A 118,703-nucleotide genomic window follows, 5' to 3' on the forward strand; every position below is an offset into this window, starting at 1 on the left:
AAGAAGAAGAAGAAGAAGAAGAAGAAGAAGAAGAAGAAGAAGAAGAAGAAGAAGAAGAAGAAGAAGAAGAAGAAGAAGAAGAAGAAGAAGAAGAAGAAGAAGAAGAAGAAGGGCAGTGCTGACGACGATATCGTGGACATAGTCAGTATGTTACAAATTGCATACAACTGCATAGATATAAAAAGATATGTGTGAAGTCAACCAACCCTCACTAGCCAGTGCGTTGTTGAATAAGACCTAGTCGCTCCGAGCTCCTCAGTCGAGTATACTGTGTCCGTATGTATAGTGAGCTTGATGATGACGATTTGTTTTGCTTCAATGCATATTGTCTTGTTAGTAATTTTCTAAATATCTTACCAACAGATAGGAGCTAATCTCTTTCCAGTGTTATTCTATTTTTCCCGACGAGAGTGACACTACTACTCCAGTTCTATCAGAAAATATGACCTGTCAAATAAACAAACTGGAACAAATAAGCATTTATCAAAGTTGGGGTATTTTTTTGGTGAACTAAACAATAATGGTATTATTACGAAAGCAGTGAGCATTATGTTGCGTTCTTAAAATATGTTCGCTTTAGTCAGAAGACTAAATTAAAGTTGCAATTAACGAAATGGTTTTATTTTTCCTAAATTGTTTTCCCTCGAATAATACTTTCAAACGTCAAAAAGGAAACTGACCGATTGTTTTTTTTACGTTGGTAGCAACGTAGACTTGTTCATAATATTGCTAGCATTGAAAATGACAATTTTTATTCTCCGTTTGTGTATCTAATTAGTCAAGAGTCCTGTCTCTTATTTTATATACTCTTTGACGCAACCATCCAACATCAAAGCGTAATAATTGACAGTGACAGACACACAGTGTTGCCAATTTAACTTTTTAGCCGGTCGTGTAAATCGTGTAAAAATGGCGTGTTTTTATGAAAGACGAACAGTCCGCAGTATGGCATTCGCCAAATGACGCAGTTTTAAAGTTTAACTAATAATAGAAGAGAACTTAGGACACAACTAAGAACAAAACAAAGAACGGAAGAGAACTAAGAATAGAAGAACAGAACAAAAACAGAACTATGAATAAACTTACATACATACTTTCATCCCCTCTGGTTATTTTACACCCTTGAGGGTAAATGTTTTACATGCATTGAATTTCACATTTAATTATTATATATCAATGAAATGGCCTAAAAATAAGTTTCAAACATCTATCTGTAAAAATGGCCATTCCTCCATACAAATTTCCAACCCTCTTTTCAACCCCTTTTTCGCGTTAAAAAGTAGCCTATGTACTTTCTCAGGCTCTGGACTATCTTTGTACCAAATTTCATTTAAATCGGTAGAGTAGTTCTTGCGTGAAAGAAGGACAGACAGGTAGACAGACAGATAGGTTATTTTCGGATTTATAGTATTAGTAAGGATAAGGTTTATTAACAAAAGAAATAATGCGATATTTATTGTGTATTTACATGTTTCTAAAAAAGAAATAACTTATAACATTTTCGTTTCTGGTTTATATTTGATTTTAAAAACATATTTGTACATTACAAAATACATAGTTTATAACTCTCATTCAAGATTTAACTTATATTTAGATGTTCTTATATTGTACGAAGTTGTGAATAATGCGATAAAACTTCGTATCTTCTTACTCAAAGTGTATTTTTACAACAGGGTTTAATTGTATTGCAAATGATTTGTATTTTACTTATAAGCTACATACAAGTGTATTATGTAACATTTAAATTCTATTTTACTTAAATATAAACATAAGATATTACTTAAGATAACTACTTATGGCAGTTTACAAAAATAAAATAATAAATAATGATTTTTCTCTAACAATCCGTCAACTTATTATAATGATGCAAATGTATGCGCCGGGTAATACGTAGGCATTTTGCGTAGCCTCTTTGGTTGTGTAATGACATACTTAATGACCGTGAAAGTAATTGCTTATATGAAAATAAATAGCAATAGCATATATCCAAGGAAATAACGGTTTGATTTAAAACTTGGTAGCTATTTTTATGTGTGTCCAGATATATAATTTTACATTTTTCCTATAACGAAGTTCTAACGTGTCTCCGACTATCGAATGGCAATCTATTAGAAATATTATTTAATGGTATGCCATGATTCAATGACAAAACTTTTGTAACAATATTTAAATCTTCATGAGTTTTCCCATTAAGTCCTGTTTCAACTAATAGTTGTTTTAATTGTGCGTCCGCATTAAACTGGTTTTGTCTGTTCGGTGGAAAAAAGTGATTAGTGTACACTGGACTGAAAGTATTGAATCTGTTATATTCTCCATTCAATCCAAAATTTCCAACACCACTTTCCTGTCGAAAAACTCGATTATTCTGTTTTTGTCTTGTAATGTCATCAGTTAGTCTTAATTGGTTGAAGTTTGGTCCTTGATGAAAAGGGGCTTGGCTGGGATTTGGGTGAAGAAAGTTGGTAATACCTTGGGGTAGGTGGTTTTCTTGCAGAGGAAATTGTTCAGGTCGCTGACTTCGAAGATGTATAAGGAAATCCACAGCTTCTCTGTTAGGCAGCTGCTGTTGATTAGCTAGCAAGTTTACTTGCTCTAAATGAACACTCGGCTGAATCGATACTTGGGAATTCTGACTTTGCAATGTCGTGCTCGGATTTAAAAATCTATTTGATTGCAAACCTTTCTGTCCCTGAAAACCGCCTAAAATCTGATTTGATTGGATTTTTTGTTGCTCAACAAGAAGTTGATGCCTTTTCAACTGATCCTGTTCGTATAAAATTTGTTGCTGACGCTGCGCTTCTTTTTGTTGAATTAACAATTGTTGCTTTCTTAGTAAATCTTCTTGCTGCCTTTGTTGAAGTTGTAACAACTGAAGCTGTTCTTCAAGAATTCTCTGTTTTTCTTCGAGTTGTTTTTGTAATAATATTTGTTGAGATAAAAAGTTGTTTTGAGCTATCTTATTTAAATTTCTGTTGTCAATTTGAAAGCTTTGACTTAAAATCTGTGGTGGTAAGATACCTGTTGGTACATTTGTAGTCGATTGTGACTTCAAGACTTCTTGTATATTTGTTTGTTGATATATCGGCACAACTTTTTTTGGATGGCCAAGTCCGTCCTGGTGAACCGTGAACGCAGCGACTAAAGGAGCTTGAAAGACTTGAACGTCCTTTTTGTCAACCTCTTCAATGTTTTTACCATCTAAGTCATGAGTTGGTTTTGGAGTCGTGGTTGTCGTAGTTGTGGTCGTGGTTGTCGTTGGTTTTGATGTGGAAGTCGACTGTTTGGTATAAATATCAATTTTCGGGCTTTGTTTCGTTCGTAAATGAGAGTTGGTACTTTCTTTGGTTTGGAATATTTCAGTGTAAGGATTTTGAGTTGGGAGAGTAGCTGTTACTTGGTTTTCTACATTTCCCACTGTCGTGTCCAAGATGGATACATTACTTTCAAGTAACGTGGGTGTCGCTTCTGTGCTATTTGTAAAGGCAGATTGTCCATTAACTATGTATGAATGTATTTGTATGCCGTCCTGAGACGTTTGTACTGTTGTTAAATCTTCACTTTGCCTTAAATATTCCGTTTCCGCTGTTGGATTTACAGCCGTTGATTCCGTTTCCGTAAAGCTATCACTTTCTTCGAGGTCAGTCAGAGCTTTTAACAGTGCTTTTCTTATGTAAGGGTCTAATCTTACAGATGGTTTTGCTTCTAAACTATTAAGATTTTCATTATTAGTATCATATACCGTGCTTTCTTCTGCTATACCCAATGAGAATAAGGCTACGAAAATAGCTACTGGTACCTGAAACAAGAGACATTTATAATTAGTTTAATATCTTTGAATGTTATCGTTCAATTTGAGAATTGTAGTCTGCAATTTTCCTATAGATTACTTATTGATGGTTTATGCAAATTCCTTTTTTTATCAATTTCCTAACATTAAACAATGCAATAAACATCACGATCAACTTCCATGATTCCATCGTTGGAAATTTTTATTCGTATTCAGTTACGTTCTTTGTGTTATGCAGAACAATGACTCTCCTTATGGTTGGATTACACAATGTGTCATCTTAAACGTGCAATTTACCAGTACATTGATCACGCAAAGCTAAGACAAGACATAATTTTCTTAAAATTTAATTTTTACTTATTATTTTCAATTGTAAGTAAAAGTAATGTAGCAAAAGAAGAACAAAATAAAACATATTTTTTTACTAAAATACCTAGAAAAGCCTAAAAAAGTTAACCAAACTGATGGAAGTTTGTTAAAATACAAGCAGATGTTTAAATATACAATATACGGAGAGGCAATTTTATTCAAATCAATTCCATATTAATAATGTTTACTTAGTTTATTATTTAAACGTGCCTGTATATAAGTTTAATTATTTTGTAGAGAGTTATATGCGATAAATTCATAGAGTGTTTTTTTCCATTACAAAAACAATTGATTTCAACACTATTCTTGTCAAAACTTATCACAACGCATTTCTTTACGATGTCACCATCCTTTATATTTACTTATCACTCATCTCGAGTGAAAGTTGAAGACGCTTTTAGTGTTGTACACAACGGATTTAAATATTGTTGATAATAAATCACAACACAAACGTTAGCGGAAGACATTATAATATTCGTTTTGAGTTATTTTATGTTAAATGAATCGATTTCTCTAAATTTGATGAGCTGGGCCCGATCTAAAAAATCGTTAATCTACTATAATCGGATATTAGAAATCATTTTTAATTCATTTCTTTAATTATGAATAAAATCATAGTAGCAATAAGTCACTATTGAATTTGAATTTTTATTGGATTGTATTATGTATTTTCTAAGTTTGCTTTTATCCGAATTTGTCTACAATAAAAATGTATAATCTATAGTATTAAATGTTTAATTAAAGTTCCCTTTAAATATTCTCTGTCGTTTTGTTTTAGAATCAATACGTTAGTATTTGTTGGAAAGTAAACAATAAGACTTGACCTCTGACATCGCTTGAAGCGCTTCTTAACATTTAAAAAATGTAGGTTGTGTTTGAGCTCTCCGTCGAAGGAGACTACAGTAAATATTTGTGAAATGTCGTAATCATTGCCATGGGTTTTTACTGCCGAAACACACTTTGAAAAAAACAGTGATACTTATCAATTTTGTAACATACACATATGTCTATTAGTAGATGCATTAAATCTTAAGCATGTAAATATAACATAACTTATTAAAAAAACTAAATACTAGGCTTGCATACCTGTAAACAATATTACAAAATAATATAATGCAATCCTTTCATTCAACTTTATACTCATAAAGTTCAAGTCTACTTTCACTACGATATTGAACTCGGATAATCCGATAATCTTTTCATGTCTTGTACGATACTGTAGTTCTCATGGCAATGTTAGCGTTTCTAATCCAGTCTACAGTAAGTGTACTATATATCCGCAGGCAAAGTTTAAATGAATACCACTCAAGTGGTAACACTTTCTTAAACCTTTGACCCTTACTATTTAATTATATTATTTTTTACAATTATGGTACGTTAATTTGCATTTATGTGTATCAATTTAAAGTAATTCATCGTCCAAATAAAATTTTTATAATGTAAATTAAGTTTTGCATTTATTATAAAAGTACTAATGATGTATCCAAAATGGTTAACTATGTAAACTGATGGTTGCTTATGTCAACTACATGTCATAACCATTGAAAATAGTGGTTAATATATTGACAATTTGTTTAAAATAGAAAAAGTTTAAAGTCCACAAGAGGACGTTATGGAATATTTACAAATGTTTTCACATTTCTCACGACACAGCCCCCACATAATTGTGTAAGAGGCTGTTGTACAAGTTTACATCTTCAACTTGTTACGACAAATTAATTCATTTAGTTTTACACCATGGATGCGAAAAGATTTAATGAATGTGCGAAATAATAAAGCGTTTTGTACATTTTATCAGTAGAATTTAATTACATCCCTTTGAGCAGTTGAACAGAGGTTCTATTAGGTAGAGAAGGTAGAAAAAAAACATTAGGTACTAACGTGGAATCTTGTCTTATTAAAATACTAGTCATTGAAGCTTTGTATCAGTAATTAAAATAATCTACTGCACCATTTATTAATAACCAACTGAAGCTAACCAAGCATTTTAAGTGCTATTGACTTTTAACGCATATCATCGTTACCCGTCTCTAATTGTACTCAGCTAGAATTTCTCTCAATACTTGATAATGTAAATGCAATTAACTTGTCGTTCCCACATCCGATACGAGGCAAGCACGAACCGTGCGTGACTTGTGAATCGAATACGTCCAAGATATGATGTATTGTTCTTTACAATCATAAAATGTTACAAGTGCCTGCTAAAGGAATTCGTTTCATAATAAGAATAGTTATCATATATCTTTTATACTTACTACTACACAATAGCGTAATAAACGCGAGTAAAGTTTCAGAAAAAAAAAATAGAATAAACAATAAGAATTAGGATTTAATAACATACATATATAAAATGATTTTAAACTCCTCTTCCTATTATTTAATTCGATACGATTATTTTATAACAGTTCTGTTATGACTATCTTTTTTTTAACCGACTTTATTTTTTCTCCCTCATAACTGTTATAAATATAAAGTTTTGTTAAAAAATAAGTAAGGATAGACTCATATTAAAGTTGTATATTTCATGCTCTGTGTAACAAGATAAATGCGCCGACATATTCAGTAAACGACAGACATCATCATAGCTATTTTATATGCGCACAATGCTACGTAATTACATAAGGCTGCACCAACGGGAAGGTAATTTCACTTTCTATGGGTGGAGATAATTTACACTGTATATGGAGACGCATACATCAATAGGATTTGCAACATTTTTCATATTGAAAAATTGTTTTTTTTTATTCATTAATACGCGTTTTTTTTTGAGTCAGAATAGTGGCTAGCTGTTGTATTAGTTGGTCCGCAGAAAAGGTCTTGCGTCGGGTGACTTTACAGATTTATATACAATTTTAAGATTATGTTGGATTTAATTGACCCATGTTTCAAAAATCCATGATAATTTTGTCTCAGGCATGTCTAAGTTCATTTAGTTATATATTTCTCCAACGAATATTGGTCTCGCTAAATTCAAAGCATCTCACTTATCACCGATGATAATTCGTAGTTTTGTAATGTAAAAGATATTCATTAAATTAATATAAATGTCGGCGATAACTTCAACAAAGACCCCTCTAGGCATCATTACAATTAGTTACATGAGAGCCTTATTCAAGCTCAAATTGACTGGATTAAAGTTTGAATACATAATGCGGCCTTTGTCGATGACCGGGACATCATAATGACGCGTGCATCGATATTAATCATTACTTGCACGCTTTTGTACGTGCTTGAGCAATACGCGTTAATCGCTGCTTTATACCTCACATCATTGTACCATATGTGATTGGCTTCGATCTAATTTAACACACTTGTATAAGTAATTAAAGTATAAATTACTATCTGTAGCCCGCGACTTCGTCCGCGGCGAAAAAAAATGGCCTACGTGTTGTTCCAGGCTATGTTCTATATTTATATCAAATTTCAAGATCCGTGATGCCTTCATACAAACATATATCCATCAAAACATTCGCATTTAATAATAGTAAGATTACACGATGAAATGCTATTCGCTTCCGAAATTGTGCAATATTGTTTACGTCCAAAGATTTCTTTGGAATATATTTATGTTTATCACTGCAATATGCAGATGTGATGCCTGGATCGTGACTATTACGTGATAGGAAAACATTTTATTAAAACACCAAGGTATTAACAGTTGCATGTTATAGGAATTGATGGCATGTTTTTATTAATTACATAAATATATTTATGTGCGTTCAACGGCTACATGGTTGGTGAAATATAATAAGATACAAAGCCAGTACTTTAATGGTATATAATTTGAAACAGACAAGATTCCAATAGAGTTTAAAGTAATCTAATAACAGATATTTGAACATGAATAATAAAGTAAAGGTATAAGATTACTTTCAGATCTTAATACAATTAGTCGCATTAATTAATGTTTTAAAGTAAGGCTGATTTATTATAATACATAAAGTCAAAACGTGACCTCGTCATTATGGTCACTAATAAATCGTTATTTAGTCAGCTTGCATTGTGCTTTAAAAAGCACTCGTTGTCCGCAATGTTTAAGAAAATTGATCACACTTTGAGTACGTATACGTAAAAACGCATTCAACAAACGACTTGTTAATAGTTATAGGCAATAAAATAAAATTTCCTCAATCTGCGGTCAATGTATAGCTTTCTATGGCAGTACGACGAAATACAATAGCTAGTTGCATGCGGTTCTTGCAACTCTGATGTAAATATTCGTACATGTTACACGAACAGAAATGGTGCAGTGCGTGTACTGAATCTTAGAAGACTTTATTAAATAACAATGTTACATAGAGTAAACTGAATTCTTAAAACGATGTTATGTCTTCTTAACATTGTGATAACAATATTCTGTGATTATTTTTATAATTATCATCAGATAAATGATCTGTCTACTGTTATGCGGTGGACCGCCCTCCGCATCGAAACGTCCCGCTGTGCGCACTAAGACGTCGGTTCACCTGGAGGGCACCCCATGCTCCTGGTCTTCATTGCGTGACCTTCATTTCAGGTCTTTCCATTTTTGAAAACAATAAACTAAAGCTTCTTATATTTTCATTTTAGTTACATGTGACATTATCACAGTTGTTGCGGTTAACCTCATAATCAACACTTACTTTTTGAAAATTAGTGTTTATAATGGACTGAACTGCTAATTTGAATTATAAGAATATAATGTATTTAGGTAGAAATATGCGTGGTTTTCTGTAAAATACATCATGGTTTATTTAAATGTTAAATTCTTTTCGTTCCCTCTTCAATCGGCACTTTTCTGTTGTCAATTTACGTAAGACTTTATTAACACCATAGTTTGGTTACGTTTGCTTCTTTACGAAATTCTTTGCATAAATGATTATGCAACTTAATAATTCACTTAAGACTTAGCTAGTGAAACAGGTTGGTTTTTAAAATAGAATCTCTCTCGACTAGTAGTCATAATGTAATTACCTAACCTACCCTAACCTACTTACAAATTTCGTCCTTGTATGATCGATATTTACGCCAATTTTATACATAGCATTTCCTAAACGCATTTCCTAATAATTACTCAAAGGTTGCTTTTATTAAATTTCAAAATGTAAACAGAATTTAAATTATACGAAATATATTTCACAAAAAACACGGTTGTGTAAAAGTCTTATTATAAATTATTCTCAAACAACTTTTAAGTAAGTAACAAACCGAATAATAAGATGCACGTTGCAATACTGCAGCGCGGTGCTTTTGTTTTCGTCAGGTTTTGGTAGATACAACATTGTTAGCGCAGACGTGTAGGCGCCTTTGTACCTGCTCAGATTGGGACACTTCGTGACTCGAAATATCGCACGACATTTCAATTAAAACTGTGGAATTAAAAATGATAAAATTGTCATATGTCAGAAAGTTGTTAATTAAGCTAACTATGCTAATATAAATTACAGAACCAATTATATTAAGAGGCTATTTCAAGCGAATAAAGCTATTGTATTTAGATTATAAGATTTGTGGAAATATTATATTTGCGATTTTAAACCAATTTAGATATGTAATGAAATGTTAATAATTAAAATTAATGAAATCAGTCTTCTTTGACTTATTTAAATTTCAAATTACTAACACACTTTCGTGGATTAGGAAGTCAAAGCACGAGATGTTTGATTAAAAACTACGATTACGATCAGTTCCACCATGAATTAAGATTTACTTTAAGATAACCATCTGAAGTGGAATTTAAGTAACGTTACCACAAATAAAGATTGTTATCTTTTAAGTAAGCTTTCTTTTAGTGAGTATTTAAGTAATAAATTACATATTAAGTTAGCTGGAAAATTTTGTCATCGACTATTGTTATTCTCTTTACGTTTTACTTCTAAATTTATAGGTCATGTTTGTGGAGATTTATTACATTCTTATATACACTATAATATATCATACTTGCTAATTATTTAAATATTTCCTGTTTTTATTATTTCTTCAAGATTTTCGTTTAGTGATAGTTATAACTGAATATTATATAATTGAATGTAGTACGTTTTACTTCATCATTGATAATTGCTCAATATAACTATATCTGTTTTTTCGATCACACCACAAGTTGCCGTATATCCGATATGGAAGCGATAGAGTGAGCCTTGCGGTTAGGCTTTAAGATGTTATGTGGATTTGAATTTAGTAATAACACGAACAAAAATCACTGTCTATTTCAAATAAAATGATGTAATATCAGGAATTGAAATTGTAGTCATAGTTTGCAGAAAAGGAGTTAAAAATTAATAAAAGATATAGCCTAATAAAATAGTATTAAAGGTAAGCAATAACAATTGTTGAAACAACAAGCAAATGGTGATAGTTCCGACTGTTTATATGGTGTTGTTTTAATGTGTTAGCAACATAATTTTCTGTTCTATTTATAAGTATTACATTTTGCTATTATACGAAATTAACCTAGGCTATTGGATGGATAATAAAAACTATGATTACTTCTAGAGACAGGAAAAATATACGTAAATTTATGTGCATTCTGTCAACTCGTTTGCAGTTTTGTTACTGCAAGCGTAGTGAAAGTCAACTGCGGTCACAGTATCCGCAGTTTTTACATCATTATTTATGTTTGATGAATAAAGATTCTTGACACTTTCGTAGAAGTCAAAATCAAAAGTAGTATAAAGTATCAACTAACATTGTTCAACCGGAGACTAATAAAGTTACTTCGTTATAGTTTCGGAGAAAAATTGGAATACATTCACTTTCAGCTTATAAAATTCTTAATGTCCTCATTGTTTCAACAACTTTTGTCTTGATTAATTACAATTCTCATATATCGTTTCTAATATCTGGGTTGATTAAGCTGTGGGAATGTGGTGAAGCAAGTTCGTTGTCAAATCTTTAATTTTATAAGACTTTGGATGAATTTAAACACATCTCAAGCTTTGCGACATCTCATTACCCAAGGCCTAGTTATGAATCTGCATTGTTTGGTACAATAATGTTGCATTTATAGTTTTTAATTACCTCTAATAAGGTTTACTGTGTTAGATTATATTGCATTTTGTCTGTGCATTCGTAAATACAAACAAGCATTGTCTCTTCGTTACGTTCTAATTAGCTTTGATTTAAGATTAAATACAATGCAATACAAATTACATTGTCTTCTCCATTCCCATAAACCTTATGAATAGATTCCGTACGTACTAAAGCGCTTAGCTATCTTGACTGACTGATACGGATTATCTTCTAACGATGTTGTTTATTAGTTGCTTAACTTTTTAATTTCTTACCAGTTTTGTTTACATAAATACATATATAAATAATCATCATACTGTATCTAAATTTAAAGTCCATGAGCTAATTCTCAGGTACCATGTAACAATAGGTTTTACATTTTTGAAGATTTATTTAATAAACTATCCAAATAAGTATGTAGATATTTTAATCATCTTTTTTAAATTTAGGAATAAAATTTTTTCCATATTTGGCTACTGTGAAATAAAACGAATCGGCGTCGGTTGCTGTCGGTACCTTCTGGCCTACACTTAGGATAACTTGCCTCATATTTTTTTCAATAATTTCTAATCGCTCCAATTTCCTAATACCTGACAAGGAAATTTATTTGAGATTTTATGGTTGTTGGAAAACATTTGACATTGGATTTCTTACATTTTTAATTGCAATTAAATGTCCAAAGATCATAAAACGAATTTTTTATTCCTGTCACGGTAAGTTAAATTAATGAAGTTAGTCGTTAACTGGTTACCATAAATTTTATTAACTAAACGACACTCATAAACATGTCACCGTCATATTTTACTATAATCTATATTTCTTATATATGTAACAACAGCAGCAATAATGCTACTAAAATGGTTCGTAATTAGAATAAGAGTAAAGCTTCATCGTGATATTTTTTAGGGCTCCGTACCTCATAGGAAAAAAACGGAATTCTTCTTTTTGATTATTTAACAATACAATTTTGAATACAACTAAACATATGTTTAACGCTAAATAAACCTCATTGGTTTGTTACAAGCGTTAAGGTCTAACAAGCGTTAAGGTCCTTATAGGATCACTTTGTTGTCCGTCCGTCCGTCTGTCAAGACCCTTTTTTTAGTAACAATATTAGTTTAGCCATATTTTCACACGTAAAGAGCATAAATTCATATTTTATATTTCTACCTAATATTTAACCTTATTTAATTTGACTATGAATGTGTTTAACGAGCGTTTTAATTAGGTACTTTAAAATGTTGCACATTTCTTCCGATCTAAAGAAACCGTTATAAGTAGTTGTCATCTAGTCTGTAGGCGCAATTGTTCTTGTTTGTTCAAATTGTCAACTGCAGCAAAATATATTTGAACATCAAATTAAATTTAGAACAAAGTTCATGTCTGTATTCTTTAAATGACATAGTTTTGTACAAGCGTTATATAACACTTTTAGCGGATATGTGTTCGACATCTGCAAAGATTTTACGACGAATTTGTATTAGTTTCGTAACAATGTTTTATTAATTCAGTTTACCAAATGTTTCCGTGAATTAGACACATATAATATTAAATTGCATAACTTTACTGCATGGATAACATATAAGATTAGATTTATGTCATTTATTTGCATAAATAACATAGAAATTTAAAAATTTAAACACTAATAAATTGATAAGATTACCCTCGATTTGGAAAAGTAAATGTAAATATAAACAAAGGAACGTCCAATTACACATTATTTTTTTTTACTGAAACAGCGGGTACAAAATATATCCAACACCTATTTTGTTGACTTAATTCTATAGATAAGGAATTTGGATAAGCGAAGTTGATAATTAAACAAATAATTATCTCATAATAATGGCTTAAAATTCTTTGTTAGTTTATTTACTATACCAAGTTTTATTACAATTATGTAATTCTTGGAACAATACTATAATATGATTAATAATTTAATAATAGTTAAGCTGAAAGCAGTTTGTATTAACATGTTATTTCTCTAACAAAACATACCGTTAAGTAAAACTTTTATATCATCACGTAGCAATACATAAGTTTTTATATACTAACGCATTCGCGTTTTATTTGCTATAATATGTATCGACATAAAAGTCGAAGAGTTACGTTAAATAAACACTAATCTAGACGACTAAACGACTTATTTCTTATAAGAATATACAGTAGCTATTCTTAGGGAATAAAAGCTGTGGAACGTTGCTAAAGACATCATGAGCTCTATATGGTTTACGCATTATGTTAACAACCGATTTAACACATTAATAAGCGATTAAATAGAATTTCAATATCATCCTAGATCATTTTAGGATCGGCTTTGTCTATCTTAGAGATTTTATCTAGCTTTTGCAAGTAGATTAATTAATTCGTTAGTGTATTCATATTGTAATAGTACAGAAGAAAGTAAGGTTGACTCATTGGACATTTCTGCAAAAGTTTTCGTGAGTTTCACCTAAATCAAAATGACGAACACAGCGCACCGCTGTGCCCGACGAATCCTTAACAGGTATTTCTTCCGACCTCTCATGTAAACAACAAGATAGTATCATCACGCACGCATTACGTCACATCGTAGAAAGTCCAATTTATATCTAATATATATAAAGCATTTAATATGCTAATTGTAAAATAAATTATATCATAAGCGCATTTAAAATCACACTAAAGATTTTCTAGATCCATCTAAATTAAATTGACATGTCGCGACAAAATATATTGTGGTCGTTAATCAAATAGGTAAATAGAGCCATGCAAAGGAAATCAAATTTCAAGATTCTTTAAAAATGGATTATTACATTTTACTTTTTAATTACGACATTGATCATAATAAGACACCCAGTGAAAGTGGACAATTCACTGAGATGATAGTAATTTGTAGTCAGCCAGTGTGTGGGAACATTGCCAATTCAAGTTGAAACTATTCGGTATTAAATAATAGACTTCACGGTAATTATATTTCGATAATAGCATATTGTGAAAGTATAATCTTTTAAAATTAAATTTATACCATTTTAATAGTGAAATTATAAATTTAATATGCACACTATAACTCACAGTTTTAATTTACGCTGTTGGCTTAAGTAATAATAAAAAATGAAATATATATTAATAATAATTTCACATCACTTAATAGACACAGTTTAAAAAATATTCACGGGTACTCACTGGGCGCATGGTGTCGGTTGTTTGTAGTACAGACTACTACGGGCTCGTGGTAGAGTGTACAGTGGGTCGCCTGCGCACCGGCGGTCTCTGCGCTACACAAAACAACACTAAGATGGTCTGCGCCGAGTACATCGCTGCGCCCTGCCACCACACGACCCCGCTGTAAACCCGATACCCAAGAACAAGGATGTTTTGACACGGCAGCGATCATTTGTTTACAAATGCAGTTAATTTTCACGCATTGTCCAATGTTTATAATATCCAATTATACACACTCGCGCATTGAAACGGCAAATTTCAAATATAAACTTCCAATTTTAATGACATAGACAAGCAAAATAAATTCCAATATTTCAATGCCATTCCAGTTTAAGTGCTATTTTATAATTATCAAAGGTACGGACATAACTAATATTTTCGCATCAATGTCTCTAATCTCATACATATGTGAGGGATACTAGAGGTATGTTGCCGCCAAAGAAAACAAAAACTTTTTGTTACAAGTAAGTGATTCTTTTTGAATAATGAATGAACTTACTATATGTATATTTAAATCAAATAGATAATGCCATTTCTATATACTTCCGTGATTGTAAAGAGTTAAGACACAAGTGACTTTTAACTAATAAGTTTTATAATATGTCCTATTAACTTTCTGTGTGGAACAGATGGTAAACAAAAATATCAGACGATTCACAACATACCATAATCTGATACAAATCACTAACCTACATATAGACGTAATTACAACGACATCTGTCAAATGCCACAAGTCTAATTGGATTTACAGATTGCGAAATTTATGAGAAATGTTTGTTTAGCCGTTAACTATCTCTATTTTAGTTAAATTTAATGTCACTATAATTAGGATTATCGTTTATGTTTAAAAAAAATAGAGAAAAGAATTATTCAAAATTATTAATATAAATATATTCGTGAAAAAAACTAAGCGGTAATTTCTCCATTTCTAAATAACTATGAATAAAATCAGTGTGGTGACGTGTCGCAACTCTTTATTTGTCATGTATGAATTACGGAATCCATCGCTGTGAGCACAGTTAAACACAACCGGTCGTTGTGTAACGATTTGTATTCGTATGTAACGTAATTCTACAATAAAATTCGTCACACCCACATAACGTCAGCTAGCACCTCATCTTTTACTACGCTTTGTAAGCTTTAATAAGACAACAAAATCATTCGATAATGAATATGCACGATACATATATAATTACTTACATTTTCAAATTTCATATCACTGTATAGATAGTATTCGTTGTTTATGGTAAAAAGCTTTTCTTCTAATTAAGCTTACCAAGTCAAATTATTCCAAAGTTTATTGAGGACAAAAAATATAAGAACAACCAATTGTTCACTAAAAATTGCTGTAAAATCTAAGATAATAAATTTTAAATATAATTTCAAGGTATAACTAATTTTTCCTTTTGTTGCACAATCTGAATTGTTGCACAAAATTGCAAGTGTCACACTTTTTTGTACATATAAAAGACTTCAACGAGTTCAACGACATCGAATTATTTATAAACTAGTCAAGTAATTCGTTATAAATCACCTCAGGTACGCAAACGCAAGGTAAAAAGTTGTCTAAAAATAATAAATTATTATATGTGTAATAAAAATATTAAGGAATGTGAAACTTTGACTTCAAACTTGGGCTTTTCTTTCACAATGTGCATATATCGTAAATAGATTTCTCATTGTATTGCTTCAGAGAGGAAATGCACTTCCATTCTTTAAGCACTGTGGCTTGGAATGTTCGTAGATAAAACGTAATGAATGAATGCGCTTCGCCAGTGTTAGGGTCAAAGCGCCGACCGGTCTGCTCACTCTCCACTAGAGACTTTCATTTCCGTGAACTCACCTATGTTTCTGAACTTGTATGTACAGTAACGTAAGCGATTGACAAATATTTCACTTAACTCATTGTTACCCACGCATGTACGCTAGCGAAACAGGTTGTGTGCTTGTCGTCGAACTTGTAAGTACATAACATGAATGCACTATTTCTACCGTATGTATTAAGGTTTTAATACACAACGTTCTAAAATAAATTAATATTGTAACTTACTGCTTGGTAAGTCAAACGAACCCTGTTATAAAACTTACTCATTAAACATGTCAACGAAAATAGATGTATTATTTTTTATATATTTTATATTTTAATTAAAATTATTTGTTACATGACATAAAAAATCTTTTACATTTAATGAAGCATCATAAAGGCACGCTAAGTACTATTTATTTTAAATAATCAATTGATACGTCTCCAATTAATAAATTATCCACATTCATTACTCATAACGAAACAAGTGAACCGAATGACGTATGTTTCTTGATTGCATTGTGAACTTGATGAATTTCATCATTTATAATTATTAAAAGGCGCCTAATCAAAGACTGTCAAACGAGGTGCGGCACCTTTTGTATTGTAATCATGTTCGTTAAGTAGGATGTCATTTATAATGATACGCTGAAAGGTCAACAAAGGTCATAACTTGATTAGTAACTCAATAGGTAATGTTAATATCGTGAGAACCGTGAGAACCTTTTTCATACTTAAAGGGATATAAGAAAATATAAAAATATGAAACATTGATTTAATTCGGATTATACGTTTAAATTACGCATTCAAATAATGCATTTTTGTTTAAAAACAAGACGCTATAGTATTTTCCAGTCTATTTTGTTTCAATAAAATTAACAAACAACGTTTTCAGAATTGGGGTAAATTTTTTAAGCCGTTTCTAAAATCTTAATATGTATATAGTAAGCTCTACCTATAATGAACTTATATTTATGACCGTACTTAAAGAAGTCGGACAATTTACATAAATCGTTAAGTACTAAACTAGATGCTTCGTTAAAAGTTTGACCGTAGCTTTGCTATTACATTAATGAAATTCGAATTTGCTTCTTCAGATGATAAATTTATTAAAATTTTGGTTATAAACTTATGAAGATCATTTATCAAACATCATAGAATTGAATTAAAAAGAATTTATTTTACGTATATTATTATTTAGAAGTTATTTTTAATACTATTGTTGTTTTTTAGTATTGTTTTAGTTTAACAAGAAAGACGTGGAATCACTAATTTATGAAAATCTTGTTTTCTCCAATACGTTCAGAAGCTTTGTTGTTACTTCGAAAAATATTGCTTAACTTTATGTTAATGAGCTTTAACTTATCGGGAATGTTCTTGATCGAACTAGCATTCCCTAATCATCGTTCTCAGTGGTTAAGTTACCACTGAAGAGGAACTTAAAACATAAAAACTGTATTATATAATAATATCTGTGAATTTTTTAATTAAATTATTTAAATCTTTTACTTAGGTGATTATTATCCTTACATGCTCAATAGTTAAATTTAATTATTGTATTATTTCGAACAAAAAGTATAATAATATTATTAAAGAAATACTTTAACATTTGTCACTATGGTGACTAAAGTTACTGACTAAATGTACTGATTTTGTATTTCGAATTCTATATTTTTTTTTCTCTAAAAACAAATTTTCTTTGATCGTCTTCATGTTATGGGCTTTGAGCGTCAAATATCCACAAAGTCGTGATTACGTTGCTTAAAAAGATGTCACGTGTTACAGGCGACAGTTCTAACGCTTCGTAGGCTTTCTCCGCCAACGTCATTAACATACGCACTGTACTGTTTGTTTAAGAATTTCACCATCGCACAGCACATTCTGCCTGTGCCGTCTACCAAACGCCTAATTACACGCCTCTTAGTTATTGTTTGTTTGCCTTTAATGTTTATTGCCATACGTAACGCCATATCGCAAAACTTATACATTGTAGTACGTACATAATAAGCATGTGTTTACGAGTACATCGCTGTATTTAAATTAAATTACGCATGTATATAGTGTATTTACATAAAAGTGAGTTATGTAGAAGAATTATTAAGTTACAAGTTATATAACGTAAGTATATTTAAATGAAAAGCATAACATTGCATATTTTGAAATTATAGAAGTGAAAGAAAACTTCCGATATTTTTTACATTCTCATTAAGTTATTTAAACATTGCTATTTCAAATATTTTCATTTAAAATTCCGTTAAATTAAACAAATTAAACTAGTATATAGTTTCAAATGGATACATTAAAATACGTCGTCACATTTTTAAGCATGCGTGGGTGAAACATTTCACCAGTCAGTAGGGACAAGTCGAATAGAATTAAGATAAGAAATAACGATGTAAATAAAATAACGGCAATGAGGAACGATGCTGCCTGATATCATCAATCTACAGATGCATTAGATTAAACCAACTGGCTATGGCTAACGAAACCACTAATGGTATGCGGTCGCATAAAAAATTAATGAACAACACTATATACGACGCGCGGGCAAAGACGGTCTCTATATTGACATTTGAATGTTGTTCTTGCATTGGCCTCTTTTAATATGAGATAGAACTTAATTATTTTAGTTTAAACTCTTATTATTTAAAATTGAGGCGTAATAATATTTCTGCTTAGATTGATGAGCGTTATCAATAGTCTCAACCGACGAGCATTTATAATTGTAGCAGAGTTGAGATAGTTGTACCAAGATGTTAAATGAAAGTCCGTAGTCCCTGCCCTACCCCTAGCGGTTACTAAAACACGTGTCTGATATGCATCGGTTAATATTTTGCGTACTACGAGAGAATGTATGACGCTACCTCAGTTCAAGGGCAAACTTCAGCGCCGACACTCACTAATGAAAAAGCTTTTATTCTCGTCTCGAGCTTTACTGAAGTTGTTTAGTAGCTGTCTTGTTTACAGTTCAATGTCGGTTAACATAGTAGTCAAATAATGTCGACTTAATTTGATACCTTAAACCCTGTTACTGTCCAGTTTGATTGATGTTGTACATATTTATTAAATATAATATTATAAAGGCTAAATAATGATAGTATAATATATAACGTGTATTACGAATTACATTTCCAACCAAAATACTCAAACGTAAGTACTGTTAGGAAGGAAATCCGACACTGTGCCGGTGTATCAGCGCAACACTAGCCTTATTAAAATATTAACGTTTATGTCCCCTCACTAATGAATCTGACACTTGACTTGGTAACGAAAGCACGCCATTCACGCTAAAGGATTCTAACTAATAATGTCTAAAAGTACTAAGAAGTATCAAGTTATAATAATAAACTTACTTTTTGTACCTTTTCATGATTTTCCGAAAAAAATGTCACATTTTAATTTAGTATGACGATTAGTACCTAGTATCTAAATGTTAAATCCAAGTATCAGGTGCAAATTAACATAATTTATGTAAATTCTCTTTGTCCAGTGGCGGCATGTAAAGTAGCTGCGCGAGGTTGTTCCTGGCGTAGCGGCCGCGCTGCGGTGCGCCGTGCCCCGGCCGGCCCCACCACGATGACCACGTCGCGTGGTGACGAACCACTCTCTCCGCAGAGTCTCTCCTGCTCTCCTGGTAACATAGAAGTAAAATTATAACAAATTAATTTGAGAAAACCTCTATCGTCTCTACATTTTTCGCTGTTTTTTCGTATTACTTAGGACAACTACTGCTACCAATCATTTATAGGATATACTATATATTTCTTACGGTGAAGGAAAACATCGTGATGCGACCTGTACATAACTTTATCTGGGTAGGGTAGGCTGCGATCACCTCGGTGGCAACTTAATTTTTTTCTCTGTTTACTTATACTTCGGTACATTTAAATCCTGATATTAAACTTAATTAATACAGACAAATAACACATACTTCCTTAAGTACGGATTTCGCCCGCATTTGCTGTTTCAACTGTTTTAAGTAGTCAACATCCAATATTTCGCGCCATCTAAAAAGTCACCAATAAAAATTACGTTATATTTTGTTATACATTATTTCATATTATTTGTAAAGACGTATACATTTTCTCTACATAATTCGATACAGCGATTTTCACTCATTGTTTCCAAGCAAAATTAAAAAAGAAAGCGTCCTGAGTCACGTATGTATGCGAAATGTCACCGCGTGGGCGTATCCCGACGTTTAGTATTATTAAAAAAAAAATATTAGTCAAAGTAAAAATTAGGATAGATTTAGAATCACTTATCATATCCTTAAAAATACTTTTGATTTACCGTGTATTTTAAACAAAAAAAAATCGTGTATCACTTAGATACAAAACAAATCGCAATCGTGTTACACCTTGTGCTAAGATCAGACGTGTAATGCAATTTTTGTTCGATTTAAATTTTTCAAACTTAATAGTTTGGTTAATATCATCGTCAAACGTATGAAATTTTCTTTACACTAACTTCATTCACTAGCCGGTAAACTTCTTTGAACCTTAATCGCAATTAAGAAAGTGGCAAAGCTATCAATAAAACTTTCGCATGGGCCATAAAAAAATATTTATGTCCTACCGAAATGATCAAAGGGCTAAAATTCATATGTTCATATAACTCCACCCATAGAAAGCTAAGAATGATGCAATACCGTCAGATCGATGATCGCTTGACATTCTTGTTGCCAGGGTGTGTTCTTACTCATACAAACAATACAAACATCACACGTCTACGTGTACAAATAGTATTGTCCGAATAGAATGAATAACGAATCATTGTTAGCACCCGACTGCGACTACAAAAGAAGTGATTTATTTTATACCAGTATCAATTACTATACTGTATTTCTTTATGCATCATACATGTCTTCATGCAGTGTAATCTGTTCCTTTAAAATGCCAGTGTCTACATGAATTTCGTCATCGCGCGTTTTTAATAATAAAGAAATTTGATAAATTTCCGCATGCATTAGCTTCCGTCAATATCGGTTCACCCGTTTCTGAATTAGCAAAAACAATTGCGGACGTGGAGCGAGACAGACAAAAATGTAAACAATAGGTTTTTAATTCATGTTCACGAAATATGTTTTTTTCAATATTACATACACACACACTTCAATTTTATTACTTTTATAAATATAATTTCTATATTGTCATTCCTTTAAAAAAAGAGATAATAATATTTTTCCTAAGGTACTTATATTTCAGTGTAAAAACTCACAATTCTTAAAGACGGCGTCCAATAGTACAGAGTTGTACACTTTTCTCCTCCGCGCACAACAATTAGGCTTTATCTATTATGTATTTAGTTTTTCCATAAATTAAATTAATATTAAATTAGGTATTTGTTAATCTAAAGCTATTGATGAGAAAAGAATCTTTTACATTACAAAACGTTTGATTGATGAGCTACTAAGTATCATATTGCCAGTTTACGAAAGATTATAATATTTTTTGTATGAAACGCCGGAGGGACATAGCATTTAGAAAATTTTACATCACCTATTATGAGTTGCGTGTTAAATTAATATCTACAACAATTTAACCAAAAGTCAAAGTATTTTATTAACCTTAATAGTTGTTTTCATTAAAATTGGCACTTATTTAATCTATACTAATATTATAAAGAAGAAACATTTGTTAGTTTGAATTGACATCGAATAGACTGCTAAACTACTAAACTGATTTAAAAAATCATTCATCGTTGGGAAGCGACACTGTCCCCAGGTGACAGGATATATTTATTACGAATTTTACTTTTCATTTTGTTACGTTTTCATATTTGATATGTTTTTAAAAGCGAACGTTCTTTGGATAATTAACTTTACTTTTGAATGAAATATCTTTCATCAGACCCTTCTTCTGACAAAAAATAAAATAAATAATCATTCATTAGTCAATACATATATTACGATATAAAAGTTCAAAGTTTATCATAAAAAATACGTAAAAAGAAAAGGTCAAATGCGACTACATGATGATTAAAGAATTCTTTTTAAGTGTTACGCAGATTCGCCATAAAGCGCAATGTTACATAATCAAAGAATGCCTGTGGCAACACCAGAGATGTCAAGTTGTATTCAATTAAATGACAAAGGATAATGGTCTTTTGTGACTTTGTTAGCATTTAAAAATTACAAATCGATTCAATACTTACTGACACGTCTGCTCCGGGGGTCGTGTCACGTCGCTAGATGGCAATGTACGCGCGCCTACTCGCCTGCCCCGAGCCAGCAGTGGTACAAGTTCTATACCTCCTGTCATTCGCTGTATTGTACCTTCCGGTGTTGGCTTTTTCTCTATTGCATTTGCAGCATTGTCAATATCATCGACAATAGATTTCGTATCCCGCCGTCCATTGCACAATCGTTTAACTTTACCTTGCCGATGAGTTTTATTACCGTTATAAAGACCATTTGATTCTTTTAACGGACTATCGCAGACTTTTCCCGCATCTATGTTAATATTTGGACTTGATTGGTTTGAAATGTCTGGTAATTTTTCTATCGTTGAAGATTTATTCTGTCCATCTGACCCTCGGTCTTTCAAATCATCATCTCTCTTTACAACTGGCAAAGTAAGCGAAGATCTTTTGTAACCATTGTGTTCTCCTTTTAATTTGTCAAACATTTCGTTGTTTGTCCATCCCTGTAAATTATATTTAAAGATGTATTTAAAACCAACCTTTCTAGTAGGATAACAAGAATTACATTCGTACAATAAACGTACCATAGATTTAGAAAAATTCAAACCGATATTTCGAGGGTTCCTCCAAACTACACCACCGGGTCCTGGTTTTCCCCAAGGGCCTGCCATAGTATGCTGGAATAAAGATCAAATATGAACAAACAGCGCCTATTTATATGCGTAAAAACTAGAAGAAACTTACCATTTTACGCTCATACTCTAAGTTGTGTCTCATCTCATCTCTAATTACTTTATTTCTCTCTTCAACCATGTTATCTAAAAACATAAATACATTGAATAGACTTAAGAAGATTGCGATACGGCTTACACGCCGCGGGCGACTTGTACGCATTATTGTATAATATTACAAAACCATTTATCATAAACATACAAGCAAGTAGATGTCACATGTCAGTTAAGAATTAAAATACACGTATAAATCAAAAGTATACTCTAAGTATACAAATATTATACTTTCTAGTTTCTGATATTTTAAATGTTAATTTTCTATTGTTAAGGTGTAATGTAGTGAGGTATGAAAATTTTCTTATTTAAAAGTATAATTTTGATTAAATTTCTGAACCTAATATTTCTTTGTATCTCTTCTTTTGGTCTGCGGTTTGTTTGTATCGTATGTCGTTGTCAACGGCGCGGCGTAGTTGCTCCGCGAAGAACAGCTGTGGGTCCTCTCGCAGACGAACAGGGGCGCGCGCGGTGCGCGTGGCACGCCTTTTAGGGGAAGACCAACGACGCCACTCTTCATACCCCGCTATGCCCTGAAATGTTAAAATTATGTTCATTTGCTTCTTCTTTGGCAATAACTGCGAAATGCAAATTACACAACAACAGTTTTTGATTTCCTGATAACATAAATGATTACTAAAATCAACAAAATTTACATCGAATCGTATAATCTTACACTTTACGATAAGCCGTTCGACTTTAATTAATTTAAAAGTGACATTTTATTGTTTAACCTTTAAATTCTTATCAATGGGAAATATCGCTATAATTGCCAAACATCGTGTAACTAAATACTTTGAGTTAATATGCGACACACAGACGAGTGTTTCGTCAGTGTACTCACTGGATGGGGACACTTTTTAATCGCCATTTTTACGTCATCAATTGACATAAAACACAGGGCGACTGACCTTATATAGATTTATTGCAAAATTTTAGTGGTGACCGATGACATAAAAAGACTGTCACTGAGATGCGACGAGTCTTAAATGAAATAAAATCTTGTAGAAACATGTCTCGACAACATTCTTTTATAACATAATGTACAACAGAACTCAACAAAAGTAATAAGAATAGAAAAAAGTTTTCCTTTACGAAAGTAGTCTCACCCATGCTTTTGATCACTATAAATTGCGTGAAATTGAGTTATGCGCGGACTCTGCTCTCATGCAGACATGTATTTATTACTAATAAATTAATAGAACCTTTATCTCATCATCAGGGTAAATGCCGCGAGCTCGTATATCGGTGAAGCGGAAGCCGTGCTTGTTGGGCGCGCCGCCGCCCGGCTTCCCCCACGGCTCGTATGACGCCAGCTCCTTCAGAGCCTAAACAAATACACGAGAAGATACCTTTAGTAATCTGCATATAGTTAAACAAGTAAACAATCACGCTATTTGAATCGGCTAGTGTAAACTTTGAAATGGAACAAAAAATAAAATAACAATGAAACGAAATAACGTTATTTACCTCATTCTTCCAAATAAAACTCAGATTTACCTGTGAAAATGTAAAAAATTAATAGTTAGCGAATAGAAAACTACCTTCCTCTGCTGCTCAAATTTCTCCGTACGCCGTTGTTGGCGTCGTTGTTGTGCGATGTTCTCTCCCTCCACCCGCGCTCGCACAGCCGCACGTCGCCGCGCCGACCTTGAAGTAGGTACACTTAGCCTTCTGAAAACATCACACGTAACAATAACTATTCCGTTCGGGCTTTTCAGCTCTTCTACTTTTATTCCTTTTTTCTACTAACATTGAAAAAAACTGAAATCAATTATCTCGAACTATTTCTACTTATCAGCGGTATTTTGAAAGAAAATTTTTAACTGGTTCAAATTTAATCGATCAAAGTAGTTATAGTAAAACATGATCTATTGTTAAGAGGGTACTCGAATAATTTTTACATTCCGTTTCATGAAAGTAATTAAAAACTATATCTGATCTAAAATCTTTTTCACGTTAATCACGTTAATCGTGTAAATTATAAGCAATTAAATAGCCATATTTTCATTGTAATTGTAATTCGTACTTCTATTACATAAGCATTATACAAGGAACTTCGATAAAGAATGCACTTAGCTCCCGCGTCTCTATTAACCTGACTCATCAGTTGTCGCGGTGTGATCTAATCTCAATAGAAAGCGGAGGATAACGTAACTTGCAAATTAAGTCAATCTTGTTTTACATATTTAGGCTTATAATCTAAATTACCGATTAAATTATCACAAATTTATTAAAATTTAATTATTGACATAAAAAAGTCAGCTAGAAAATGTTAAAATTGAGAGCTTTATATTTATTTCAAAATACGGAAAAGTGATGCATAATTAACACATATTTTAATGTTTATCGATAAAAATAAAATGTAAATAGTCACAACAGATATTCAAACAAATAGTCTCGATATCGAAGCGTAGAAAGCACAATATAAGGACCATATCTATCGCTAAATAAAATTTACATAATTTTTAGACCTCCTTTAAATAAATACTTAAACGCTTACATAAATCGATGTCAAACTTTTACATATAGATAAAGTATATTAGCATTTTTATTGCTTCCGTTACACGTATAAATATTTTATATTATTAATTTTTTTAAATCTTACTTACTATAATGTTATAAATGCGCATGTGTGATGGATGGATGTTTGATTGAAGGTATCTCCACAACGTCAGAACGAATCGCGATAAAATTTGGCATAGATGTAGAACATAGTTTGGAAGACCATTTATTTTTCTAGCTAATTTTAATTAAGAATCAAAAATACCAACCTTCTTAACTGATATGTCTTCGATGCAAACATTTACACATCGAGTTCTCATAACTTAAAAAAATTGTAGCCAAACTTGTAATCATTAATGAATGTCACACATTTTCACTATTATCACAAGTGCAATAAAGTTAATTAATTAAAAAATTGAGCTTAAGCTCTGAATGTCGTAATCGATATCAATTGAACAATGTAAGGATTAGAAAGCTCTTGCAATCGTTTTGATTGAGCTTTCGCAAATAACTGGCAACTTCTGATTCTGAAACGACCTCGTGTAAATCGTGAAGGTATGCACGCTACAGCACGCGTTTCCATTACAAACAATACGACGACACGATATTTTTTTTCGTAAACATTTTTCTTTTCGGACCTTATTTTGAATAAGCTGTTATAAGATTAAATGCCAGATTTCTAAAAAGTACAATATTTGTCTAAGAAAAGGTTTTTAATGTTATGATTCGTATCGTTAATATCACAATCTTTGTAAGTGACGTGTTATGTCAATCATTATGCCATTTACTTACTTCTAATTTTAAGTTGAATAAAGCCTAATAAATGGGTATTGTCTTTTAATATATCAATTTATTCAACTTAAAATTAGAAGTAAGTAGAGACATGTCAACATTGTTGTAACACTAACCAGTTTAAATATTTGTACTTAAATAACGTTTTACTTACATGTTTTTCATTGACATTGTACGAATTGTATATCAAAGAACTGTATAGCTTACGGAAACTAACTACAAATAATGTCTAGTTTGAATAACATAACGTTGCTTTTCAAATTAACTAAATGTCACATGTCGCATTTATAAGTTTTCATAACATCACTAAAATAACTTTGATATTTGTATTTTTACAAACATCTAATCAATCAATAAAAAATTATAATATAATTAAACTGTATAGAACAACTTAAAATCATTTAGTAAAGACCTGATCCTATCAAAGCTAGAATATAACTGAATACGCTCATGATATTTATCGCTTGATACAGACACGATGCAAACATTCATTAGGGTACTTGAATAAAACACCCTTATTTAGGTCACCTTATGGACGTATAATGTAAATAAAATTAACACTTCCAATGTAAATTGAAGAGTGCTTACAATCGCCTTAATTAAAGGTAGCTAGTAGTGTAAATTATTTGGAAATATTGAAAGTTTTTTGATTCATTTTATGACTATTCTAAAGGCGCCTTATGAAATTTAAGTTCTTAATTCTCGATTAACTTATACTCTATTTAGGAAGAACGAATATTATTTTTTATATGTTTGGTATATGTAAATATAAACTTAAAAGTAAATAAATTTAACACCAAGTTATATACTTTAATTACATAAATTCGGTATAACAAACTATTTTCATACACATGGCAATGTCGCGTCCGCCATTAACTTGGAAATGCGCAATGTTTCGGAAAGTTAACTAAATACGATACGCAATATTTTTTGCATGCAATACAATCACTAGTGCAGAGTTATTGCCGGGCCCTTTTACTTCTATTGATCTTAGTCACGATATAATACTGATATTGATAGTGAAACGAATAAGTATTGTACATAAGTAGAAGAAAGTATTGCACAGTTTCAGTGATACGATTATAAAAGTGTCTTAATTGTATCAATCTTCTTTATTTAAGTAGTTTTTTTTTGAAAATAGACTTTATCTAATAATATTACAGTTTAATTTTGATTGTCCTTAGTTATTTTGGAGTGCCCTAGTTTTGAGGTGCTTCTAAAATCGTCCATGTCATTTTTGTGTTGGCATTCATTTGGTCCTGCCGGTGCCGGGCGCGGGCGATCGATTGCCGCAAGCACAACGATTTGTTTTCTACATATCATAAATAACTTTCGTAAAGTACTGTCATATTAAAAGTCTGAGTATTAATGAATTATACAGTTTTTTGTCCTTTAATTTGGATGATAAGATCATTTGAAAAATAAACTGTTACTTGCTATTTAAAGCTTAAAAACTTACATAATTTCTTGCCAAGACTTACATATAGTTTGGTCGATAACAATATAAAACGCCTGATTATTTTAAATATTAATTTTGGAAAGTAAAATTTGGCTAGTAAAATAAAGAAGCGCCTGATTGTTCTGGATAGCAATTTTGAACTAAATTGATTTTGCAACACACAAATATAAACTCTACCAAAGAAGGACCTTAACATTGCCGAAGGATTAATTTAAATCCACTTTCCTTTATCGATTAAAGGTCGGCGTATCTGCTATTGCGGATGTCTACGTTTCCCTTTTTTTTACCGAATTCAGCAGACCGCTTGTTCGTTTGCAATCCTTATGATATAAGAAACCATTTTTATATTTTTAAACAACTTGGGTGCGGCAGGTAAGTAACAACTAGATATGCACAATATTTTAATATTTTCTACTTAATTTAACTATTGAGAAAAAAAATAAACTACCTTCCCTACCTTACCTACTAATATGTGTGTCGGTGTTACTTTGGTTAAAATGAAACGCGAAAATGAAATAAAACAATCATTTGTAACTAATATTTATAAAATAATTCATGATTTATCATTTTACAAAGTAATCATATTTACAAACAGTATAATCTACATACATGACTAAATATGTATATAAATAAAATTCATTGACTCCCATTGTTTTTAACATTTAATGTACATGAAACATACAACACAACGACATTTTGCAGAATCCGACACAATGGCCAGACCCATTCACGGGATCATTAATACGAAATAAAAACAAACGAAAAAAAGAAAATGAAAAAAAAAAAACAAACACACACAACACAAAACAATAAACCGACACCGTAAGTAAAAATATGTATTCAAAAACAACATTATACGATGGGTTAAAACAATCAAACTATCAACTAGAGCCTCTATATTTTTTTTAAAAAACATTTTCTCGTAAAATATTCGAAACTAAAATTGAAATATATAATGGAATTCAATTAATAATTAATACATAAAAATACTTGTGTCTCCGCTGTTTCTCGTGTGATGGTCATTATGTCGGTTTGTGCATGTTTTACAAATGAAAACTTCATTTTAATTTCAAGCAAACACAACTCACAAGTTGTAGATTGCACTTAAATTATATTTCAATGTCAATAGAATGTTCTAAATTATAACAAAGTACATAGCATCAATTGCATTATTTACAATTTTTAACTAAACGCTACATAAATCGTTATTCCGTTAGTTCCTAAAGGGCTTCGACAATTTTGTCTAGAATATTCATTGTGCAAATTCGTATAAAAATAATAACTAAGAATTTAATACTATCAAAAAGAACAATACATAGAACACATTGTGTTATTTGTATACTAAAGAAATTGAGGTAATTGGTTCATGAAGATACATCGGGTAACTAGCCCAATGACTTCCAGTATTTACAGAGTACATTTTGGAAAGGGAACTCGAAATGGAATTATTGTTCATAATGTTTACAACGGTTTGTTAAATTTTCATTACAGGTACATCACTAGAACTAAAACTAAGCGGAAAAATTGCACAAAACAATATAGAGAGATAGAATGGACATAAATTTATCGTCTATATACATTCGAAGTATTAGCTCGTTCTTGTGCGTACGTTGTGCACGCACATGCGCACACACATGCGCACGCACATGCGCACGCACATGCGCATGCGCACGCGCACGCAGCGGTATTTGGTAACGAGGAGTCACACACGCTTACACTATGCCGACATTTGCGTAACACTTTACGTTGATACTTTCAAACGATAACTTAACATAAATCAGGTCACACAAAAAGATATGAAAAGCAAATAAAGAAAAAAAAATATACTATATCTTTATATAAATATTTTAATTTTTAAATATATCAATATACTAGTCTACATATGTGTGTATATAGATTATAATTCTTGGGCACATTTAACTTGTCGTAAAATATGTACGATAACATATCGTCATGTAACTCACGCACACGCAAACAGACACACAAGCCGCACGATCACAAAGTCTTCATCACTAGTGACTGAGCTCTAACACGCAAACATTAATACAAACAAACCTAGCTATACTTCAACTACGACAAAAAAAGTATCCAAAATTCACAATTTTTATATTCCTTTATTCAACGATAAAGGTCATGCGTTCATTTCTAAATACTCTTAGGAGTGCATATAAGAGACATTCTATTATATAAACCAAAGAGTATTTGGAAAATTCGGGAGCCGACCCGTTTAATTGTAACACGTTTCTAACGCGATATTATATCGCGGGACTCTATATAGAATGTTCGCATTCATTCTATACTATAACCAACAGCGGGCTTTCAGACTCTCGATGTTGCGTCGCTCATGTGAGCGAGTGCTAGAACTTTGGATGCCTTTCTATAGGTTTATTTAGTGAGGCTACTTGATCCTGTTGAGCACGAGGTCGGTGGTGACGACGAGGGCCTTCTGGTAGGGCGAGTCGGTGAGGTCCGCGGCGAGGCGCGCCGCCTCCACGCCGTGCTTGCGCGCCAGGAACCGCGTCTGCTCCAGCCCGCGCGACTTGTGCACCAGCTCGAACGCCTTCTCCACGTCGCCCGCCTCTTGGAATCGCCTCATTATCATCGGGTTCAGTTCTGGATACTGGAAAATTTAAACAAATCTTGTTAAAATATGTTAAACGACACAAGTCACTAAATGTCAGTTTCTGAGACCAAAATCCCCGCTTAAAATATATTGTTATCTCTGTTTTCTCAAAGATTGACAAGGATGATGATATGTCTTCTACAGAAATTTTGGTCTCAGAAACCAACGGTAAGAAGTGAAGTGTATAAAAGTAAACAAGACAGATAATTATACAACAAATGGCAAAGGACTTATAAAAAAGTATCGGTGTATGTTACTTACTTTTTCGCAAGCGAATAGTACGGGGGCAGTGGCGAGGCCGAGGCGCAGATCGGCGGCTGTGGGCTTGCCCATGGCCTGCGCAGAGGATACGAAGTCCAGCAAGTCGTCCACCAGCTGGAACGACAGTCCGAGGTTGCGCCCGTACTGGAACGCCAGCTCGCTCGTCGCCTCGTCCGCGCCGCTCAGCAGCGCCACCTATTAACAAAATACTTCGCTACAGCGCCATCTATAATAAGATATAGCTCCTAATGTACTACTATTATAAAAGCACCTCTTATTTACTACAACGCCATCTATATTGATACGAATTGACAGAATGTTAATGTCACCAGTAGGAACTCGAAATTTAAAAAAAAACTAACGAACAAGTATGTGGCTGTCTAATAAACGTTAGCATCAGCAATAAGATATAGATAGATGTTTTGTATTGAACTCGATACGAAACAACTTCAAGGCGAGGTGGCTACCCTACGTTGCTCTAATGCCATGTTATTATTCTATACCAGGTCTCGACAACTTTAAGATAGAGTTTAAAAACAAAACGAAGTGTAATTACCGCTTTGACAGAGTTGGCGATGAGCGAGGCGGTCTTGCGGTATGTCTTGGTGAGGTAGTGCGCGAACCGCTCGTTCTCAGTCTCCTTGCTACCGAGCTGCATGAACTCGCCCTGCACCAGGTCCGTCACCACCTGGACAACACACAAACACAATATAAATAAAGAATTATCAAAAATTACCGTAACATTTTTTGTCACTCGAATTAAAATAACAATCTTAACAGCGCAATAGGCAGTAGCTTCTTCCAGTCTGTAGTAGAACATCAATCATACAAATATTTTGCATTTTTTTTTAACTTGCAAGCTTTTCATTGTTTTTTCAGCTTAAAAGACACATCCATCACTTTTTTACACTCTTTATAAGAAAGCGTAATTACTAATTAGTTATTTTATTACGATAGGTAATCGCACTTCGTTTCAGGACAATGCTACACGTTTCCCAAGTCTATTAAAAAAAACAACTGCCTCACCGACTAAGGCGAGGCATAATTTTTCTACGCATAATTTACAGTTATTTTTGGCTATTACAATGATATATAAATTAATTCTACTTAGTTTTCCATAACGAGTTTTATATGACATAGTTCGGTTAACAATATATTTTTAATCTGTTATGACGGCATATAAACTATGGAATTATATTTAACGTTATACAAAAATGGAAGATAAAATTTTCCAACCGGAGACAAAATGTTCAGGATGACAAATTCAATGTGATTTATTCAACCAAATTAAAATCAAGCTGTGAATTAATTCAAGGTTTATAGGCGTTTTGTTGCTAAAATTATAATAAAAACCATTTTAAGATGTCATCCGTGTATTGGTCATATGACTTTTGAGTAGATTAGACACAGAGAAAATGAAAAATAAATGTACAAAATATTGCTTCAAACAATCGTATCAAACAATGATAAACATCAAAATAACCAATCAACAAATTATTTAGCTTCTCGTTAGATTGCAAGAATCACGTGAGAATAACACAATGGCGGGATGTTAAAATTATCGATGTTTAAGACATTTAACCTCAATGGATTAATCAATACAAGTACTTGGATTAATCAAAACGTATAGAGTTGTCTAGAAACGATTACATATCCATTGTATTCTTATAAATATTCGTAAATGAAGGGCACAAGCTGCATGCAATAAGGACTTTACAGCGAGCGGAAAAACACTAGCGTGTTTTTTTTAAATTGCTGAATAACTACAACTTTTAAAGATAGAAGTCTACATCGATTACTCTTTTTACTGCATTCTTATTGATTCGCCTTAATCTAAATTGAATTAGGTGCTAATTAAGATTAGGATGTCCTTTTTACTATGCTTCTAATTTTGGTAACTGTACCTTTGAGGCTACCATTTTTGAGATCTGCCTTTTAGTTATTATATTAATGTAGTATTTAATTTAGCCGTATAATAGCTTACCTGGCTAAGTACGAGCGTGACTTCATCACTGCGCAAGCGAGCTATCATCATCGACGCCACGGCGAGGATGAAGTCGCCGGCCATCGCCACCTGAAAGCACAACATTCACATTAATCTTTAAAATGAATCATTTATTACTTACTCACCAACACCTATAATTTTGAAATATTTGCGGTATACACATAAGTTTACGCATACATCACTCACTGCGTAACGATTGTCTGTAAGACATGACCACATTCGTTACACATGTTATAACACTAACAGTGGGTTTCTAAGAAATAATCTTTGTTTAAAACATATTTTTATCTCTATTTTGTCAAAAACAATGACAGGGATGACGATATGTTTTAACAGAGATATTGGTCTCAGAAACCTAAGGTAAAAATGTCACATCTATGACTTTCTACAAAAATCAAATAAGTTAATATTAAGATTCAAATGACTATAAAATTATCAACATTTAAAAACTTGACAGCGGCAAGTGGAGTAATATTTAATAAAAATAAACGTAATGAATCGTGCAGATCAACATCAGTTTTGTACCTATGTATACATTCTAGTTCATAACACTTTGTATTTAAAAAGCAATTTGCTGTTTTGAGGCCGTGATTAAAATCAGTTCAATGACAACTACATGCGGTTTGGCCGGCCTAGAACTAAGACGTAAATATTAGGTAATGTTAGACCAATGTACACTTTGCAAAACACTTAGTACTGTACTAAGGACACTAGTTACTACTTCTTTGATTTGCATACTTGATAGAGTTCAAATAGATCATAATTTTATATAACTTTGTTCAAGTTTTAAGGCAAAATACAAAAACAATTTGTTAAATGACATCGATTTAAATAATATGTTGCGGAAATATATAATATTTGAGCATAAAAACTTATTCTCACGACAGTTAAGTCAGTCTTTTGTACTTTAAAGTTTACGTTGTTGAACAAGTTATAAAAAAATATGTTTTAAGAATTCATTTTCTTTACACAAGACTATTAAACGAGACGATATTTTCCAGACTTTTCAACTTGTTTTGGAGCAAATGTTTTTTTTAAATTGTCGTTATTAATTCAGTAATTAAATATCAACAAGTATTTTTAACAGTCGTGACGTTTATCAACGGTAGTTTCTTTAGGAAGCAAGAAGTAGGTACTATAAATAATTGTTATGTGTACCAGTGGCGCTCATTTCTCCGGCTGCCATCAAGAATGTGTAGAAAGTTGTGATGCGGCGGCATACTAATGCAGAGTGCGGCCGTTTCGCCCGTGCCGCGCCGCCCCGGCCACGGACCGCGCGCGTCACGGCGACCAACAATACCAAGATAAAAGGGACAGTCCCAAAATACAAATTAAAAAAAAATTATCTTCATTATCACTACTAGATAAAGCTCATTCTTTTGGGACAAATTCGGAAAAGCTGTATTCAAAATGTTCACTAGTAATATGAGTTATGTTCTAAGATTTAAACATATCATAACCATATTTCAGAAGAGTACAACCTAAAAAGCGTGAAGTAATTTGAATAGCTCTGGCAATAACGTTTAATATCATAGCCACCCTACACAATTGTACTCTACAGGATGATACTGGTAATACTTATTACAGCCTGCGATGTTATAGTTTTTAGCTAAGTGTGTTCTTGATATCCCCACTTCTTTAGTATCCGCATAATTCCCGGCGCTAGCCTGGCAACCCTAGCAGGCATGCCGCTCATTAACAAACACTGGACACTGGTTAGCCTACATCCAGTGACCGGCTTATGCGCACCTACTTACGGACGAGCGGGAACTGAGCGCATTAAATCAAATTCGCTATCGGATATTTAACCCACTTACCGACTACCGACAACCGAAATCAATAGGTCGGCCTTGCGGCTACTTCCGAACGAAGAGCTATTGCAGCTCGGATGGGTCGCCGCTTGCCAATGCCAGACACAGTAATAAGATCATTCAACTATTTCGAAAGCTAATTTACGGATGCCGTATTACAACTCACAATACTATAAATTATTTCATTACACATTTATTTGCATAACTTTACATTGCTTTGCTTTTAATTATATTGTCTTATTTTAACACGTTATATTTAATTGTATGAAAAGTTTTTGTTTCTTTTTACAAAAACTCAAAGAAAATTTATAAAATTAACAAGAACAAATACTAATCAATTGTAGCTGTAACTAATTGAAGCAACTAAAATTTTAAAGTATAAAATTGCAAAATAATTTCTTATTAAATTGATCGAATTGAAAAATTTAATATAAAAAGGATGAAAAATTTTCTTGATAACTATGAAAAAAATTGTGCAAAAATAATAAAACAACATACAAAAAATTCTAATTTATTCATTATAATAATGTAAATTTACAAGAAAGTGAAAGCAAAATGATGCGAATGGCAATTTTCCTCGAGTACATCACTCGGCAGTGGGGGAGGGGTCCGGCGTGTCCGGGTCCACAGTGACGTCACAGAGAGCTATGTCTCATTAAATATTAGCACAAGCTAACAGCTAGTTTACGCTCCCATACAGCGCTAACATAAGAATCAACATATTAAAATATTGAAGACTTCATTATAATAATGAATAACAATTCCAAGACCATCTGCGCACGTAACGTTTCGCCGATGAATCAATAATCGATAAATCTTACATTTGCATAAATATTCAGTTAGTTCTTTTCGATTTGATAACCATCAGAGAGACAAGTCAAACGGGGGGTTGCTTTAGCAATGGCCATAATTAAATTTTAAAGTTCACTAGTGCTAACAGGCTTGCTTAATCTTGTAAATTAAAATGAGAACCCACGAATTACCTTTTTCCTAGATTTGTATACACTGACAAAGATGTATATAATTTTACTATTAGATTTATCACTGTATTTCACGTAAAACATCTTCAATTTAAAATTATTTTTTAGCAATAGAAAGTATAAATTATTAATCTCATAGAGTGGACAAAAACAGTTTTTGAGCAAGTAATAATTAAGGTCAGTTTTTTAGTGCGTGTGAGTAATCTAATTAATTTAATTGCTAAGAGTAATTGCTATGTATAAAACCGTAGATTAAGTAAATTCGCGATGTTTATTTAAAAGATTTTTATAACGGTTGTTTCAGATGTGTTTTGATTGTGTTTAGAAATTACTCTTGTTTTGTAGGAGTGAATACGATTGTGACTTATAATGCAGTAGTCTATTGAATACTTGGAAAGTATTATAAACAATAAGATTTTGTATACATGATAAAGATATTATTTGGACAAGGAATATGAGAACCGTAAGGGAAGGCGGCAATGGTGCGGTTCGGTGCGCAAATCGCACGCATTAGCACACTTTCTGCCGCAGCTCACGAATCGCAGCAAAAACGCTGCCGTTACGCGCGTGCGCCGCCAACACGTAACTAACGTGACGACGAACCAAATAATTACATTAACAACTGTAAACGTGAAATAGAACTAACTTTATTTGTTATCAACTTTAATCATCGTTTTTAATACGATTTATAAAATATACAATCGATTTTAATGCTTGAGATTTACTATTGAGTATTTTAATTAAAAATAGCATTCCCGACAATAATTGCAATCAACAATATCGGTACAATTGTCCAAAGAATGATGATAAGTCAAAATAATGACGTAAAAGTTAACTTAAAGGCAATTTGTGACAACTACCATGTACACTTTAGATCGGGATTTATCATGAGATGTTACAATAGCTAGAAATCTGGAACGAAGTGAGTAAACAAAAAAGATAGACATCCATACGAGTATCTATGTGAAAAACGCAATTCACATTGTTTACAATGTGCCATTAGACTTATATGCAGAGAGTAAAAAATCAAGCAGGTTTCTTTAAGAAAATCGACGTGTCATCAAAAGCCAGTTATTTCGGGCGTCTGCGATACCAGCTGTAGTCATGACGCATGATAAGAGTGAAAGGCTTACACGAGAACGCGTCGAAAGTGCCTAACACGAGCCACATGAATAATTTACAAAAATCTCTACGATTTCACGGTAACTTAATTCCGACGGCGTCAACGTTTCTATTCTATTTCATTAATTTGCACCGGTGTTTCGTTATGACATTAAAGTGACCGCAGATCAAAGGATACTAATAGAGGGCACTTCGTATTTTATTAATTTTCACAACTCTTTAAAAACTTGTAATGTAAATCGTATTCTAAGAAAACTTGGTTTCAATTCAATGAAGATAAATTAAAAACAAGAAAGTAATGTTTACATTAACGACGAAACGCTCTAACAAGTGGCACATCCGCGAGTTGTAGACATTTGCAACATTCCAAAGCGGATCTTGTGGTGTAGTGCCAACTCCACTTTTGTTACGAGCGTCTGAGCGGAGTGCTTTCGCAACATAGCCTTGACAGTGGTGGAAGGCAGATGGCGGACGGAAGGTGAATGTGGTGGGATGTGTGTCGCGCGCCCGACCTTGCCTCCCCCTCCACCTTACCCCATCCACTTCAAAGCCCAACCTAAGCTCACTGTATCACGATGTACAAGAAACGTAACACAGCATCATTATTATGTCTATGAATCTCTTGATGTATCTACCTTTTGCGTAACTTGCATTTATAGTGTTATAAATAGAATATGTCTGAAAATAAAAATTTAATTATGCAAATGTAATTGTTATTTAAATATTAGTCGTAGTAGCAAATCAGGTATTTTACAATAGTAAAAGTCTGTATCTTGAGAACTTAGGTTGATCAAAACAATGCATTCATAATATTGTTTCATAAATGCCGTAAGCGTATTTAACATAAATGAGTTCTAATATAACTAAGGTTTTTTTTTAATATTATATTTACTAAAATAACCTGTAAATATTAAAATTTGACAGTGAAAGGTTTTCGAATGTGAAACTTTTAAAAAATATTCGTTTATTACCAAGATTTATTTTAATATAAAATAATAAACACAAATTGATATTCGCGATCAAAGTATATTCGAATTACCGTCGATCGAGTGTTTCGTATCGAGTGAGCGGCTGACCCGCGCCCGGTGCGATGTGATTGCGAAACATGCAAGCACGCCAGCGATTAGGGGCCAACGAGAGAGCCATCGTTTCGAAACACCTGACTTTATACAGACGTGTACCGGCAAAAATCTGGTTTTGCCGAAATAACCACGAACCGTGCTACTACTTACGTATAAGTTTAGCGGTGCAATCAAAATACGAGTAGATATAGGAATGTGCGAGCGATTTTTTCAAGTAACCTACAGGTTAATAACTCTTTCATATAAGGCTGTGGATGTTAGAGTGTAAAAAATTATAATCAAGCCTTGAGAGTTCAAATTACGTCGATTCGCGCAATAGCTTTTAGTGTCTAGAAGAAGTACTTATGCATAACTGTTTAGTAAACTTATATATTATCTATGTTTGTAATCGTTTAGCGTGTCCTATATTGATAAGTGTCATGAATCGACTCCGTTAGAAGTCATGCAATATAATCAAATGACTCAACCTTTAACTAGATATGAGGAGGGGCAGGTAAATAACCTTGACATGTGGAAGCCGAAAAAAGTTTTCACAACAACGTGGTGAAACAGATTGCGACACAATTCGACTAGTTTTTTTAATCGAATTCAATGTAAAATAGAATTTTCTTTTAGATTATCATATGTTGGTCAAGATTTATTATAGAAATAAGTTACAAAAGTTTGGTTTATTCACATTCATTGCTAATACCTTATATCTAATTAGGTAAATTAATGAAAAGATATTGATTATTCCATTGATATTACACTATCATAGCGATGGCTAAAGTAAATAACTAGTGTATAAATTAAAAAAAGTTTTTTACTTGTAATAAAAAAACAGAATAGCATTAATAAAACTATTAACTTACAATGCGAAATTTACTAACATAATAATGTGTGTGTATATCAATTATAAAGGTTGTAGTTTCCACCAGAGAGCGAAACAGCCGCGCGCGGCCTTTCGCACCATAAAGTACTGTTATTGCTACCAGTTCAACACTGTTTATCAAACACGGCCACATCACAGGTGGGTCAAGCAAGGAAAGTGTTGAACGAATTTTGCTTTCAACGGTACGATGCCATCTTCCAAGTGCCAATAGAAAGTAATAGTTAACCTGTTTGTTTATTTTAATACGCTAATTCTTCAGATTTGTATTGTAAATTGCTATAGCTTTATATTTAGGATGTCATCTGTGTTTTAAATAAATAAAAAACAGCGTTGAGTATTTGATTCCTAACCCGTTAGAACGATTGAGCATTAGTACATTTCACGTCTATTAATCTCGGTACAAATAGTGATCAGTTACGGATATATGTATATCGTGTTGCAAACATGATCGATGTGTATTCGCCTAGGGCCAGCACTGCAACTTATTTTACGAAATAACTTGCTTACCTATTTTTGCCCGAGTGACAATAAAGTAATTTTTAACCTTCATATTATATCTTACTGACATTTACGTTTATTTACTTCGAAACTTTGTATTTGAAAGTATAAACTCATGAAAACAACTAGTACTTGTATATACCACTCGAATGTATTTAACAAAATCAGCATTGTTTTGTGTTTGACAAAACAATTTGAAACAAAGCATTGTACTTAGTTAAGTTATTGTAACTTTCATATGAAAGACTTCAACGATTTCACTATTCATATTTCCTTTATCAAAACTTAATTAAAATACTTACATCGGTTTCTGTAATAAATACAAAGCTTAATTAGATGTATAATATTGCTATTTAATAAAAGAGAAAGTGTTTTACATAATTTGATATTACTAAATAAAACTTTTTAAGTAAGCATATCGAATTTAGACATTATTTTAATGTTTGGCAGTATAAATAATAAAGCGGATTGTTGTAAAGCATATTAATTGAATGTTGTAACGAGTCATCGTAAAGTTTAAAGACTTTTATTTACTTCTTGTTCATTTTCCTGTCACAGTTCTGGAGTATTGTTTAATGAATGTAAAAATTCGACTTTCACGACATTCCAGTTTAAAGCTAATTTGTGTGTCTGATTTTTTGTGTCCAATTTAATGTGACTGCATATTTACATAATTTATATGTATTTCTTTTATTCTATTAACTATATAGAATGTAGATATAAGATTTCTTCTGAAGATGAGAGCAACAAGAATAAAAATCGATAAGTTTTTAATCAGATAAGAGATTAAAAGGCCACCTCCGTGTTGGCATAATAAAGTAATTATGAAAACCCCTAAAACATATAAAATTATGATTAATTGCGATTATAAAAACTAGGTAGTATACAAATAAGGGAATACAAAAGGTTCGTATACTGAGCCTTAATGTCAGACAAAGCGTAATTACTTACGTCAGTGGGAAAAGAAAGTGTCAATTCCATAACAGATTTCCCCAAATAAGAATGTGCTTCACGAAATTAATATTGTAAGTTAACTTCGATTGAAGAGTTAAATTAAATTTTATATGATTCAATGGAATATCAGATGTTGCAATCGTAAAACAATTAATTTAGAATAGCTGTAATTCTTAAACAATATTAACTAAAGTTTATCGTTTTTGTTATTATATTTTTAATCTTATGTTTCAAAATACAAAGTCTGATGCCGATTTGGTCCTTAGCTTTATATACTACGTACAGCATACATTAAACCTCAACAATTACGTCATTAACACTTAAAAGTTTTTATATGCAGAAAATTGTCGTATCATTTTGATTAAACCACTGAAGCGAATTGAATATAAAGATTTAGAATCTATTGGAATCGATATTATATTATAAATGAAGACTCCGCTCCCCTCCATTAGTCTACGACTACCGCATGGTGAAAGTCACCGCGCGATGACCGTCCTTCACAGCAGGCTAGCCTGTCCGCCGCCGTGCTTTACAAACTATCATTCATTAACTATTTTACAACGTTTAAGTTAATGTTAACTTATAACAGTCCATTAAATATTAATCACGAAACAAAAAATAAAATCAGGTATATTTTTTTGCTTATTAAAATCAGAAATTGGAAAAACCAATGAATAATGGTGTTATGCCAGTTGTTTTTTGGAATGCGGTCAAGTTAAAGGAGAGGTCGGCAGACAGGGCAATAGAGTTGCGTCACGTTAGCCACTACAATATAAAACTATGTCCTACAATACAACGGGCATACGAACACTGATATGTATCATACATAATAATATTCCAGACGCGTACTATTCAATTAAAACTCGGTATTCCGCGGCATAGCAGACCGCTGAACAATAAGTTCGCGACATATTCTGAACAATGGTCACAGATACGATAGGAATCGGCAATACGAAGCTGACGTTGACGGCGCGGCACATCCTTGACAACGTGGCCTATTGTAGCATTCTTTTATTTAAATCGCGTTAAAACGCAAACGAACAACAGTTCATTGACCAGGATTTTTTGTTATTATGCAATAAAATATTTTATTGACATAAAAGAAACTAAGCGATTAATTTTCATCACGTAATTACGTGATGGTATTTAAACAAAGCTTCGCATGCGCATAGCAACATCTCACATGGTTATCATCAAACAGACACGCCCTGATATCGTAGGCGACTCAAAGTTTACACATCTACCCGTAAATGGCGGGTTTAAATAAACGCTGTTCAAAAAATCAACATATAAATTTTATGACATAACTCAAATACAGGTTATTAGAACTCTGGCTGAGCCTTAGCGGTAAGAAAACATCCGCGAGTATGTGCAAATTAGTTTTCGCATTTTCATACAATATCATGGAAATAAAATGATAATTAATGTGTCAAGAGCAGTTCGCTTAAATCACATTAGCAGTTTCTCGTTGTCAAATATTTTACATGAGTTGTAAAGTGTTAATTACCAGTGGGATTATAAGTACGTTACAGTATTAGCATTTGTTACTGGAATGACTTGACCGCTGACATAAATGTCATCAGCCATAAATGTACCAGAGCTGCAGAAACCGACAGGAAGCAACGTGAATGACATTATAAGCTTGTAATCGATTCCTATGAACGTGTGAGATCACATCAGCGCGCGCCGCACCGCATTCGTACTGGGCATTTTTTCGTGAAGGACGGCTGCCAACGCGGAGCGCGTACAAGTTACGTTAATAAGACGAACGAGATTCCACTGCAATAGGTTCCGATCTAATGGGGCCTCCGTGTCTCTACGCAGGATCGTCCTTTGTTTCATACCGTTTCTATTCAAATTAGTTTAAGGCGAGGGAATACCAATGAACGATCCATATCATTTGGGAATTCTATTGTATAGATTTAAATACACTGATAAAACTGTGCCTTTGAAACCGAACGTGTAGAGTTATAACGTTTTATAAAGTTACGGTTATTACCAAGAAGAAATAAATACACAACCATTCAGTGTATAGGAATTTCGCGTATGTGTCATGTCAAACAATAAAATCACATTAGATTATTCCCACGTAATTTTTTATTTTTATCTTGATTTGATCAAATAAGAGCATAAAGTATGAAAAAAGAAAAATGCAGTATTCTTTTTGTAAAATAAGAAAATCAGTTTAATTCAGTAAACGATCACCGGTATTAAATAAAAGTGACCCCGATCGTATATTGTGTCAGGCCTTACGAAAACCGCCTTGACAAACCTAATGGACGGAATAGCTTTAACAAATATATTTATTTAAAGAGGGAATTATTGCACAACGATCGTGTCGAAGCGTAATACTACATGCACGTACTCCATTTGCATGACAGCCGACATCGATATACCGAGGAACTGTACTACAGATTTAGCTGCACGAAATTAACCGCTCATTTAGGCTATTGGTAAAATGTTGTTATTGAAATATAAACACAGCAGTTATTAATTACATGTTCATTATTGATTTTACAAAATGACTAACTTTCGCCCAAGACTGTCGGCGCGGATAAGTAGCATATGTTTTCTTCCGGACTATGTTCTACATATATGCCACATTTCAACGAGATCTATGCAGCCGTTCTGGAGATACCTTCTAATAAACATCCATACGTCCATACAAACGTTCGCATTTATACTTTATTAGTAAGAAGTAAGATATTTTAAACTGTAGCTCCATAATAATAAGGTCTATTGTCTACGAAATATATGGAAATGTGTAATCCCTGTTCATCCCATTAGTACTTCTATCAAGCTAAGTATTCATTATCTTTTTTGTTTAAATTAACCAGTCACAAGATCAATCTTTTAGTTAGATTTGATAAATTTAAACAGGCTTTTTGTATACCCAGACAACTGTTTCCCTATTAACAAATAAAAGAGATAAGTTTAAAACAATGGGTTATCAGAAAAGACGTACATCGGCTATGGGGCTATAAGTTATCAAACATATGAAGTAAAAATAAATTGAGGTGGTATCAAAAACGCTGTTAAAGTGCCGAGGGGAACTTTCACCGGGGGTCGCCAGCTTTCGACCATCGCCTCGCAGGCATCGGATCTCACCACAAACGTGCTATGGGTGCTACAACAAAACTTCAAACTTTTCAATCAATTATCATCTTTATTCATCAAATTTTACGAGCTATATTACCTTGTAAGCTTTCATTAGCTCAATACGTCAATACATAACACGATAAAGTAGCTCCGTCTCGTTTCCTCGAACGCACGAGAGAAAGGTTCAGCGACTTATATTGTTAGTACGGATGATGCGGACTACTTCCCACAGATCGTATTATTCTTTTTTTATATAACTGGAGCACGGACCTGCTCCTGACTCAGTGACCTAAATGAGTTTCTTATTCAAGTTCAATTACAGTGCGTCGACGTTTCTACTTATTTCCTCGGATTATGTAATGTTTTAGAGTAAAGACTAGAGAACTTTCCTATATAATCTACTCTATAATTTTATAATATTTAAGTGTATCTTTTAAGCCAGGTTATGATGTCATAGACAACGAACGGTTATGTCAAGGGTATATAAAATCAATGTGTGTAATAGGTACTCAAATGGAAAACATGTCTAAAAGAGATAAGGCGCGAAATTTTATTTGAAAATATCCCTTATAAAAACTAGCCAACCCAAGTCGATATTAGTCAATAAAAGTACCACCTTTTATCCCAAAAGAGATAGCAGTCAAATGTATATACACGACATGTACATTAAAATAAAAGCCAATGCTTCGCCTCATAGTGCCCGTATAGAAAATACTTTCTCAGTTGTTATTGAGTCCTAACAAAATAAACAGGTAAGGTAAATCCTAATACTTTTTTATTTAAAATATAAGTATACATACAAGAAGGAAAGTATAATACTTGATGATAAACTATTCGAAATAAAGTAATGTTCAAAGTAAGTATGAAATTGTAGAAATCAAACAGATTAATGTTTACGCAACAAATGGGTAAACGACGTGGGTACTCAAAGTCAACATTGCTAAAGAGAACGTATACTTCGCTAAAGATCTCTATCTTTCACAAAGACTTTAGATTCTTTGACGATTACAAGTAGAGAAAGGAATGAGTCAACGAAGGAATTCCATTGACTGTAAACGTTGCAAAGCTAAACTCTGACTAACAATACTAGGCTAAAACGACTTGATCTTAACCCAGATTTGGTATGGACATGTTACGTACGGTCATGTAACATTTGCAAAATAAGTCTCGAGTATTGAAAAGTTTTGGCAATTGCTTGCTCAAATGCTCTAATCCCATAAATCCTGTATAGTTGTTTTTTAGGATTCCGTACCTCGAAAGGAAAAAAAAACCAAACCCTTATAGGATCATTTTGTTGTCAATCCATCTGTCTGTCAAAACCCTTTTCCTGGTCTTAGATAGAGTCTACGTATTTTAGTGTAAACTATAGAGTAAACCTATATTTAATGATAACTAAATTCTAATAAAAGTTTGAGTTTTAATTCTAGCATTTCCCGTTATCTTTAGTTTTGAAGATTATTTTGGTTAGTAAGACACACGATGTAAATCCCGTACGACGATGATACGATTAATGTTTAATTGATGAATAAATTATCACCATCCAGGATTATTTATGCGGCACGTAGGCTCCTAGATGTCGCGACTTGATCATCCCAATGCATAACAATGTTAATTCAAGTATAATTAATTGTAGGGTTTTTCATTACTAATGTACTACGCTCACTATTTATAAACAAAAACACAACAAGCATATAAATTAGCAACCATAGTATAGACTAAGTAGTAAAGAAACCAGAAATTAATGTATTTGTTAAACATATACAACAACAAGAATATAACACACGCCCGTAACCCATAGGGATAGGTAGAGACAACGGATTTTGCGTGGACCTGGCGTGAAACATATACTCATATCTATATCACAAATTATTTTTGATAGATTCGAATTTTGAGAATTCCTGTTCCATTTTATTTTGACTAAAAAATCTTAAGCTAACCTTAACAGGTGGTAAGAAATAAGCAAATGATTTTTTTATTATAATTAAAAAACCAATAGTATTAATTCACTTGGTTACCTAAAACTTCAAATCTACAGATGGCTCAGACGTTTGACATCACAATAGATATCTATTAAGTTTTTATTAGGTAAGTCATAAAATATTCAAGTCATGGGACGTTCTCCGACGTATATTCACATCATTATGAACCAGCTCTATATTTATAAATACAGATGTATTATATTTAATTTGCATAGCATATCTAAAACGTATTTTCCGAAGACAAAAATAATTTTTACATTGTTTTTATTAGCTAGAAGTTATACTACCATTTATGTTTGCGACTGTTGTTCCGGTTAACTTTGAAAAGGCGTTAAATAACTTGATGCATTCAATGTGTTAAGTATACTAATAAAATCGTTGCTGCAGGATATAAAAGATTTCTTAAACAATTTTCTATGAAACTAACTGCAATTGTACTGAATTCTGTAAACCTATGTCGTCTGCTAATTTTCTTTGTCTAGTCGTCTACTAAAGTCTGTTAAGATTTTTAACATCACGCTTACGAGCTTAAGGAACAATAGAGCTAAACAAGAATGATCTAATAACGCGATTACGCAAAACCTCAAACAACTAGTGAATTTTAATATTATTATAAACAAAGGACTTAAGAAAACTTTATAAGCTAATTTTTTTTTTCTTTCAAGTTAAGATAATCCAACATGATTTAATGGAATTTTTTCTATTGATGCTTGGCATATTGTATAGCGATGCTTTATTCAATTACTTTTTAGATGTTGTATTAGTACAAAATATGCAGATATTACGTAATAACAAGTTGTAAGCTTACCTTCTTATGATTCCAGAGCACGTTGACTGAGGGTTTTCCGCGCCGGAAGTCGCTCTGGTCGATGACGTCATCGTGGATGAGTGACGCCGAGTGGATCATCTCGCTGATCATCGCAACTTGCCGCTGTGACGGCAGCAGTGCACTGTATCATGAACACAACATTAATACCATGAAACTAATAACAAGTAACAAAGATTTATTGATTATTAGATTAATTGTAAAAGAATAGTTATTCGGGAAAATTAAGTGTTCAACAATAAAATACAAAATACACGACAACGATATGTTCTGTCACAGAGTCTTTTAATCTTTACTTAAGCAGAAGTAATATTGTTTTCACGTACTAAATCTACAATTGGGCAAATATTTGCATTCTTCTCAATAACATTAAATACAAAGTCAATCTTTTGTGCATGCAAGTTGCACAAAACTACACTGCTACACTCCAAAAAAATAAATCGAAAAACCTCTTTACTTTGTAACCTAACATTTTCCTTATATTAAAGGAAAAAAACTATATCTCAATTACATTATTAAGAAATTTATAAGCTTAGAATTTATTGTAACGGCGAATGCAGAAGAGGATAAATATACAGGGCAGGGCGACCTTATAGCGTGAAATAATAGAGAATTGCTGTTTCATGCAAAACATTTGGAACTGGGTGGTTTACGAAAGCCTTAACTGTGAATTCGACGGTTGCATGCAAACACTATCCTAATAATTTTGCATCAATTGGTAAATATACTGTTAACATTAGAGCTGGAGCTAATATTTTCTTTATCACTTAAACTAAATACTCTTTTCTACCTACACATTCTATTGCTATTTTAGCAGTAAGAAAATAGCTGATGGAGATCAGAAAACAACACTAATAAATAATGCTTTGTAATGACTGAGTTAAGTAGGATTTGATAGCGAATATTTTATTTGCGGGCGCTACTATTTGTCACATATGTAAGTGTGAGAGGGCTCGTAAGCCTTGACGTTTATGACTCTTTTTAACCAAGATACACAAAACAATGTTTAAAAACTGGTTGGCAGCACAAATTACATAATTCGTAACCATAGACTAAAAACCACTAACTTAAACAATAGTTTTCGTCATTCAAGACTTGTTCAACACATTAATTAACAAACTAAATAAATGTAAATACATGTTTGAATAAATAAAGAAATATTTAATACGGATCCCATTTTTTTACGAGCAAATATTTTTACAACTCATTAACAAAGGTTTTCATCAAATGAATTATTTATTTATGATAATAAATTATTTGTAATAGATTTATAAATAAGAAATGTTAATCAGTTATTTTATGAACATAAATTTTTTTGACTGCTTATACTTCTAAAAGTTATGTCGTTAAACTATAATACAAACGAAATACTCGTTTGGTAATTTGGATGCATCGAAAGAACGAATAAATAAAAAGATTCATTATTGTTCAACGGTATAAAGTCGTTATTGTTTAACGGTAAATAGAATGACAGTATTTGCAGAAGGTACTTTAGATAATACTTACATATAATTTTGTCGAAAGGTTATTGAAATATGTTAGCATCGTAGATAATCTATTACAAGACACAGCAAAGCAAAAACTAGGGTTATGATGTACTCATAAATTAATTTCTAATAGCTTATAGTTAATTCATAAACAATATATTGATTATTAAATAAAGTTTTCACTAGTTTGTTCATACTTTATATTCTTAAAGACATATGTAGACCGTCTTTTTTATTTGTTGCATCAATATAAATTAAATTTATTTTAACGCTGGTGGAATAAATAACAGTTGACCATGAAGATTAAAACATATAAAGCTATACCTCTCCGAGATCTTTAGTAATGGCAACTCAACATCTTAAGACAAACAGAGCGAAACGCGATGATATGTTTTCATCACGTTTCCTTCTTTACGTATACAAAAAGAAACGATACGGATAAATGACACCTTTCAGTTTATATATTCCAGTCATGAATAGATCGCGAGTTAAATCAGGAACGTGAATGTATTAATGAAATTGAACAAAACCATTAAACTGCTTCGTATATTGTAGGCAAATGCATTTCACTGTGGAATTTTCCTCATCCTATTTCAACTAACTTGAATAGTCTGACATCACGGGATAAGCTTAAGGAAAATAGAATGATTCCCATTGTTACTTAACTTACTTATTTGTTTGTATGCAGGAATTCACAAGATTTCTACCACTAATGTGAAAATGAGAAGATATCATCCATATTCAGTAATATTCCAAAGGTTGTTAAAAAAACTTTTTTTAATTTCACATCTAATACGATAAAACAAAACGAATATTTACACTCAAACAGCAACCATTACAGACATAGTAGATATAATTACGTTAGGTTTTTTATTTCTTTACGATAGCTAGTTATGCACAATTAAATCACAATCGTTTTCAATGAATGCCGTGTGAAGAAATATTGAGATGTGAGAGTTATCAAAACAAAACGCTACGATCAAGGTCCGATAGACATTGAACTATGCCTCTTGTGATGAGCGAATGCAATCGAAAAGCGCGGACTTGAAATTGTGCAATAAGTTCATTGAATGTTGGTACGACCTTGCTTTTAGTGTTACTACTCAACAGATACTGGTTTTATGTTTATATTTAATGACTCAGCATTATTTGAAAAAATAATTCACACTATATCAAGTTTAAAGTTTCATTTTTTTTTTATAAGACTAGTAGCGAGAGAACCGAGGTGATCTATAGATACATAAAGACAATGAAAACACGATAACGTTAGTTTCCAAATTAAACAAAATTTGAAAATCATTCATTTCTCGTTAAAATACGATAATTACAAGTGATGTGTGGTTAAATCATGTATCGAAAACATGATCGCCGAAATAATGACATTAAACAGTACTTAAGATATAAAATAGAGTTTAAAGTATATTTTAACAACGTAAACGATTAAGTTAAAGTCAATTGTTATTTAAATATTCTCTTGATGACTTTTTCATGGCCACATTATCATTAAAATAATATTTCATTTTTGATTGGAACTAAATTTTAATGATGCTTGTAATTAGATTAACAATATTTAGCAAAGATTTCTAAATAACGCATACGACCTTTTTTTAATTTAAGTAATGTAATTTAAAGTAATGTTAAAAAATATCTGACACAAGCCCTGAATGCTTCCTAGAAATAATGGCATAAAAAAGTCTTAATATTAATGCATTAAGTACATAGAATTCTTTAAACCTTTTTTTATTCAGCGTAACGCCATATACACAAAAATAAAACAAAAATAATAACTCAATATAAAGCGAAACGATAGCACTCTTGCCACCTTCTGCCCATAAGGTTGTATGTGATAAGTAGTGATGTAAAACTGACCTGTTTTCGCCGTAGACGTGGTAGTTGACAGCTCGCGCCATTAGTATAGCGACCATCGGCCTGAGCGCCTTGCCCTGTCCGTCGAAGTAGTATGTAGCTATGGTGTTCAGTTCCGCTTGGTTTGTGTTTCGTTCCAGTTCCTGTTGGACAACAACGTTTTGTTAAGAAAAATAATGTAATCTTTTAACATATTTATGGTATTCTTCTTAATTCAGCGTCTTTAAGTGATCACCCATTAAATTGTCCCGTATTATTTCTATACTAAAGCTCTACCATAATGTCAACTCTTCGTGGCGCAGTCGGCAATGGATGTAAAAATATAAATGTAAATGTAAAAAGTAGTCGCAAAAAGCCTTTTAAAATTAAAACGGCCTCATAAACTCTGTAACACTTAATTTAGAAACAGTAATCGTGATTTTGTAACGATCATTTACCACAGACGGACGCCGCAAGTTTGTCGCAACAATTTAAACGACAAAGAGAATAACTGTGATTTTTTTTTTAAATAATAACATTCAGATGTAAGTAATTTTATTGTTCAAAGCAGTTTATTGTAAGAATGGTAAGCAATTAGATAAAATGTGTCACAAGGTTTTTACATATTACTTTAATTTATTGTAATTTTTGTATTAAAATGTTAGGTATAAGCTTCCTTACAATGTATTTCTTTGTTATTATAAATTATTAATATTCAGGATATATTTTTTTTAATCATATAACTTAAACTTATAAAGCTATTGACGTATTCAGACAATCGTCCTTCGAGCTGGCGTAATAATATAGTGTCCAATTTACTATTTAAAATGAATAAGCATGTATAATTGAACGATACTATAGTAACAAAGAAGTCAAAATGAAATGGTCTTATAAACAAACAATTAAAACCCTGTTGAAAACATCTATCTGATGGTCAATTTCCCGGAGGCGAAGTTTCCCGGGCAATAACTACATTCCAAACAAAAGAAGCCTGCATTAAAAAAGATATATTGTTTGAAGTATTAGAGTTCATCCGTGCATTTGCAGTTTTATGAATTCTAACACTAAAATACTTTCGTAAAGCAATATGCTATCGTACTTTTCAATCGCAATAAGTTTACTATCAAGAATTTGTCGAACAATTGTATCTTATTTCATTTACCACAGAGCATTCATATGGTAATAAAGTGCTCATATCCCAACTGCCACCATACAGCGTTACACTATAGAATTCTGTTAATCACCTGTCTTCTGCGGAGATGTATTAACAATTCAAATATCTTATTGTGTAACAAATAAGTTACTTTACAGCACGGTGAGCTGTTTCAAATTTATATCAAAGCAAAATATGAATATAAATGATAATAATTTAGGTTAATGTAGTCTAACATCATATTTACAGACAAACTTTAATTTAAATTGAAAGAATCTTTTACTACTCAACATGCAATCGTTTAACGGCCATTAAAACAATACTTTAGTATGGTTTTAATATGAGAAATAAATGCTAAGCGACTGCTAAAATTTATTTATTTAAATTGATAGGATTCACAGATCACTCCGTTTATACAAATTTCATTGGTCTTGTTTTCTGTTTATCATTATGCTACAAGCTTATTGCTGAAGACGATGATGCCTATTAAGTCTTTAGTTAACGTAAATGATAATTATGATGTGAATGAAGCGAGAGAAGTGTGTCACGATTATGTTAATCAATGACAACAACAATGACTACTAAATACCGCAGGAAAGAATGATGCAGCTTGTTATAATGTTTAAATATAATACTAAAGAAAAAAATTTTTTATGAAATTTCTATTTACAGATGGGAAGGAAATTATTATAGGATAAGGATACGATGCATTTATATTGGTGAATCCGACAAAGAGCAATTGCGAAAGCCGAGGCCAAAGCCGAACGAGCCCGCGCCTTGTGCAACAATCACTGCACCTCAATAATATTAATGCTGCGTAAATAATAATCAAGAGAAGCTTGCAATATAACAGAATTTTAGTAGTTATTCGACAGCTGCACATATTGATCTGCTTTTGACCTTTTCCAATATTTATTTAGTTTTCTCAGTTCTCCTCTCGCTTGACCGGTAATATATTGTTTATTGATGATGTTATCTTACGAACGATTACTACTTGACCATGTTTATAAACAGTGTGATTGGAGGTTGGGATGCAACCTTGTTGAAAGTACATTGTTTTGGCCATATTGTTGTTAGTCAACCTGATGACTTTTCTGTATACATGTGTAAAATAAGTGAAAGTTGGCGTAAAATGTAAATGATTTGTTGAACAACGCGAATGTTTTAATCTGAAAGCGATTCTTTAAAGTTAGTTTACTGTCCGCAATATTTACAAACAATAAATATGAAAATTCTTTAAGGCGCCTGTTTAAGGTACGCATTGCGTCCAAATGTCATAAAATTAGAATATATCAACAAAATGTGTAAATCTTTGTTTGGACACGAACAGTCAATGTCATATTACAACAGTGTCGGGCTGCGAGGCGCAACTCTATTAGCGTCGCGATGGTACGTCGCGTCGCGTCTCTCTGAAAATTACACCAGAAGGCTACTCAGTTCTGCTGCGTAATGCTTGATTAAATAATCGACACATTCACACGTCATATGCTTGTTTTAATATGGATATACAAGGACAAACTCTTTGACAACATTCTTCAGTTTTCTAGGTCAAAAAATAAGAACAAATGTGTGTAAAGTCGAAAAATTGGCCCTTCCAATAGCCCACATCTAGGCTATAAATAGGTTTATTTTAATTTTACCTAGGTTATGTTAGTTTAGTTAGGTTAAGTAAAATTTTGTTTTCATTTCAAGGTGACATATAGTCGAATTGATGTTAATTTTTACAAACCACAAAATTCCTTATAAATTCTATAGTGTGGAGAGATGATTATCATCTGAGTTCCACCGACCGAGGAAGGTTAAAACCTTTACTTTTGTAAATTGGCCAATTCAACATTGTTAAATTACGCAGTGATATCTATTGCATGAATAGGCCTCTACTTAAGAGGTTTCATGGCCTCAAACCAAGGTAATGTCAATGACCTTTTCGTTTTCTAGAATCTATTACGAATACCGACAGGCTCAACTTCCATATTTTCTGATAATGTAAAATAAAGAAATCTCTACTTTCAACAACATAAGTAACATAAAAAACTGTGGCACCAACTACTTTATTATACAGTAATATATATAATAGTTCAATGCGGAATAAATGACAGACGAATTAACAAACAGTCAATGACCTGAAAAATAATATCCGCGTTGCATAAATTGCCCTTGGCTGAGATACAAATTCAACAATTGATATTTAGCACATCACTAAAACGCGGTTAGCTACAACACAATAATATTTAGTAAGTATTATAATAGAACGAAAATGAATGATAATTTTAAAATAAATCATTAGAACAAGATTTTATACATGATGTAATTATGTCCACTTTTTTCTAGTAACAATTTTTTTTTATAACATTAGGTGGCAAAATAGCGAGTGGCCACCTGAAATCGCAGAAATAGCGAAGTGACCGTTGCCCATAGACATACGCAATTACATATGCGTTGCCTTCTTTTAATCGACGGAGGAGAGGATGCACAGAAAGAAAATATTTTCCCTTCCCATGCATCCTCTCATCCGGAATGTCCACTTACACTTCCCATTCTTTCCTTATAAGAAAAATGGTGGGAAGGGAAAGAGGACTAAATTAGGCCTCCGGGACACACACTCATCAGACGAAAAGCGGAATAGCTTCCACTTCACGCCTGTCTTCTGTGTGGTCGTGGTATTTCACCGGGCGAGCCGGGCCAATTCGTGCGAAGATGTTAAAGCGGGCTCTACCACTGTTACTTTTAATGTTAAAAAACTTTACTTTTTAATGTTATTTAGTTTTCATTTTCTTAATTTGTTCTGTACAACTGCACTTTGTATTTCGTAAGACATTACTATGATGGCCGCAGCATAAAAAACCAGATGCATATAATAAGGGTCGCTTGCAAAACTAACATCCGTTCATAGAACTTTATAATTATGTGTCATTACCATTGTTTTTGAGACAAATCTGTGAGTTGCACTGACATTATGTTTCGCTTCGGATGCAGTTTATGCTCTACTAATTGTGACATTCATTTTTAAGACAATGTTACCACAGGTTTATTAGTTTTCGCAAGCCCTGGTGCAATCATGAACCTGTGGTTCTTTACACTACATGACTTGTCTGTACGTTACCTATCAGACGGTTTATTTTTTATTATATCGGTTTATCGAATTGGCCCGGCTCACCCGGTGAAATACCACGACCACACAGAAGACAGGCGTGAAGTGGAAGCTAATCAGCGTATCGTCTGATGAGTGTGCGTCCCGGAGGCCTCATTTAGTCCTCTTTCCCTTCCCACCCATTTTCTTATAAGGAAAGGATGGAAAGTGGAAGTGGACTTTCCGGATGACAGGATGCATAGAAAGGGAAAATGTTTTCTTTCTGTGCATCCTCTCCTCCGGTGATTAAAGGTAGGCAACGCATATGCAATTGCGTATGTCTATGGGCAGCGGTCGCTTCGCTATCTCAGCGATTTCAGGTGGCCGCTCACTCGTTTGCCATCTTGATAAAAAAAACTCTCCCAAAATGGCCTAAAACAGAATTTAGAATGTTACTTAATCATTGCAGTTTTAAGTAATCACTACCTAAGAATCCTATCGTGGCCGTCCTAAACAAACTTGGCGGCGCTCAGTAGCTGCCGACATGAAGACAATCGGTCTGACATGGCCTGAGACCAAACGCAGAGCCCAAGATAGAGCGAACTGGCGGCGCACTGTGGTCGCCCTCTGCCCCACTTCGGGGACATAGGACTTTAAGTCATCTAAGAATACTCAGTCATTATTTCAAAAATTGAATATGTTGGCATACATGGCTTGAACGCATGCTGGTTATGTCATTAAAACGGATTTGTGCCTTAGGAAGGAACTTCCAAAAATATCAATATATTGAAAAATTGCACATGATATTACATCTATCTACTAATAGTACTAGTAATAACGGATGTCCGTTAGGGAGTACATATTTTGCGGTACACGTACTAACTGTTGCGATAAATTTTATGTAACATTAAATGATAAAACTGGTTTAAAACATTAACCTCGATTGAAATGACTGTAATACCAAAAGATAAGATACTGAAAACGATGGCATAACCTGCCTTTAAAATTTCGTCAACTGCCTTTATAAAAACATTAGTTATAAAATCGACAGGCGGCCAGATTAGTACCAAGAAAGTTGAACTTTCATAGTCCCACCAACGTTCATGATGTTAAAAAAGAGTGACACCAAGGAAACCAGCGTTTAGAAATGAGAGGCACGGTATTCACGTATGGGCCTAGTTTTAGACGAGTTTTCCAAACAAGAAAGTAGGCGAACGAGCGAGCCGTATCTACCGTATAAGCGGTTACGGTACGGCTTAGAACAGAAGCGATCTATTCTTGTAACGTGTATATGTAGAGTTGAAGAAACTTAACTCGGTGGAAACAGATTGCGAAAATATTATGCAAAAAATACCATTATTACGAGTGCATTGGAGATACCACGTTATTAACAGGACAGCTAAGCGATCTGAATAGGTCTATTTTTAGAAATGAAATTGAACAAGTGTTCTAAACAAAAAAAAATTGCCACAAAAACGTGTATGTTTACGCTCAAGTAGTTACACTTACGAACATAATGCTTGATCAATCCTTACATAAGTAACTGGTCCACCGTCCCTACAATTTATTACTATAATTATCAATTTTAAAACTTAGGTATTTCAAATCTCAAATTTATTTATTTACTCTAGCCTATTCGTATGTATTTACACAATTCAAAATGTATCTGAAAGCACCAAGGTTATATAGAAATATATAATCCGTAGTTTGATTAACAACTAATCTGTTACAGTACCATTCAAACTTCAAGGCAGCTCGCCAAATTAGAACAAACCGCTGTGCAATTTTAAGTATCGGCAGGAATAAACCCAAGAAGCACACCCTTTTGCACTCGTCTATGAGCATGTATAGAACCCGCCTACAAATACATGCGCTTGTAGCTAGCCACGAGCTCCTATAAAGTTTGAGTCTTATAATAACAAGATCGCTAAGTAATATAACGATGAGTGAATTGCACAAGCAACGCCCACTCGCGTGCTATCACGTCGTGTCTTTGACACACTTCCAGATCAATGGACAACACAATGACCTGTACCAACAAACATTAATTGTTAAAGACTTGATTGAAACTAGCTATTCTGTATTTACTATTATCATAACCTTGTTTGATGGTAAAATTTATAGAATCACATGTAAAATAATTCTAAATGTCCGCATTTATATCATATCAACTATCACGGTCCGTAATAGATATCAAAAGATAAAATAAACTGCGATCAAAATACTACAAAAACGTATTATTCGTATAAATCCATGATAAAAAAAACTTCTACGAATCATTCATTGTCAAGTCAAGGTAACCATTTATTTCCCACTAAACACAAGTTAAAAATTAAGTGGGACAAAATAAACGGTCTTCTATTGTAGTACCAACATTCACACTGTAAAAGTCCAACAAATTTGAATGTGTACTTCAAACTACAAGATTCGCGGACTGTTAAGACTAATTCACTTATGAAGTATCATTAGTTAAAGCAAATAAGTAATTCTAAGTATTTTATGTTAAAAGCTGGGACACACATTAATTAAAGACATAAAAGCAAATAGAGAAGGCCTTTATAGAGAAGTTATTTTATTGACTCTCCGTTTCACCGAACTCATGAAGTTCTAAATTTCATAAGTCAAAATTTATTTTGCTAGGAATTTGGCTGTTAGGAAACCAATATGTTACCCTTTTATAAGCGTACAAACATAAGTGTATAATAGTAGAAGTGTGATAGATGAAATATTTTAGGTGATCACTAACCGATCTTATGTCCTCATAGATGCCGTTGAGGTCGTCTTCTAGCAGGCGATAGGGGTCGACGATCTGTGTGCCATAGTCGGGCAGCGAGCCTGTGCTGGTGCTCTGCAGACTGGAGGCTAGACGCCGCACCGCGCCCGCCGCTGCCGGACCCATACCTGCCGACCCGCATGCCGGACCGCATGTAGTCACACGCTGCAATAAATTACATTCATTAATACAACTGAAATAATTAAGAGTACATCATATAGTGCCTTAAAGCGAGTGTATGAAGGTCTTCGAAGTCCTAGAAGTATACTATTCTTTGCTCACTTGCCTTCTTCTGATCAATTTTAGTTATTTAAAAAGTACAATTTGCCTCTAAATTAACTTGTTTTCTGATTTTTTGTAAAACATTCCAAATTAGTTAATATAGTAGAGAGTGTTGCAGTCGTAGCGCAGAAATTATTGCGATGTGCAACAGACATTAGCGCGGATTTGTAACTTTTCGAACCATTAAGCATACTCATTGCGGTTCCACAAGGACATTACAATCAACTTTTGTGGTGGCCAATGACAACGAACAATGAAGAATACATTTTTTAGAAAAAAGTTTTTAATTATTGATTTCAGATATGTATATAAATATGAAAAGCATATATAATTTGGTATTGTGATGCTATACCAAATTATATGTTATCACTTACATCTAACGCCTAAATCCCTAAACTTTACAACTATATAGTTTTTACAAATTTTTGTCACGTTATAATTTAGATATATAAAACAACAGTGCTGAAACAGGACTTGATTAAAATGCGGTTTTTTTACATCTTAAGTAAATCCATCCATCCACATCGTTAAGTATAAAGTTTGTTCATATCAGTTACTTAAAGGGAGCATGAGTAAGTGACGTGTAAAAGTATGCCAAAACCTATCCGGAAAAGGGTATTACGACTGTGCTGTCGATGTAAGTCAGGGCGCGGCGAATGCTTTTGTAATTCGTTTGACACTAAAATTACTAATACAACATTCTTATAACGAGATTTTAGTTCCATAAATGACACTAGTAAAAAGTTTCTTCATCATCTTCAACGTGCCGTGTTAAGTATCGCTTACCATTATTATTTTGTCACCTAGTTTAGTTTTGTTAAACGTATTACAATTTTTAACGCATAGTAAAAGTGTTACTTTTTAATTCCATAGTTAGAAATTGTGGTTTATGTAAAGTATGTAAGACAGATTGTGTGATTCAGTGGTCCAGATCGTACATAGTGGGAAGGGGCCGTTTGCCCTTAGCGGTATGCCGGCGCGGCAGTGACCGCGATCCGACTGTCGCAATAGTATTTATGCAACTGAGTGCACGCACCTGATGGGCCCCGTAAGTTGCAAAACGCTACGCGGGCGTCGCACATATGCACTACACTGCCTACAAGGAGACCTAAATTATACAAGGGGTGTTACTGTCTTCGAAGAAAACAATTTGTCGCTTCATAACTGTTATTATGGTCGATTTATAAGTACGACATTTTAATGGGACTAATTAATTTTCATTGAGGAGATGGTGATGAAATTATTTTTTATATATAAGTTAAGGGACTAACGAGCGACTGAAACAACAAAGTGGAACAATGAAACATACCGTATTCGGTTTACCTAAAGATGTTATCACAAGAAGTCTTTTCATTATAAAAATATTTATTTTGTTAACGAGTGACATCCATTTTATTTATATTTCCAAGAGTAGAACATGGCATAAAAGTTCATACGCTGTATATATTAACTTTTTTATCGGTTTAAGGATGTCAATTCTTATTGAAGAGTAATTGTTTTCGTGTTAAGTAAGCGCAAATATTTGACATTAAACTTTATTGCAGTTACATATGCGAAAGCCATTAATTCATCACTCGTCCGTTTTTTAAATTGACCATCGGATGAATTGGTTAAAAATTGTTTTGACATAAAATTGACAAAAGATAATTTTTAAACGTGTTTTACTTTTTCATTTACATATTTTTAATGATACTTTAAAGAAATATTTATATGAATGCATAAAATTGAATATCGACAACAAGTTTAATCTTTTATGGGCTTACAACATGTCACTTCTTTTCAACATACTATTTTTTTTTAAACAATACACCAGTGATCGCTAAAATTCTCATTGGAGGGCACTTAGTAATAAGATATTTATGTATTAATTTTAAATTGCAGTCTCCTTGACATTTCAGGAGTAGAAGCAAAAACTAATTCTATGACGCATTGAATATAGAGCATAGGAAAAGGTACTTAGTTGTGGCACACGTCAATAATTGCAAAAAGTGATTGGTCGAGCGACCTCCCGCCTAAGCTAAACGAGCCCAAAGTACCCGGGGCGACAAAGGTCGTGCTGGTAATTAAGCGTGAACTGACTGCATCAAAAGCAAACCTTGCTCGCTACAATAACTCTATGCACATAAATTGAATAGACACGCGTAATTGAACTAACAAACGTATGGTACATTGCGCAACAAAAGCTATATATTTTATTGTCTTAATGAAGAATCATATTTAATATGTTGTTATTCCCAAAACTTTTGTAATTGATATTTAGAAGTGGCGGCTCAAGTGTTTAGTGATGCATTGTAATATTTTATGAAAATTAACAAAAAGTAACAAGTAATAAGCTAGCCACCCCAATCCCAATTAAAGGTGTGAATATTTTTAATGTTAAGAATGTCAATGAACCTCTTTGACTAGTAACGAATGCTTGTCAACTTCGACGTATCACTTTCATTCACTAACCAGTTTTTTTCGCCTACGGTTATCTTTATTTGTCACACAAAATACGTTAGCTTTGCGTTTTAATTTAAAAGCTGTACTTTGTAACACTCACATATATCTTCCTAATGTTCTAATAATATGTTTAATTTAAGATTTCATACAAAATAAAATCTTCCGTTGGATACACGCCTCAGATAGACAAAGTATTGGAGTACGAAATTGAGCTCAAGCCTAATATTTGGGCAACATCCTCGACTTATCGTGACGTGAATATTAATTACTTCCATACGATTTCACGCACGTCATAACAATGTTGCCTGGCACCTATGTTAACGCTACCATCCTTATTTGAACGTATTATTAAGTCCTACAAAATTTAAATATTAAATTAATGCAAACAAAGCCATTGTAAATGTACGTAAATCAATATTTGTTCAACGATTTGTTTATATAGGTTAACTTGTTCAGTAATAAAAAAATTAAATCATAAACATTTGAATAATGAAAACTCCTTTGAGGTGGCATTTCAAACTTCGACCTTAGTCTTAAGCCCAGTTACTTCCACTGAATTTCTGAAACTCTAAGTTAATATTTTTTTTATTTTTTTTGCAATCAATTACTAGAATTATTTTAATTGGGACATAACTTAAATATTAAGTGATGAAAATGAACAAACAATATTTTAGTCAATATTTATTTTACCTTGAATACTTCTTTAATTTGTTAACCAAAAATAAAACGCGGTGCTGTTATTTGATGGTTGCTTAACAAATGCAAACATATCTAAAGTTAAAGATTTACCTTTGAATTTATGTCCGAAAGATCAGGACGTGTAATTTTAACGTCGTAGACGATCGTAGACCTTTCATATTCAGATTTGAATAAATAATGCGACGAACGCTGTCCAGTCTACAAAAGACGTACATATGTTATCTATTTCTTACGTAGAGCTTCGTGTCGCGTTTGATTATTCCTTTTGAAGTATTTAAGTATTAAAAACTGAACATATCACTGTTATGCTACGTTATTCAACACTAACGCATCGCATAATGCTCGTTACGAACTCAAACTAAACTAAACAAGAATAATGTTAGAATATCAATTACTGGTAATGCAAATGACTTTTTACGTCCTAGATGCGGTCACGCAGTCGCGGCGAGTATGCAGCTCTGACAGGAACCCATGTGCTGCTAAAATATTAAACGAAAAAAACCGTACGTAATGTAAATTGATGAACAACATTGCCGCACGTAAAATTGCATGTGTCTACGGACGCACATAATAATTAAAGCATGATAGAAAGTGAGAGTTTCGAACCCGAGGAGCGACCGCGGACGTCGCTTAAAATAGAAGCCAGCGTCGATTGACACGTGCCGTATTCGTCGCCAGTGCCACGTAACCCCACTCATTAATTATTAACGACACCTTCATTAAACACCGTTTGCTCGCTTTGTCACACCTTTGTTACAAATCATGATAAAATTTACATCTTAATTCCGTGCTGCTATAGAAAAGTTCATGGTAAAATGCTCTAGAATCGTTCTTTATAAAATGTTGTCTACTTGAAACGTATTAAAACATTAACCATTTTTTTTATCAAATATCTTTTTCTACTTGAATTATTAATTTCTAATATGTTAAAATGGCATTTCGCATTTGTTTAATTAATATTTGCATAGGTATTTTATTTTTAAATCCACATAGTAATCTTATAATTAGTTACGTTTTAATGTAACCTACAGCGAAGGATATGTCAAAACTTTTCCTTAAATTCTACAATATCGACCATATTACGTATTTTGATTTGATAATGTTATCATAATTATAGAACTTTAACTTAATATCAATCAAGCATATCCAAATCCATATGCATGTGCAAAAAGATTAAACACTTCATTTTAAAATGTTAAAAAGCATTTTCATTTACGAGAAACAGCATTCCTGGGAACCATACATAAAAACAAACTATAAAATTAAAATTCTCTATAAAACTGCATGTCCGCAAAGTTTTATGTTCCAGTAAAAGTTTATCTTAACAACAGTCCTATTTATAGCCCGGAATTCCCCGATCGCTGACGATCATCAACCATTACAGTCTATGCACGTATTATGGTTTTTATAATGCACATTTTAAAAACCCAAGAAGTGGCTGCCATGACTACATATGACAATGATTAAAATAAATGATTAAAAAAGCATACCAATAAAGGCTATGAAATGTTCAAATAAGCGCTACGCATTAAGAAATCGTGCGTAATAAATAACAGCTACAATGTGCGTAGCATTGTGTAGCACGTGAAGGTTTGGGTAAACAAAAAGACTTAAACGCGTTAGAATATTATACAAAATAAACGATCGCAGTTAAGTAAACAAGTTGTCATTGCCAGAAGTGTACGTAAAGAGGGTCAATACCGTCAATTATTTTGATATTAGATATAATTGTTCGCTGGCATGCGATGTAAAAAAAAATTAACTTGTATAAATAGCGAAGTCAAAATTTTTCAATATAATGCATCCGATATATTTTCAATATATCCATATTTAAACAACATAGCTTATGGCTTTGTTTGTGTAACATGTCCCGGAAATAACTTCTTTCTTTTTCTGAAGGTCAAGAACAGTATACCTACAGAAGAAAAACATGACACAAATCCTTAAGAAATGTGAACTTTGAAAAGATACGAATAATAACAATTTTGTTTACTACAGTGGATGTAAAGGGAAATTATTACGGGGAATCACAATAAGTGATGTCACAAATGTCAAGGTATGTGTCCCGGAAATTCTTTCATCCTTCGACCTTCGGACGAAATGCAATTTAATCGCTACCGGGGTCTTTATTTGGCATCATCATATAAAGTACCACTTGTACCGATATTAATCATCACTTTCATTACAATCATAAAATGTCACTAAGAGACAAAAACATCGTACATTACCGGCAAATGCGACAACTATAAATGCTTAATAAACGCTTCAATGAGTTATTGTAAAGACACAAAGGATTGACCCGGAAAACTATTATAAATTCCTTACCGATACTTCCGTAAAATCGAAAATTTTCTGCAATCACTTAATGACATCTTAAATGTATGGTTTTAAAGGCTGAAATGAGTTATTAAAGTTAACATTATAGAGAAATCAAAAGATAGCGATTATCTCAATTTCTTCCGTATAAGAAATAATAAACTTATAGAAACTTAACACAATGCATTAATATATGTTTTTACAACAGCATTAAATATCGACATTAGGTAGCCAGTAAGTACTGACACAACTGTAAGATTTATTAAGATAGAGTCGCCGATACGTTTACTGTGGAGGTGGAGTAATTACCTTAAACACACCACCTAATAACAGCGTTTGGAGCGAGCAAGTGGGACAAAGATCACGACACAGCATCAAGAGGTCGCTTTCAAGGGCAGACAGCGCATTTTATTGATTTATTTTGAAGATTAATATTATTTTAGTATCGATCTTTGAGTCATGTTACTCAGTGAGATAGCCGGAGCGGACTTTTATTTCATCAATAAAAACCGTTGTCTTAGCTATCTGATCAAACAATTGAAATTAGCCTTATGACAAATATAGAGAAGGTTAAATTTTATATTCTGAAAGGAGATATGAATTCTACTATATGACAATATACACAATAAAAATTTGTCAATACTAAGTAACTCGAAACGAAGCAACGGGTCATTACTTAATCGAGTGCCAATGTCACAATATTTCTTGAGTTTTAAATGTCAGTAACATTGGCGTCAGTCCTACTGTGAGGGCTTTAACCCCACCAGAAGGAGCCTTTCATCTATACTTATAGCGCTTCGAATTACTAAACTGACAATTGATACCTATTGTCTATGTAAAAAATGTGTGTACATAATTTAGATTAACTTTCGGATTCGGATATGCATATTAGTTTCTGATGGAATAGTCTTAAAAATATAGGCTTCGCAACAGTCTGGTGATTTAATTTTTTTTACACACTTCAAGAATTGCGTTAAACAATTATCTCTCAAATAGTGATGTTAACTGTACATTTAGACATAATTGACTTTGTAGAAATGATCATAAGGCGCGGATTACAGGTCTACTCTCTGCACGTTGCAAAACTTGACTTCGTTACGGTCTCAAAACCCGAAAACATTTCACATGTAACTTGTATTGTACTTAATGAGTATGCCCATGAACTTTTGCTTTGCTTGCCAATACCCAGAAAGGGGGAAAATCTGGATTTACGTAAACGGAAGAAATGAAATTCGTTTTCAGATGCTTATTAACACAATTTTGTTTTTGTGGAAATACATAAAGATATCGAGTAGAAATCGTATCATACAAAGTTGAATAATTAATACTATTTATTAGGTATAGTGGAAAAGAGTGTAACAAATATTATTAACAAACATTTTTATCACTCGTTTCAACTCAAATATAACTCGTAATCTAATATCTATCACCACCAAGTAAGGCAGGTGAACAGAACATATAAATCAGAATTCAAAATCTTTAGAGCTGTCATATGTGCTGCCGTATATTTATATATAGGAGAAAATTTTACCTCCTATATATAACTTGAAAATATCAAATCAGATAATAGAAAAATATATACATTAATTTAAAACTCAACACATGTCATACATATTTGCAAACGCATAAGAATAGGACGACCCTTATCAAAAGACGTAGACGTGAGCAATTAATATCATACTTATAGACACTGATGAGTTCATTGTTTGCGTGTACCGACCGAAACACTGTTGCTCAATACACCCGGCTAGCTCAGCAGCCGCAAGGACGTCTAGTAAGTGGTAACCGACGTTGCGGCTACTTATTAAGAATATATTTGACATGTTTAGTTGGTGACGGGCTGGACAAACCTGCGCAATTTGCAGCCGATCACATGACGACCAAATCAAATTTCACATTTTTACAAATTCTATAAATAAAACGACCTTATAAGACAACGGTAGAGTATTTACTTAACTGTACCCCGGGCAAGAAATATTAGTATTTATTATAATACTAGGTCTATCTCGGTTAGAGGTATTTCGATTTGGGCTGCCCTTCATATTTGAAAGATCAAACTGCGGAAAAGTAGACAGTATTTCTCTGATTATTTAAAATTATCAAAGGTCGTAGGAGCTTATTTAAATAATCGAGATACGTATAAGTTCAAAAATTTGTAATCATATCCGTGATGTCAAGTTTAATCATTTCACAATCTCCCCGGGCCCATAAAGCTCGTTCTGTCTTACACAACATAAACTATAGTAAAAATCGACATATTAGCTCGGTGAATAATAATAAGATTCGTTATTGCGAAAAACCATTTGAATATTCGTTGATTCGTTCGTTTAGAAATAGAAAAACTATTATATAGTAGTCATTTGGCAGTATTTCTATACTAACAACATAAAGAGGAAAGATTTGACTGCTTGTTTTCATTCAATGGTTCAGAAACGACTGAACCAATTTAATAAATTCTGCCACTGTTCTTTTTATTCCGCGCGGATGAAGTCGCGGGCAAGTGGAATATGTTCAATGAAGCTCAATTATTTCAACTTATTATTAAGATATACAAAGCTATTTCAAGAACTGATGTAGTGTGTGAAGTGTGTTTAAAGAAATAATGTAAGCTTATTTTTCTAGATTAAGGCATTCAATAAAGTCTTGTATGAAATATTATGCACACTTTACACATTGTATGATTGAGCTTGATGGTTTAAAACATTTTCCACCTCGCCACGCCCTTTTGTATTGTCAGCACGTAATTGAGAATTGAAGAAAATGTTGTAAGTAGAAAATAACATATGCTATGTAGTGTGCGTTGCCGCAAACTCTTATACAATGATGTCGACTGAACAAATAGCTATGTGTTCCGCATTTCTAGTGAGCTTCATTTACGCAGGACGTTACGTACGGCATGCCCACTCGAGCGATTCGTTTGCCTAAATAACTACCAGTAATAGAAACTAACTAATGACAATTAGTTACTTGCTTAACAAACCGCATTTTCATTAAATTCCGTTTGCTAACGCAAACTCTAGCGTTGGCACATCGACGACCGATGTCGAGACAAAATCAATATTGTCATTTCTAAATAATCACCCTACGTCCTGTTCGACTGCTTAGTAATTTAAATACCTACATTTAAATTCAAACTATTATAACCTACATTTTCCGGTAGATAAAGCGACGCTTTTACAAAATTCTTACTTAATCAGTCAAGGACGGTGCGCAGATCAAAATCAAAGACACGGTGACTTGGAATAGCTAACGGGGTCAATGTTCGAAAAATAGACCAGTATGAAAGAAGAAAGGCTACAACACTCCTTAGCACGACAGGTTACTTACCCAGATTTGGCGCTATTAAAAATTCAACGAATCTCTCACAACTTTCACTAACAGTCGGCCAGCGTGTGATGCCGCTTGGACTGCCGCGTAAACAAATAACGTTCATTCACTCTTAGTCTCGTGTAGGTCACGATTAGACCTTAATAAAAATAATTACAGCTACACCATTACAAACGGATATTAGTGTTCATAACTTCTAATATATTTTAACCTACATACCTCTGTACTAGTCACTAGTTAATGGTTACTGTCAACATAGAAAATGCCGCTATAGTTTCTTGGGTGGTAAAGCAACCAAGCAAACTTCTAAAATGAATTATGAAAATGGTTGATGGACAATTAATTTGTTAATAACAAGCACATCATTAAATAATAATTTATCTTTATCAAATGTTTCGATTTTTATTATCGTGTCATGCTATAAAAATCTGTCTATTTCTGTTTTTATTTGTTTTTGATTAAACTTGCAATTAATTTAATTGTTTACCTCATTGTATTGTATTAAGAGATGTCATTTGTAGCAACGGATAACTGTACCTATTAGCAGGAAACATTTTTGAAATATTGTATTTTCCCTATTATCAAACGGTGTAAATGAGGACGTCATACGTAAAGAAATCGACGAGTAATTCAATAGCTATCGAAGGTGCAAATGAAATATTAATGCGAAAAATAATTGTTGCTTAGAAAGTTTTGTGTGACTGGAGATTTTACATCGCATGCTCGCACGCCGCGCGAGAAAGCACGACGCGCCGCATACTACTGGCCACGGACTCGCCAACGCCAACTATTTACAGACTACCCCAAATATCTCTAAACATCGGTATTTCTAATTGTATACCATACTACTTTCATTTTGTAATACCATGTAAATTTATGTATGAAATGCAGAGAATATATCGATATATTTTGGTAGCAAAATAGTCACATAATATAGACGCAAACAGTTATAACTTCTTATAAGAAACTAATTCAATATTTAATCAATGGTTTTGTTTGCAGAAAGTAAAAGTTATGAACAGAGAAAATTGGTTGTCAAACTCAACAAACTTGTACCGACTGACGTGCCGCGGACTTGAGAAGATTTCACTTTTAAAATTTCCAATGCATGTTCGACCTGCTTCTCACTAATAATTTACAAAAATGTCATAGATTTTCAAATTTATCCACACTAAATAATTGTAATTCGATTGCTAAAAATATAGATCAGCTGACTTTTAGGTTAAATGTCATAATGTTATGTAAAAAATACTTGAATGAATGAGTATATATGAGATGTATTGTTATGAAAAATCATCGAACGTCGCTAATTAAATTATGTAGTTATTGATTGTAATTCATAAAATTAAGAGAAATATTTTGAAATATGAGGCTTTCTAACCTGACATGTTCGTCCAAATATCCGCAATGGAGTTGGTCCTGGAGGTTTGAGTTTCACAAATACAGTTTGCCTTCGAACTTTATGTCCAAATTGACACATTAACTTATCTTGAACACGAGCACAGAGCCTACTCGGACTTAAACACGCCATAGCTACAACTGCTACGAGACGCTTGCGGACATGAACTACATAACACACATAGCACATAAGCGCTGTGCCTTTTTCTCCCCACTTAACCAGCTGATTGTCAACGGCCATGTTTTTTGGTGTTGTCATATCGAAAGTTTGTAAATTAAACTAAAATACTCTTGCTACTTCTTTTAAAAAGGTTTGTTGGCATTTTCAACAATTCCTGTTTTTACTTTCGTTCTTTTTGAAACTCTTTAAAATTTTAGGATTTGATGTCTTGTAGTAAACTTGGTGGAATAATTTTTTTTTGTGATAGGATTATAAAATTTACGAAATTTTTGCACTTTATCCTGTTGGCTTACAGCAGCTAACAGGCATTACAGGTTCAGCTACCAGGCCATAAAAACCTAAAAAAATCTTTATCCTGTACTATTTAGGCACTGCTATGCACTATGAACATGATCTGACACATAACCTAAAATAGATTACAATTTTGTCAGGTTTAGATTCAAAACCTTAGTTATTGTTTAACTTCTTTCAACCTCAAAAACATACATATACAGTGTACTGAAGATGTTACCGCGATTTGGGTATATGCTAAACGTCCTAAAGACAATTGAAAGAAATGTACTTCACTTGTTTGGCCATCCACCAAAAGGTATACTGAGTTTATTTATGTTTCTATATTACTTAATCCATATAAAAACACAATTATATCATTCTTATTAAGGTCGCAACAATACATGTATGCAGGCAATGATAAACTTGTTATTTACTATTTTTCAGAATTAGCTTTAGTTCAAATATATGAGAAACAACCAACACATCCTAAGAAAAGTTTTTCTATTAAGGACATAGTTGGAGATGGTTTTCTTCTGGCTGTTCCCAAATTTAGGAGAACCATTGAGAAGAGACTGAAAAGAAAGTATGGTTATCCAGAATATGTATGGAAAATGCTTGTCCCTAAAACTAATATCAAAGTATGTAATGAATGTGGACATCATCATGAGCGGGGACGCCTTTGCGGTAATACACAATGTTTATAAATATATCTTTTTGTTAGCAGATATTATGTGATTATGATGTGAAGTTATGCATGTGTAAAAATGCTCTGAGCGGATCTGTAAAAAAGATGATAGATTTAGCAGCACATCTGCTCCCCCAGAGAGATTTTTATGAAAGTCTATTACAAATGTTATCTTCTCTAAATGTTACTTCATTTCTTTCAGAACATTGCTACAAAAAAGTTGAAATAGAAACAAAAGAGATTCAAGCTAAAATACAGGAGAAATTAGGCAATAGCCCTATTGAAAAAGATGTCATTGTGCTTTATGAAGGAGAAAATCCTCCTGATACGGTAATAACCTTTATTTATTTTAAACTGAGAATTCAATTATGTTTATACATATTAACAAATTGTAGTGGCAAGGAATATGGCAAGTCATATGATACCGTGACACAAAACAGACATTTATGAACTTACAAATAACAAATTTACAGGAGTATGTGTTGCCTGTTTAATTTTGTTACAACTTACACTAACATTGTTATCTTTAAATACATTATTTTAATTTACAGCCCAAGGAGTTTTGGAATGGTAAAAGAATAGTAGAGATGAAGAAAGAAAGACCACAATGGTTCAGTAAAAACCTTCTGCAGAAATCAACTCAACAGCCATCTGACTCCACAGATGTCAAACCAACTGACTTAGCTTAAATTTACATATATTGTAGAAACTGTAATTAATTTGTAGTTTTAAATCATTAAAAATACTTTTAAAAATGTATCATAATTATTTATTCAAAGTTTAAAATTTATAATATTTACAAGAATGTCTAATACTGGCAGGCAACATCTTATATGAAATGGAATGTTTTTAAATCATAAAAATATAATTATGATTCCACCATCTTTCCTAGTTAAGTCACAAAAAATATTGATTCACTTCTATTGGATATCTTTGATTGAAAGGTTAATTAATAGTTGGATAGAATCCTTTACGACTTTGTTTAATAAATCAATTCTTTTGTTTTTGAAAAAAAAAAACATACTACAGTGGATTTGTTTCCCTGGCGGCTTAGCGTTTTCAATATGGCAGTTGATTTTGAATACTACTGTCCAACTGATCTGACATGTTATTAATAACATTAGTCAGAGAAAAATATTCATTACATTTTTATACTATTATTTTAAATTAAGATATAATAAAAGTCCTGCATAAAATTTGAAATAAGATGTGCTGTAATTTTCTAATTATCTCAACCATTATTTTAATCCTCCACCACAGATAAAATAACTGCAAAGCTATATCCTAAAACTACATCTGCACCATCATACAAACATACTCAATTTAATAAATTACTTAACTATAAAAGAGAAAATGTATTATTGCAGTTATGTTTACATTATTGTTCTAAAATAAATATAAAACAGCTAACATTCTAGCATTTATCAGGTGTTGGCACAAACTAGCTTTGAACCCATCAGGGCCCTTCTTCAAGGTGAGTGGGATTAGTATTATTTCGCACGACCCTTCACACTGACAAATGCAATGCCCTTAAGAAAGTCCCATGAAGGGCTTGCAACTAATCTGTGCTGACACTAGATAAGTTGTTTATATTTAATTTATTATAATGTCTCACAAAAATTTAAATAATTTAATCACAGGTTTTAATTATTTTTTAAATATCAGCATCACATGACATTTTCAAAAGAATTGTGACCATTATTTAAATTGAAAGAATCTTCGGTTTCACCAATAAAGTGTTGTTCTACATGAGATTGAAATATTGAAAACTCAATATGCTTTTTAAAAGTTTCACCGCATATTGGACACATTTTGTCATAAGGTTCAGCGATGTCACTATTTGCATCATACTCTGAAGCATTCTGAACTAATGATGTGCTGTTTTCATTGAAATTTTGAGACTCTATTGTAGCTAGATCAACAAGACTTGTACTTGTTTCAACTTCTTTGTCCTCTGTAGTTATTTGTTTCAATTTGTTCGCTGCGCATGATGGACATTTGTAACCTTCTGAAATTATAAGAAATTACATTAAACCTAAAAAACCTGAATATTTTTTTTATCACATTATTTACAGATCATATTAAAATTCTATTACAGAGCATTTATTTTTCAGCTAAGCCTTTCAAAATATAATAGACATCTTCCAAAATAATTACCGAGTAGAACAGACTCCACTTTAGATAATACTAGTTTTAAATCTTTTTCTTGTAGTTCTATCTCCTTTTTTAAATTATGTAATTTCTCTGTTTGATTGTGTATTTCTTTCAATGAATCAAATGCTGGGTCATCTATATATGTAAAACCTATGGAATCAACATTTAGTATATCATCATCTATTTCTTGAAGCTGAGACATTTGTTCATATTGCTCTACCAATTGTGATTTCTCTTGAATGTAACTGTTTATTAGTTTTAGAGATATTTCTTCTAAACTTGATTCTGAATATTTTTCTTGACAATTGGAACTCGACCTTAATGTGTTATTTACATATGTGTTTGTGCGTAGCAGAGGTTGTTTCAGTCCTTCTCTTGGTGGTTTCTCTGAACGCTTCAAAGTCGAAATTTTATTCCACAAGTTTTTATTCTCACATGAAACCATAAAAACATGATGCATAAGTTGCGACTTTTGCTTATTAAGCTCCGCTATTTGTTGATGAAGTCTTAATTTCTCGTCTTCTTGCAACGGAATGTAAGGAGAACTTCTTTTAGATATATCTAGTTTTAACTTCATGTTATCATTTTCTAAAGTACTTAATCTTCGTTGCAGTAGTAAACATCGATCACGCATTGCGTGCAAGGCTAATTCATGTACACTCACATCACCTTTTAGCGTGGTCTGATAAGTGGAGTCATTGTTGAAACTAACTATCGACGAAGAATCCATCATTTATTATACCCTTTTGTTCATAAGTTGTATCTGTTTTAGTCTAAATATCTACAAGTTGACAGAAATTAATCCTAAAGATCCTCAACAGAAACCTATCTAATTTATTAACTGCAAACATTCATGTATTTAGCAAATTGCAACTCAATCTGTTTTTCCAACAAGAAAAAATGTCAAAAAAACAAATTACAATTTAGGTTATATCAAATGTAGATGTCAAAATATGTCTGATCTCTGTGGTCAATGCAATGTTATATGCAATATGTCAGCCTAGTGATGTTCGTGGTGTGTGTAAACATTTTAGTGTTAGTGTGCAGTAGCAGTGAAATTCGATTGGAACGCAAACCTAAATCGATTTAAAGAAACAGTGAAGAATTTCATGACTACTCGTAATCGTACGCGAATTCATTAGCGCAGAATAAAAAAAAGCGAAATTCTTAAAAAAAACATAATCTGGCTAATTGAAATTATACTGGTTCTATGAAAGGAAGTAAAGATTCTTGTGATACTCCGAATACCCAATATTTCAAAATAAGAATAAATAAAGATCACCTTGATTTAATGGTGCCGTGCATTTTTTTATATACTCTTTGGTGCCGTGCCGTATCTACTGCACATCACTTTTCCTCTTGACATTTCCTCCAATTCTCTAACCATAGATATAGTTTATTCTGTGCCTGTGTGTTGTCCATGCCCCACTTTTTTTTTATTTCTTCGTTCATCATTTTGTCTTTGTCGTTGTCATCGCTCGCTCCACTGTGATGTTGTAATGTGCGTGAATGTGTTGTTATTTTCTATTTTATTAGTGTTTTATTAAAAGTTTATACATTATTTTACTCTAAATTTCACCTTGTTAAGCTTTTTTGAGTCATAAAACATCATAGAAGGTAATACTGCTTTGAAAAACGTAGCAGTACTTTGTTCTATATTTTAATGTTTGGTTTGCATAAGTGAGTTAAAGAGGACATAATAGTGAATCACGGTAATATAAAATACAAGAACTTATTAATGTTAAAGGGTAAGTGGCAATAATTGTATTTAATCTACTTATTTTGATTTAAACTTGTACTGGATACAAGATAATAGAAACAGTGTCAATGTTGACTGCTTGTTTTTTTTAAGTTTCTTAAGGATTTTAATCTTGTTGCAGTGCTTTTTTGAAAATGTTTATTGTTTTATAGTTTGTTAAATTCAAATAGAAAGTTAGGTTGTTATACTGTTATGTCTAAGTAAAAATTGGTAGCCTGTGGGTAGAACTGTTTAATATATTAATGTACCCTTTGTAAGCAAATGCTTTGTTACAAATACTAAACCACTGTTTATTGTAGCTGTTGAGTTATTATGTAGTGCATGTTTTGGTAAACTTTTTCCATCAAGGTTCACATCAACAAATATTTTCATTATCAAGCCGTCTCAACCCTCATAATCATGTTTATTTCAACTATGAATGCAAAGCAACCCAAAAAGGTGATTTCTATGATTTTAATTTTTCATTCACAAAATGTTTGTTTTCACTGATGATACATAAACATGCCCATGAGATTATTTGGAAATTGGTCATTTAGTGTGTATTAGATAGTTACTAACTTCTGAGCCATATCTTTATAATTGTTTTCTGAAGTAAGGCTTGTTTTCACAACTTTTCTCCTTGTTTCTTTTTCTTATGTATTAAAATCATCAGTAAATATATGAGCCTCTATTCATTTCAATAAACACAAGCTAACCTACTTGCCAGGTGGTGTTCATTTTCTTGCAAAAAAAATTTAAGTGGCACACAATATAATGAAGACACCAATACAAGTCACTCTATGTTTTAAATTACTAGGCGTAGAAGAGTAGTGAATAATACCTATCTCTGGCAAATAAGGTTCACTTACTTACATGTGCATTGTCATGGCAAGTAATGTGTATAAACACATGTAAACACATCTAAATTCATGTTTTAATAACAAACTTGTAAGTGCACTGGTTTACACTAATATTTACATAACTCGTAAGCCCAATTATACGAAACCAATATAATGATACTATTGTACATTTGATTGTTGTCAGGATTTGTAATAAACCTGTCACCATTTATAAGGATTCATTAACAACATTAAAATAGTAATATTTTCGATAGTTCCAATTTATTGTTTCTGAGTTTATATTACAAAAATAATATATAGAGGAAATTATAACCGAGAGTTTCCGTTTCCAATTCTTTACCATTGGGCACAAATTATGCGTTCTCTTTATAAATTGACCAAGAATCTGTATGTCAAATACTTACATAGTACAACAATGCTAGTTGCCAGATAATTTGATGACCCTGTAAACATTTCTTTTTAGTTCGTAGTAATTGTACCCGTTATCGCCGCTACATCCGGGATGAGCAGTGGGTTCTGAGCAAGCGTACCCGCATCCCGCAACGAAAACAAGGCGCGAATTCACAGAACACAGAGTATACAATTGCATAAATAATTTGTTGTTGTATGATGACATGCCCCTGAGCTGTACTGAGAATCTCAATCTTATCGTATTGTACTACCCTTTGATTTGAATAATTATTAGATAACATTATATCTTAATATTTTTATGAGAAACAATCTCAGCTTAATTTAATTCGGTCATTTTACATCATTACAATTTCCGTGTAACATCTTGCTTTCCTCAATTACTTTTCCCTCTCAATGGTTATTTGAAATCAATCACATTTAAATAAGGTATACTGGGGATTGGTATTCCTAAATGAGCTAATTTTGTATCATGAAATTATGAATTACATATACCAGTGGTGAAGTGCTATATATAGTATAGTAAATATTATTGACATATTAAGATGACACATGACTTTCCTTTAGATAAACATTCCCAAGATATTTACACATTTTTATTCATTAACATAAGCATGTATATTTCATGTGTGTCTTCTAATCTGTGTACCTCCATCAAATAGTTACTAAACATAAGAGAATCTTGTCCGTATGAGTCATTAAGTCAGGGAATATGCTCAATACAAAGATAATTACATTATCTTATTCTTATCGTCTTAAGCCTATTTCACGAAGTTGTATAAGTTCTCTTCCTGACAATTGAAAGTCATACAAATAAAAGAATAGTCAGGGCCTAGATAGTTGCCGCAATCATTTCATAATTTATATGTTTTTAAATATTTTTGCCTTTTAGTTTGATGTCCTTAATATATGCGGTCAAAATCTAAAAACGATTGTTTAAATATAAATGGCGGAAGCGTGCCAATGAAGTAAACACAGCGTGTCAAACTTACAAACCATTGTAAGTGCAGACTTCATTGTTACTGGAAATGTTATTGTCACGCGCGTTTACTTTGCTTGCTCATTAATTAATAAGTTATGACAAATATTGATTTGTATACGGTACCACATGTGTGAATACATATAGTTGTTTTTATTCATTTTTAGAGAGGAAGTATGCACAAAAAGTATCTTCCAAGCCAGGTGGGTAGATTCTATTTAGGGTAAATGAACAGATGTCTTGTTTGGTTTTAATTAACATCATAACTGAGATTTTTATGCAGTATGTCTTCCTCTTAATTATCCTTATAAATGAACAGTCAGCGTCATATAGATCGTCACAGACAAGATATGCAAATATATAGGTACATCAAAAGTAATCAATTATATCGGTACAACAAAAGTCCTCAAAATAATAGATACATTCACCCTGCTCAAAAACATCGGTACATACACAGCGTCAAATATATGAGTACATGCAAGATGGTCATAAATATCGTAGCATCCACAGCGTCATAAGTAACGAAGCAGTCAAGGTGCTCAAAAATATCGGTACATTTGACAAAATTGAACTCTATCTCTATATACTTGTGATACAATTTGGAATAAACTACTTCTGTTACATTCATTTGACACTTTGCATCAAACCATTTTTCAAAATTTACTAAAAGTGTTCGACGCGGATGACAGATATTACGTAGAAAAAACCAACATCAAATTTAAGTTTGTCATCATATATGCTAGTTTGGTCTCGTGGCCTTACCGTTCGCCGCCGTTGGTACGTAAGTTCGGCGGTTCAAATCCCAAGCAACTATTTTTTTTTGATATTTAAACTTTTTAATTTTAATATCGAAGCACATGTAATTAAACTCTATCGCCGTAGTTATTAGGTACTTTTTGATATTGCCTTGGACTAATGAGTTTGAACGCTAAAGTACTTTTCTATTTCAAACAAAAATGAAGGAGATAAAGTGATGCTATTGACATGTAATTTGTTTATTACTCATGTTTGTTAAACTTGTACCGGTAAAAATAACACTTTTACTTTTACCTTTTACTGATACTGATTATATTTAAGAAACAAAGAAAAAAATCTGAATGTCAATATCCAAACTACATCAAATTTTTGGTCGATTGCAATAAACATTCCAGTGTGCGTGGGCGCGCACACATATGTAGATAACACTTGTACGTATAGTTTCCGCGCGTACCATTCTTAAAACCCGCAAAGACAATCCACGCTCCGCCCACTCACTTCAACCACGATGGTCTGACTTAATTGTTGTTAACTTTATTTAAATTTCTTTCTACCCGACAGCGAAAATTATAAAAAAAATTGTCGAGCAAAATTTTACATTACCAAATTTTTACTGGTTATGAAAAAATAACCACGTGATTGATAAAATGAAAAAAAAGTAGCCTGAGATTCGAACCGGTAAACTTACATATTACGGCAAACATACTAGAATACTGCGCCAAACTAGTATATATTGTGACAAGGCAAAATTTGATATTAGTTATTACGTATCTGTCATATTCGGCGTGACAAACTTTTATAATATATTTAAGCGTTATGACAGGAGAAGAAAAATATTGGGTTGCCCAGTAAGTTCGTGCCGCTTTATAAGGAAAATTGAAACCCTGTCCTCTTAAATTTTTTGAAATGGTTTTAAATTATATTGGTACGACTCTATACCTAAAACGTCTTTTATTATTGGATAAAATTTTAAAAATTAGTTTTTATCTCAACCATTGAAATGAAATTATTCACAATATAGAAATTTTTGTGACGTTTGATAATGGTGGAAATCCGAAAATGAATCCACTTCAGCTACAGTCTATTGTAAGCTTTATATCGAAAATCAGAACGAACTTTCCGGACAACCTATAATGTTAATACGAAGTGTCAAATGAATGTAACAGAAGTAGTTTATTCCAAATTGTATCACAAGTATATAGAGATAGAGTTCAATTTTGTCAAATGTACCGATATTTTTGAGCACCTTGACTGCTTCGTTACTTATGACGCTGTGGATGCTACGATATTTATGAGCATCTTGCATGTACTCATATATTTGACGCTGTGTATGTACCGATGTTTTTGAGCAGGGTGAATGTATCTATTATTTTGAGGACTTTTGTTGTACCGATATAATTGATTACTTTTGATGTACCTATATATTTGCATATCTTGTCTGTGACGATCTATATGACGCTGACTGAACAATGAGCATGTGTTTAAAATTGTTGAATGAAATCTAAAAGTACCATTGAATTAGTTATTTGAAGGTATTGTGGAAAGGTAAACACGTAATAGCTTTACATCTTGGAGTCAGTTGGCTAAAATGTATCCAGTGCCTCTGCCCACGGCTGGATTCGTTTGACCCGCTTCATAACTGTCGCAATTGTTTTAAAGTGACACAACGTCGGTGGATTGTGTTTTGATAATAACAAACTGCGCCCTCCTCGTGTTACCGATCGTAAATCATACATCACACTCGCTTTTACTGTTATTCTTGTTCCAGACAATTGTGGTCATTTTTATTCATGTAATTTGAGCGAAGTACGTACCTTAGAAGTGTGAGCATGTTCAGGAAATTATGGATCTCTTATAAATTAATTGTCGAGATAGATTCAAGGTTGGTATTTTTCCCTGTAGATACTTTTGCTTTTTCTATTGTTATTACTGTTTGATTATAATTGTAATCTGACATTAAACTGTTTAAAATCACTATGAAATAATAAAGAAAAAAAGCTGTTTTAACTTTTAGCATAAAACTCAGTACTTCGTACTGAATATATGTCACACCATGAATGAACGACCTAAAAAGTATTAATGACGCATTTTTCCGGACGTGAGAATCTAACGTGCGGCCTTCAACTCTCGAGATAAAACTTCCTCGCCTTAACTATATACTATCCGTTAAATGTCTCATTTAATTATGTATGTGTTTTATTATATAGAAAATTTACTCTGATTGTGTGTAATGAATACAAACAGCTTATTTATACATGAATAAGTGACTCTAACTTTGTGAATTCCGTTCTGAAGAAATTATTTTAGTGTAGAAATCGACAATCTCACAGGCCGTAATTCGTAGGAGTACTCGCGAAGTTTCCAATTATAAAATAAAACGCATGACCACCGCCGTGAAATAAAATTATTAATTTCTCATATAATTTCATATTTCTGGACGTTAAGAAAGCGGTGGAAACGTAGCCTAGTTGTGAATGTATATTTTGAAAGATATCTGGACACTAACACTGTCTGAAAACATTTATAGCTTTTCTAAGGGACGAATTTTTGAAATAAATTTCTTAAAAACTGGAGTCAAATATTAACTTATCGTGCCATTAGAAAAGTTTAAGAATCTAATGCCTACGTGTGAAAATATAAACAAATTCGAGTCTGTTAAATCAAAACAATACGTGCGTGATAGCAAAAATGTCCATACAACGTCGATGATACCAAGAAGACATTTCAGTGGAGTGTCGAGAAGTAACCTGATAAGTTTTGTACTAAGAAACGCTACGTGACCCTCTGATCATTTGAGAAACCCACATTATAAAAACAGGCTATAAACGGGATAGTATAGCTTTACGTTTTTTAATGGATAAATGAACATATCTGATTAATCAAAACTGTTAAATTTTATATAGAGTTATTATTTTATTTATACCAGACAAAGGCTATTTTACATTATGAAAATATCAGTTCAGGTGGACCGTAATCTTGAAGTAATTAAATAGTATTTGTTGTAATAAAATGTGGACCTTGTATTGTTATATATTTTATAATTTATATTTTATTTTATTAATTTGGCCTCTATAAACACGGCAATACTTATTATGTTCTATTTAAATGATTTCTTAAAAAATAAAAATAGTTGCCCTATTTTTTTTTAAAGTACATCATACTTTATGTGGTTTAAAATAAAATATCTTTTTTTAACTGCGGGTCTAGAGAAGATTTTGTGCGCAATACAATACGACCACTCAGCTTCCAGGCACTCGAGTATTAATAGAGTTTATTAACTATGCGTGCTAACCTAATTGGTGCCACGAAAACAACACGTTACTTGCTTAATTGCTTTGTATATACCATATGTTATAACTCAATAGAAGTCTGTGGTACAAAATCCTGTGTCGTGTGGTTTATGCCTGTAATAATTTTTTTTATATAATTAGTCTTAATAAGTGGGTGGTGTTAAATATAAATTAATAGAGATTGTAAGCTGTGGTTACGATTACGGATTTCTAATTGGAATTTCTTTATTTACGCACGAACAATCATTCTTTTCTTTATATCCTTTTATACTGACAAAAAATAAGTACATTATATTAATAAAGTAGCCAAGAAAATTTGCATTTAAATCATTCACATCTAGTAATATTTCAATTACATTCATCAGTTGAGCCATCTCCTAATTGGGTACATTGTCCGTAAGTTCCCACTGCCAATAAAAACATTATTGTATCTGTGTTTTTAGAGGATGGAAACGGTAGATGTGCATGTTAATATTTTTCTTCGTATTCCTGTATGCAAATATTTAAAAGAGAACTGAATGTGTTCCGGTTTACCGTTAGTGTTATTTAGTTGTTATTGGTCAATAGAGAGTAGGGTCGAAGCTCTCCGTGTGAACTCTGCTTATTGTTTTGACCTTTTGTCCTTTTTTATATCAATGAAAATTGGTCGAAATGGATTCTTATTTTTAATATATTTGTGATCAATATTCATTAACATGTTTTTAATATTATTTTCATGATATCGTAATTTAAAAATTAATTAGCCAACTCGAATTATCACGTGTTCTAGCGGCTAATAACTCTTGATACTTTGCATTGTTACAGGTAAACATGTGCTAGCATTGTGAGGTAATCGTGTAGGCGTGTAAACAAGAGACTTATGGGGTGCATTGTGAAATAGAACTTGCAAACGTAATGTGGCGGACGGTTTGGATTTTATTGGTGGCCAGTGCGGCTGCAGAACTCACAGGACCAAATGTATGCACAAGGCAGGAACCGTAAGTATTGTACCAATAATTAAATTTTATTCTATCAATAACTGTCATACTCGCTTTTATAGTTACTTGCACTCCAAACCTGTAAATACAAAAAGCTTTATAAGAAATTTTAGTGATATAATTTCGCGAAATCAAAACCGTTCTATTGATAAGGAAAGCGGTAAACGTAGTTAAGAAGGTTATGCCACAACTTTACCGTAACACAAGACGCGCTAGTAACTACCGCGATGAATAAATCCTGATACTAATATAGTCGACACAATTTAGGATCTGTATGACGGTTTGATCTTATATGCATAACCGTCATGCAAACCTAACGTATATAGCCTGTATTAAGCTTAAATAGACAAAGAGGTTTTATAGTGATTAGTACAAATAACCTCTTTGCTAACTACAGTTGTATGAATCAAGGCCCCTATTTTGAACTGAGTCTAGACATAATAATTGCTAACTAATAATGCTTAGCTTATTATAGTGTGTTCCTTGTTTGTTGATACATTGTTCGTATCTAAGTGTCGTTGGGTCGTGTTAGTAATTATTGTATTTGTCAAGTGAGCTGACCCACAAGATGATTCATAATTTAATTATAATCAAATATAAGTAAAACATGTGTAGCTATTATAATTCTTGATGTTGGTCATATCTTTGTTGCCAATGACAATTATCGTGTTATTCATTTGCAAACATTAATACCTTCTTATAATATTTAATTAATATTATAACTTACTACAATATATAATACAATTATTTTTAAATTCAAATATAATCTGAATCCACTCAGCTTTAGGTTATGTAGATGATAAAATTACACAGTTAGTAAGAACTCTTAATTGTCATTCGAATTCATGGAAGAGATTATTACCAAACGAAGTGGTCAATATAATCTGCGATAATCATTATATGTTTAATTAGTAAATTGTATAGTTAAAGAATTTCTGTACTTACAAGTTTAATTTGTTTCATATAATACATCCATCTCTAATAGGTTAAATAAATTAAAGTAATATTGCTCTCATAGAAAAAGTATTGTATTTCACTCATATAATCACATGCTAACCTTGAAGATTTCTTAAAGAAAGTAAGCCTCGTATTGAATTAGTAGGACAAATGTTTTCTTCTGACTAATACTTCTTTGAATCCATGCGAAGGCTCCTCTTTAACACGCTATTAATTTAATAAAAACATAGATATATTTACAAGTGTATGGCTTGAATAAGAATTAACCGTTCTGTAATGAGAACATGTTAAAAAAAAATCGGTGTTTTATTTTACCGATACATCTTAGACGTTTATAGTTGTAAAATATTATGGGTATGTTATTCAGAAAGTTATTTTTCAATCACTGATACCTTGAAAAGCTAAGGGGGAAGTGCAAACGTTTACAGTAACTTACTTTCACCTATTACTAAACCAGGTTTAACTAAACAGGTTTAGGTGATTTACAGTTTTTGTTGTCACAAAATTCAATCGACATCGTAAGATTGATCTCTTTAATAACATACAGGATTGAATGTATAAAGTACGTACTGGAGGTTTTGGGATTTAAAACATAATAGTGATTTTAAAATAGATTTTTTAATAATTTTAACATGTAGCATTTTTTTCTTAACTGTTAACTTTATTTCTTTTAAGTAGGTAACTACGCTATTAATAGGCGTAATGCTAGACAAAGATAATTTGAACTGTGTCATACAATCCAATATCGTTGCTACTCGACTTTATTGTAGTCTTTATATTGTTTAATGCGTTGAATAAATTAGCATTTTGTTATTGTTGTCGTATTGGGTCGCCTAAACACTGTTACGTAATCAGGTCTTGTTAGCGCGGTAGCAAAGGTTGCTGAATGTGACTAACTCTTAGTAGTTAAATTGTTAAATTATCGTCATCCTTCTCATTATCTTTGACAAGACAGAGATAACAATATGTTTGTAGTTTAAATACGACATTAATAAGCTCATCATTTACCAAATATGCTCTAATGATATTCAAAGAATTTAACCAATATCTATGATAAATGTCGGAGCCACATATCAAGCACAATATCAAATTATTTGAGTACGCGACGATAAATTCCATAGCGGAAGGCATTATTTGCATAATCCTGATCTGCGGTTGATATAACCGTTTAATCGTATCCAATTTAACTGTCTACATATTATATTATCTAGGTACTAGATATTCTGTTCAGCCTTGCGTTAGGATACATAGAGTAAAAATTATACGCTATATTACTGGCAGGAAGAAGAACTTTTTACCAGTAAAGGAATTTTAAAAATCGTTTACTAGGGAAGTACACATAAAACGTCTTTTGAACTGTAACTTTTCTAAATTATTATTTAAAAGTATAACATTTTAAACGTACATTTTAAACATATCTCCTCTGTAATTTACGTATTTTCGCGAATTAATGCTGCACCAGTTGTTGTGTTCGTCCCACGCCCGGACTTAAATATCTCGCCAGATAACACACGCTGGCCTTTGGGTCTCAAGTGCAAACAGAAGCATTATCATTCGCTACTAAGAAGTAGTGCTATGTCCCGGTCTGAATATATCTTCCTTAGTGCACTGCCTAAATTAAATAAAGAGGTCAAGGATTCTCATCTTACTAATATTATAAATGCGAATGTTTGCTGGATGGATATTTGTTAAAAGATAACACAAAAACGGCTGCATGGATCTCGCTGAAATTTGGCATAGATGTAGAACATAGTCGAATGAAGGATATGTAGGCTTCTAATTAAGTTTTTTTATTCCTCGCGGATGGAGTTGCGGGCCACAGGTAGTATTGTATAAACGCATCCTTAACTACAAGTTATCAAAAGACCTTATGCATTCGGGAAGACAATGGCTCACCTTCAGAGATGTCAAACGGGGTCATGACATTGTAATTATTTTAATAACAAAAGAAAATTTATCAAAGCCTTGTTGAAAAATTCGAAATAAAAACTCTTATTAATTACTACAAATGCCATATACTCATATTCAAAAACTAGCCATTGCATCTCGTTACTTCTTCGTATAAAGTACACTTGAATACAAAAATAACATCCTAATGTGTTTCCTTTGTTGTTTTGCTACTAAAGCAGTGCGTAATCTTGTGAATGAGTGTGTGTGTGGTATGTAGGTAATGATGTTCAATTTGCATGACACATCGGAACAGTTGCCCCTGAGATATAGGGTCGGCGTTACCGGCGCAGTGCGTACGTTGCGTCCGCTGTACCTAGCCCGAGGTACATCTCGACCGGCTTTGTATCTGTGGAATTAGAAAACATATTATACGAACGCCTTTGGTAGCAAAGAAAAACTAATGTCTAGATTTTAAGACACTTGTATAAGTTAAGGATTTTAATGGAATCATGGAATGAGAATTGAAATATGTTATTAAAAGTAGTGTTTTGGACGTACGCAATGCGAATTAAAAGTAGGTCGAACTAGGATGCTATAAAAATAATCTGAAACACCCCGCGAAGAATAATGATGGTGCGCACATGGTGGAGTTGCAAAAAATGCTACTGCCGTTTATAATTCTTCGAAAAACTGAACGATGACGTGGCGAATACGTGCTATAAATTGTAAAATACTACTTCTTGGTTATATGACTAATAAACAATGTGTATCCATTCATTCAAACTCTAGCATTGGTTTTGTTGAGTTATTTTGAGAACCTCATGACAATAAAGAGTTAAGCATAAAATACATAAGTCAGTTATTTATTACATACATGAATACATTCATATTATTAGCGTTTTTTTTTAAATTGCAATGTTTTTAGAACATTAATTATGCGTGTCGGATGTAGCGTCGATATTCTCCATTCCTTTAACGTACTAAACACGATCAGGTCGATTTCATTGACCTGCTTACTATTTTGCAACGTGTCAAGTTTTGCTTGATAATTTGATAGCTATACTTTGTAGCAATTTAATACTGTTGACGTTATTGATTAAATCAGTGCTGGTTAAATTACAATCTATTTAAAGAAAGGCTATCTTTGTAGTTATCTGATTGACTGACTAACATTAACCTACAGACTTAAAGAAAGAATTTTGCACACATTTCCACATGCGCATAATCCGGGTACCGCCCAATAAAGTTATGATCTTGATAAGAAAACTCTTGTGTTTTCTTTACGTGCTGACATTACTAAATAATTGTTTATTTACATTTACAGATACACAACATCGATCCGAGTGTCGGAACAACAGCCGTATCAAGTGAAGGAGTACGCGTGGTGCTTCAGTGTTCCGCCGCGATGCTCCAAATACAAGATAAAGTTCCGTCAGGTATTCAAGACGCTGACGTTGGTAAAGCACCGGCCGGTTGAAGAGTGCTGCGCGGGGTACGCGCCGGACGAGGATGGTCAGCAGTGCGTACCAGTGTGTGCCGCCGCTTGCGTGCACGGCAAATGCGTCGCACCCAACACGTGCTCCTGTGATCATGGCTACGGAGGGCCCGCATGCGATATATGTGAGTTGATATCCCTCCAAACCCCCCCTCGGTCCCCTGACCTTAAAGCCGGCTCAGCGTATGTAAATTGAACAAATCCACCTCCTCGTCGACCCCTCCTTACATTCCCCCCTCACCCTCGACACAACTCTCGGCGTTGTATGCTCTTGTAATACAATTGACGCCAATTTTACGTCTGTCTGTAACGTAATTTAAGAACAATTGTGATTCGAGCTGTCTGATGCAGTCCGGTTGTATGTTGGCAAACGCAATTTGTTTATACTGATTTTGTGATATTTATACTTTTTGTATTCGCAATGTGTAGCGATTCTATCGTGGGGATCATACAAGTTTCAAACAACTTTTCTCGCACACAGCACTGCAATGGGCACGGCAACACATCTGCTAATAAATTTGTGATTCTATTACTATTTTAGTGCCAATCGCTACTAAAATAACTGCCTTTTTTCTCTTTTAAGTATTAACTTTGCAGATACGCTGCATAAGTTGGGAGACCTAGACCATAAGTTTATTTCGGAGTTGTACAATAACTTGTTTGTACTCTTTGGGTATTTATAGCGATTTCAGTGGTTCTAAAATATAAACAAATGACGGCAGTGTTGACAAGCGATGCTGTAACCACTGTGTACGTTTATCCATGTGGTTTAAGTTGGCACAGATCAGTTTCATGACATAAAAAACTGTTCTGTACTATGTACCTTATTATCTAGTCAATCTAAACAGACAATTCTATAAGTTTCCAAATTATACTATGTCGATTCTTATAAGGATAACCATCTTAAGAGTTAAAAATAATCGACAATTCCAAGTGGTTTATGGTCCCTTTATTTGCCAGTATTTCTTGTATTACAATGACATTATTTGATATTTATTCGACACACGACATGGAAAACATTTATTGTTACCTTATTATGCGTTGGCATTTTCCGCGTTTTTACAACACTATATATGAGATTTCGTAGACTGCTAATTGTATAGTTTTCAAAACATTACCATAGGTTGTTCTTTTGTTTCCTTTCGCATGAAACTGCCTCAATAACATATTTAAAATACAGTATGGCAAAGTAGAAATGTAATTTCCAAAAAAATACTTCCAATCTGCAAAATGACTATAAAGAATAACAGTACTTAAAAAAAAACAGTTTTATTTCTAATAATATTAATAAATAAAGATGGTTAAGTAGAAGAAAGCGGGTCATCAATTATGCATATTAGAAATACTTTCTAGGTCGAGCTAAAACAAACGTTTGCTAGACGGTTCGAATCGATCAGTTATTCTTAATCCGTATTCCAAGTGAAAGCGCAAATATGGTGAAACAATATAGAATCAAAAATTTTATTTTTAAAATATCATTTTTGCGGGACCATGTACTCATGGTTTTTTTTTGATAAATTTGAAGTACGCACAGATATTGACATATAATAAACTGTGCTTTATTCAGGTAAATAGTCTTACTCCCTGCGACTTCTATATTGTTTCACATTAAGTTCCTCGAATGTTTGGTTGAAGCAGTAAATTATTTTTTATTTCCAGCATGTCCGGACGGTAAATGGGGTCGGAACTGTCAGAACGATTGCCGCTGCTTCAACGGCGGTACATGCGAGCCGTTGACAGGGGAGTGCTCGTGTGCGCCAGGCTGGAGAGGCGACGCCTGCGAGCGACCTTGCCAGCTCGACAGCTTCGGCGACAGCTGCCAGCAGAAGTGTCAATGCCAGAACGGCGCCGCCTGCGACCCCGCTAGTGGAGCCTGTGACTGTGCGCCCGGATACACAGGACCATTGTGAGTTTAGTCGAACATATTGATATTCTATACAATTCCAAGATGCACATAATGCACACACACATGGCAACTACGAGCTAATTTATAGCGTTTGGTGATTGCTGTGCGATATTAAATCTTAAAATTTACATTCACTGACACGAATTATCGTAGTCTTAGAGCGTTTCCAAAGTCGAATAAAATCCATTCCTTCTCTTCCAGATGTGAACAAAAATGTCCCGGCGATGAGCCATGTAAGCAAGTATGCAGATGTCAGAACGACGGCAAGTGTAACTTCATCACCGGCGAGTGTGAATGTACTCCTGGATGGACTGGAGAAGTGTGCGCCAACAGGTGAGTAACAATTAAGCGAAATAATGCTATTATATACATAAAAACCAGCAGAATATCGTATACCACAATGTAGTTGAAATTTCTACTAATTAAATTAAGTCGATCATGGTGAATTTGCAGATGTCCTGCAGGCCGCTGGGGTGACAAGTGTCAAAGGACGTGCGAGTGTGCCAACGGCGCTGGTTGCCACCATGTCACCGGGCAGTGTCAGTGCGATGCCGGCTTCACTGGAGAGAAGGTCAATTTTGTATTTAATATCAGTTCTAAGTATTGTGCTATGCTCTAGCTTTTAGATCTCATCATCATTTCACAGTTCTATTTGATAGCTTTATTCGTCAATCACTCTCAGTCATACTTTATGAATGTACTAGGTGGCCCCCGCGACAAATTAAAGGAAGTGTTTTTCCAGGCTATGTTCTACAACTATGCCAAATTTCAGTTTTCAGTTCTGAAGATACATTGTAACAAATATCCATCCATTCATACAACCAAACATTTGCATTTATAATTTCAGTAAGATTTTAAAATATGAATGTTTTTAGTGCACGGATCCGTGTCCGCTGGGTCGATACGGAGTGGGATGTGCGGGCGAGTGTGCATGCGAGCACGGTGGCGAGTGCTCGTCGCGCAACGGGTCGTGTGCGTGCCGGCCCGGCTGGCGCGGCGACCGCTGCGAGCGTCGCGCCTGCCCCGACGGCAAGTGGGGGCCCATCTGTGATAGAGACTGCGAGTGCAACCCATCCACCACTGATATGTGAGTCTTATTACAATTACCAATATGTTTCCATGTTCAATACTACGAAAGTCTACTTATACGGTTTTATCACCTCGATTTCGGTAGTTAGGTGGTAAATAAAAGTAAGCGATGTGTGACTCTCGAAAAATGTAGTGTATATGTTCTGTGTATGTAATGGTACAGTGTAATGAATCAGGTGTGACCCGTGGACGGGGTCGTGCGAGTGCGCGGCGGGGTGGGGCGGGGAGGCGTGCTCACGTCAGTGCCCGCTGCTCACCTACGGCAAGGGATGCCGCGCTGTCTGCCGCTGCGAGAACAGCGGACACTGCTCGCCTGTCAACGGTAACACTATGTCACTCACGAGTTACTAACACCCCAATATATTTGAAAATTAAATAATAATAGTAATAAGCATAGGAATTAAAAGGTTGTTTATTATCTTAATATTCTGAATGGTTTATTACACATCTCTTCTTGATGATCAAATTAAAAAAAACTTTTTAAATCTGTAACAGTTCTTCATAATTCTCATTTTTGAATTTCTTAGTGAATATGTGATATGTATGTATGTGTGTGCGTGCGCTAGGTTCGTGCCTGTGCGCGCCGGGGTACCGCGGGCTGCGGTGCGAGGAGCCGTGCCCGTTCCCGCAGTACGGGGACAACTGCGCGCACACCTGCCACTGCTACAACAACGCCACCTGCTCGCACGAGACCGGACAGTGCGACTGCCCGCCCGGGTAACAATACTATCATTACTTTAGAACAACAACAATATCACCCATGCAAGCAGAGGGGTAAGCAGAGACCAACAACCTACATTTGGCGTGGTTCTAACACACCCCTTGAGACATTCTATTTCTACATTCTATCTTGTTGGTCTCTTATGCTCTCAGTAACCCTTCTTAAGTATTTCATCAATCTGAACCAAGATGGACTTATCATTTGTGACCACCCGGAGTGACATAGATATTTATTAAATATCTTGGCGGTGCGGAACATCTCACGAGTAGTTGTGCAGAACACAATAGTAGATGTATTAATGCGGGGAGAGTTCACTGCACAACGCTTAACTCAAGATCAGCCGACAAGATATTACAAAAATACTATGGTAGTTTCTGTATGGTGTATATTAAATCTTCGTCCCTTGCTCAGTTTTATTTGTATAAATTATCTAATTATCTAAAAAAATATTACAGATTTGATGGCTTAAAATGCGATCGGCCGTGTGATGGTAAAACCTACGGTCTAAGATGTCGTCAGCCTTGTAACTGTGAAAACGACGCTCCTTGCAATCCTGTTAATGGTTAGTATCTTATTAATCTATCATATATTTTCAATTCTTCAGACACTTCTTGTTTGTCTCATTTGTGTATTAACTAGCGGTCACCTACACTTCCTTCCAAATCCTATCAAGTCACTCCAGCCGTATACATGTAATAAACGCGGCCTTGCTGACAAATAAACTGACAAAAATTGTAAAATTTGGTTTGGCGAATAAATCATGTGTACGAAATATTTTTTAAAGACACTACAATGTTATTATTTATGTGTGTGTGTGTGTGTGTGCGTGCAGGGGAGTGCGTGTGCGGGGCGGGGTACACGGGCGCGCGGTGCGAGCGGCGGTGCGCGGCGGGGTACTGGGGGGCGGGGTGCGCGCTGCGCTGCGACTGCTCGCCCAACGCGCTCGGCTGCCACCACGTCACCGGCGAGTGCATCTGCGAGAGCACATGGAGAGGTACGCTTCACACTATATAACATCTTTCTCAATTCCTAATCCTAAACTTAATTAGTTATTATGGAATGAGTATGTGATTTACTACAGGCTAGTGAACAGTGCACTAGCGCTAGATGTCATAACTAAACTAATTTGTAGTAACTTTTTCTCTCTCTCTCTCTCTGTCTCTCTGTGTATCGTTTCCTTATTCCTAAGGATCTCGATTTCTTTTGACGACTACCTCACTAGCTGTAAACATTTAATATTCATATTAGATCTTTTAGAATCACATATCATTCAAATTAAATCATAGTTCGAATTCATCTAAACAGGTCTTGCTAGGAAAATGGGTAAGATAATTTAATTAACAATAAATTTTTTGCTAGACGTTTTGGGGAAAAAACTTTTCTATGACAACGTTTGTAACAATTCATCGAAGCCGCACGAAAACGAAGATATTACCAATAATTTGATACAAGTCGGAGATGCGATGCAAGTATTGTATTTATCTTTGAAAAACAATAATAATAACGCAACCGAACATAATACGAAGAAATTGGAAACGAATGAAGAATTTTACAAAGGTGCTTTTAATAGCTGTTTGACATTTGAAGTAAGGGATAGTTCGTTCAATCCTCGGTTAATACTTAAATCAATAATTCAAACACTTAAGGAGTACGAACATAGTCATCCTAAAGCTGTTTTAATGATTGTTGACAATAAGAAGACTTTGCTAAAATCAAGAGCCATGGTCTGGAAGATAGCGTTTGCTGATAAGAAAATTTATTTGAAAAGCTTCTCGTCTGGATATTTACCTTATTAATTTTATTAATAAATCATACTTATAATGGATTTTATGTTAGTTTCTTTTTCGAATTTGTCTATATACAGTATTTTTACCATATACCATTGGTAGGTGTACTGTTATATAATATCTCAGATGTATATATTATGATTTTTATCATTATCGAATCCTTTAGTTTGTTTACTGATACAATTATACTCGATCTCTTTGTATAAAAGTAAGCAATACAAGGAATAGTTAAGTTAGCCTACTTCTGGTGCTCTCTAGCTAAATAAATAAAAGATAAACTTGTAAAGAAGTCGTACTTTAGTTTAATTTTTATTAAAAATATAATTAAAATATCATATAATGTTCTGATATTGGATTAAGATCGTGAAATAATAATTTAGATGGTGGTAAATGTTTGTATATTATAGGCGTACGTTGCGAGACGCAGTGCCCGGCGGGGCGGTACGGCGAGCAGTGCTCGGAGCGGTGTCCGTGCGCCAACAACTCGTCGTGCGACGCGGGCTCGGGCCGCTGTCAGTGCGCCGCGGGATGGCGCGGACTTCATTGTGACGAGCCCTGCCCGCCCACGCACTACGGCGCTGGCTGTCTGCAGTTATGTCCTGAGTCGCCTGATGGTATGATTTACTAACTTATCATATGCCACTAACTGTCTAATGCGGTGACACGGAATCTAGGAGGTTATAGAGTGATAAATACTAAAAAAAAATTATTAAACCCGGAAAGTTTGAGATTAGCTCAATTTAATGATCTAATATTATTAAAATATTGATAGTGGTTGGTATCAATATCAAATATTTTTGTGTAAAAGAAAAAAGAACAACAAACTTAAATAATTTATTCGTTCAAAGAATTTTTTTCTGTTTTCACTTGTCTTTACATAAATTACATGTATATAAAATAACATTTCTGGTTACAATATAAAGCATTTTGCGCCATTTAATTACATGTATATTAACATTCCAAAAACGGATTTTTAATGTACATTTAAAATATGTACCTACTTTTAAATTACACTCATATTATTACAATTCAATAAAAAGAAAACCCAAACTTATTTAACACGAGACAACTGCTAGAGATGAAATAACCGAACACAATAAGAATCAAAAACGTTCTAACACAATTCGTGTTTGTAATCAGTTTTGCAATAATGCTATTGTTTTGCGAATTTGTTTTGTTCCAAGCTTGATAACAATAGTTGTTTGTTGTTAGGTAACGCAACATGCGATCCTGTTAATGGTAAATACACGTGCCCGAGCGGATTCACTGGCGTCACTTGCGAGTTCCCCTGCCCACTCGGCACTTACGGCCTCAATTGTGCTCAGAAGTGCAACTGCAAGAATGGCGCCGATTGTCATCATGTCACCGGTATGTTCGCTTATCATCATACTAGCTGTCGCCCGACTCCGCTCGCATTGAATTAAAAAACCTAATAAGTAGCCTATATGTATCTCTTCCATACTTTGTACTATATGTGTGCCAGATGTCATCAAAATCCGTTGAGCCGTTCCGGAGATATCTTCAACCAAACATCCATCCATCCATCCAAAGATTCGCATTTTTGGTATAAGTAAGAAGGAAGATTTAGATCAAAGTATATTATTCCTTAATAAAATAAGATGATCTTTCAATTAAATTGACCTATTTATCCATCTGTAAAGTTTTAATTTCTTACTTGGACTATCTTTGTCTTACTATAATTTTTCATTCATTTAACCATGGTAGGATGTGTGTATGTTAACAGTAAATGATAGATATCTGAGTATGATTGGTGTTCATTGCAGGCGAATGTCAGTGCCTGCCGGGATGGCGCGGCGTGCGGTGCGGCGAGGCGTGTCCGGCGGGATGGTGGGGCGCGGCGTGTACACAACCGTGTCGCTGTGCGCGCAACGCCCCCTGCCGACCTAACGATGGCTACTGTCGCTGCCCGCCCGGGTACACCGGCGCTTACTGCACGCAATGTTAGTAACATTACATTTGTCTAATAAATACACAATTCCTCTTGTTTTATTTATGTAATCGAAGCTAAAAGCAGGAAATGACGGCAGCAGTTCTTGTTGTATACTTAACATATTAAAGACAAGTTACGATATTTACTTTGAAGAATTAGTGCTTATGTCTCAAAGGCTAGTTTACTTAAATTTTTTAGGTAATTTAATTTGACTCTATTAATTTAATTTCAGTCTGCCCGGAGGGTTATTTCGGGGATCACTGCATGGAGCCATGCGACTGCCCAGCGCATGGCAGCTGGGAGTGCGACCCGGTGCGGGGCTGCGTGTGCCGGCGCGGATACATCGGCGAGCATTGTGACGTGCACGCCGCAGACGCCATACACATCGACCATGCCTCAGGTACTCTTTTCTTCCTTTTTTATATCTTTGGATACTAAATTTTATTACTGGCTGATGCCAAAATATTCAATAGTAAAGGATATTTCCATTTTTTTTATAAATGAAAAAAAGAGCAGATTGTGTCTAAGCACAATTCGGCCAAATTTGATTGTAACCACAGACTAAGTTAATATGTATTCAGTAGGATCATCAAACGCCGGCTTGACAACCGTGATGGTGATAATGGTGCTGCTCTGTGCCGCGGCGGCGATCCTCGTGCTGCTGTACTACCGCAAGCGCGTGCGTAACCTGAAGAGAGAGATAGCACATGTGCATTATACTGCCGACCCCAATCAGCCGCCAGGTGAGGAACCTTTAACGAATACTGGCTAAATTAAAAAAAAAACTAGGAAAACATGTACAGTGAAAGGTAACTGGAAGGATAACAGTAATAAATTTAAATTTCCAATTGTTTTATTTCAGAGCAACACTTCGACAACCCAGTGTACTCGTTCCAAGGTTCAACACGTAGTGACGAAAGCGCGTCCACATTATTGAACAATTCCAACAAGATATTCAACAATTTGAACCCCGGTAGCAAGCTCAATAACGCCACATTAGAGAAGTTGAGAATGACAGCCAGCAGTTCTAGTGATAGTGAGTATTGCCTTATGACACATATTGTTGTCTCTACTTTTTGAAAGAGAATGAGAGAGATAGACTTACAAGTAGTTTATTTTATATAAATATTGCTCGCTACTTTTCAAAGACTCATATAAATAATTGATAATATTGCTACAACATAAATATCTTTCAGCTTATGATCCATTGTCGTCGCTAAAGAACAAAGACGCAGACGCGACCAATCCCAACCTGTACCACTGCATTGATGATGACAAACTGGACCACGTCTACGATGAAATCAAACATAAAGAGGGTTATGGTAAGTAAATTAACTCTTTTTTACTGGAAATCAATCAAAATTAGTCTTCTTGTTTAAAGTGAAGCTAGCATTATTTTCTCTTATTAAATTTGGCAATACTTTAACTTACAAAATTGGTTTGCACTTCGTAACGCAGGTCATCGTTCATGTGATTACGAAAAGCTAAGCTTAAAATTATATGTTTATATTCCCACAAATAATTAAGTCTTTCGAATAAAACCTTATAGTTTAGAAGCTTCCATTTAGAATAACGATTTGTGGATTTAAATTCAATTTGAATTTGAAATAAATTTCAGAAATGGAATATGACCACTTAAACTACACGCCGCCAGCAAACACGTGGAAGCCGCACTACCAGCGGATGAACAACGACTTGCCGGCCACACACACCAAGCCGGCACAAAAATACCCCCAGGCCGAACATCCCGCCCCGGGGGCATCGCCCACACCGCCCATACCACCCCTGCCCAAACTGAACATGACCCCCATACCACCGCCGCGCTCCATCGACAATATCGAAGTACCAGTCCCTCCTAAACGGGAAGAAGGAGCATCCTGTATCAATGAGGATGAAAATCAAACACCCTGATGTGTTCTCTACGTGTTTCAACTAAAGCAATATTTGTGCAAATTAGTGTAACGTCAAAATTTTAAGAAAAAGAGAGTATTTGATATTTTGATATGCCTTTTGGAGTTTGAGCATCTTGTTACGCTATGTAGAAATTTTATGTAAACAAAAGATAAATTATTGACTTGTTAATATTAAAAGGTCTGATTGTTTAAAGAGTATAAATTATCAAGAAATTATGACTCATATTAAAAGGCAGCTTTAATGTTATGTTCTCAATCAGGACTTTGGAAAGGATTTAAAAAGAAAATTAATTTATTATGAGGAAATATTACCACAAATTTTGTGCAGGATGTGAAGAACATTATAATTTTGATATGACCTTATAGACATTTTATTTTTTGCTTACATAGAATCTCGTACGAGTGCACAAAAACATGAAACTTGGTTGAAAGAGTTGCTTACTAACCCTGCTCTGTACAAATCTACAAGGCTTGTGTTAGCCTGTACAAACGCGCTCTCGTGACGTCATTAAACACAGGTCTCATGTTATTGTGCGCGAGGTTTAACAGACTGTAAATAGCTCTGTTGATAATAGAATTAAGTGTTGTTTAGTGAGTGATCTCCTCTACACTTTCATTTTATTATTATTATGTATTTTTAATCGATAACTTGTCTAATTTTATAGAATTTTTTCATGAAATCAAATATTAATATATTAGCCCTTATTAAGATTAGTAATTTAAGGCAGTCTATTTAGGTAGTGAAAATATATTGCCGTTTTTTTATCACAAATAATGATTTTAATCTATTACTTATTAAAAAGACAAGGGCAATGCTCAACATCACTTGTATATGAAAATCGCATATTTATTAAAATATTTTAAAATTACAATAAACATTATTTTAAGCTAATATTAAGGTTGTATGTAAAGAACTCAATTTAAAAGCAATCACTTTTACATATCATAAAAATTCATACATTTTAAACATTTATTTTATTCATTTAAATGAATAAACAGCCACCGTTTTTAAATCATCGACACAATATTTTTATGACATTTTTTTTGGTTTTGTACATCATTTTAATGCAACGCTATTGTTTTAAATAAATATACAAATGATATTTTTTTTAAATTTACAATTTGAGACAATTATTTTTTTTTAAACGTTTCACAAAATATGTAAATGAAATCCGAGTATTTTGATTAATTTAGTATGTGGATAATTTTTAAACATTCCACACTACTGTTTCTTTATTTCACACAAACATTATGAATTATGATTTAATTTTATTAAGTGTTGCCTGTTTTAACAAATTTTATTTTATAGTATTAACACAATATATGCTTAATTTTGGCGAATTATAAATGTTTACAAATGAATTGTTATTCAAATTTTTGTTTAAATAGTAGGCGATAATTTTTTTCTATAAAAATAAATATATTCAAATATTTTGGCAATGTGATAATCGTATTCAATATCAAAATTAATTAAAATTTGGTATAAAAACATCAAATATTTGCTCATTTTGGTGCCAAATTAAAAAGAAAAAATGTATTTATAGAGAACATTTTTAAATTTATATCAATATACAAAATTTCTAAATCGAATAATGTATAATGGCCTTACAAGATTTTTGTAGATGGCAGTATTTATAATGTCAACAAATTATTATTTTTCACGAAACTTATTGATTAGCAAATAAATCGTCGACCAACAAAGTTATTTGACTATGGGAGCATGGTCGAAATCAGTTACACTCACTAGCGCCTCCTGTCAATGGTCAAAACTTTCATTAGATATTTGTCGTACTGGCTCGTCATGGTTTTTTTTTCTTTTATGTCGTTTTCAACGCCCATATAGGTTTTATATGTTTTCTGACAGAACTAACCGAGATAGCAGCGCCTTTCTTACAAGCTTATATTTGTACAGCATAAATACACCAAAATCATTTTGTTCAGGCTTAGCGCACGCATAGTCTTTTAATTATTAATTAAGCAGTCCCTTATTGTAGATTTCTCTCACTTAATCCGCATTAAGAGGCTACCTCAGTAACCATTAAAAGACTCAGTGTGGCAGTAAGAAACCTATGTCAGTTTTAATTTATTGTATCATATTGTGAATTTAGGTTAAAGGAAAAGTCTCAATTTTTTAAACCATATCTGCATTGTGTTATTTTAAACAACGATTACGTGTAGGTGAATAACTTTTTATTAAATAACATTTACATATTTTTTGGAAAAAAATGTAATTTAATCAATCAGAGGATTTGAAATGAGCGAAATAAAGAATTTTAATGTTATAGTATATTTATGTGACTACTTTTTAATTGCTATCTTAAACCTGATTCTGAGATATGTTTGTTTATTATTTTTGTACATGATCGCTTCCTGAAAATTAAAAAGTTAATATTCGGTCGCTCATGGTCAAAATGTTTACGACTTGTGAATTTTTGCATGTAACAAATAATATATGACAATAATATTAAGTTACATTTATCGACTAAGGATAATGTTGTAGGCTTAAGATTTTATCATTTGTCATATCTTTATATTGATTCTCAATTTTAGCTGATTGTAAAGGAAATAAGATGCCACTATCATTTTTATTTTATTTTTTAATTAACAAAAGCCATTAGTCTAAAGTTTGTGATATTCTGTTTAATATAAGACATTTAAATGAATTAAATACACGTTCTTTATATTATATTTGAGGTTTCTTTTTAAAATATGGAAATATTTTCAATTAAGAGATTTTCATAAAGAAAACATATTAGTTTTTAATGTATTTCTTATAATCATTATTTATTCAAATATAGAAGCTATTTTCATAGAGAAAAGGGCTATATAAGCAGTCCTTTAGTATTTAACAGTGGTAAAGCCCGCTTTAACATCTTCGCACGAATAGGCCCGGCTCGCCGGGTGAAATACCACGACCACACAGAAGACAGGCGTGAAGTGGAAGCAATTCCGCGTTTCGTCTGATGAGTGTGCGTCCCGGAGGCCTAATTTAGTCCTCTTTCCCTTCCCACCCTTTTTCTTAGAAGGAAAGGATGGGAAGTGGAAGTGGACTTTCTGGATGAGAAGGATGCATGGGAAGGGCAAATATTTTCTTTCGGGTGGCCGATTGCTCGTTTGCCGCCTTTTGATATAAAAAAATGGATATTTAACGTCTAATTCTACTCTAAGGATCGCACTGAGTGAATATGTAAAAACTTAGGGCGGCTATCATAGACTTAATTGTAACATAAATGTTCAATCATAAAATGATTACAAATTTTACAATATTAGGGGCCTCAATTTACATTATTATACAGTATCAATTGTATTACTATTTAATAAGTAAAATCTTTTAATGCGTAATTAGTTGTCGATTATACTGCAAATATTTATACAGATGTTTGACGTCTAGTAACGCGTGGATATTTCAACAAACACGCCTAAAACATATAGCGAAATGTTAATAAAACCATGGTTGTTTTATTAATAAGACAGTCTATATATTTTTTGATGGAATAATGTTGTGCAGGTTCCGCTAAAGTGTAAGAAATTCCATCAACATGAATTTCTTTGTTATAATTTTGATGTTAAATGTGCACGTGAGTAAATATTCATAAATTTGTTAGAAGGCATCTCCAAAGCGGTTGCATGGATCTGGATGAAAGATATAGATGTAGTACACTAAGTGAAGGAACACATAGGCTTTTTTTTAATTCCGCGCAAACTGGTGGCGGCGAAAAGCTATTTTTATAACCTACCAGTTTGATAAAATTATTAAATTTAATAAACGTGTAAATCTTTTTTGATTTAATATTTTAAAAAAGTCAATGTGAAGTAATGTAAGTGATATAACGGTGAATTCAGCGATATTGTAGTCTATGGAATACTTTTGAAGTTCATTTATATATTAGTTGTTTGTTCTAATTACTAATAGCTCAAATAAAACATCCAATTTCAGGTCCAAGCAGGATCTATATTCGGCGAGTTTCGTGATATTATGTCTTCATTGGAAAATAGTTTTCAGAAGATGATAACTGAAGTCGTTACTGATGTAAGAGACACAATTGACTGTACAGTGGAAGCAGTTGAAGGTGCTTTATCACTCGGATCTACTATTTCTAATCCTAAATGTAGGGGAGCTATAAGACAATATCAAGATAAAAATGGTAATAGAAAAGGTATGTCATTGAATATTCGAACCGATACTTCGTTTCATGGTATCCATTATAATGATAATTACAGGAAAGATATTCCTAAACCAAATACATACGAAGAAGATAAGAAATATAAATTTAAAAATAATGATGATCGCTTAGAAAATATTGAAAGATTTCTTAAAGATGAATTTGAAAAAATGTCAGCAAATATGCGAATGCAATTCAAAGAAATAGAGTCTGAAGAAAAGTCAGCATCAGATGCTATAATAAAGTATATTAATATTTTACATAATATGAAGCATAATAGTAAAAGTGATACTGAAATAAATGAAGCGAAACGAATATTGGACGGTGCTTCAAAGATTTTAAATGTAAATGTTAAAAATGGTGACACGGACGATGCAAAGGTCAATAAAATATTAACAACTTTAGAACAAGGGTCACAACACGAAAAAGTTATGCAAAACACATTGTCTAAGATAGCAGAAAATAAATTCACAAATGATAGACAGAATAATTCACATTTATTACCGGAAACTTTTAAAGAGATATTTAACAAGTTAAGTCCATCTCATGTTAAAGATAATACGGAAGAAAGGAACCATGAAATTAAAGATGTGAAAAGTTCCCCATTTCATGGTATAGACTTGTCTCACCATAGCATAGAAAACGTTGAACCAATAGATTACGATTCACTATTTGGTGGTGGTAGTCATAGTGAATCAAATAACGACGCATTGGACGACGCTACTAAAATACTAGAAGATAGTAAAAGGAGTAGTTCTATTTTAAGTAACCTTTTTGCACAAGCTGTTCAAGCAGGTAGCAGCATCTTTGATAATCCTGAACCATTTTAGTTATAAACTTTCCAATATATTACATTTTTTTTAGTACCCAAATATACTTTTTAGTTGAGACACGACACGAATGCGTGATTTTATTTTCATTAATTGAGTTTATCAAAGTGGTCAATTAAAATCATATTGTGGTTCTGTTAATAATATTAAATCGTTAAAAATATATTATGATATATTTATAAATAATTAAATAATACACAACATAAATAACTTTAACATTTAAATGACACGTGATCTTGGAAGTTTCAATTATGTTTGAAATTGAGAAACATTTTGTATAATAAAGACGAGAATTCTTAAACCAAAGGAAATGTAATAAAATTCACTTTCTATATTATAACATTTTTATTAACAATATAAATAGATAAATTACAAATTTATTTTACTACAATTGAGCTGCGCTACTCTACTGCAAACAGTCAAATGTGCTTAATCCTTAATTACTTTAAATACCTACACATTCTTTTCGATTGCTCTTCAACAGGGACCCTAAACTATGCACCAGTACATTTCCTAGTCCTCTCATACTGACAATTTTTCATAATAATTATCTATCAAATGACTGCACTATTTGAGTGCGTATCTATATTAATCTATTTTTATACATTTATATCAACACAAAAAGCATTCCCATTCCGTCTATCAAATCTTCATCAACCTGTGCACACAATTGTTATTCAATTTGATTTGAAGTATATTTTAAATTACATAATACATAACGTAGTACGTTGTTAATATATTTCGTTTTGTTTTCAATTCCAGTCCAATGTTAACCACTGTTTCATTTAGTAAAAAGCGTATCTAAAATTATTGTTATTTACAATAATGAGCTTACGTACAAAACATGATGTTTAATTGCAGTAGGATTTCGAAATATCGTAAATCATATCGATATGAGTATCCATAGAACTTTCTCGAATAACAGAAGAATAGACAGGCCATTTATAAACAATGTAACAAGTTACATTAGTTACTAAATAAACAACATTGCCCCCTTGTCTGAAAACTGCAGTCAGTATGTAAATATAGGTATAAAAAAGAAGATTTTCTCATATTTGGTTAAAAAAATTGATCACACAATAGTTTTGTCATAAATAAGAGATCGAATCATCTTTGACTGACGAGACATTTACTTATATGCGATATAATTACGTGGCTTAAAATTTTGTATAAAATTTATTTTTCAACCACTGAAGTTCATATTCTTTATCTCGTTTGCCATGAATATGTCATGAACGTACGATATTAGGAAATCCGGTACTGATTATTTCGTCAATTCTAATCGCAATAAACCAAAATGGGTAGTCAGACAAGGCCGACGTCTATACATATGGAAAAGCTCCAGTGACAGATCAGCATTCATTATTAGAAATACTTGTAAAATTGAGCAAGTATCACTTAAAGTAAATTGTTATATTGTACTTATTATCATAAGGAGAATTTTGTATGTTGGGTTTGTAATGGTTTGTGACAAAAACATGTGAACGTAATGAATTAAATTACAAAATTAATAAAACGTTTAATTGATGATTATTTTGATGACTGGATTTTAAAGTATACATTTCTTAAAAATATGAAAATTGTTATTTATAATGTACATGTTCTATTCTACGACAATTGATATTATGTATAGAAGAGATTTTAAAAGTGAAGTTCATCTCGAGAGATAGCGAGATATATTGATACGCTAGTTATTTTAAGTCGAGATTATCTACCTAAAGAGTTATCTTAAAGTCTTTAAACCAAATGAGAGCTTAAATAAAATTCATAAGAAGAAGCGAGGTGTATCATAAGAAGGAGTTACGACTTTACAATGACACTACTTTACTACGTTATTTTAATTAACCCATCATGTTGAACACAGACAGCATCGATTTGGTGGTGTTTCGTTCATTAATTTAATACTAAATCTATCTTTCAAAACTACATACAACTAATTTTATTACTGCACAATTACGTTTTGGTTAATTTTATACTGCGTCATAAAACGCTTCAATTTTTATTTTTTTTTATTTTATTTACGAACACTACAAAAATGTTCTAAATATCGAAAATTTTATCATAAGTTTTAACATTATTTTTTACTATTTGATTTTTAGTTTAGTATTTTTTATAAATTAATGTTACAATAAATCGTTGTTAGCGACACATGGTCAGGTTCCATGGCAAAACATAATTTAGTTCGGTTCTTTTATTGTCATAATTTTTGTAATGACGTGATAATTTAAGACAGAGGACATAGATTATGATAATAGTTAAGAGTAAGAGTTAGAAGGATAGTCGATGAGTGCGTAAGGTAAATGTTGGGTGCAAAGTTTAAGAATATATGAGAAGAGATTACGCTAGTACAATGTACGTGTCGTGGAATAGAACACGTGCGGGCAGGACGGGTGTGCGTTGTGTTCCGGTGCAGTGCGCCCCACTCTCCCCAACTCCCCCCACTCTCCCACACTCCCCCACTCTCACCCGGCTCTGCACTGCAACTCGCTTGCAACTCTCTCCGATAAACATTTATATTGGTTACAACTATATTTTATAGAAAACAGATTGTTTTTAAATCAAATGCAACTATTAATATCACTGGGATTCAGAACGTAAAAAATATTCACTCCAATCGTGATATATATCGTATGTCGCACAAAAAGTGCCCACTTTGTTTTGAATAATTAGATATAAAATGCCGACTCGGACAAAGAAAATTTTCTTTGACGAGTACTTAAATAATCTTACATACTACATTGCTTTTTCTGGTGCATCTGTAAGCACCTCTTACTCCAAACATTCCGTCTGAAAAGTTACAAATCCTAAAAACATATAAACTACAAGTTAAAGAAATCATAAAACATCCTCTATCTTGATCTCCAATAATTCAAAATCAAATCACTCTGTATCTTTCGTTTAGAGTAGAATAAGAAACAAATTGTAGTGAGAGTGTGGCGTGGGGGCGCTGCACGTGGCGCGGCGTCTACGAGGGCGGCGGGCAGCGCACCAGCGTTGACGTGGCGATCTGGTTGAACTGCTTATCGATGGGCACGCGGTCGTCGTACAGTGTGGGCGCCTGCAGGATAATGCCCGCTGTGCCCACCAGCACCGCCAGTGTAAAGATCCACAGGAACAGACGGTCGAGCACCATCGCTACGTACTTCCAATCTTCTTTCACCTAAAAAAATAGAAAAAATCTGTAATTATTGCAATTGTAAGAAAAGCGCTTACTGTAATTTAATAATAGCAGTGCATTCAACGTTTCAATTTAGTTACTGTGTATCCAGGAATATCTCCATACCTTAGTAGAGTCTTCTAGCATTCTGGTGTGTTCCGCAATGAAGCGGACACAGAAGCAAGTCTTGTGCATGTGCGGCGGGCAAGCCGAGTGACTGAAGCTGGGCGGAGGGTCGGGCACGGGACTGAGCGCCTCCTCCTCGGAGCCCGGTCCCGGCACACCCAGCGCGCCGCCCTCACCCGAACCGTGCACCACGCAGCTGCCGCCGAAGCGATTACTCTCTCCCATTCTACAGAACAATAAGACAATTCATGGGATAAGGAAATAACTACAAGGATACTGGTCTCTAAGAAGACTAAAAGTTTTCAGGTCACGATGTCATTAATTTATGTCGTTTTGATTAATTTGCTGCTTGGATATCATCGCAGCCTCTACAGACGATTTTTACGTTGCGCTTTTTCCCTTCTTCCTCTCCTAATTATAACGGAAGTTACCCAGAATTGACGTAAGTGGTGTGCGTGAGGTCCTCTTTGCTCGGCGTGCGTGTAAGTGGGCGCGCCGGCACGACGGGTGGCGGCCAGGCGCCGGGCGCACAGCAATCATCGTCCGCCGCCGCCAGCCGGTACGGATAGAGCGGTCGCGCCGCGCCACCGCACCGCACCACCACACCACACGCCGTGTATCGTGACCTACTCATAACATACAATCATCATACTAGAAGAAAGATATCTTACCGATCGTAAAAATTTCTGACGTAATTTTATTAGGTTTGTGAATGAATAGTCTGTATTGAAGTATATTGGTTTAAGTTTCAGATTGGGATTTTTAAAAACCTTTTTCAGTATTCACAAATCAAACTCCAAGTATCGAAAACATCCAGAAAAAAACTAAAATTTGTTTTTAAAAGTCCGAAATTGTAGTACGAAATAAATTCAGAGTACAACAACACTCTCCAGTGATAGAATTTGTTTTCAATCAATTTTGCCAGAGAGGCCAATAATTTTATTATGAACTACGAATAATATAACAATTTAGAAGAAGGGATGATCTAACTTGATTAGATATGAATTATTGATGCGGATCGATAACTTGTTAAAGAGTTGATCTTTTGCGCAGTTTTTTTACCATCTGTTTATTGTTTATATTTTTTTGTTTTTACATTACTCGCGCGTACAATTATTTAACAAGATGTCTGAATGGCGTATGAACAATTCATCGAAGTTAAAAATTCGTTGTTGTGATAGACCATCTACATACATCCGCGTAATAATCTATGAGTATACTGCGACCACATTGTAGCTTGCGGTCTCATCTGTCCCGGCTGTCCATTTACGTAACGATCTGTAACCGCCCCGTGACGCAGCCCCGCTTCATACCAGTACTTTGACCTAAGAGAAACGGACTAGGTAAAGCGCCGCTGTATTACCAATTTAATTCTGTCATTTTTTTCAAGGGGATGAGGTTAACGAGACAATCACACATGTGCATGTGACGCTAACTGAAAGATGGAATGCTTTTATGAACGCTTGCTAACTTAAAACGTTACACATTTATAACAAGCATACAAGTAAATTTGGGATATATTGTTAGTTTTTATTTGGCAGAGCAATGTGTACGCTTGACAAGTCCTGTCTCTTAAAAGTCAAAGTACCACTGCTACGTTAGTTAATAGCTACTGCCTCTATCATTCTATGGAGCGGTTTGAGTCATGAATGATTTTGTTATTGAAACCCTTGAATATTGATTTCAAATCGAGCGATTAAATTAATACTTCATTGTTTTCCTTAAGTTGATGAATATTAAAATTAAAGGCACAATGTTGATTTATGTTTACGTAAATTTGAATACCGCTTTCAATTTGGAATTTGAATAATTCAGGGTGAAACATCATAAAGTTGCGAGAATACTTAAAACAGTCACAAACTTCACTATCTCAACGGAGTACGTAAGCATCATAGAACTTGGCAATTACTAAAATTCTAATCATAACGGTCTTGAACACACGAAATAGAGTATGCGGTTGTTTTTATATTGTAATATTTAGTTAAATAATAGGTGCTTAGGCGTTAACCTTGATTCCACTGCTTACGCAGTTTTTAAACGTTTTTTATTTCTATTTACTCAAAGAGACTAAGCGGGATACAATATTTTTTTTTCGAATATTTCGACAGTTGAGTTTTATGTTAACTATATTTTATTTTCAACAGGCTGCTGTACGTATTGTAAGTAGAAGTAAGAAATAAGTTTAATATTGAGTAATGCCAGAGTTCGGGAAAGCTTGAGAATAAGTTGAGTAATTGTGAAGTTAGGGCGCGATGGAATCCCGGCGCGTCGCTAGTCAACTAGTTATTATGCCCGATATTAAGTTGTTAGGAACTTGTGTACAGAGTACGCCAACAGAAGGGCCGCCTGCTAATAACTACGGGTTCACTATGCTATCACCGAACTTTGTAATTATAATTCTGTTATACGAACAGCCGATGTGTAAAGAGTTTTCACTTTTAATTACATGGTACATGAAATATGAAACACATAGGCTTATATGCCTTTAAGATTATTATATAGTTACATATCGTTAGTTTCTGATGTGCTGTGGTGCACACTTCAATATAACTTTATTTAATTCAAACCATAAAACAGTAATATCTAACCTATTTATAGCCATTACATTTTGATGACTAAATGAGTACATTAGCAAACTTCCCTTTATCTATTGTAGCTAGTGGAGCGTAAAATGCATCACTAAAATATGTGCATACATCATAATTAGACTTAGATTCAACTCATTAATCGTACTAATAAGGTATCTTAGGAACGTCTCAGCAGATCTTGGTATAGATATAGATTGGTTTAGATGTATAGATGTAGAACATAGTCTAGAAGAACACATAGGCTAATTTTTTTTTTAATTCCGCGCGGACGAAGTCGCGCGCGACAGCTAATACACAATGCTCAAAAGAAATAGTTTATCAATATTTGTTTAGCATTCGACTCGTGATCGCTGAAAATCGCAAGGTCAAAGAGAAAATAGAGAAAAAAATTCTTTGATAGAGCGTGCGCAAGGCGCTGCCTGTAACTTTCTCGAGCTATTTTATTTTATTAGGGCATCAGACGTCGGCAACGAAAGTTTAATCTAACATACACTTTTATCGTATATGTAACCTTATTTATTTTTGTTAAAATCTTTCTTCTTGTTAACAGTAACAGCTGGCAGATAAGGAGAAATAAGCTTTGACATTGCTCTATTGTAAAAATAAAAGAGACGAGATCAAATATGTAGTACAACCAATAGGACCAATACTGGGATTCATTACGCGATTAAAGCTATTCTTTTCTATGACATTATCAAATTTAGGCAATAAAATTCAGTAATTACAATTGATTTTTTAAGGTATGTCGAAAAACATCATTTGATAATAGGGCCTTCAGATTTATAGTTAAATTATCTTAATATTTACTTGCCTAAAATCAAGTATGCTTAACTAAAGACTTGAACGCTGAGCTAAACACCGACGAACAATATTAACACAACTCGTCGCTGGATGCTTACAACTTTGAACTTATTAATATTAAAGTTATCAGGGGCGGTGTTAGGCTAGTCCACAACTTTGCCTCTGAAAGTCACCGAGAAGTTATAATTAATTTACATTTGTCATCGCGAGGTGTCTGGGGCGCGGTGCTCTCGGTATGGGATCGGTCGCATGTTTATCTTAACTTTTAAATGAACTCCGATAGCTTCACCTAATAAATATAATTAATCTTATCACTATCAAATTTTTATTTACAAAATCGTGTAAATTTTCGGTAATAATTCTGTCATAATTGGTATGTGGTTAAGCAAAATATGTATGAAAATCTTTGACATTTTAAATCAAAATGGCGTAGAACCATATTTGGTGATAGAGTATAAAACTATTTACACTCATTGCGTCCAAAGCTTAATGAACGTGCTGCCAATTTCAATAATTAAAGTCAGTAGAGTTTTTTCCTAGTACACCTACAGTTGAGACTTCTTTAGTGTATATTATCTTTACTTTTTGATTTGTATTTATATGTAAGTTAGTTACCTGTTGGTGTCGAATTTGTACTGCGGTCGTTTCATGAAGAGCAATCGAGGCAGGATGTGTATGAAAACGCGCTTCACCCAGGGCGCCATGCGGTGCGTCTGCGGTGACCGAAAGTGCACGTTCAGCACCACCACAGTCACACATATACTGCAAACCATACATATCATACATACAATTTTTTTACTACTAGCTTATCTCAAAGTCTTGTAAGGTAGCCTAGGCCAGGGCCTAGCTCAGTAAATTTCCAGGTCGGTCATATATAAAATTCAATGTTTGTAAGTTTGTCCCCTAAGCTAACAGGCAGATTGTGTTGTAACTTTGTTAGGATGTTCTCAGGACACCAGAGAAGGTTTGTGTCCTAAAAATCTAGAAATAAAACACCTTATGAGTAAGTGGTAATTATTTCGGTTATTTAGACTTAAATCTAAACTACAACTAAAATTGAAGTTGTATTCTCTTAAATTGCGTTTTTAATAAGGAAGAATTTAGCTTAACATAAGAAAGAAATCCAATTACGGGAATGGGTCTAGAATAACCGCGATACTGCAAGTTCACGGCAACATGTAATGAAGACAGTAATTAATCAAGATTTATCACGTGATCTGCACGCTTTGTCCACCTAGGGCTGCCGCTTACCACGACATTAATAAAATGTTTATTACGAACGAAACAAAAACAATAATCATTAAATTAAATATCGGCTATCGACGAGCCTGTAACACTAATGAACTACGATATTTAATAAAGACATCACTAAAAAATTTTAACTTTTCTTGATTATTCTAATTTTTTATCCGAACGGAATTCTTTCAACCAAACAAATACCTATACTGGATAGTCCACAAACTTGATTTTGAATTGTTTGAATTATGTCAGTGACGTTCCTATTTAATTTGGAAAGCATTTGAGTGAGAATAACTAACTAGTTATTCTATACTATAACTAATTCTATAATATACTATTAACTAATAGTATGTGAGGCAACCCTAGGTGTGGGTTAGATTGGTTAAAGGGAGGAAGGGCTCGTCCCTGAATAAGCAGTTTCGTTATTTACCTACGCACTGGCTGCTAATAAAGGAACCGGCCGATTAATGTGGCCTTGTTGTGCGTCCCTACTCCCAACTCCCTACAACATCACAACAAACGTAACGGGGATAATTGCTTTCATTTACCTATATTTATGCGTCATTGCATACTTAATTAAGGAGTGATAAGTTTTTCATTAAAATTTGTAACACGATATCATAGAAAAAAAATCAATGCTATTAAAAAATTAAAAGGGATTTGTATTAAAAAGTTGTGTGTCACAGCCTGACGATGAGAAAAACTTTTAATTTTCTAACAAAAAATCAAGTCAATACTGGTATAAAATTTATTTACTGTATAAAAGTATTGACAAAATGTTAAGAATTTTCAAAGACACGTTTAGAATTATTTATTGATAATAAAATCTTAAAAGAACAATTAAAACTATGCAGGCTCACTATCTTAATTTTTTTTAGATTACAAAATAACTGTATCAAATATCTTGTTCGAAAAACGGCTTTTAATTTACATGTAAATTCTGCGGTTTGTAAGCGAGTCGGAGTTTGGGTACAAACATTTAAATTGCTTTTCTATGTGACCTTAAAGAGAAACATTTTGGTAGAAAAAGACCCATGGATATCCTTTGCAGTATATAATGTATGGTGAAGGTTTTTTTATTAACATTTTGTACTGAATAAAAGAAAAACGTTATTCCAGATTAAGTCACATATACATAATCGGATTTTAAAGATTCTTAAACAAAAAGTAGACTATATTTTTTATTTGTCTATCTACACAAGAGGAACTGGGGCGGGTGCGTAGTATAATTACAAATATCTCTATACATACCTAATAGACACAAGTATCATAGCGAATATGAGGTACTTCCCGAGCAGCGGCACTACTAAAGACGTCGGCGGTATGATCTCCACAACCAGTAGGAAGAATACGTGCAGGCTGATCAGGATGGAGATTGACAATGTTACCTGCAACAGTTACTAGAGTTAATACTAGAGTCGCCATATAAAATAATTCACGACGTCACTGCATCAGGTAGGACCACGAGGCTAAGCAGTAGTTTATAAAAAGTAGCATTTTACTTTAAAATTTCCAAAAAAATAACTGTGAAAAGGGTCTTGATGGGATGACAAAATGATCCTACAAATTTTCCTTTTTAATTATTTCGAGTTACGGAATCCTAAAGATGAATAATTGCCATGTACGTAGCGTTTTTAGTTATTCTGTTCACATAATTTCGGCGTAGGATCGAAATGATGTATAGAATTTATGAATTTCTTCGTAAAAAATAAAGTATTTGTTATTTGTGAAGTACAATGTCTACTTCTATCACTTAGGAATATTAGAAGGTACACGTAAAGTGTACTCATATATTGATTCAACGCTTATTCATGTTTACTACCCTTAGTCCCCACTTCAAAGCTTTCGAGTAAAGATCGTCTGGCAAAAGGCACGTATGCCTGTTTATCTAAAGTCTGAATTGGTCGTTGGGCTTTTAGTAACACATCATTATCGAATTGGTTTTGTTTCGAACCGACCCAATGTATACGTGTAAACGAAAAAGGTTTTGTTTGACGTAGAATATTTAAAGCGGCTTACTTTATTTACATAAGCCTACATAAAATATATTGTGTTAAAATACACTTGTAAACCAAAATAAGTAGGGATTATAGATGTTGATTTTTTCATCATTTATATAAACTCTTGCTTTATAAAAAAGCTAACTGGACAATTATACAATGTAACCTACAAATGGAATGAATAAATTATATATGTATTACATTTTAATTATTTTAGTGCAATGGAGATACTGCATAATGTGAACTTAACCAAGGATTAATTATCAATCAATTGTTAATTAGCAAGTCAATTAAGTTCGAGTTAAGTTCAACATTAATTAACAGTCAATAAATAACATCGTTAAACACGTTATCTTATCGACGAGGTAATTCAGTTTGTAATAAGACGGGTCGGGTTTGTACTTGATGGATGGTTATTATAATCTCTTCTGAAATTTAGTATTCAAGGTGTGGAAAGATGGAGCCAATAAATTTCGTGTTATATTTCAGGTTTAACGCCGGCTTTACGGCCTCGTTAAAGCAATTTTGTTCGCGCTGTTTGCTTTATATGTTGTGAGCAATATCTTAAAATTCAAACTTGTGCGTAAAATTTTCGAAATGATTCGATAAATTTGTTTGATTTATGCTGTTTTGAATAAAATGAAATTATAATTTGTAAAGGGTTCCATAATCTTTAATTGCTAGATAGTACTCATTTATTTTAATTGAAACAAAAACAATAGTTATAAGGTCATAATAGAATCGAAATACACTCTCTAGCATAAGCCTCCTTCGAGTTTTTAAATCATAGTAGGTACGTGAACTGGAGAATACTTAAGTAACCTAACAAGAAGTATACCCCTGCCTGAATCGATTAGCAAAGGTTATTCGGCTGACATGATATTAAATAACAAAGTCATAACGAAGGTGTTTACCTTTTCTCCGCTGTCTGAAGGTAGATAAAATGTGAGCACGGTGAGGAAAGATATTCCCATGCACGGTATAATGATGTTAACCGTGTAGAAAAGTGTTTTCCGCCTCATCGTGATGTTGAACGTTATATCCAAGTACGGCTCATCGCAACACGTGTAAAATTTCTCATTTCTGAAAAACAACGCAATTATTATCACAGGAATGTTATGATTTTCACGCAAATTGTTATTTGGATTTTAAATGGTCCAAATTAAAACGTTTTAAAGGTAGTTGAATAGTAAATAAATACTTGTAAAATGTAGCAAATTAATGTGATGCATTATCCTACATTTCACAATACTTATTGCGTTTAACGTCCCATTAAGTACATTTTATTGATTATTCAATAACCTTTTATAATGTCGTCCACTTACAAACGAGATGTACACCGTACTTACAATTTACGACGAAAGGGAGACATAAAAATGCATATATGTATACGCAATTTAGGGGAGTACGTCATAAAATGCTTCCCCGTTATTATATCTAGCGTTTCTATTACGATAATGTAAATATAAGGTGAGAAAGAAGTCTTCTCGGTGTCAACTTCAATAAATAGTATAAAATAATATGATGAACATCAAAAAAAGACGACCCTAATTAATTTGCTAACGGCGACAGAGAATTTGCACATCTGACCTTCGGTTTAAGATACTGAAGCTCTTATACCAAAGCATTGTCATCAATTCTTTCTTTTTATAAAAAATATAGAGAACAGAATGTTTTAGACGGGGATATCCGTAGATTAAATCCACTTTGAGGTTGTAAATTTACTTTTATTCTGATGATGCGTCTGTTATTTCTTTTAACTTTCAACATTCACAGGTTAAATTATATGAATGAAAGATATCGAGAAGTTTTAAAAATAAAGGCTAGAAAGTTTTTAATAGAATAACTCGATGCGTACGTCGCAAATACGAAACAGCATAATTTTCCACCAAAGCTTTCTTTATTTGAAAGATTATTGGAAAACTTTTATCGTAATAAGTATGAGACAAGCTAACTTACAGCAACTTTAATTATTAAGTAGGAAGAGTTGGGAGGCTTTCAACGCTTACAGTGATAATGGAAGATAGCCCGAAGGCATGTCGGCGTCGACAACTTAACGTCAACATGAATAACGTTATTTATTGAAATTGATAGAAAGTTATTTACATTATACAATATTTTACGTATTAAAATTCATAACAAAATTTGAATAAACAGTTAACGTTAAGGGTTAAGAAAGTATTTATAAAGTTAAAAGTTTTAAGTATTAAAAAATGTCAACGATGGGGAGTAGATAATGGATTCCTACATAAAAGAATTATGACATACTTTACTCGCTTCTTTCACGTTCAATTTTGGAACTATTAATGTATTTTGCTCCTAACTGGGCATTTTAAAGTGTAGTTGGATTAAATTAAAGATTAACTGCTTACTTATGATATAGGTAAATAAACATGACATATTTATTCAAATCTTTTGTTGCGTGATTACAAGGGGGTTATGTGTCGGCATGTCTTGTAAAGAGGATCCGTGATAAAGGTGTGGGGTGGATTGAACCTCGTAGGGCGGTAACTTGACGTCGTAAAATTGTCGAAGTAATTTTACGGCACGACGCTTAATATGGTTCATTTTCTTCTTATATTTGCCCTTACCTTAACAAAAAGTCAGCAACGTCAGGTTTAAGGAAGGACGCATTGGTAAGTAATTCATTTATTTTGATCCTGTCGTCTCGTTTTCTACTCATTAAACTTGTACACACACACGTTTCTCCACACTACTTTGGTTTTCATCTGGTTTGCTAAAAGCCGCTTAGAATTAAGACAATAATTCTATGTGATAGTTCATAGTCAAACTTATACATGCCCAATGAAAATAATAACTTATTATGCATGAATAAATTTACTCTATTTAAAAAAAAGTTTGCTACTTAGTTACAAAATGTAAAGTTTTCACATCTAAGTTTAGGTAAAGTCATTAAGTCGCAGACACGTCGTATTTTATAGAAGCGGTGTGCGATAAGGTTGAATGAATAGTGTTTTAGTAAAGCTTAAGTCAGCATCAAAGTTGACGTGAAGAGGGCGCGGTAAGTGACGTTGGCTTAATAACGGGCCGCGTGCACCGGGTACCAGGGCAACGTCTCCTAGATGCGAGGATAACGTTTTGAAGATACTTTACTTCATGAGCATCTAAGCTCTCATGCGTTTTATCGCTTTATATAATACAATGCAATTTAAAGATATTTTGAACACAGAAAATCTTTGTTTTATAAATCAATTCTAACTTTAAGCTTCCTCTATAACATAATATTTCTTAATATTTGTCTTAACAGTCGTTAACAGTCGTAACCCTCAATTATTGTATCTGTAAATATTGACTCTGAGTTCGGCAGTTGGATCTCAAATACCGTAGAGTTTTCCCTGAACTGATAGATTACCGCGAAACTTTATTAATTTCTAATTTCATTTGTTTCTTTGCTTTCAATTACGTTTTGGCAAACCTGTATATTTTATACGATTTAAAAGTTAGTTATAAACTCATAATGTAGGTAGATCAAGGTTGTGTGAACACGTTTATAAGCATCTTCGTTACAGTCCATGTTAAAAGTCCCGTCCGACATGAGTATGATAAGTGGTTAACTTTATGTGGGACATAACAGCGCAGAAATAACTTAGTTACTCTGCCGTAAAACTAAGATAAGGTTATTTTTTTATATATATTTTCGTAAACCAATTATAAACTAAACAAAATAAAGGTATATTTGTCATAAATAATTATTCTAACCTAACAAAAATTCAAACCAAAGTTCAAAGTCAACCATTATAAGTTTTTAATTACCTAATTAAATAAAATGATTTTACTTTTTCTTGAATAATTATAAAGTTTAATTCTGAATTCATTGTTCTTGGAATAAAAAGCTCTCTGAAGTGCTTAAACGAACTGAGACCGAGTAAGAAATTTAATTGATAAGAAGTTTGTACACCGCTGGATTTGATTAAAGCTGGGCAACGCCACAATCAAAACTTAGCACATTGAAAAGTTTTACATTCGAGTTCAAGTATTTAAAATTAAAGTAATTTGTATCTAGACTAAATAAACTACTCATAAATATAAAACTAAATCTATTATGAACTTAAATAATAATTAGAAAAATATTTTATCATCATATAATCATCTATAGCCCACTAAGGGTTCTCACTGAGGGTCTCGGAGACTACGTTAAATTAAGGACTAGAACATAGTCAACCACGTCATCAATAAAATAATTAGTAGGAACAAACGTAAAAATAGAATTGCCTTTATATGCGTAAATAATATGTGCTTTTGCTCCCACCTGTTCCGTAAAATAATCACTTTTTATTTGTTAAGGCGCATTATTTTGTCAAATAAAACGAGACTTTCTCAGTAAATCCATCGTAATTGTCCCCAGCGGTTAGTGTAGGCAGTGTTTAAATTCTCTTTGAAAGACCGCAAATCTTTTGTTGAGCTTCATAATGGATAATGCTCGAATCAATGACGTTCATAGCGGAGACATGTGAGATTCTTTTCAAGGATTTTTGTCGAGAATTCACTATATTTACTTACAAAAAAGGTTAACAGACCATTATGGTCCGTTTGTGTTATCAAAATAGTAACGATTTCAGGATAATAGTGAAGGAACACGCAACGAACGCAACACGTAATAATCGTGTAACCATTTAGTGAAAATCCAGTAATATATTATTATTTACACCTAGATTGGACGGCAAAGAATCTTAAGCTCGCAATCGGTCTTTGCCGAGCTTAGACAAACTCGAGCGTAGACAAATTATTACAAAGTATGTAATAATTTGTCTACGCATGTATGTACGCAATGTATGTATCTATACGTTTGGCAAGTTTCAAAGACCAATACAAAAGACCAATTTAGATAAATTTTATTTGTATTAAGTTGTAAGTGCCTTATAAGATTTTGAATCAATTCCAATGCAGCTGTAAAATTTTATTAATTAACATTATTTTCTTGATTATCCTCCCTTTATATATTTGTTTTGTAACAGTCACTATATTATACAATTCAATATACAAGTTATTTAAAAATAATTCCTCAGACCCTTAGTGTTGGTTACTCATAACTCATACTCATAATGAATCCACACTTTGTGTCTTTTCCAGTGTCCAAGGAATAACTCTCAGTCTGAGTTTGTTGTATTTGACAATAAAAGTTCATGTTAAAAAGATTAAAACTAACCTGACAGCGGGTACTTCTAGTATATCCCATTCAACTGACATGTAGAACTCCGAGAGGTCGACTCCGACGGATACCACGTTGCTTCCGGCCTGTTCGTCCATATGCCGCAAGTCGACCTGTACACACGTACTCCACAAACATTATTCAGTACTTTATATTGATATTCAAGAAAGTATACAAGGTCATTAATTTTATTTTATAACTGGAACTATAGGTAGAAAACAAATAACATCTTTTTAATTATTTTCGTATCAGAAATCCTTTGTCAAGGGAAGAAAGGAAAATATTTTCTTGAAAATTGGCCAATAATAGGTAAATTCTTTATTTAATTTTGTATTGTTAATTGATTAAGTTAGTAACGTAAATATAAAAGGACATCTTAAAACTAAAGTACTATAATATTATCAAATATAAAACATCGACAATCACGAAAAACATACAAAACACACAATTTATTTGGCAATGCTTTTAACTGTTTGCTTTAGTAGACAGGCGAGTAACAATGCAATTTATTTCTCTACATATTTGCATAGAACAAAAATATGTAATTAAACTTTAGCCTTTATAAATCAAACAATGCGCCCATTTTTTTGTTCCGATGCAAATAATAGATTTTTTCATTAAAATTAGTTTCATTTATTAATTAAAACACCTCATTTTATTGTGAACAAAAATCATTAGTTAAACTCGAGACATGCACCCTGCCACACAATGTGAACCTATACTAGAATGCCACACATCAAAAACACCATCTGGTCTAAAACACTAAATCAAACTCGAGCGCTGTTAAATCTCAACAGCAGTTAACTGACGTCCTTAGAAGACGATGTAACGACTAAACCATACCACAGAGTGTGCCAAGTAGGTACCTGTATCGACAAAACGATCTAAAACAATTAAATAATAAACTTTTAAGGCCACTCTTTTAAAACATTTATTACCAAAGTAGACAACAACAACAATGTCAATTCATGCGAAGTAATGACAACGCGTAAACTTTAGTAACACACCTATGAATGAAAGTCCGGATATTCTGGTGATCGTGAATCGGGAGTCGGTCTTCTTATCGGACTCTGACGCAATCGCAAGGAGGTTTTAATTGCTGTCTGGTAACAAATGACGTGGCCGTCTGTTCCCTGCGATTTGTCACAAACAAGTAACAGAGGAGATCGGAATACCGGCTCCGCCGCGCTGTGTGTGTGCCGCACATCAGCCATGCGCATCATGCCAAATACATATTACATTATTTACGAGCATACATATAATCGTTTAATTTATTAGTTAGTTAATGTGTATGGTTTTGGCATCAGCGTTGACTTTCTAAAGTGTAGCGGTTGCATGCAATTTAAAAGAGTTTCGTCGATTGAACGTTTGAATTCCGTCGGCGAAACGGCAACTACTTTCAACATCTAATTCGGTCTGTGTGCACTAAGGACTCCATGTTTGAATTTGAGTTGGATTGTATCTATAGTTCAGATAATTCTAGTTCATTGTAATGTTAATAAGATATCATGCAATGGTCAGTGACACCAAATTCTTACAGCCTCTAAAGAATCGCTAATAGGGAAAGGTATAAAATATGAACGATGATATCAATTTCTGTTCGGAAGTGTGTCCGAGTATAATTTTGTAACGCGGTGTAGTCTTGTTACCTGGTGTCGTGTAGGCGTCGTGTGAGGCTGTGTGCACCGGGGCAGGGGCTGAGGCTCGCGACGTGATCGGGAATGCAACCGGATCAGACAAGCCGGATACGTGCAATGAGTTCAGTGCGGAGACAAAAGGAGCATGCAGCAAGCATCGGAGGGGTCGTGTGTGTGGTGTGTTGTGTGACGCGAGCGGAGCCAGCTGGGGAGAGGTGTGGTGGCAGGCGCCGCACCGCGCAGTGCTTATTCAATACTAAACTTAGTTATATACAAAAATATATTTACCCACAAATTACATCATTGATTTAATATGTATGGTTTTCCACAAACTAATAAGAGCAGCAGTCAGCGCAGCGCGGCCCAGTCAAGGCGGGACGTGTCGGGAGGGATAGAATCGAGGGATGTTGCATCCCATATCACCTAGCTTTAAAATTTTATACCTTTCCGTGTCGAGCGAGGAGGGCCGATCGAACTAAGTGGAACCGACCGAGTTTTTGTCTGGAGCATTTGTGGACACGCGCGTAGATATGCTGCTACTCCACATATTACAACATCATCATCACAATAGAAATAGTAAAGTTGCAACATGACAGAGCAAAGGCGCAGCGGGAAGAGCAGGCGAAGAGCGGGGCAAGGCGCGCGCTCTGCGCCGGCTGCAGCCGCCGCGCGCTCGCAGAGAGCCAGTACCACATGGACAAAGTAAGACAATACACGACGAGTTACGTTCGAGCGGACAAGCTACTGCACGGACATCGGGCGGGCGGCGGGCCCTAGGCTACGGCCCGCGCGCGCAGCGCCAAGCGGCGTACAGCGGGGCGTCACCTTGAAGCCGTCATATGTCCAGCTGCCTAACTTAAGCACACAGGTTTGCACGTCGTAAGGAAAGAACTCGACGTCGATCGAGCAGGAGGATTTATAGACGGCGGGCGGCTGCCACACCACCATGCCGTTGTAGTAGACCGTGGCCTTGGTCATCAGCGTCACCTCGTAGTTGCCGTCGGCGCTGCGGACAAACAAAGCGGTCAGCCGGGGCAGGGCGGCGGCGCGCGCACATTTACCTTGAATCCATCGTACGTCCAGCTACCGAACTTAAGGACGCACGTTTGCTCGTCGAACGGAAAATATTCCACATCTATTTCGCAGGAAGACTTGTAAATTGCGGGCGGTTTCCATTCGACTAATCCCTGGTGGTAGATGGTTGCCTTGGTCGCCAACGTTACCTCGAAGTTGCCGTCGGCACTGCAATGTTAATGCATTTTTACAAGCGGCCCGGGCCTCTATGAGGACCCCTCTTGTGGCGTGTGTACTGTCGCGCCGTCGGTCGTGAGATTGCTGAGTGCCTACGAGATATCTGTGCGTGTCACTGTTTCTGTACTGTTTATACTTACTGATGTGTGTGCTCTGTGTACACAGTTGTTGATAAATATTTCGTATTAAATTATTCATTCAATATTCATACACTTGCTGGTATTAGTGCGAACTAATTTGAAATCAATCTTGAAGCGTAACGTAGCGTGATATATATTTAAATTCTAAGGTAGTGTAAAATATAAATTACAACGCGCTAATTTTGTCATCAGCTACTTTTTTACGAATTACACCTTACTTTTTAATATTTAGATGTTTAAAAACTTTAGTTAAGTAGCTGCTTGTGCGTTTTGTAATTTAGACAGCAATGTATATAGGAGTATGGTCCAGAGTTTATTACAACAAACAAATCTTTCCTCTTTTGTTATACATATAAGTTCAGGTGTCCGCTTTTATTTAATCAAAATTAGGTAGACAAAAAAGGGATTGAGTAAAAGGAAGACGCGGACATTAGGGCAGTAGGCACAGGTTGCGGAGACGTCGCAAATGAATAACGAGAGTCGACCGAATCGTTTATCAAAGTCCGTCTGAGGGCGACGCAGTCTGCGGACAGGACGAAATGAATGTCGTCTTATAACTCAACGACAACTGGACCCCAATATCCTCTTCAAAGCGAATCTTTGACAGTTATAATTGCGTTTTTTATATCTCTACAATACAATGCAATAGGTTAATGTTTTCACGGTTTGAAAATGTTTATATGTACTTGGTTTTATGACTAAATAATTTGTTTAAATTATTTTATATATAAAGTTATAAATAAATGAGCGTCATGTGGAGAGAAAGGACGAAAACAGCGAAGAAATAAAAAAAAAAATAGTTCGTGTTGTAATTAAATTTTAATAACAGAGGAAAACAATCAAAATAATTAGGACGGAAGAGGAAGGACAGTAATAAAAAAGGTGTAAATGTTTCCGTGACTTTTTAATGCCTTCAATTAAGCTGCGGTCAGCAAGGGACAATACAAGCCAATTTATTACTTTCAGACAAGCTCTTAAATATCGTTGTGGTTATTTTATCTTATTAATTTTATACATTTCAATGTTTGGACGTATGGATGGATGGTTGGTAGATGTTTCTTTGTTAGAAGGTATCTCCAGACTGCATGGTTTCTGTTGAAGTTTAGCATAGACGTAGAACAAAGCCTGAAGAAACACATATTCCACTAATGTTTTTTTAATCTTATAATTACGATACGATATACTAATTACTATTTGTATATAATTCTAAGAGCTTGCTAAACTTTATCATACTCAGAGACATTAAGTCTTCTTCTTCATCTTCCTTGGTGTGGATTTAATCTTAAATCTAGTCTCCTTTAGCACAACAAAGTGCGGCAGTTTATGTTTTCAATATGTTTATAATTTCTGCATGACCATTTGTGATAATATACGGTACCCAAGTATAAATGTGCGTTCCTTTGTTCAAGGGGGCCGGTTATCTAATTATATCAGAGCAAATTCCCGCCGTCTTATATTAAAGCGCGACATCCTGCCGCTAACTTTGTTATTACGAATGTTATCGCGCCCAAGTTTTAAGCGCTTCTCGCTTTTATGAGGATCACAGAATTTGTGAACTAGACCGCCGAGATGTGCCACCTTAAATTTAATTTTGAATTCGCACAAACCGAATAATCATAACGCTTATTTCTAAAATAAACTTTATCTCTCACGTTTCACTTTTGAATTGTAAAAAAAAACAGCAATATATTCCTTTCAAGATATTGCTATTATATTTAATAAATAAGTGATAATTTTTTGCGTTAGATTATTTAATTTATTTGCATAAACATTATTACAAGCTGGTAAAAATTCTTCACAAAATCTAAGTCATTTGTTCTTTGTCCAACATTAAAGCAGTGCACAAAATTATTGAGTTCCGGTCCCTTGTGTCCAGTTTACGAGTCAATTTACCCATTTACGTCGTAGTTACGGTCGCAAACGCTTTATAGCGCTTCGTATTTAATAATTACGATTTAGGTATTGGTAAGGATTATAACTACGATTTGATAAAAAAAAACTATATTGCTGAATATTAGATGTGTGACTGATTCTTCTAAAGTCATCCTTCGATTAATTTCAAGAGCATAGATTTATACAATGCTTTTCCCGTCCGCGTTTGTTACTTCTTTATGGCCTTTTACTTTTTAACAAAGTCGTAACAGCGGTTGAAATAGTCCTTTATATCAATTTAATATTGATAACAAAATATTAACGAATTTGTACCTTTTCTTTGGGCGGTAACAAAAATATTTCGCTGTAAGCTAAAGATAATCGGAAATACGCTATTCAGTTTTCACCGGGTACAGCGGCTTTGCGTGAACAATGGACAGTATGGGCCTGAAAGCAGCTATTGTGCGAATCTTAGCTCTTTCTGTTTTTATATCCTAAGGGAGCTTAATATTTTAAAATATATTTTAATGTTATATTTTTGTCGTAATCATCAACATTTTTACATTTTTTTGCTGTAAAATTTTATTTTAACTATGCCAATACTAATTACAACTTTATTTATATTAACAATAAAACTTCATCTATAGCTAGTGATTAAAAAAAATTAAACGTGTAAATAAATATTAAAAGAACATTTTACATCATATAATATTCAAATATCCTAAAAATAAAAAGGCTTTTTTTTTGTAAAAGATGTTTTTGAAAAAACACAGGAAAATTGTATAATATTTGCAATAGAGAATTACCAACCTTTTTATAAGAAGTCTGGAGCATATCTAAATATAATTATTTCTAAATTAATAGTTTCTTATTTAAACAATAGTTAAAAGTGCTAGTTAATTATGTGTTAATTATAATTATTTAAATGTAATGTTTAGAGTTATGGTGAATTAAAACAGTGTTAATTGCTGTTTGAGTGTTGT

General features: G+C 33.4%; 8 protein-coding genes across 14 annotated transcripts; 3 read left to right on the forward strand and 5 right to left on the reverse strand.

Moving 5' to 3' along the window:
- Nucleotides 1–1,445: 1,445 nt before the first annotated feature.
- On the reverse strand, nt 1,446–14,363 carry LOC106121378 (putative uncharacterized protein DDB_G0271606). Its single transcript, NM_001312443.1, is given in 2 exon segments — nt 1,446–3,796; nt 14,306–14,363. Coding segments are annotated over 2 exon segments (1,743 nt in total). The 5' UTR covers nt 14,315–14,363; the 3' UTR covers nt 1,446–2,062.
- A 5,242-nt stretch (nt 14,364–19,605) lies between these two features.
- LOC106120321 (uncharacterized) lies at nt 19,606–24,608 on the reverse strand. Its single transcript, XM_013315642.1, has 8 exons — nt 24,548–24,608; nt 24,283–24,405; nt 23,418–23,610; nt 23,037–23,110; nt 22,877–22,969; nt 22,305–22,795; nt 20,080–20,155; nt 19,606–19,779 (listed from the first exon to the last, which is right to left on the reverse strand). The coding sequence occupies exons 4-8, from the start codon at nt 23,103–23,105 to the stop codon at nt 19,606–19,608; spliced, it is 903 nt and encodes a 300-aa protein (XP_013171096.1). The 5' UTR covers nt 23,106–23,110; nt 23,418–23,610; nt 24,283–24,405; nt 24,548–24,608.
- A 4,508-nt stretch (nt 24,609–29,116) lies between these two features.
- On the reverse strand, nt 29,117–66,946 carry qless (decaprenyl diphosphate synthase subunit 1 qless). 2 transcript variants are annotated; one of them, XM_013316486.1, is made up of 8 exons: nt 66,720–66,946; nt 56,246–56,437; nt 49,301–49,440; nt 45,927–46,068; nt 32,702–32,791; nt 31,274–31,405; nt 30,718–30,912; nt 29,117–30,453 (listed from the first exon to the last, which is right to left on the reverse strand). In XM_013316486.1, the coding sequence occupies exons 1-8, from the start codon at nt 66,924–66,926 to the stop codon at nt 30,232–30,234; spliced, it is 1,320 nt and encodes a 439-aa protein (XP_013171940.1). In that variant the 5' UTR covers nt 66,927–66,946; the 3' UTR covers nt 29,117–30,231. The 2 variants fall into 2 exon arrangements, with proteins under 2 accessions (XP_013171940.1, XP_013171949.1); XM_013316495.1 differs by lacking the exon at nt 66,720–66,946 and adding an exon at nt 65,339–65,357.
- Nucleotides 66,947–67,345: 399 nt separating this feature from the next.
- Nucleotides 67,346–68,632, forward strand: mRpL32 (mitochondrial ribosomal protein L32). Its single transcript, NM_001311876.1, is given in 4 exon segments — nt 67,346–67,506; nt 67,635–67,874; nt 68,078–68,205; nt 68,427–68,632. Coding segments are annotated over 4 exon segments (591 nt in total). The 5' UTR covers nt 67,346–67,421; the 3' UTR covers nt 68,565–68,632.
- Nucleotides 68,628–71,272, reverse strand: spn-F (C2H2-type zinc binding domain-containing protein spindle-F). The gene is made up of 2 exons (XM_013316775.1): nt 70,033–71,272; nt 68,628–69,883 (listed from the first exon to the last, which is right to left on the reverse strand). Exons 1-2 carry the CDS (start codon nt 70,760–70,762, stop codon nt 69,543–69,545), a joined length of 1,071 nt encoding a protein of 356 aa, XP_013172229.1. The 5' UTR covers nt 70,763–71,272; the 3' UTR covers nt 68,628–69,542.
- A 215-nt stretch (nt 71,273–71,487) lies between these two features.
- Nucleotides 71,488–92,873, forward strand: drpr (multiple EGF like domains draper). Of its 3 annotated transcripts, XM_013316336.1 has the most exons (20): nt 71,488–71,777; nt 76,539–76,652; nt 78,865–79,037; nt 83,209–83,504; nt 85,039–85,285; nt 85,487–85,618; nt 85,739–85,856; nt 86,161–86,372; nt 86,551–86,696; nt 86,941–87,091; nt 87,551–87,657; nt 87,928–88,089; nt 89,290–89,496; nt 90,095–90,250; nt 90,667–90,843; nt 91,066–91,233; nt 91,415–91,576; nt 91,696–91,869; nt 92,030–92,155; nt 92,452–92,873. In XM_013316336.1, exons 3-20 carry the CDS (start codon nt 78,955–78,957, stop codon nt 92,742–92,744), a joined length of 3,117 nt encoding a protein of 1,038 aa, XP_013171790.1. In that variant the 5' UTR covers nt 71,488–71,777; nt 76,539–76,652; nt 78,865–78,954; the 3' UTR covers nt 92,745–92,873. The 3 variants fall into 3 exon arrangements, with proteins under 3 accessions (XP_013171790.1, XP_013171789.1, XP_013171795.1); XM_013316335.1 differs by lacking the exon at nt 76,539–76,652; XM_013316341.1 differs by lacking the exon at nt 76,539–76,652 and having other exon boundaries at nt 91,418–91,576.
- Nucleotides 92,874–96,025: 3,152 nt separating this feature from the next.
- LOC106120179 (uncharacterized) lies at nt 96,026–97,831 on the forward strand. Its single transcript, XM_013315429.1, has 2 exons — nt 96,026–96,324; nt 96,684–97,831. The coding sequence occupies exons 1-2, from the start codon at nt 96,286–96,288 to the stop codon at nt 97,737–97,739; spliced, it is 1,095 nt and encodes a 364-aa protein (XP_013170883.1). The 5' UTR covers nt 96,026–96,285; the 3' UTR covers nt 97,740–97,831.
- A 2,005-nt stretch (nt 97,832–99,836) lies between these two features.
- LOC106121087 (acetylcholine receptor subunit alpha-like) lies at nt 99,837–115,703 on the reverse strand. 4 transcript variants are annotated; one of them, XM_013316608.1, is made up of 8 exons: nt 115,283–115,459; nt 112,818–112,933; nt 108,565–108,733; nt 106,902–107,038; nt 105,027–105,173; nt 101,454–101,648; nt 101,023–101,248; nt 99,837–100,899 (listed from the first exon to the last, which is right to left on the reverse strand). In XM_013316608.1, the coding sequence occupies exons 1-8, from the start codon at nt 115,433–115,435 to the stop codon at nt 100,705–100,707; spliced, it is 1,338 nt and encodes a 445-aa protein (XP_013172062.1). In that variant the 5' UTR covers nt 115,436–115,459; the 3' UTR covers nt 99,837–100,704. The 4 variants fall into 4 exon arrangements, with proteins under 4 accessions (XP_013172062.1, XP_013172048.1, XP_013172040.1 ...); XM_013316594.1 differs by lacking the exon at nt 115,283–115,459 and adding an exon at nt 113,828–113,854 and having other exon boundaries at nt 99,838–100,899; XM_013316586.1 differs by lacking the exon at nt 115,283–115,459 and adding an exon at nt 113,470–113,686 and having other exon boundaries at nt 99,838–100,899.
- Nucleotides 115,704–118,703: the final 3,000 nt, after the last annotated feature.

Source organism: Papilio xuthus, unplaced genomic scaffold (genome assembly GCF_000836235.2).
Source record: "Papilio xuthus unplaced genomic scaffold, Pxut_1.1 DF829129.1, whole genome shotgun sequence".
In the NCBI taxonomy this organism is placed as follows: domain Eukaryota; kingdom Metazoa; phylum Arthropoda; class Insecta; order Lepidoptera; family Papilionidae; genus Papilio; species Papilio xuthus.

Bases quoted from the DNA above. Each gene is read 5' to 3' on its own strand.
- LOC106121087 (XM_013316608.1), bottom strand. From the start codon at position 115,435: ATGACCAAGGCCACGGTCTACTACAACGGCATGGTGGTGTGGCAGCCG. The intron at 108,734-112,817 runs GTTAGTTTTAAT...GTTGTTTTTCAG, and splicing joins CTAGAAGTACCCGCTGTCAG to AAATGAGAAATTTTACACGT. The intron at 101,249-101,453 runs GTAACTTCCGTT...ATTGTTCTGTAG, and splicing joins ACCACTTACGTCAATTCTGG to AATGGGAGAGAGTAATCGCT.
- LOC106120179 (XM_013315429.1), top strand. From the start codon at position 96,286: ATGAATTTCTTTGTTATAATTTTGATGTTAAATGTGCAC. The intron at 96,325-96,683 runs GTGAGTAAATAT...ATCCAATTTCAG, and splicing joins TTTTGATGTTAAATGTGCAC to GTCCAAGCAGGATCTATATT.
- spn-F (XM_013316775.1), bottom strand. From the start codon at position 70,762: ATGATGGATTCTTCGTCGATAGTTAGTTTCAACAATGACTCCACTTAT. The intron at 69,884-70,032 runs GTAATTATTTTG...TTATAATTTCAG, and splicing joins AGTGGAGTCTGTTCTACTCG to AAGGTTACAAATGTCCATCA.
- qless (XM_013316486.1), bottom strand. From the start codon at position 66,926: ATGTGCTATGTGTGTTATGTAGTTCATGTCCGCAAGCGTCTCGTAGCA. The intron at 46,069-49,300 runs GTCAGTTTTACA...TTCATGATACAG, and splicing joins CACGTCTACGGCGAAAACAG to TGCACTGCTGCCGTCACAGC. The intron at 32,792-45,926 runs GTAAGCTTACAA...TTGTGCTTTCAG, and splicing joins TGCTCTGGAATCATAAGAAG to GTGGCGATGGCCGGCGACTT.
- LOC106120321 (XM_013315642.1), bottom strand. From the start codon at position 23,105: ATGGTTGAAGAGAGAAATAAAGTAATTAGAGATGAGATGAGACACAAC. The intron at 22,796-22,876 runs GTACGTTTATTG...TATAATTTACAG, and splicing joins TGAATTTTTCTAAATCTATG to GGATGGACAAACAACGAAAT. The intron at 20,156-22,304 runs GTAAGTATTGAA...GTGACTTTTTAG, and splicing joins CCCCCGGAGCAGACGTGTCA to ATGGCGCGAAATATTGGATG.
- drpr (XM_013316336.1), top strand. From the start codon at position 78,955: ATGTGGCGGACGGTTTGGATTTTATTGGTGGCCAGTGCGGCTGCAGAA. The intron at 83,505-85,038 runs GTGAGTTGATAT...TTTTATTTCCAG, and splicing joins AGGGCCCGCATGCGATATAT to CATGTCCGGACGGTAAATGG. The intron at 88,090-89,289 runs GTACGCTTCACA...TGTATATTATAG, and splicing joins CTGCGAGAGCACATGGAGAG to GCGTACGTTGCGAGACGCAG.